Here is a 144,179-nt window from a genome sequence, read left to right on the forward strand (position 1 = left end):
TGAGTCTCCAGTGCTGGAGAGGCTTCAGAGAGAAGAGAAAGTGTGTGTGTGTGTGTGTGTGTGTGTGTGTGTGTGTGTGTGTGTGTGTGTGTGTGTTTGTCAGTGCATGGCCACAGTAGTCTGGCAAACCAAACGTGCATATGTGCACATAGGGACTTAGTGGTGGGAAAACTCCTCTAACTTGTGCACGCACGCACACATAGACACATGGGCATGCACACACAGTCAGGAGTCAGCTGTCTGCCCCTGCTTCTCAGCTCATTAAACCAAATCCCAGGGACTGGACTGAAGAATTTAAATGAGAACCCCCCCCCCTCCTCCTTTTGAAGTTTTGCCCCTTTCAGCTCACCGTAGCCGTAGTTGCACTTCTAGCCTCTAACAGGTACAACACGCCCACGTTGTCAATGCTCCGTGCCCCCTCATTCAGTGCTGCGTGTGGCCTCTACTGCACCTTTGGGCGTCACACCGGCAGCTCGAGCCGACACCGACGGCCCCCTTTTGCCTGAGCTCTGACCTTGGGGAGGGGGAACTTAGTTTTAAACCCTGAAATCGTATATATGTGTAAATCTGACAAAAATCCCCCGCCCAACACTCCCTCCCAGCCCACGTTTGTCTGTGCCTTGTAGATCCAGGTCCCCACGGAAACTGGATAACAGCAGCGTTTAAAGGAGCTCCAGATTCATTTGGGATAACAGGGCTTTCCTGACAGGCCGAGGGAACGTCCATGGTCTCTTGCAACAGTAACCAGAGAGACAGGGGTGAAAGAGAGAGCAGATTAGAGACTTTCAATGGGAGGACTTGAGGCAACTGTTTTGCAAAAGAGGCTGATCCTCTTGTTTACCTCACTGCCACTAACCCTAACACTAGAAAAACACACACAACTGCAGTGCTTGATTTTGTGTACAGAGTGAATCTCATGACCCTTGGCTAACAGAAACCAACAGAAAATTCTGTATCCTAAATTTTACTCCCAGAAAACAATTAGCTTTAAGCTTATTTTGCTTATGTTATACTGCTATGTGTCTTGTGTTAAAGAGAAGATGAGGAAATGAAAGGTCAGAGGTGTTTACCTGTGGGTTTCTGTCAGTGAAAAGGATTTTCAATGTGCTTACTGATAGTTTTGACAGCTGTCAAAGTCATAGAAGAAGACACAAGTGAGCGGTCGTCTCCAGCAGAAATGTAAAAATCTTCTCTGTCAATGTGATTTTTGGATTTAGCCGCCATACCTTGACGTTTGTCATGATGGCGGCCTCCTTTAGTTTACTCAGACGTCTTTTCATTGTTTACCCAGAAATACTGTAAAACACTATCTGGATAAAGTTCGAGAACAGTCTCACAAGAACCCGCAGAAGCAGGGTCTGCATCTCCATTTAATTTTCTTTTTTCACTCTCTCATCTTCCTTTGCGGTGAACTTCACAAGACATCCCATCCCCCTCCCTCACACGTGACCTCCGACCCAACCTTGATTCTTCCTTTTTCACCGTTTGCCAAAAAATCTTTGGAAGAGGCCATCCCTGGCGGTTTCTCTATGGAATATCCTACCCCCCCCCCCCCTCAGCCAGCCATCATCCAGCGGCCCTCGCGCTCTGTATCAGCTTTTTGTCAGGGATTTGCCTCCTCAATCCCACAAATCAACAGAGGATAGATGCCTATTGTGCCTAATCAAAGCACTTCCTCCTGGGGTAATCCCTCAATTTGAGCAGGAAGAAAAGCCCAGTGAAGGGGGGAATGTTCTGGATCAATCCTATGAAGGGCCCATATTATACACTCTCATTTAGATTTCACCAAAGAGACACAGCCAGCCAGCGTTCTTAACCCCCCTAACCACCTCCAACTGCTCTCCTTTTCTGTTTGTGTTTATCTTTATTTTACCCCCCTTTCTCTCTTTATTAATCTGTTTTTCCTTTGGTGTTATTGTCAGTGAGTGTCCTGGCGTGCCGGCTGGTTAGCACGTGGCAGCTCTTTCAGCGCTGCTTGTTTACCGGGGGAAGGAGGTTGAGGATGATTGACTTGTCGCTGGCGAAAGCTTGTTCGTACAGTGGATGTGGGATGACAGGAGCATCAACCTAGATGTTTCAGTCGGCCCGTAAACAAAGGCCCAGCCAGCTTTCGTCTAGGAGGTGGAGATGTAAAGACATTTGTCAGGTTAGCTTCATTGGGAACTTAGCGTATGTCATTTTGGTCATTCATGCTCAGATAAGTAGGAAATATTGTTGGATTGCTTTCATTTTTGGTGCATGTTTACTCCCTTTCTCAACCTATGAAAGATGGAGGATCACATGAAGGATTTTTTTCCCATTCCATCATTATAAACCCCGCTATAGGAGAAAATGTTGGGACCTGAAATCCTTCAATCAATAATTCAAAACCTTAGATGGTTCTTTTCCCAGTAGCACAATCAGCAAGATGACTCAAACATTAAATAGAGGATTTGCAGTTAACCAGATCTGTCAATCAAGTGCGGCGCCATCATCGGCACCCGGAAGAAAGCTTGCTGTAATAATTGCTACATACACAAGACTCGAAAAATGGAGCGTGTCTGAAAAAAGACGTGTAGTGTGGATTTAAAGATCAAGTCTGTGATGGTATTTGTAGGAGTCTTTAAAGGTTGGGGTTATCAGGAAGGACTGCCCCCATTCAGGTGAATGAGAGGGCTGCATTTCTTCAGGTGGAGCTAAAGTCCGTCTGAATGTCTTTTTAGCGCGAGTCAGCTCGTTTAACCTCAGTTAACCGCCATTAACTGCTGTTATGTAGGAACAAACAGGCAACTTTGGCAGTAAACAACAAACATCAGTGTTGATTTTTGAATTTGTCGTTTTGGAATGAACTGGCACTTTCACAAATGAGAATTAACGCTTTCTTAAGTGGGACATTTATTCACAAACGGACTGTTTTTTTATACTGGAGTGAAGCCTTTCATACTGTACTGTGTCACTAGTTGGAAATGCTGCCAAAACGTCTGTAATAAAGCACCTAAAAATACAGCTATTTTCATTCTGAGTGTAGGCGCTGCAACCTTGTCCGGCTCTCAGGCCTTCTTAATAAGTTGCTATGTCTAGACACCAACAGATGTTTCTGTTGTGTCTGTTAGATCTTTAAGTAGTTGTTGTGTTAAGTCTTTAAGACAGCTGCTGTTGGTTTCTGTGCCGTGTCTGTCTTGAGAAAAGATCCCTGCTCTCAGTTGGACTAAACCAAGATACAAAAAAGACACAAAAACTTACAAATATATAACTCTACCTCTTCCTTTTACTCCTCGGCTTATTACTACCTCTAATGCGTATATAATGACAAATTTCTTTCCATTTTGACGTCTTTGATGTTGAAGTCTTGTCCCTGCGGAATGCCTCTTTTCTCCGCTGATTCATTGATGCCGTGTAACCCAAACTCAGGGTTTTGTACATGGGAGCTGCATCAATAGATGTCATTGAACAAAGCTGACAGAACATGACCTTTACCGGAGTTCTGAGGTTACTGTTCTCAAGCGGAGGAAGTCAAAATAGATGAGTGGATTAAGTGAGAGCCAGCGTCCCCGGAGACTCATTAGAATGAGAGAGGAATAAGGAGAGGGAGAGAGAAAAGGACCGATCCCAGCTGGACCGACTTCCCTTCACATCTGACCTCATCACCAGAGCGGACTTCACGGACGTCCATCTGGTCAGGTACCCACACCAGACAGCAGACAGAAGCTGTGCTCCGGACAGCAAAATCATCAGTGCTGATTTAAGTGTGAAAGCAACACCGTGGCAGGTTTATACAAGTTTAGAGTTCAATACAAGAGAGAGCACGTGAGCTACTGTAAACTGTACAACTACAGCCCTCTACTATTGGCCTTTGAGCAGCCGTGACTTTGCTTTCTATACATGCAAAGCATGAGGACAACACAACTCAAGAGTACAGACGTATCTGAAGTCCTACTTCGTCCATCTTCAGCGTGCAGCAGTGGCCCAGTGTAAGATGGCAGCCATGTGTGGCCCAGATTGTGATGATGTGATGGATGATGTGAGTAATTCTCATTAACTGGGAAATGGCACATTAACATTTATTACTTTTGAAAGAGGCATGATTACCTGGGTTTGCGTTGGTTGAACACAGCCCTGTGTGCAGGCACTTTAATTCCCAGATTACGCTATCCTCATATACAGTAAATGCCTTGTGAAAAAGAACACATGACTGCTTTATTTTTCCTGCTTGCTGGCACTTCCAGTAACTGCTGTAAATTTTTAGTCCAACTCCTCTTCTTACTGCAACTTCCTTCATTTAGATTTTTCCTGCACCGGCAACAGAAAAAGTTCTGAGCCACTTTCCCTCCGTCTGCCTCGACACACCGTCCTCTCCTCCAGTGAGTAGGGCTCTCGCTGCTCTCTGGGGCCCACAAGTGTCCCAATCCCTTCCTCTGGCCTCGGTTTCTAACCTAGATCAAATGTTAGGCTTTAAAAAGCTAAAGTTTGATGTGGATGAGCAACTGCCTATGAAACACTTTAATCCGCAATGCTGTAATGTATTTAATTTCACACCCTCTGATGGTGTTGCCCCTTCTTAGGATTACCCAAGGGAAGAAGGAGGTGGGAGCGGGGGCACGAGGGCATGGCGGGAGAGGGGGGTGGGGGGGGGCAGTCGCTGAAGCCCTTCGTAGGAGAGAACAAGACTTAAGAAAGACAGATGGAAAGAGAGAGGCAATCAAGAGCTGTACAAGGCGTGAGAGTAAACAACAGGAAAAACGTGTACGAAAGAATATACAGAGACCAAAAAAAAATTGACATGTCGGCAGAGAAAAAGAGTGAGAGTCGGGAAGAAAAGAGGAGAAAAAGCATTTCTAACCGGAGAGAAATCTCGCCACGGAGCTGGCTTCACAGAGAAAAAGAAGAATGCCACTTTACAATTTTGAATGCTTGTATTCAAATAGGAGGTCGGAGCTTTGGAGCCCGAAGAATGCAGCTATATCTGCATTGTCACACCCCCCCACCCCCCACCCCCACCCCTCGCTTGGATAAGGGGAAAAGACACCCTGGCAAATCCCATTGTAGAGCTTGGGAGCTTCATAAAAGTTAAGGAGCGATGGATATAGTCTTGGCCCCCTTATGAGATGAGGATCTATCTGGCCTGGCTTCGGAAGCCCTAGACGCATACGCAGGGATATTGGAGGCAATAATTCCCCGGGACGGGAGCACACACAGGCTCCTTTATATCGCCCCCTAATATCCAATTTACGGGCTCAGGCCCTCCGCCAGAGCAGCCCCCGAGAACTTAGAATGCACAAACGCCAGCGTGAGATGGAATTAGGGCCAAGTTCTCTTTTCTTCTGTTTGCCAAAAGTTTGAGGCTTACAGAAATATGAAACTGTTTTTCTCCCCCCCCCCTCCTCCTCTCCTTCCCTTCCTCACTTCCCTCCCCTCCTCCTCCTCCTCCTCCTCCTCCTCTTCTGTCCGTTAACCCAATTCATCCATTAAATAGACAAGGAACTGAAAGCAATAAATAATTTGGGCCCGGGATGGAAAATGACTGGATGTTGTGTGGTTTTGGTTAATATACGCTGAGCTTTTCCAACACAGTGAGTCTACGAAATGTTGTAAACAAGCATCTCTGATTGGAAATAAGACACAGTTGTTACATATATTTGGTTTTCTTTGAAATTTGTCCGGCTGAGGGTATTAAGTCTGTAAATAAGGGAGGTTTGATTATTTAAACGGGGCGAGGGGAGTCTATCATGCTTAGATGAGTGGGGATTTATTTAGGTTTTGGGTAAAAAAGTAAAAGTTAGAAAGTGTATACATGCTTAAGAGGCGTGATATTCCCCCTCTGCTGATCTCCTTATCCTCTCCTTAGCCTTCCTAAGCGGTATGTGGTGCACACACACACACACACACACACACACACACACACACACACACACAGTGACTTTCCCTCCGCTATTGCTGGATGAATCTCCCATGAACCTTGCCAGCCTTCCTTGCCTGTGGATGTATTTACTCATAACAAGGGCTTAGGCCAATAAGAATATATGGTGATTTATACTGTGACCAGCAGGGGATTGTGTTGCCCCGATGCTTTAAGTATTTTACACTTTGCTAAACTCTCTGACACCTCGTGGATAAAACCCCCCATTTGTACCAGCTCCTTCTCCGCCTGCTCACAACTCCGCACAAAGCAACAACAAAACAAAACTGTGATTAAACAGGGAGGCAACAGACGGCTCACAAACTGCTTACATCGCTTTAAGTCAGATATACAGGAAGTAATGATGCATCTGCCCCATTAGACCCCCAGATAGTCGATATCAAAACTATTGTATGACAGAAGAGCGTAACTTACCGAGAGACTGTCCTCCCAGGAAAAACGACAGCAACAGCCGCTTGAGAAAGTGTCTCAAAACAATATATGTTTACATTGAAGTGACAAAGCCCTCCAGCGGCTGCAGTAGTTGTGACTCTTGTCTGTTGGGAGCAAAGGAGGAAGTCAGGTGACGTTGTTATAGGGCGACAAAGTCCGCAGAGGGAGAAGGCCGAGGTGGATCAACAAAATGTCGCACTTTAACACGGGAGGCCGTGGACCTCCAGACGACACATTCAGTTAGTTAGCAGTTTATTATTTGAATGACTCATATAAACCTCTGCGGGTGCAGTGATCAAACAGCCGATTAATTGAATATTTGATCAAGAGAAAATGTATCATGTAAATCATTTATCATGTACCAACCAATAATTCCAGCTTCTCAAATGTTCGCATTCACTGCTTCATCACTGTAAAATGAATATCTTTGGGCTTTGGACTAATTCAATTTAACAAGCAATTTGAAAACGTAATTAGGGGCTCTGCAAAATTGTGATGACCATTCTTCACTATTTTAAGAAATTGAGTTAAAAAAATAATCAACAGATTAATCAATAGTCATCAAATAATCATTAGTTGCCCCCAAATATGAACCTATTGCCCTTACATCGTTGTTGCTAAGCTACTATATAGGTTACGTTTAAAATATCACCTATAATTCATCATCTAATACCTTTTCATAAGATTAGTTAACGCTTGCTTTGTCAATCAATGACAGTCTTGTTAAAAATTTCTGCTGTCATTTATTTTGCAAGACAAAGCCAAAGCCGTTTCCACAATGCTAATCATTCATTTAGTAACAAACTCATTCATATTTGATCTCTGACTTGAAACTGAGAGGTAACTTCCGACAACCTCTCATGCTCAGGCTCTTCATCTCCATCGAAATCTGTCTCTGTCCTAATTTACCAGGTCATTCTGGCCAAACTCTCCAAATGGCATCGCATTTGAGAACCCGATGCTGATATCATCCATCTACCTTCCCCCCCGAAAGGTCAAGCAGAGTGTGCCCGAGTCATAAAAATCCCCCATCTCATTATTTGAGCATTTCTCCGGCCGGTGGCAGGGGTGCAGTGCAGTGGAAATGGAATGATATATCGGAGCTGGTCAATAGTCGATCTATAATGACTGTGTTGTTGGGCTTTCACTTTAGAATAATTTATATCCTCACTGATCAATAACTAATCTTGGGCATAGTCAGTGCTGAAATAAAGAGGAGAATGATGATGGCAGGGGGAGAGGCTCTGCTGGAATGTGTGGGAAGCTGATGATGCCCCCCACCTCCCATCACACACACACACACACACACACACACACACACACACACACACACGGCATGTAGTCAGCCATAAAGTAGATCATCACAAAGCCTAAAAAGTTTGGGCTTGGAGTGAAATTATTGATTTAGTGTAATACTATAATAGTTCAGATTCAATTAGTTTAATAAAAAATGTGCTTCTCGTTATCTTTGTGTGCCTTTTGTCGGCAAGTGTGTGTGTGTGTGTGTGTGTGTGTGTGTGTGTGTGTGTGTGTGTGTGTGTGTGTGTGTGTGTGTGTGTGTGTGTGTGTGTGTGTGTGTGTGTGTGAACGGTCAAACATCTGTACATTTCCTTGTGTGCACACGTGCAAGTGCATGAATGTGTAAATCTCAGAGAGTTTACGAGTCTTTTACATTTTACACCTGTTTGTGTGTGTGTGTGTGTGTGTGTGTGTGTGTGTGTGTGTGTGTGTTGGCCTGTGTAGCTGAGGGGGCTGAACCCTCTGCCCTCAGATTAGCCCCTGGTTGATAGGATTAGGCTCTAATGACTGGGACTTGGAAGACAAAGGGAGTTTCTGCAAAGAGGCTTAGATATGGAAGAATTAGCAGCAACCTTCCATTGCTCTTTCTTTCTCTCTTTCTTGCTTTTCTCCTGCCTTGTTCACCCCTTCTCTCCCTCTCCTGCTTTCTTTATGACCTTTCCTCTCATTGTCTCTTGCACACACACATTGTCTCTGGATCTCTTGTAACGCACTAATGCGTAAAAACACTAAACACTTTCCTCTAACTGTTTCCCTCTGGTCATCTGACAAGTTTGTGTACCTACGCACCTGTCAAAGTGTTGGAAATTCAGTGATGTATTTTTAAAAAAAAAAATTTTATTACCCTTTTTGTCTATAAGTAAACATTCCCAAAAAGTGAGAAGATTCTGGTTGTAAAGGCACTGACTTTGTTTTCATATTTAAAGTTTAAAAATCAGAAAATAGCTATGTGGCAGCAGTCTGGGTTTTATTGGCATTTTTTCAATATGCACACCCATCTTGGTGTTACAAATTTGAGTCTGTACCAAAATTAATTTTCCTCTCTGTAAATTTAATATTAATGTCCAAGTTTATTACATGGCAGTGCAGAGCGTTTATTTCTACAGCTGGTTCTGTTGCTGTCTCTTCTAAAAATTCCTCTGTACACGACAAAGAGACAATTTTGGCTCAAAACATTGTCACAACACTGTTTTCAATATATTAAAGAGTAAAGTTGAACGGGTGCAGATGAGTGTTGCATGTTTTAGGAGATGGAATTCCTCACATTGACCCCAGAAAAACTATCCAAATGTGAGCTCTCACTGGGAGAATCAAACATCTTGAAGCTCTTCGATACGATTCAGTGCCGTCAAATCACCTTCAATACCGAACAGTGCAGCAGTGCCAATAGGTCTGTGTTTTTCCGATAGCCAGCCTTATTAGCCTCTATGCTAAATGGTCTGATGCCCAAAGGCCCTGCTCAGGTTCTAATTGCCCTGGTCTCAGATGCTCTTCGAGAGCGCGCACCAGCCGAGACGCAACACAACAACGGCAAAAGAGAGGGATTTAGGAGATTTTCTGCCAGCTTACGTAAGAAGAGAGGAGAGCAGCTCCTTTTGGTCGGAGCTGAGAGGCTGCATGTGTGTTTATGTGTGCAAAGATAAAACCATTGGTGGATGAAACCATTAGAAGAGTATTGCTCAATAAGCCTTGGTATTTTAATTTGGAGCAGAGCGTGTGTGTGTGGGTGTCGTGTTTGGAGAGTCTTGTGTGAGTTGCAGTGCGACGCCGTGTTAGCGACGCCTGCGAAGAGGAAAAACAGCGAGGGGAGAACGACGGAGGAGCCCAAAATAAAGGAGGGCGGGGTGGACGTCGAGATTTGTTTGGGAAGTCATGTATGGTGGTGTGAGTCCGAGGGCCGAGTGTTGGTTTACTGAGCCCCAGCTGGGCTCTAATCCGGCTGACTTTCATAAACCTGACTGGGCAGAGCAGGCGAAAGCACTGGCATTAGCACGAAGATAGCACTGTGAGGTTGTCCGCCAGCCAATCTCCTGTCAGTCTTAATCCAGTTATTGAGCTGTTTATTTAGTTTCTGGCCAAAGATATCACCTTAAGTTCATCATTTAGAAAATAAAAATAAAGGGTTTGTAAGCCAAAACCACAAGTGACCTCACTGTCCTTTACAAACCACTGGAGGATGTTTAATTTAGTTACTCTGTTGTGTTTTCTTAACTCGTAAAACTGCCCCAAATGTTCCTGGGAAATAATAAAACACACACAATACGTGACTAAGTTAGGGGACTTATTTGGCCTGATGTGTTAATACTCCGCTTTGATTCTCACTAAAAAGTTCAAAGCCTGGATGTGGAGGTGGGATCTGTGAAGCAGCCCCGGCGCACATGTCTGGGGCTGCCGCATGCAGAAATCCTCAAAGCCAAATCAACTGCATTTACAGTGTAATAACGGTGACATCATGCAGTTTTCCTAACTATCCCCTGAGTTATGTTGAGTCCAATTTGCCCTAAAATGCTTACATACATACACACAAGCACACACACAAGAGTCAAGTATATGAACACACACACACACACTTCTCCCCTGCGTTGTACACTCGCAGCCTGTTGGCTTTTATCTTGCGCTGGGCACTAGATGAGGACCATATGCAGCCTCAGTGCAATTATAGTGTGGTGAATTGGTAGAACAACAAGAGGGCGTTTTAACGGAGCAGTAAATGCAGGTAAGGGCCTTTATTAAGCCAGATCAGGTTGCACTGATGTTGTCAGCCGGAGACTGGCTCTCAGACAGACCGCGAGTGTGTTTGTAGGTGTAGGTGTGTGTGTGTGTTTGCATGCAGGCATATTTCATGTGCATTTCACTTTAGATACGTAGCTGTGGGTAAATCAGAAGAGACCTGTGTTACTTTGAGGAGATTTTGGGTTCAAGGGGATCGACAATGTGACTTTCTGCAAGAGAATGTGTTACGCACACACACAATTTACCTGTCCGAACGTCTAGAAGAAATTGCATGTGATCTGTAATGGTTTTGGACACGTCACCCCACCAGACTCTTTTCTTTTTTTTTTTTTAGTGCCTGATAGGTGAAAGGCCAATCTCTAAAATGTTTATGTGCAGCTCTGTGATGTTGACTCCCTCGGGAGATTCAGATTAACCCACACTGCCGCTAAATCACTGGTAGGTTTTGTATTTCCACGGGTAACAAGCACAGGTCAAGAAATACTTGTAAATAATTCTCGCACTTACTTTAACTAGATTTGTCACAGATGGGCAGCAGCAGAGAAGTACGCTGATCCTTTACTTATTTCAAAACAGTAATACCACAGTGCAAAAAGTCCTGCATGCAAAAATGTATTTCAGTAAAAGTACACAATTATTGTCATCAAAATATACAACAAGAACCGGTAAAAGTATGGACCTATTCAGAGTGTTTTATTTTTATATATATTATATTGTTGCATGAGCGGCATTTTAATGCAGCTGTTCGAGGTGGAGCTAATTTTAGCTACTTTATATGCTGTTGGGTAATTTAACAAATGCATCATGTTGCATTTGTTGATTGTATGATACATGTTTGTATCTAGAATCTGAAAACTAGTAAAGTAGTAAAAAGTACAATCATTCCTACTGGAGTTGAAATATAAAGTAGAATAAAATGGATATACTTAGGTAAAGTGCAGCACTTAGCAAGTATCTTTCTACCTCTGCAGATGGTTGGAGTTAACTACGTGAAGTGAGTCTGATTTATTTCTAATGTCTTGTAGTACTTGTATGTGACTGAGAAACAACGTGAGTTGTCGTGATGCAGTAAACCCACTCATCTGATACTTCAGATAAAACAAACAGCAATAATTATTTGTCAATACTTCACTGTAGCTGCAGGTTTATGCACTATTACCTGCTAAATTCTGTATCAGTCTCTGGGTTCTGTGATGTGAGATTATGTCTCTTTATATGTAGAGTAAATGAGATTTTAGGTTATATTCCAGGATCTGGTGGAAATAACAGGAACTGGGAACTTAAACCCCCGCTGCAGTGGAAGCTCTGGTGGTTTGGTGGTGAGGAGCAAATCCAGGCACAATGTAATCACTGCTAACACGTCAATCCGGACTGATTAACTCTGTCACTGTTTCTGGATGGAAATCCTGTTTTTTCCCATTCGGAAAGCTCAAGTGGTCAGCCGCAGCTGCTCCCTTTCTCTCTTTGTTGAATTACACCAATATTTAGAATCTGTTTTACAGTTCAGTTGTGTTTATTCAAAAAGTACTAATCTAAACTAAATTAATGTTATATAACGTGGGCCGAGTGATTACCTCATATCACCAAAAGTCAGAGACGGAGAAAAAACACACCTGTTTTTTTTTTCTTATTTGATGATGTATTTTTGAGTTTATCCAATATTTTTTGAGAAATATTTAAAATTGTAGGAGTTGCACAGTTTTCTTAACCCTGAAGTCAAATCATGAAAGAGTTACGAGGTTTTTAGTGATACAAAAGCTGTTTCAAAAGCTTTTCAATCGCAACCAAATTCTTGTGATGGAGACGTTTTGCACCTCCAGAAGATTTGGTTTTGTTGTTGAAAAACAGTATTTATGTAGATATAACCTGATAAAACTCTATATTTATAAAAAATATATATAAGTCACTCTACACTTATACAAGTGTTTTTTGTGTTGCAGTCATACACTTACACTCAAGACTAAACTTTCCCATTCTTTTTGAAAACACATAACACATGCATTGACTGTCTCAGATGAAGCGTTTCATTTCTGAATTAAATAAACAACATATAAAGAAATGTACACCCACTCTTGCAAAAAAAGGATTTATAGAAAACAAAACAATTTATGGTAAAGATTGCAGGTACAGATCCTCTGCAGCTTAATGACAATGGAATGACTTTTTATTCCCCCCCAGAGTCGATGCAGCGTGCGGCTCTTTAGAATAGAAATCTTCAAATTTACAGGTTCTGTCTGCATTTAGAAATTCAAGGACGAAGCTAAAAAGTGAGAGGGAAGAATAATTATCTGAGGCAGGTGTGGTATAATGTGTGATAAACAAAGGAGGAAAGAAAGAGCGACAGAACAAAGGGTATAAAGATAAACGTGTCAAACATTAGCGCGTGCCAAGTCGTCTGTTGTTGTCTTTTGATGGTTATGACACTTGTGATAATTAACAAAAGCTAAGTGGAATAAATTTACAACAAATCACGCTACCTTGATTCTTTGACAGTTTGCATGTGGGTCGAGAAGAACTTTTCACAAGAAAACAAGTTTGCGTCTCATTGTTTGAAAAGCCTTGGTGGAGAATAATTGCTTCCATTTATTGCGGCGAAGCCACAGTTGGTGCACGGCAGCACCAGTCGCCTGTACTTCAGCGTACCTCCGACGTTTGTTGTTATGACAGAAATTTATGCTTTGAAAGCTTCTTTATTGGGATCCCGCAGGGTCGTACAGTATACGAGGGATCTTAGATGAGAAGATGTGACCGCTGACCTCTTCATGAACTTCAGTAGAGATAACTTTGTTTAGGAGAGATGGCTGTAGGTTCACTAGCAACCGCTGCAGTCAATCAGTATGTTTGGTAATCTGATTCACTGCTGCCAGGATGGACGGGTGCCCCTTCGCTGAACTGGTGTTCAAGTATCAGACCTGATAGGTATATATATTTAATTTATTTTGAAGTCCATAGTGTAACTCTCACCAAACCTGCCTTTTATTTTCGGTGAATTGTAAAGGAGTCTTATATTCTCGCAGAGGCAGATACTGAAAGACGAACCCTAAGTCCTCTCATGGGTTTGTGGTTGTTTTAGGATAGATTTTAAGATTCTGATGTTGGTTTTCAAGTCAGTAGCAGTCCTCGCCGAGGTCACCTGAGTCTGATGATATTTTCAAAATGAAACCACATATTTTTAGACCTTTTTGTCAACTGATATTTGAGCTACTTCAGTTCTAATCTCTTACAGTGCTGCATACGAGAAGGAGGACCTCAAATCACACACAGCCACAAATATGTCAAGGATGACGAGATAAAGTCTGAGACTTATTTCCATACTGTTCCACACCACGCACTACCTTTTATTAACCGTTATCTAATATATTTCACTTGATTTTTATCAGTAATATTTGGCATATTGTTTCTGTTATTGAGGTGTGTATTATTGCTGTATTCTTATTTTTGTGTTTCCATTTAATGTTTTTATCATTCATATGTGAAAAACTTCATATTCCAGTCTTTTATAAGTGTGATTTGATAACTTGAATAGACTAATTAACAGAGGCTGTAAAAGTTTAATCTGAAACAGTTTAATTAATTAGCTATTAATTTTTGAGCGTGACTCAATGAAAGAGGCAACTGAAATGCTTTTTATCACCTTCATTGACATACTATATGAGCACTGCACAGTGGTTTTGTGGTGTGTGTGTGTGTGTGTGTGTGTGTGTGTGTGTGTGTGTGTGTGTGTGTTACAGCTGTACTTTCATGGCGACCATGTGTTTACTGCAGGCTGGGAGATACAGATCAGCCACAAGCCAAACGCTGGTCGTGGTTGAGGCTTTTATACTCGCCGCTTGGGCAAGAAACTGGCCATCGTCTGGAGGAATGCTTTTACTCTGAAAATCAAAAAAGAGGTCAGTGTGGCACAGCTTGGCTGCAAAACCTGAGGAAAACATGAGCATGTTTGCTTTTATTTGTATTTTCTTCATTTTATTAAGAAGCATTCAACAAAATACACAAAAACAACATGTAGGAGGTTCTTTAAATCCTTTTTGTAATCCAAGTTTTTGTATGTTTTTGTATTTTCACCTTAAAATTAGACATCTGTCATTTTAAATATAACTAAGGGGACAAAATAATAAAAATCACCACATTAAAAGAAACAAAACTCTTGAGACGCTGACTTCAACAAGTTTGTAACGGCTGTATTGCTGAATTATTGATCTCTGAACTTCAGTAAACATGCCCTACGCAGGCTGAATAGTATATTTTGAATCATATGGTTCCCTTACAGCTGCTGTTGGCTCTTTCTCTACCGGGGTTTGCTGGTTTATTACCACTAGGCTATGCTGTGCTCCCAGGCCACTCTCCACTCCAGCCTAAACTCACACCCATCCAGGAAAAGATGAGTCTTCACACCTCCTCTGCAGCCTTCCCTCACTCCTCCCTTCCTCTATCGCTCTGTTTTTTCCCCCTCTTGGTTTTATAGCTCGGCTCCGACACCCAGCTTTTTCCACTTGTTCTCTCCTCATCGTCATCCTTCATCTCTCTGCCTTGCCGCTCTCCTTTTTTCTCACTTTCCCTCCCTCCCTCTCTCCCTCCCTCTCTAAGGTGCTGATCAATTCACAGTCTCCCTGGGAGGTGTGAGAAACCCCCTCCATCCTCACCCACTGCCACCCTCACCCCTCCGCCCTCCACCCTGAGTGGTGCGACTGGCCGATGCGTGACGCCCCCTTACCCTTCCCTCACCCAAATCCTTCACCCCTGGATTTTTTGGGGGGAGAGAGGGAGTTCATGTGATGATGAGGATGGTGATGACAACACTTTCTTTCTGTTCTCCCTTTTTTCTCCCTCCGTCCTCTCGCTCTTCGTCTCTCAGCAAAAGTGTCTGCGACACCATTAGCACACCTGAAATGATAGCGGCGGTGACAAATGCTGCTGGAAGGGAAGGGCGAGAGACAATGAGAGAGAAGGGGAGAGCCAGAGAGAGAGAGGTGTGTGTGTGAGAGAGTGATGAGCTCTCTATCTATCTGAGGGGTTAATTCAGACTCAGCAGCCTTTCAGAGTAAAAGTGGAGCTGCTGACCCGGTGGCCAGTGGCACAATGTGAAAATTGACTGGCAGCATTCAGCACAGCTATAATTACAGACCTCTGCTGTGTGTGTGTGTGTGTGTGTGTGTGTGTGTGTGTGTGTGTGTGTGCACGTGTGCTTCAGTGTACACGTTTATAGTTCTTTATATGTGTGCATCTAATTTCACACAGTTCTCACCATATAGGGAAGCAGCTGTTCATCACATATGTATCTATAGGTGTGATGCAGTGATGTCAGTGTGACTGTCACATCCAAGCAGCTCCTGGATCTGTTCAGGTTCAGTCGTTATTGTGGATCCACATGTTCACATTAATGCACCTACGTATGAACTGCTTCCGTAGTTTTAGGCTGTGGCAGAGCTGAATGACACTTTAAATGACTCTTAAAACCGATACCAGTTGTAGTTTTACACTTAGTGACGTCGAGAAAGCAGATGTTCCTTAAGAAGCTGCTGTGTGTAGTTTCATTACTTAATCTAAGTTTTGAGTCTTTAATGCTTCCATCATTTGACTTTATGACTCGATGCTCAAAGGTCATTACGAGCTAAAGATGTTATTTAAATGCAGCAACAGAAATGAGCAGATCTCCTTATGCTTCATGTAGTAATCAACAGTTTCAAATACAACAAACACATAAATAGACACTCTGGACATTTGCAATGAAAGGCAACACACCAAAAGACAACTAGCACTATTGTATATTTTATTAGCATGTTAAATGATTTACATGAACAGAGATCATGAGAAATATAACTCTGAATGTCTTTATACATTCAAACAGTATATATTGTGCATTTGGTGCAGCATGCAGAAGAAGATACAAATGCTGACAATGCAGCAGAGGCAAACAAAAGAAAGTTTAAAGTGGATTTATATCGCAGGGGTTTTTACTTTAGCTTTGTTTTTGTCTTAATTTGTCTGAGCAACACTCTTCCTCTGCCTCTCTGCATGTCATGTAATTTCCAACACCTCCGGTAGAAGGCGCAAATGATTAAGCATTAATGTGTGTGAGAGGCGAGAGCAGCTCACATGGGCGTTTGGGCCAAACTGCAGGATCCAGCAGAAGTGGAAAAACTCCCAGAGGAAAGAGTTTCCCTTCATACAAAACAGTGACTGATTTCATGGTTTAAAATAAATCCTGCGATACGTTAGATTGCTGTCATTATACCAAAGATTTCACACCATTAACCACAAGCCATATTTACCAGGATGTTTTCGGTGCCATGTAATTACACTCCCGAGATATTAGTTTATATTAGTTTATTATTTTTATATTACTTTAAAAAAAATCATTCGCAAAAATCACACCCCGTAATCCTCTTCCAATACTCTGAGACAGACTGTGTGTTATATAATAATAATAATAATAATAATAATTCCACCCTTTCCAACAATTTATGAACGGTGATGGAGGTTCGGGGGAACACACGCGCCTTCCTCACATGACGCTGGATGCTCCTCCGCGTTATAGCTCATTACACTAACTTTTAAAAAATAAATCTCCGAGGAAAGAGAAATCATTTTCTTGTACAAAGCGCCTTTTTTTTTTCTTCCTCTGACTGAATAATTTCAGAGCGGAGCTCACAGCGCCTAAACGCGCCCTAATGGATCCTGCAGGATCGTCTGACAGGCGATAATATACTAGTAGTTTCACATAATTAGATGAGCTGTGAAAACTTTGCAGCAGGTCTGCCTGTCTGCCTGTCTGCCTGCCTGCCTGCCTGCCTGTCTGCCTGTCTGCCTGTCTGCCTGCCTGCTGCAGCAGTGACACAAAGCAGAGAGACTCGGTGGCCTTTGCAGATCCCAACACGTTTGGGCGCAGAGCTGCGGGGCTGCAAAAAGTTTGACCTCAGTTTGACTCCTCAGGCTGCCAGTTGCTCCTCGTTTCTTCAAACAGCCAACAGACGAGCTGAGATACAGACGATTACAAAGGACAGCGAGCCTCTAACCTGGAGTTGTACTTTTTGTTTTTATTTTTAACTCAAAGCTGCGCGTATTAAAAGGAATATTCACATTTGCATTATTTATTACAACTCTCTCTGAGCTAAAAAAATAACCGGTGGTGACTTAAAACAGTAATATGTTACACGGTGAGGAATACACATCTTAGACAGTGAATGTCTGCAGGATGCGTGTGTTTTATAAACTAACATAAAGGCTGCAACTTCTCTTTGTCTCCAAACAAGCCCAAGTCGCGGCGCGCAGGCCGTCTAATAACACTTCCATTGGTTTCGGCAGTCAAACATGCTGTCAATTTACATCCAGCCGTTTGAAAGTAATACCTGCTGATTTTATTGAAACGACTCAAAGCATTACCGTCATCGCAAAGCGGATTAAACAGAAATGACAGTATTTGCCCCCCCCCCCCTCCCCTCCTGCTCTCTTTCAGGATGCCAAAATGCGCTGACCCTCACGAAAGAGCAACTCCAGGAGAGAAAGTGGAGCTCCAGTTTGCTTTTATAGACGCTAATTAAAGTAGCTTAATTGCTTTATAATGCCATTGTAGTTATTTGACAGTGGTCCGGCGCTGATGTGCTCTCCTTTCATGTTAATTTAGCTTTGCTTTTTCTCAATGACCCTCTAAATTTTAGTGTGCCTTGTGGTGTAGTGAGCAATGCAGCCTAATCCTGTTTGCGTTCCACTAAACCCACAAATTTGGATGAAAGCTTCTCCTTTAATTAAAAATAACTTACCTTCAGGAAAATGTCTCAGTGATAATAATAATAATAAGCGTTTTAATTATTTAATCTGCCGTTAAAAAAAACTTTAAAAAAAAAACAATGAGAGAAGGAGAGCTTCTACTCACCAATAAATAATTGAATTAACAAACTCGACGAGCACAAGTCAACCCAGTTTATTATTATTTGATCCGGTGTCTCTGTGCGTAAAAGTCCGTGCGTCCTGCGCGGCTTCGTGGCGTCTCTGCCGTCCGCGCCCCGGAGCCTCGCCGGCCGGACTGCACGAGGCTTTGATAGTCATCTCATGCCTGTAAATTTGTCCCATCGGATCCCACCGCCCGGGTTTTACCACAGGAATCACCGCCGAATGTGTGAAGCCGCATTATCATGTTATGACACCATTTCTGGCACCGGGGGCAGATGATCGATGACTGGACGCGCTGCACGGGGGAAAGAAAAGAAAAAAAAACTTCAAGCAGGCTGTCACCGAGCAGCAACACCTTAGGAGCATAATCAGGAGATAATGTGGCTCTTTTACACACTCTCCCTTCACGTGTGATGAACTGAGAAATAAATAAACCTCAAGTCGGTGATCTTCACGTGGAAAACAACCACAAAAACAAACAAAGATCTCTTGTAATTGCGTAGAAATCCCTTAAAACTAACCCATGTAACTTATCCCGGTTTTATATTACTTCATATGCCTTGAAATATATCATACATATTTAATGCAGATTTTTGCAGAGGGAGTTAAACTCTTTTCTTAATTAAAAAACCCTACATAACCTAAATGAAATAAGATTTGTACGCCTTTAAATCCCGGCGAGGAATCAAATATAACGAGATAACAGAACAGTCAAACTATTTTGTTAATTTACATCCACACATTACTCAGTGGTGTCATTGCTTTCTTGGAATTACTCGAGAATCTGAGTTTTCCCTCCATAAATTAAAGCTCATCAATATTTGACCAAACTTTTACAATCTGCAGTGCAAAGTGTGACACTGCAGTGAACGCTTCATTAGAAAGAGACAAAAGTTTAATTTCATAACTTCTCCGGGAGAAGAAAGTTGACAAAGTCTTAATCTGAGTGCAGGTCTGTTTGGTTTTGGAGAAGTTTAGTCAAAGTGTGATTTAGAGGTAAGTAATTAAGTCAGAGATGTGAAGGTTGGTGTGTGTGTGTGTGTGAGTGTGTGTGTGTGTGTGTGAGAGAGAGAGAGAGAGACAGAGAGAGAGACAGAGAGAGAGAGACAGAGAGAGAGACAGAGGGATGTCTTGGTCAAATATTCTGTGTTTTGGTGGATTTACAGCCTGTAGGAGATGACAGAAAACGCAAAGTGTGTCTTTTCTATCCGCAGACGATGTTTTGCTTTGCGCCTCCTCGCAAAATGTGGCCTAAAACCGATCAATCAGCCCCGGATCGATCATGTGGGGAGCCAATAGGGGGCTCCCATCCCTGAGCCTCTCTGCCATTGGACAGCCAGGGCAGACTGGAGCGACCCATTCAGCGCTGCTGTGGGGGAGAGGGACGGACGACATGTGAACTGTTGTTTAGGCAGAAAAGACGCTTTGAAAAGCGACTGTAACGTTTGAATGACTTGTTTCAGAACTCAGACTCAGAAAGTGGACTAATTACACTGTTTTGCATAGAAAACAATCAACTCTTAAACCGACAGTACACAGTGGAGTCTTGAAGAAAGTTGTATTTATTGTTTATTTGTTTATTGTTCATTCCCAAGCTTTGTGCAGGCTGCGCAGCCCCATTATTCAATCGTACGTGCTTTAGTGCAAACGTTGGAAGCAAATAGACTGTACAGAAGCTACAAGCTGCAAAACCTGCACGACGGGATGTTTGGCTGTGAGCTACACTGTGGACATCATGCAGACATTTTGACAGCCTACCAGAAGCTTAACCTGACTCCAAAACTATTCTAATGAGCTAGTTTTAGAGCTATTACTTGTTTTTTTTTATTTGGTGATAGAAGTGAATGATAGTGAAGTTATATCCAGTCCAAACTTAATCTACAATTCCGACCACATATGCTCTTGATAACATACCTGACAATATCTCAGATCAGAGTTGAAAGATGGTTCAGTAAGCCGTTAATAAACTGTTTACAAGCAGAGAAGTGGCTGCTGCGTGCGTCAGCCCCGAAATACAGACGCTTCAGTATTTACAAAGTGCTCCAGGCGGAGGAATAAAGTCAGTTTATGAGAATGAGACATGAAGCTGGAGTCATAGGTGGATATTCTGTGTTTACCCCTGTGTTGTTCCTGCTCGCGGTGCGGCTTGCTGGGCTCGCAGGGTCCTCCCACCCCCCCTCCTCTCCGCACGACTTGCTGCAGCCCGGTGCGTTGTGTAAGACGCGACCTGTTATGGCCACCACTACTTCCGGGTTTCAGCAGTCTGGTCCAGATCCTCCGCTCCTCCTCAGCTCAACACACACATCCATTGTACACAAACGGGCAGGCGGCTCATGCATACACACGCACTCACACACATACAGGCACACACACACACACACATATACGCACACACGCTCAGCATCGATCGTGGCTCCTTTAAGAAAGCCTAAGCCAGAATTATCACCCCACCTCCTCTTGATCTCCTCTAGACGCTTTTGCATAAGAAAATCAAGCCGGGAGCCGAGAGTGATCAAAGAAAACGAGAGGAGAGCTGCTTCATTTTTTAACTGTGATTGTGACCATTAACATTTAGGTGGTGCCGATCCCGTGGAGACGCGCGTCGGACCATCATTCATCCGGTACTTTTGACAAGCCCTCGCGGTTTGACTGACAGGCGGAGTGGCAAAAAGCCATGAGAGTCGCCAGTTTTGTTTGAGGGGCTATTTTATTTTCACCCTGGTTTTGGGAAAGGAGCCTGGCGCCGCTGACCCGAGGATAGCAGAGGACCTATTCGCCGCGCCTGGGCTAAACTTGCGCAGAAAGCGGGGGCTGGCTTCACCGTTCCGTGGAAAAAAAAAAGGCATACGGGATTTTGGCTGAAACATCTTCCCATTTATTTGGATTTTCTTTCTTCATTTCGTCTCCACCCTGGCCTCAGAGGGGATTTATCTAAACTGAAAGGACGACCAGGGAGTCAGGAGGGTTATGGCGCAACGGGTACGTAGGGCAATCCCCCCTAAAAAGTTTCTCTAAGTCTGCTGTGCTTGAATGCAATCCTGCACTGTAACGTGGCTTAATGACACACATACCCGCGCGGACACACACTCGCGGCGAAAGTTTCTGTCGTCTTCCTGACACATGGAGACACAATTTGATTTTCGGCGTCTTTTGGCACGCTATTACGCACGGCCGCACTCGTTTGCTCCACAAACCGGCCCCACTGAGGGACATTGGAAGCGTGATCATATCTCACATCGGCTGTGTTTTTTAGATTAGTTATGACAGGCCAGTTACTGGAAGCGAAATGGGGGAGGGCATAGAGGCAAAACAAATCTCCACATTTCTCCCCAGACTGCTCCGTCAAGATTCCACGTTGAGCGGAGCATTTAAGAAGAAAACACAAAGCCTTGTTCCACCGTCAGCTCCGCTTCATCACTCGGCTTCACGCCGCTAAATGTGCTAAAACGTGCAATATTAGCATAATGCCAGTGAGGCAGTTTTTAGTAATGAGCTGATGACAAACGCTCTGATTCCCGGACTACAGCGCTGGGAGCTTCGCGCGGATGGTAAGCAGTGTAGAAGCAGAGATGTTCGGGACACCCTGGACACGTTCAGCTGCTTAGTTTGGCGCTGGAGCTGCACCACGCTGGGGTTTGCACCTCTTTGCCTTTAGGGTCGAAACGCTCAGCTTTAAGTGATAATGCTTTTGACTCTTTCCCCGGCACTTGTTTGTCACTTCTGGAGAGCACTATCAATAATTCAAACCTCCCTTTAAAAAAAGAAAAAAAAAAAAAGAAATATGCTAAAGAGGCAAACCTGGAAAAACGGTTTTATTTTAGGCTTTTGCACACGTGAATCCACATTTCTGCGTTTGAACACACCAGTCGGTGTTTAATAACTCCCCGAACAACAGTGTAAAGACGAGGCTACATTATTTCACTCCAAACTGACACGTGGAAAAGTTTGAATATGCAGCTCCAGTTTAACGTCGTCTGAAAAACACAGCACGCGTTTGTTCAGCAGCGATCACAGCGTGCTTGATGGGCAACAACGTGCTGCACAATTATGAGCCTTTAAAATGAGAAAACACCGCGAGGAACAAGTTTAAGACATTTGTTGTTGAACACAGTAAAAACACAGGCTGGTGGTGTTAAAGCCGAGTTACTGCCTGGTTAATGAGAATAATAGGAAGTGAGCCACGTTGCTGTTGTATTTGTGAACATATTAAATCATTTATATTTATTTTATTTATACCTGAGCTACAAGGGCCACTGTGAAGAAGTTGAGAACAGAACTAGTTTGTAGTTGTCGTCCTGTGAACAATATAAAGAAGTCACTCAGAGTTCAGTCTTTAAAACTTGCTTTTTGAAAACAAGTTAGACATTAAACCCCCGGAGAGATTTTATTTCCCTTGTTTAGCGTGTGTTACTGGAGTCAGTATTATGACAGAAAGCAGTGCTCTCGTATCAGGAAACCACTTTGAATCAAGAGAAATGTTGAAACGTCGACTTGTTTTGGAAATTACTGAAACTATTGTCAGATTTTTGCTGTTTTATAAGAGGAAAAACTTCAAGTCTCACTTCTTCCACTTTAAATCACTTTTATGAAATATTCCTGACTTGTGCTTTTATAGTAAAGTTATAAGCAGAGTTTGACATATTCTTGTGCCTGTATATTCACTGTGGCCCCGCGTGTTTGTTGTGTGCAGTACGAAGACTTGCCCCACTACGGGATGGACGGGGTGGGCATCCCGACCACCATGTACGGAGACCCGCACGGCGCCCGGTCCATGCAGGCGGTGCACCTCAACCACGGGCCCCAGCTGCACTCTCACCAGTACCCGCACACCGCCCACACCAACACCATGCCTCCCAGTATGGGCTCCTCCGTTAACGACGCTCTCAAGAGAGATAAAGACGCTATATACGGGTAGGTGCAAGCCTCCGGTCCGCGGGGAAACTCACTCTCTGGCGGGCAGGCGTGCATCCAGGCCTGGAGGGGGCGGTCGGGGTGGGCAAGTGGGTGCTAAGTCAGTCCCGTAGCAGGAAAAACGCCGGCTCAGTGCCCGGGACGGCCGGGCGGCTCGGTGAAGTGTTTGAGCAAAACACTGGAGCCCAAACTGCTGCAGAGGCGCAGGGGGAGAGAGAGGCTGCAGCCTTTTATTTCTGCTCACTTCTCAATTTTCTGCTGTTAAAGTCAAACATGTTTCTCACGTGATTCTGCTGGTAAACATCTGAACAAATACTGGAGGAGTCAAAAGAAATATGCAGCTTACTTATGGAGGTTATGTCACGAGTGTGCTGCTGTTCAGTATTTCACTGAAAAATGTATTTTGGCTCTTGAGAATAATTAAATCACTTTAGTTAGAACTCCTAATATTTTCTTTTTAATTTAACTTGCTTAGTTTCTTTTTAAGTTTCATCGTTTATTACGAGCGAAATAATTACCTTCTCTCTTTTACCCATTTTAATTAATTGTGTGTAATGTGCCAGACTCCAGCAAATTAAAAATATATCATGTTTAAAGGAAGTCCCACATAAGCACGTCATTTATTAATTTACAGGACTTAATTAAAAAATCCAACAATGATGTTTTCACGGTGGCTAAACATGCCAGCAACAGTTTCACCATCTCACACAACTTTCAACTGTCTGCACATATTTACTCTGGTGACTTTAACTATAAATAATCAACAAATGTGCGCACGTTCAGTCGCCTGCAGCTTCAGAGGTTTGCGTCAAACACGCACACACACACACACACACACACACACACACACACGCGCGCGCGCGCCTGGGATCCAAACGGAGACCTGTGCAAGAAATAGTTTGACTGACTGTAAAGCTTTTATGTTATTAGGCGCACCTAGATTTAATCACAGAAGTCTGCCCGCGGTTTGCAGCCTTTCTCCGAGCCTCTGCATAATATAATAGCACGGGCTGCAGCAGCAGTCCCCACGGGCGAGTTGTTGAGAGTAGCATGGCTGGCTAAATCTAGCCTGGAGTAGTCTTGACCCCGGCGCTGTTCTCTCTGGTGACATTTGCTATTGTGTGTGTTCCCAGGCACCCCCTGTTCCCCTTGCTTGCACTGATTTTTGAGAAATGTGAATTAGCGACTTGCACCCCCAGAGAGCCCGGGGTGGCGGGAGGAGACGTCTGTTCATCGGAATCTTTCAATGAAGACATAGCAGTGTTTGCAAAACAGGTCAGGAAAGTTTGACTTTTTTTGTTGTTGTTGTTGTTGTTGCATGTTCGGGCTGGTTGAGCTCTTACCTGCATGCATAAAGTGTGGAGCTCCGACTTCTGTGCGTCAAGTTAATTCTGCAGTGAAAGAAAAATAAAATGGCGTTCACTAATAAAAACGTTAGGCTATTTAAATGTTTTTTAATTTCATAGTGTGTGTGTGTGTGTGTGCTGTGCGTAAAGTAGGAATTAACACAGCATTATTTCAGTACCTGCATGCTACATTTAATCTTACATTATATATAATTTATAGTATTTTATGTTCACATATTTTATGAAAATGTTTTTGCTTTTAGATTCGGGCAGAAAAGCCTTTATTTTCATCGAATCCAGAGTTGGATAATCTGGTAAGACACATTATATTTTTTTATATGACAAAATGACTTTTCTGAGTGTTTGTGAATACACCAGCTGCTGTTTGCATGTTTATTGGCGGGCTGCACATACATGTCTGAGTCAGAGAGCCAGGCGGAGGTGAAAAGTTAAAGCAGGATTGGAGGTGATATTGCTCTTTTTGGGCTGTTTGATATCATGATGGCCCCCGGTTGTATCTGCAGATGAAGGGCCGCTGTTAGACAGCTGTCACAAACCTTTGAACTCTGCCTGGAAAGTTATTCTATTCATGCTTCTCACTTTGTACAGTTTGGTACTTTGAATGTGATGTGAGAGTAACGTTTTCCTCACGACTAGTTGGTGGCTAATAGATCTCTGACTCTGAGGCTTATTGCAGCGCCGGTCTGTACTGTATGCCTGCTCTCCATATTGCAATAACATCCAAGTTTAATATCAGTTCCACATAAAATCCATTCATATGAATATTTTCCTCGTCTGCAGATACTTGTATTGAGAAAAACGTGCCTGTTTAATATCAAGAGATGTGAGCAGCTCATTTTTTATTGTTATTTTAATTTTTCAGATGATTCAAGCCATTCAAGTTTTACGATTTCATCTTCTGGAGCTGGAGAAGGTAATATTCTCTCGCCGTTTCTGTCCAGTGTGCCGCTTCAGACCTATGGGCTGTATTTGCAAAAATGTATTTTTGCTAGTCGGTTATAATTAGCGTCAAAATCAATCATGGGGCCATTTCTCTTCCGCGTTTAATCACGACGCAAGCTGTTACAACTGGAACGGATATCTCTGTGCCCAAATCTCCCCGCATGTTTTAATGAAGTTTAATGCTGGCAGAAATTGCATGCAAGGTGAAACATATAGGCGAACTTTGCGGGTTTTTTAGGAATGATTCTTTGTGGAGGGCAAAAGGCCCCAGGCAGCCATCTGTGGATAGAGGGAGTAGTGGGTGTAAAACTCTGATTTGTCTCCGTATCAGATGGACTACAGTAGCCTGAGCAGTCAACTTTAACCTAAACGTTAACGTTATGAAACATCGTCAAAGCTGTTCAAAGTTTTAGTTTTTAAAACTTGCTTCTCGCGCATCACTTCCCTCACATCATGCAGCCTGTTGTGAATAACACACACTGTGTACACACACTGTACACACACTGTGTACACTGTACACACTGAGCAACCAGTAAGACCATTGAGTATAAATGAACTTTCAGGTGGTTTGCAGTTCTCTGTACGTCTCTGCCCATGTGACATCTGGCGATGTGATGCGCCGCGTTGGCTGTGATAATGTAATAAGTAGACCAAATTAAACAGTTTACCTTAAATGTCAGTCAAGCGGGTCACCCTGCTCTAATGGCCGCTACCCGGGGCACCGATGATGAATTTAACACGGGTGTTGAGTGCGTTGTAGCCCCTGAGCCCTCTTGTCACTGTCAATTTTAGACGATATCTCTATTTTGAGAGGAGAAAAAAATAAAAGTTATTATTACAGTCCGGATGGAGCGCGCTGCCACCACGGCACGGCACGGCACGGCACGGCACGGCGACTGGACTCACATTAGCCGGAAGGAGTCCAAAGTGATCTGATTTCATCTTATTTTATAATTTCAGAGCAAAGCTGAAGCGATATATAAAACTTTTTTTGGAGGGAACTGAAATAAATAAAACTTGAGTTTTTCACCACATGTAGCCTATTAATTTACCAACGTGCCAAAACCGATCAGTGATCAGTCGTGTTCATGTTAACTTCTTTAAAATACTTAAATTGTTTAGATGCAACAACTGTGCTGTGATCTTCCGCTTTTCCAAATCGCCCTAAAAACCCCCTCGAGGATGTTTTTCATGTCTCGTGCTGTCGTGTGTGTTTGTGTGAGTTGTGGCTCCACATGTCACTGCTGTGTGATGAAGTCCCCTTTTTTTTGGGTGGGGGGTGAGTGTGTGACGCCTCTGCCTCCTCTCCCTGAAGGTGCACGAGCTGTGTGATAATTTCTGTCACCGGTACATCAGCTGCTTGAAAGGCAAGATGCCCATCGACCTGGTCATAGACGACAGAGAGGGAGGCTCCAAATCAGACAGCGAGGAAATCACGAGATCATCGGTGGCCCTTGATCAGGTACATCTCTCTCTCTCTCTCTCTCTCTCTCTCTCTCTCTCTCTCTCTCTCTCTCTCTCTCTCCCCCCCCCCCTCTCTCTCTGTGTGTGTGTGTGTGTGTGTTCTCCCTGCTGGCTATTCAGCTATTCTGGGTCACTACTCCGCTGCGCTGTTATTTGCATATGATTAAGGCCGTTTTACATTCCATCCATCGGAATGAAAAATTTTCTGAATAATGTTGCTATTATTGGCCCATTAAGACTTGAACCCGGAACCGACCTGAGAAGATTAGCTCGAAAAAGCATCGCCATAAACTTGACCTGTTTCATGTCGATTTTAATTTAGTGCCTCTCTCCATCTTTCTCTCCTCTCTGTCTCTTTTCTGAACCAAATCGAAACGTTATCAGCTCCTCTCTGTTGTGTCGCCCGGGAGAGAGCAGCAGCAGGATGGGCTGCAGACTGTGGTTTAGGTGCCTTGGTTCCTCCACTGTGGAGTTCACGGTTCATTACGCGTCTTGTCAGTATTTTTCCTTAGACATGAGTGCACATTGCTTATCGAGACCCCTCCTCTCCTTTATTTCGCTCGCAGCGCACAGATTCAGCACCAAATACGAAGGTTTATTTTCGAAAGCTATAGAAGCAAGCGGGTATTAAAGGTAGATTAGGGAGTGTTTCCTTTTGTGCCGATATCAGAGATAACCACAGCCTTCATTATGTGCTCCACTGACTGTTGGCACTCCGGGGACATTGTAGTGTGCGCGCAGGCATGACCCTAATGGTCCATACACTGCCGTTAAATAATGATAACAGCAACCGATGATTAGAATTATGCAAATCTGGATTTTCGGCCATTAATAGCTCCAGTCATTTGTGCAGGAGACAGGGTTGCGGGCTATGAGACCATATTTCAATAAGTTAAACTGTCCCAGAGTTTTAAGAAATGGCTGAGGAGAGGAGCGGCTAGAACCTATGGATGCCGATGAGGGGGGAAAAAAAAGCAAGCGCCCAAATTAAAGGGATTAGTTGGATAGTCCGACATAAAAAGTAATGAAGCGATTAGGCTAAATAATTTAAATCCGCGGACTTCCATATGGTTGAGTGGCTGGTCTGAGTAGAGAGAGAGACAGCCACCGGCTTTTATGTTCCGGGCTGAATGGCAGGACTGGGAGCGGACTGGGGCCCGACTGGGAAGACCCCCACCTCGCCGCGCATGCACTCCTCCATCCCCGGCCCTTATGTCTGATTATGGAAATGAGAAAGATCACCCGGAAGATAATACTTCATTTAATCCAGCAACAGAATTAAATAACACAGACGCCACTTGTGCATTTAAGTGTCTCTTTGAACGGCTTGTTGTATCCTCTCGGGGATTCAGTTGTCAAAAGTTTTTTTTTTTTTTTTTTTTTAAATAGATAGGTCAGGACATGGAATGGAGCCTTATGGTATAGAAATGGAAATAGAGTCTGGCAAAACCCTTGGGTTTCTAGGTATATGAAGAAAATTATGTTGTGCTCGAGGCACTGATGCAGATCTTTAATTGACTGTACGATGAAGACATGGCCTATTTTAATATAATGATGGTCCCTACATATAGCCAATTCAGGGCGAAACCACATAAGCTTATGTTTACACCGATATGACTGAATACTATAAATGACCTACAGGCATAGTTTGCATCAAAACGCAGGGAAAACTTTTTGACAGATGTGTAATGTTGAGGGATGGGCTGATGCTCCAGAGGGATAACATGGAGACTGTCCTCAGCAGCAGGCTGTGTGTAAATGGGCATATCCAAACAGGCAGAGGGTGCATGCCTCTCACTGCTGAATACTTATATTGCCAATCTAATGGCAGCACACTTTATAACTTACTTGCAGCTGAATATATATATTTTGAGTTTTGTGAGCTATTTTTGTGTGACGTCTTATCTGCAGTTGTTAGGAAGTGACATCCTTAACGAATTTGCGTTGTGTGTGCATTATCTCTTTCCATATGTATTTTTAATATATGCCCTCGGGCATAAAGTTGAAGTGGACTGGAAAAAAATGCTGAAAATTTGCACAAAAGAACAATGTTAACAAGACGGAGAAAGCAGGCTCATTTATTCATAAACCAATTTATTCCAGTGAGGCGACTGTAGCAGAGGAGAAAAAAATGTCAGAGGAAAAAAAAAAAATACTTTGAATTTATTAAACTCAACAATCCAACAACACTGACTTTCTTGCTGCATTATGCACCCTTGCGTCATAACCGTAATTTTCTGAATATTCTTTACATGTCTTTACATTGTTTTGTTAGCCAGGCGAGTGTGGAGGGACTCTGAGCGCCTCTTTCAAAAGAAAGCAGAGCATAGCTGAGAGGTGAAAAAGTCAGAGAGGTTCTGCGCTGGCTTGTGAATGCAGCCCAGCCAGTTTGGACTCACCCTCCTGTGTTTGTGTGTGTCTTTTTGTGCAGGTGTGTGTGTGTGTGTGTGCAAATGTGCACGAGTTGTGTGCATGCATCTGCCTACAAGTGTATGCATATATATGTGTGTGTGTGTGTGTGTGTGTGTGTGCTTGTGTGTACGCTGCTGTGTGCATGTGTGTGTTCAGACTGGCCTGATAAATGCAGCACCCCCCTCAGGTGCTATGTGAGTGGAGTGACTGGTTAGCACCAGTTGGACTTTCTTAACCCTTTCCCTGCTGCTCCCTGGAGAGCTTCCCACCACGTTTTCCTCATTTCTTCACTTGAGCAGCACATTTCCAGTTGCCCCATTAGACGTATGCGTCCTGCTCTGAGCTCAGCTGTATATAAACATAAAAGACACAATAAAAGTCCATTATTCTGAGTGAATTTTGCAGAGGCCTTTAATGTGGAGAGGCTTGTGTCCACACTGAGTATGGCTGCGTCTGTCTCAGTCTACTTGTTGTGGAAATGTGGCAACAGTCGCTCTGCTGATTGCGTCCCTATTTGCCACATGTTCACCTCAGCCAAAAGAAGCGGGGAGGTATTTCCACGCCGCTGTACGTCATTTGCAAGTCAGTTGCCTTTAATTGCGCAGAGAGCGCGGGGAGGGGTGCAGCAATTTGCTAATGAACTCCGAGGGCCCGGGCTCTCCGCTGTAGAGCAGAACACTACTAATAGTGCTGAGGACTCACTCCAAGTCTCAAGAGCTCCTCTACTTGATTGAGCCATGCAGGCTGAAGTGGGGCTGGAAATAATTGAAATTTCCCTTAAAAATATTCTCCGCCTGCCTTTTTGTGGATGTGAGAGAGTCTTAAATGATTATGAATGCTCAGCAGTTGATCTGTCAAGTTAATTCAGTGGGGTGGTATTTTTACATTAGAGAGGCTTTGTGGTGATTGTGTGATGGTGATAGTGTAATTTTCTGTCTTTTTTTTCCGCTGTTGAAATCATATAAAAAGAATGTGAAATCTACAATCTGAAATAACATTTTGGACCCATTGCTGTTTTTCTTATGTCCCGCACAATCTTTCCTAAACAAACCCTGCTTGTGTGAGCTTAGTGTTGTGGTCACTGAGTAAGAATTTACTCTTGATAGCGCTATCGCGGTATCTTTTCCCAACAATTGGCACTGTGATGCCATACAAGTGCTGGTTTCCAGGTCAGTGAGACCCAGCAGTGTTGGTTTAGGTAACTCTGGCGGTCAAAGAGTGACCCTTGCCCCCCCCACCAATGGAAACCCTGACCGCCGGGGTCAGCCACTATTTTCCTAATCAGTACACCGCTATAGCTAATCTATTCGCTTCTCGTTGAAGTATGGATCGAGTTACACCCGACTTAACAGGCGCACTCTCTCTCCTACAGTGGCACACTGCTGATCTTAATACAAACTTTTGAATCATCGCAGTGATTGTTGGTAATAGCAGCTTTTGTAGTTGAATAGAGGAGAGGTTTGACCCCCTCTCGCCCCCTCCCTCCTCTCCACCCCTCCTCCCTCCCCTCCCCTGAACTCCCCTTTTTTTTCTCCATTGGGGAGTGAATGCGGGGCGGCTGTTAAGGATTCAACAAGTGATACAAAGAGACGACCACGTGACTTGTGTGTTTCTTAGCCTCTTCATTATTGTGGTGGAATAGCAAGTAGGGGTGATTCTGATTAAGCAAATCAAGGCCAGAGTGACTTCAAAGAACAGGGACATCAGGAGCTTCTTATATACTTTCATATATTTTCAGACATGTATAGTGCATTTTTTTTTTTTTTGTGTTAAGTTCTGGATTTTTTCGGTTGATTTATTAATTGTTTTTAAATCGTGCAGTATTGCTGCAAACTAGTGCTTAGTGGAGCCGCACTGTGTCACAGATACTCTGTTGTGATAGCCACAAAATCCCAATCGCAAATAAAGTTCTTGGCTTGTGTCTCGTGTTACTTATGATGGGCGGCCATGTCTGTCCCAGAGGCCTGCTGTGGTTTCTTTGGCTAAGTAAACAATAACCTGGCTTAACACATGTGTACTTAGCTAATGGAAAGTTCCTCTCCCCCTTAACCCCCTGCGAGCCTCTGACAATGGCCACCGTCACAAACAGCCCGTCTCCAAGGGATCCACCAAGAACATCCCAGCGCAGCGGCTGCGAGTCAAGCTAGGCTAGGCTAACGAAGAAACCACAGCAAAACATGTCATTAAGAAATTACGCCTGCCTTTTCATTCACAACTGGAAAAAAAGGAAAAGAAATATGCTTTGTTTGGGGTTAGATAGCGTGGAGGGGAGAGCACTCGAGTTAATGTTTTTGTTTGGATTTCAGCTCACAGAGAGTAAACAAGGAGTCTGTAGCGAGAGCTGGAGTGGAAGCGGCCACAGAGAGAGAAAATCAGTTTGTCAGTTTCCGCGAGTGTCATCTAAATGGACTTTGAAAGCTCTGGTAATTATCTCAAACATGTAATTATCTTTGGTTGTCTCTATGAGGTTAACCCACCAGTTTTAAAAAGCCGATTGAAGAGTACCTGACGGCTATTCAATGTAGCATACTTTACTTACTCAAGAGACCAAATCCAGTTTTCTCCCTCACCCCCTTCAGCAATTATAAGGTTATTTCTTCTTTCTTTGTCTATTGTGAAGAGTTAGGGAGGAAGGGGAGTGCAGAACAGAATGGGAGGGAGTGGGGGTCTTTTGCTCTCTCACTCCTTTTTTTTTTTTCCCTTTGCACCACGCATACCATTATCAGCCCCTCTTTTCATTTTGGAAGCACTAATATTGCAGCGAGGGGAGGAGAGGGGAGGAGAGGGGTGGAGAGAGCAGAGAAAGCGGAGGTAGTTGGGCAAGCACTTGCCTGGCCGGTTATCAGAGAGGCAGATCCTGCTTTATCTCGTCACAGTGGAAAGCAAAGTAAACAAGAGTTTACAATGGCTGGCCTTTCAGCCCCTTTCACTAACAGCTTCCCCACCACCGTTCGGCTGAGTGGGAGAATGTGTCCGGAGTTATTGCAGACCATCTCGCTGCTGCAACACATGGCATTCTCGCAGATTTCAACTTGAGGAAGCAGTGCTGTTGCAAAGGTCAAAAATGGTGTTAAAGAAAACAACCGCAGAGAACAGATGCACACCAAAGCATTCTGGGGGATGGAGTAGCCCAACTGTCATCTTTGATTCAGATGTACCACCACTGAAGAGTGTATGTGTGGGGGGTTATTTGGATATTTATGTCTGTGCCGTTAAGTATGCACATATGATTATTCCCGCACGCTCGCTGGCACAGAGTGAAAAGTAAATATCCATATCATCACAAAAGATATTTGAGGAAAGAGGGGAGGGTGGGGGGCAAAGCACAACAACCTTAACCATTTTCTTTATTATTGCAAATGAATTGGCAAGGCAACATTTCTTGCATGAGCGCTTGTATGATATGGGGCCTGGCACAGCGAGAAAGGGAAGCCCCCCTCGCATCTTAGACGCGGCACAATGAGAATGCATTGGATTGGAATGCCTCACCGATCATAGCGGAATCAGAATTTCCAGCAAGGAAAATCTTTTCATGGCGAATTAGGGTGGTGGAGGGAAGAGAAATGGTAATGAAAAAAAAAAAAGGAAAAGAAAAAGAAAAAAAAGGTATGCATGGCTCACAAACAGGGTTCCCTCGGCTTGGCGCGGCAGATTTAAGAACTTTAGCTAAAGCTAGGCAGAATAGAATGTGGAAAATTGAATTTACTAAACAATTAAGCATTGAATTAATCTACATCCTGCACAGGGGAGAGCCAGGGAGAGAGGGAGAAAGAGTTAAAGGGGGGGTGGGGGGGGACCATAGCGGCTCATTAAGGGGACATAGAATAAATCAAGTGTGTAGCTATGTGTGCAGAGGGACAGCTCTCTCTCTCTGTTTCCTCCAGCCTTCTGTTTATGCATCCATTCATCTTGTGGCTTTACATATCCTATATCGTGAGCGTGGACCTCTACATTGTGTGCTGTAGCCTTGTTGGCAGAGGGTGTGTGTGTGTGTGTGTGTGTGTGTGTGTGTGTGTGTGTGTGTGTGTGTGTGTGTGTTTGTCTTGTCAAGGTGTGTGCTTTTTTATAAATAGGGATTGTGAGTATTGCGGTTCTGTGATGTGTTTGCATAAGGTAGATGAGAAGAATGTGTGTGTGTGTGTGTGTGTGTGTACAAGCCAAGTGACCAAAAAAAAAGTGTTTTAGTGTATTTGTGTATGGGTGTGTGTGCACACATGCTGTGCGACCTGTGTGTACTGGTATGTGTGTGTGTGTGTGTTGTGTGATCTCAGCCGTGTGTGTATTAATTGCGTGTTAGATCAGTGCCGGGCCTGTTCCGTCCAAGGGCGGCCTGTGATTATAAATAAACTCCCAGTCCCCGCGGAGATGCCACCAGGTCCTGTCTCAGCCCCGCCCCCTTTCCCATGGGGCCTCAGCGGCCACCTCCCAGCAGGCAGAGCGCTCTTTTGTTCAATTACAGCTAATGCAGTAGTTTGCCATTTCACCCCCTCCACTTTCTAATTATATTTTCAAGTGGAATTTGTGACAGAATTAAAACAAAAAGAAAATGAAAAAACATATCCTTTTTTTGTCAACTGAGGCTCTTGGGTTTTTTGTTTTAATACTTGCTGTTCGACGTCCCCGGGGTACTGTGCTATTCTTTTCACAGAGCTCTGAATAAACAAGTTCTGCTCATTTTTAAAAGCTGCACTTTCGGAGGAGCTGGCAAAAGCCAGTGTTAACTATTTGCGTGCTGAGCATGTGGTCTGGATTACCTCACTTCTGATGTTCTCTGGAGTTACTCGGTTATGCACGGGTGTTTCATTTTTCAGCGTTCTACGGTCAGCAAAAAAAAGAATTTGTATGAAGCGGAAAAAAAGAGACCCTCTTAGTATCTTATCCCTGTTAAAATCAACGTTTATCTACCCAATCACCATCCTAGTTATGCCTTTGTGCAGTGAATTTCCTCTTTATTGCAAAGGCTCAAAGCCTAATTTGGAAAACAACGATTATATCGTCCATGTAAGCACTGGATTATAATTTCATAGCCCAGGGCTCTAATAGACCCCAAATGTGTTGAATTTGCTGACTTGTATATTCTTTTATGTTATTTTATTCCATCTACATTTTGTTTAAAACAAACCCTGTGTCATGAATTAATGTCTACCTTTTTTTTTTCTCCTTCATAATTCTAAACTCCAAATCCTCCTCGCAGAGGCAGCGCTGCTTGTAGTATCCCGATTGAAACCAGTTGTTCCCCCGTGTGTTTCTCTCCCTCCTCTCTTCCTCCGTGTGGGTTTCTATCACTCATTTCGTCACGTAGCCCTAAAAGCGTGAGGCAAACGCCACATTGCCCCTTGATATTTGCTTCATTTGATTTGACAGAGCAAAGATAGGCTCGCGCGGGCGGCAGAGTAGGCTCGAGTAAGTGTTTGTGTGTGTGTGTGCGTGTGTGTGTGTGTGTGTTTTGTTTGTTGCTCGGTTGTTTGTGATAGCTAGCTGCTGCGTGTGATAAGACATTAGATTCCATTTCCTTCTATTTTGAAGTCTCTATTCTCTCCTGTCCTCAGTGCTAATGTTGCTTTTCAGAGGCACTGAGAGATACGAGGTTACATCTGGTTTAGTTTCAACAACATGTTGCAGCTTCGTACTGAGTGTGTTTGTTATATGCACTATACATGTGTGTGTGTATAATCTGTGAATGCGTATGTGTGTGAGGGAACTTAATATGTCTGTATCTGACTGTGTGTGTTTGGTGTCTGCTTACCTGTGTGTGTGTGTGTCTTCCCTTCATCCTTCTGTCTGGACCATTTACTCCCTATTGTCCAGTTTGCAGCACACACACACACACACACACACACACACACACATATATATAAACCCAGGTCTCCTGAGTCTCTCTTGTCTCGTCAGCTACTTGTGTTCATGTGTTATTTTTCTTGAAGTTGTGGAGAAAAAAAAACGAACCTCCACGTTGTGGTAACACTTCAACTTTTAAATTTGTCAATATAAAATTTTAAGTCAGCTTCAGTTTGGTTGCTCACGCTGTATTTCTGTTTCATTTTGTGTTTGAAAAAAGGATTGTGGGAAAACTTCAGCTCATTTGGTTGTGTCTGTGTTCTGGCGCTGCTTCCCAGAATTCAATTTAAATCGACATTAGTGGGATTGGTCATCCTTTTTTGTGTTTTTACTTTTGAACAAAACAGAGGATTTATTCTTATGTAGCAATACTTTGAGTTATTTACCTCTCGCTCCGTCTCTTTCTGGTCTGCTCTGCTTGGATGACATCACTCCCTGGCGCTGGCTGCGGCCTATCTTAAGTTGTAGCTGTTTTGTATTTTCATCTGCTAGTGGTTTGAGCCAAATGGAGGCAGCCGTGGATTGCATGCCTCAGAAAGCTGGGAACTAATACAACATGTTCGCTCGCTATTCGTCTGGGCCTTTCTCTTCATCGAGCCCCAATAATCCTGATTCCATAAGATTGCTGCAGCGGCTCACACACACTGCGTGACTCGGCTGAGAGTTAGCAAATAATGAATTTCTCTTTTTTGGAGTGTGATTTGTGTTTGTTTTTTTGTGTGTTTGGGCTTCCTTCCATATAGTGTGCAGCATACGTAGACAGAAGTTTTCAAAAGCAGATAATAGATCATGCACGCTTAAAACAAAACAAAACAATTACTCATAAAATCAACTCCACTGATGGAAGAAAAATACAAGAAATTAACTTTAACTGATTAACTGACTGTCTCTGTCCTCTCCCTCTCTGTGCGACAGACGTCCTGGAACAGAGATCACGATGACACGGCGTCCACACGCTCCGGAGGAACGCCGGGGCCGTCCAGCGGCGGACACACATCACACAGCGGCGACAACAGCAGCGAACAGGGTAAGAGACTGAGCATCTTTTCCTTATTAATCAGGTGGAGGAGAAGGCGAGGACAGGGACACGTGTACGACAAGGTGCTGAGTATTTTACATCTGCTAGATTATATCATATACATCAAGTCCATGATGGGAAACTTGATCATGTGCTCAGATGAGGTTTGACAGGCTTATTCAGGCTGTTTGAAGAGGGATTACGTTTTTGCAGCAGCTCACAGTTGCTGCTACTAAGGAGAGGAGAGGTCAGAGGTCACGGTCGGCCCTATAAGAGCACTTCTGGACCTGCTCGGCACATTGGCAGAGCAGACATGGTTCCACCCTGGCAATTGTTTGTTTCACACTCTAGCATGTAGTTTTGCTTTACATCTGAGCATATTTGGTTGTGTTTGTGTCCTCGTGCTTTCATTACACCCCAGATTACACAGTTCATATTGTCTGTGCTGTGTGACTACTTAGCTTTGCAGAGCTCCCTGCCAAGTAGGCGTCCCTTTCTGCTCTCTTTCTGCTCTCAGTTTTCTGAGGATCCAGGATTTATTTTCTGCTGTCATATGAACCCCTTGTCATAAGATGGGGATGTTTTAGTGTTGTTTGAAGGATTGCATGCACCTGCACCAGGAATTCTCTTTTACGAGGCCCATAAAACCATTTCAGATTTCTCAGTGGATATCATTGAATACAATTTTTTTTTTTTTTTTACAGAATATGAAAATCTGACATATTTGAGAGGTTTTTCTGACATTGATGATTAGTCATATCTCTTCTCAAGAAGAAATGGATGTGAAGGTTGCAACAGTTACTGCAGGTTGTCTTTGACAGCTTATGCGCTTGAACTGAGACTAAAATGTGCTGGGTAGGAATTGTTAACTAAATGTGTAAAATGTTCATAGAACGTTTATTTTTTTACACGTTAGTCTACACTCCCTCCTGGACCAGACAACTCTGCTGAGGCTGGATGTGTGTGTGTGTGTGTGTGAGAGAGAGAGAGAGAGGCAGCAGTAGGCGTGTGGGTGGTGGTGGTGGTGGTGGGGCAGCGTTGCAAACAAACTGTAGGCAAAAAAGCAACTTCATATATTATTGAAGGCGATGTCAAGGCGAGCAGTTTGCAGGGTTGCCAGTGCCAGGAGGCAGAGCCTGGGTGGGAGCAGCGAGCGCCGCCATGCCTTCCACTCCAATGAGCAGCCATTTATATAGTCAACACATACACACACTCTGTCTCTCTTTGTCTCTCTGTCTGTCTCACACTCTGTCTCATCCTCTCTCTTTCTGTGTCTTTCACACACTCTCTCTCTCTCTCACGCATGGTGTTTGTCTTCCTCTCTCGCTCGTCATTAAGGAGGAGCTGAGGGACCGAGAGGTGAGACACGGGTAGCGATAAAAATAAAAATAGACAGATAATGTTGAAGGGAATGAAAAAAAAAGAGTGAAATTACAGTGAAACAGGGGAAGACAAAGCAATAGTGTGTGTGTGTGTGTGTGTGTGTGTGTGTGTGTGTGTGTGTGTGTGTGCGCGCGCGCCTCTACCTCTGATGACTAATGGTCTGGAGCAGCCAGGCAAGATCTGATTGGTCGCTCTAATGAGCGTGCTCTGTGCTGAGTTTGGGCTCCTGCTTCTGTGACCTTTGCCCTCTATTGACCAAACTGACACATCATTTTTCACATCTTTCCAATTATAGGTCCACTCCTTATGTTGGCCCGCCTCCTCTCACTCTCTGTCTCTCTCTCCTCATATCTCCCTCTTCACTCCCCCCCCACCCCCCCACCCCCGACTCTCCCCGGCTATATTGTAGGTTTTTGTTTGTTGTTGAAGTTCATTAGAGGGTAAAATGTGGGGTAGTGTGTACATGCGCACGTTATGCGTGTGTGTGTGTGTGTTCATTGAGGTGCTTTGAAGTGTTACAGGAGAGTTGGGAGCTAAACAGTATGAATGTATGTAGGTATCAATTTATCTGCGGGTTCTGAAACATGTTTGCTGAGACGGTACAAAGTAGTAAAGTTACCTGAAATCATTATTGTTTTCAGTTTCATTACCATAAGCGTCAAATGAAGACAGAGCTTGGTAACATTATAATACTTAAAATACTTTTTCATCTGCAAACACAGATGGGTTTATTGTCACTTTCCTATTGTTATCATTTATTTTTACACTTTCATTAACTATTTTCAACAATGAATAACATCATAATTCCACTTACTTATGTGGCCAAAATATATATGGACTCTTGCTCCCTGCAGCCAGGTTCCTTCTTCTTCCTTCATGTGGGTATAATGTTCAGGTGTCCACATACTTTTGGCCATGTCGTGTATTTCTCTTAAATTTAGCATTAAACAGCTCTTTCAACATCTTTCTGAAGCCTGCAGACTGATTTCTCATGTATGTGTGTGATTTCTTTGTTCATGTGGTGTTTATGTGGACACACACACACATGCACGCACATGCACGCACAGACACACACACACACACACACACACACACACACACACACACACACAAACAGTGTGTGTAGAGCATCAGGGCGCAGTGACAACAGTAAATACCGGAGGACATCTTGGACTGCTTTCAGGTTTATATGGGTTAAGAGCTATCACTGCCACGTCATACTGGCTCTGGCAAATTGTGTGTCAGTCACTTGGTAATCCCAGTAAGCTGGTTATTTATCTGTTTGGCACTTTGCTCACTCTCTCCCCGACAGTTTCACCCTGCTGTCTCTCCTCCCTCTTTCTCGCTCTTTCATCTTTACATCCTCCCTCTCTTCTCCAGTTTTCCCTTGTCTCCCACCTACTCTCGCGTCTCCCTCTTTCATTTCATTTCTCAGTCGGTTTCTCTCTCCTTGTGAACCCTCCGTGCTTTTCTCTCTCTCCTCCCCGTTTTTTCTTCCATGCCTCCCACTCGCTCTAAAACACTACCTTTGTTTATCCTTCTTCTTTCCCTTTATCTCACCTCTCTTTGTTCCTTTCGCTCTCGTCTTCTCCCTCATCTTTCTCTCTTCCATTTTTCACATCTCTGTTTTTCCTCTTTGTTTTCCTCTCTCATTTTTATTCTTTTTGCTGCATCTTTCTCACTTGTTTATCTTTCACTGTCCCCTTTTCTCGTCTTCTCTTCTCTTTTTTATCATCTGTCTCACCTTCCCTGCTTCTCTTCCTTATCTTCACTCCTCTCTCTGCACTCTTTCTTTCTCTTACCTCTTTCCTTATTTCCTCCTCCCATTTCTTCATGTTTCATTCTCGTACTCCCCCCACCTCTCTCTCTCTTCTACCTTTAACAGATTGCTTTCTCACTGACCTTTCCCTCTCTGTCTCTCTCTTCCACTTTCTTCATTTTCTTCCTCTCTGCCTGTAGAGCGACACAGCTAATGGCCATCTTTCTCTCTGTTACTCATTCTCTCCTTCTCTCTCTCATCTATCCTTCAATCTGCCCCCTTTACTCCTTCTCCTCATTCTATCAAGCCTCCCTCTTACTCTCCTTCTACACCTCATCTTGCACTCAGTCTTTCTTCAATTCCTCCCTGTTTGTCTCTCTATCTTTTGCCCCCTTCTTTCTCCCATCCTCCCCCTCCAGCAGTGCGAAACAGCTCAGAGGAACGATGCTGGATGGTCGAGGGCCTTTAACCAGTGAACACCAGTCTCATCTCTCAGCCTTTTTTCCGAGGCTATTCCGGAGACAAACACATGATCCGCTCTGCCCTCTTCTTTGAACGGTTCACTACCCACTGGCATAAAAATCCCCATCTCCACCCGGAAATGTAGCATTCACCCAAGAGCTGCAGGAATTGTGACGAGGTCTCCGCATTATGTAAGATCAGAGGTCTCCACGCGCATGATGTTGGACTCGATTGCAGGAGAAGATAAAAATGAGATATTTAATGATAAGTCTTTTTCATCAGCAGGTGTTTTGCAGTGATTTCTCAGTCTCACAGTGAGAATGTGAGCAATTATAAAAAAAACTTTTATATTTTAGCATGTGGTGACAATGCTCACATGCTGAGTTCTTATGGGTGTTTACGCTTTGACCACAGTGCTGGTGGTATTTTTTTTAGCACTGAATTCCATTGGCAGTCAGAAAAAAAATGGAGGGAGGATCACATTTGCTTCACACATGTCATTAAAATCAGTCCTGGGTGTCTCCTCTCTCACTAAAAGAGCAGACAAAGAAGAAAGCCGCTTATTTTTCTCCTCCCTTTCTCTGGGAGGTCTTTGTAAACATCCACAAGCTTCGACAGGGAGAGTCAGAGAGCGGCCCTGTAGTTAATTAGTCCCACTCTATTAGCCCAGCTGTTTGCTAGCTAGTTCCTACCAACAGGCCCCTTTGTTTAATACCCAGAAGCCCTCTTGAGAAGCCTCATTGTAGCTGTTGTTGCCTTGGATCATGCTTTTCTGTGAAGAGTAATGCTCGAAGGGCAGAGGAAAAGCCAACAGATCATATATGCTTGCGATTGAGGGGGGGTCCCTCACGGACATGAGCGGGCCTTCTCTTTTTCTCCCAGTATAAAGTACTCCTCTTTGCCTGTGTGAATTTGTAAGGACACCCCTTGGCTTCTCCGATGGCCTGGTGTGCGAGGGAAACAGAATAACATTCAGGCACTGAATCGGGCAGCTGCAGCGATGTGGATGCGAGTTGAGCGGAGCAGAGTGTTTGCTCTGTTTTTGAAAGCTACAGGGTTTCCCTCTCTGCTTGTCAGAAACATCCAGGGAGTGAGGCGATGACTGGCGATATTAGATATGTATCACCAATTACCCAGACCGTTTGTAAAAAGTACAGTGTGCCGCGCCAAGGCAAATATCTCCCTGTAAGGCTATGTGTTAGCGTCTGCATACATTTCTAGTGTCTGAGTAGTGGCCTGAGATTTCTGGTTGTTGGTCTGATATCTAGCTCTGAGGTTTTTCTTCTTTGGCTGGTGTAGTTGGAGGAGTGCTCCAACACGAAATGTATGCTGATATTTGCTTTTTGACTGACCTGAACTGTGTGCACGTATTAGTCTAATATGTGTAGTTAATAGTCTAATATAGACGGGGAATATACTGTATATAAATGTCGTAATGGCTTCCCCTGTTCGATTCCCAGCTGGTACCATCCTGGTGGAGGATATGGTACCAGGCCTGCCCCTTCTTCAGGATGTGGCTCTAAAAACATTTGGATAGCCGGCTTTCCTGTTTTGATATACATTTGAATATCATGTGCTAACACAGCTTCATCCCAGTCATTCTGAATCACTGTGTATAACCTCCGCTGGCTGTGAATCCCCATCGATCAGGCTGGAATATTCCTGATGCTGTCATCCGTCCATCCACCCATCCAACCTCTGTGCCCTCCAACAAGGTCAGGCCACAGAGGAGCTGTTGCTCTCTGTCTCCTCATTGGCCGGTCTCCAGGGCCGGGGCGAGCAAACGGGGACATGGACAGGGGTGCCAGGCAATCAGCAGCCAGATCCGGCTCATCCAATCACTCGGCTTCATGTGGCCAACTCAAAGTCACCGATTAATTGGTCCGATTGTCCAGTAGACTGGAAGAGAGAACTGTGTGTGTGTGTGTGTCTATGTGGAGTGTGTGTATTCCCCTCCCTGAATGGCTTTTCTCTCCCAGTAGCCTTTAGCTGCTCTTGAACATTTTCAAGATAATTAGTTGCGCTTTAATAAGTGAGTAAATACTGTAAAAACATAGGAATGTGAATTGGTTACATTGGCTCACATACAATGACAACTCTGAAAGTATGAATTTGACAGCTTGCAGTTTCTTCCACACTTAAACACAGCAGTGTTGTAATGTTGAATTTATGAAAAGCAATCATTTGAGCGCATATCAAAACAAGAAGTGATAATTATGTTGAATTATTAAAAATGCATGAATCTGCAAGTAGGACTATAGAAAGCTTAAAGAGACAGTTTTGTGTGCAGGTTGTCTAGACATTGTCTAGACGTTAGAGAGAAAGATCCTCAGTCCGGTAATTGTCTTACTGGTGTCCAGCTTCCCTGGTAATCTGTTTAAATGTGAGGCTCCGTGGGTAGATAAAAGGTATGTGGTTCCCTTGATTAGTCTGCAGTCTGTATTACTGGAGGTGTGTGTGTGTGTGTGTGTAAGTACAGTAGCTGGCAGACACAAACACAAATCTCTCTTTGATATTCTCCGAGTGTGAACACGGAGAAAAAAAGAGAGAGGAAGACGAGGGAAATGAAAGAAAAGGACAGAAAGAAACAACAGAATGAGAGCGTCAGATAAAGAGGAAGGAAAAGAATCTCAGAGTGAATACTGTGAAAATATTTTGATGCTGACTGGAGCAGTGTGTCCATGAGCAGTTATCCCTGATGAGTGTGTTAAGTGCTGCTGAGTGTTGTTTGGGAGTCTATCGAGGCGTATGCATCGCTGCTAGCAAACAGCAATATCTCCTCTGCCAGTTCAGAGGTGAAAGAGTTGTGGCCGGGCCATCTTAAGCTCGCTATGTGTGTGTAAGCGCGTGTTAAAAGAAACTGTTTAATATCTGCAGGGTCACAAGAGCACTTTCAGTTTGCATGCTGTTTATGAAAATCAATATTTGAAAGGCATAAAGGGTAATTGCGTCTCAAAACACCTTCAGAAAACATCCCACGACGACTCAGCGTTGCCGGTAGGAATGTTTATTCTGCCTCAACTGGATTTACTGCAACTCAAACATTATTATCTGTGGTTACCTGGGACAAGAGATGTTTGTCCTTTCAGTGTCCAATCACGACCTCCCTCTCTCAGATTCGCTGAGATCTTTACGACCTCGTTCTATCGCGGCGGCCGACGCGTCAGCCAACATGTAGTGACTCGCCTCGCAAGAAAATGATAGCCCTCAATGACTTTTTATTGCCTCGTCGGCAATAAGCAAACTCAGAGTGGCCTGAGTTTGCCCCTCTTCAAAAAGAGGAAATTGTATCAGGTTCCCACAGCGAGGGGTCAGTTTGCTTTTAGGATTATGGCTGGTGTCAGCAGGCCACCGGGGTCGTGTGGAAGAAAGAGTCAGAAATACAAGTAAACAAAGTGACTTCCTCAACAAACTCCTCTCCTCTCCTCCGCCTCCCTTCACACATGAAACGAGCTTCTGCTTTGTCAATCAGGTTCACTAACTTGTGTTTTATTGGCTTCGAGAGCGAATATCTCGGCTGTGAGAAGGTAATAGTCATAAAACTGTTTGATATGGTGTAATAAACGGTTATTTGACTGTTTGACTTTGGGGTTTATCTGCTGTTTGTTGCTGAGCATGTGTACACATCATCATGTGAGCCTCATATCTGCACATATTATCTCTATTTTCTCTCATAGCCTCCGTCTCTTGTCTTCTCTCTATATGCCTTTTGCTCTCACTACGTCATTGTTTTTTCAATTTCTATAATAAAATTCAGGGGAATGTGTGCTGTGCACATTTTGAAGGTGAATAAAATGTTTCCCCCTGTCTCTCTGTTACTTTAAATCCCTCCTGCATTCATTCAGTCTGTCTCTCTCCGTCTGTTGGTTACATGTGGGCATGTTTGCATGACCGAAGAAATGCAAAGTCTAGCCCAGAACATTACAATATGCCTTGTGTGCACAATTTACATGAAATACATATTCATTCATGACATGCATGCTCACGAAATAGCTTCTCTCTGTCAGCTTGTCTCAGTCTTTGTGCCCACGTAGGTTGAGTTCTGTTCAGAAGGTCTTTCAAATGAAAACATTGGTATCATCAATGCCTGTTATTTCTTACAAAGTTTCATGTGTTGCCTTTTTTTTTATCTTCCTTATTTTACCCATAAATGCACTTGGATCACACCGTGTAGTTTGCTGCTGCTCCAAGAAAGAGTCCAACAGCCATTCATTTGAAAGAAAAAAAAAGAAAAGAGGTTCTACTTCATTTGCTTCAGTGAGGGAGAGCAAGCGGGAGGGAAATGTATCTTTCGCTCCCATGTTATAATTGTGGCACGCTAATGATGTAGACACATTCTCACTGTCTGTTTACAGGAAGCGCTCTTCTTTAATTTGCGACTGGCGTGAATGCCAAATGCCTATATCTAATTACTGGTGTTTGCTAAAAGATACTATTTACACACAGTCTTTGCCTTGTAGAGGTCTCACTGTGTGTTGGGGTGGAGAGATTACGACAAGAAAAGTTAAACGTGTAAACGTGGTAAAGACTAGTTTTGTTTTTCAATTTTATCACCAACGTTTGTCTGCGTGCAGGAAGTGAAAATTAGGATAAGAGGAGATCTTTTCCACACATGATTTGTACATTTGAACATGAAGATGTTTTCATTCAGCGCCTCTAAAGTCAAGATATTGTTTGAAAAGTGTCATCTGAGGACTCCATTCAGGTTTATTTCTGTATGAAGCACCATAATTTGCAACATTCTCATGTAATCATGTCCTGAAAGAAGATGCCACTTTTGTCAAATTACTGGATATCTCCTTTTGGGAGGAAGTTCTTTAGCTTTGATTTGCAAATGTAAACAAGTTGAAATGTGGTAATGCACTTGTCATGCAAATGACAAAAGGGTAGGAAGTTGAAGCAGGCTCATTCACTTGTGAAATTATTTGTGTGGAGGGTCTTGTGTTCTTGCCATGGGAAACTTGTCATGGTGCAGAATGGTGACAAATTTGGACCAGTTTGCGCTCCTTATTTTGTTTGTTTTCAATTCAGCTGCAAATTGCCTGGAATCACACGGGGACACACATGCATGATACCCACAGACACACACACACACACACACACACACACACACACACACACACACACACAAGCTCTCTCACAGACAGAAAATGCCCTGGTTCTTAATCGTGGCCAGAACAGGTTCATAGGGAATCACAGCGACTCATCACTGACGTGTCACAACGCATTACATCTGGCCGATAAAACAACCTTAAACTCTCTCTCCTCTTTCTGTCTTTCCATTTCTCTCGCCGCTGACTGTGCCTCCCTCCTCCTCCTCCTCCTCCTCCTCCCTTGAAGAGGAGCTGAGCTCTGGGCCCAGGAGGCCTCTGATCAGATAGATGTTAACTTTTCAGGGAAAACCCTGATAGCAGGCTGGAGAATTCAGACGATCACCTCTGACAGTGGATGACAGGAGTGACCAGCTTTCCTGCTGTACAGGAAAAAGCTTCAATTAATTCTCTTTTTTCAGACTATTGATTTTAACTGGATATAAAATAGACATACTGTAGTTGGGCATTCACTTGTATGGAGGGAGAATGAGAGGAGAAGGAATGGAGGAGGGAGGGGGAGAGCAAAGAGACAGGGTATTAGCACTTTGTTCAGTGGAGAAGCATTGTTTGGCCCCTTGGCACACACACAAATAAGCAACTCACACACATACACAAACACATGCACAGAGCACCAACGTTTATTTAAGCTTTTGATAAAGAGATTAGCCCCATCATCCTACGCTCTTAAGCTAGCCGAGGGGGTCCGTGTTCAGGAAATCCTGGCTTTCCTGACACATGGGCTTATAGGGGAACCTGGCTCAAGCAACACTTATGTGATATTAATACAATGCCTAATGGTCAGATTAACATGGTCTGGGAGGGCAGTTCGGTCAGATTGGTGTGTTTTACGTGGAGAGTTTGAAAGAGGAAAAGAGGCAGAGAGAAGTGGACAGAAAGTTAGACAGAGAGAGAAAACGACAGAAAACAGAACAAGGAGGCGGAGTAGTTGTGCCAGCTGGGCGGTTTTTCCTTATTATTAGCCCTATCACAGTGGTTGGAGTCCAGCTTAAAGCTACAAACAGCGAAGTGCTAATTTTAGCCTCCAAAGAGGATAAGGATAAATAGCTTGCTGCCAGTTTGCCATATGGTCCCCTGCCGATTATATTGTGTCAGGAATATTTTCACCCTACCCCCAACACACAAACATACACACATATACACACAAACGCACTCACATATCTGTTGTTTCAGCATTCATGGCGCAGGAGATGGCTTTATCTCAACATGTGGATATGATTGAGGGGTTCAGGAAGAGTTTTAGAAAGAACATTATCACGCAAATGTCATTTTTAAACACATCTAAGACAAACTGTCAAGCCTGTGAAGGTGTTTTACTGTCCCTAAAAAGTCACAGAATTAGTTTTTATTTTGTACAGTTGATCCCTTCTTAAGAATAGAAACATACGTCATACTGACACTGTAATTGTCAGACAGGAAGTTGTTGCTGTGGTCTTAACCAGCGGCCTTTTTTATCCACTATAGCTTCCAGCTGCAAGGTAACATGTGGCCTCTTCTGTAATCTCCTGCAACTTGGTTTATATTCTCACTTGTAAATGTGAGCCCTGTAGAAGAATAAAAATGAGTCTCTCTCTGTCAACACACATGCATATGTTCACATGTAAATCACACACACACACACACACACACACACTCACACAGCCACTCTCCATTATTCTCTCACTCTCTCACTCTCTCTCCTTCAAATTGAAATAATTCAATTTATGGACACAGTTCCAGACCTCCCTGGCTAAGACCATTATGCATGGAGCCCCCCCTTTTCTAACAAAAGAACGGGAGAATTTACCAGCCGGCTCTCCAAACGACACCCACACAAAGCCAATTTCATGCCAGGAAAACACCAGCAGAAGTGCCATTTTTGGTCAAAACCTGCATCACTGTGGATTTTTTTTATATCACTGAATATGGGTACTTTCATTTTTGTTGGGGCTTATTTTTTATAACCCTGATATGACACATGCAACTCTCTTTGCTTCTAACATTCAAACCTGACTTTTACACAGGTGCTCACTCATTTAAAAGTGAAAGTGCAAATAACATCAGATCTCCTGCATTGGTAATCTTTTTATTGTGTGATTTAGCCACAGATTTGATCCCTGCAGTAAACAATCAGACCATTTACTACCTTTTATGGTCTTTAAGTGATGCTGAAGACCTACTTGTTCAAATATTCTCTTTCAGTTTAGGTGATAATGAGTTAAAAGCGTAAAGATGTAAAATACCACATTTGAAGTTACTGGGTGTGTTTTGAGTCCAGGTAACCTGGGATACAGGATGTTGGAGGTAAAGGGTGGATTTAATGTGTGTCAACTGGGCCAAGGCTTGACCCGGGGCTGACCCAGACCAAACATGCTGCCCCCCCCCCCTGAGGCCTACCACCCCCTGGTCCTTTTGACATGGATACCTGCTATAGGGATTTTAGTGAGAGATAAAGACCTCAGCAAGCTTTTCTAAGGGTTTAGAGAGAAAGAGGAAAGAGAGGGCTAGATAACAAATACCTATAGGTAAACAGAAGAGCAGCAGGGTGGGCTAGAGGGCAGCATCGGCGTTTACTTTGTGTGTTTGCAGAGCAACACAAGGCATGCCACTTGCCGTACACACACTCATGAACATACACATTTGGATGTAACCCGATCGTCCCTTCTCGCTCCGAGCCAGTGAAACTCAAAGAGATGAGCAGGGACTGGGGGCCGAGATGCTCACTAGTGATAACCTTTGGAGTAAAGGCCTGAATGTTAAAAACACACACACACACACACACACACACACACACTCTGCATATGTATATATATATATGTATTGTACACAATAGCTCCCATAGGTAGTCCCAGGTCTTTGTTCCACTGAGATTCTCTTTAGTGGCAGAGAGGTCATACTTTTACAGGAAGTCACCCCCAGAGAGGGCTGCCTCTTTCAGGAAGTGACTCGGTGGGACTGTGTGGCGAGAGCACTGGCGTCCACGGGGGGCATATCACTCCCGTCCACATGGGCCCATGCTCCACAGGAAGTAGGCCTGCTATAAACCCACTCACTTCCTCTTCCTCTGTCCCGAAAGCCTTATCAGGGCCACGTATGGGGAGGCTGATAGGACTACAAATCCCCCACATCCCCACAACACCACATCCTGTGCCTATCAAGGACACATTGACAAGGAGGAGGAAGTGGAGGCGCAGCATTACGTTGGAGGCAGAATCTATAGGGTGAATTCAATACTTCAGCCTGTGCAACAGTGGAGTTTTGTTGATATCAGAAGTGTGGAAATCCTCGATCCAGGCTTGAAGAAGGAGTCTGAAAGAGGGCATCCTATAATGAAAATGCCACACAGCTAAAACCCTAAAATGTAAATGCAACAACTCAACAACCAAAAGTATTTAAATAGAGTAGGTTGTTGCTCTGATAATGACTTATCCTGTTTTCCTAACCACCCCTTCAGTAACCTGAGCTTGTGGGTGCAGACCATATTATACTCCTTCATAGTACTAAAACCTTCTGTTATTCCAAAAAAACTCACTGGAAGCTAATGCGCTATTATTAGCCTGTGCCACCGCAGGGTTAGCGTGCCTGTATTATCTAACTACATACTGCAGTTTGGCTGGCGCTGATAGGTTAGCATGAGTGGGAAAATCCTTGTGCATTAAAAGTGTTTATCAGAGGCTGTGTCATTCAGATAGTTACCATGTGGAAAAATGCACACACAGGCGAGAGATGTACACACTAGCTCTGAAAGATAAACTGGGAAACTTTAGTTTGGTTAATGGAACTACACCCCAAACATGAAGGCATGATTACAGACGAAACAGACTGATTGTTGGTACTGAAATGATACATTTCCACTTAATTTTAGTTCATTAAACTGGTGGTTTTGATAGGTTGGTTGAAGTTAAACAAGGTCATGCTGCAAGATATAATTTCACAAAATTTAGCTCATCGGAAGAGATGAGATCATTTGAAAGGATTTATTTTCAGTAAATTCATGTTGGCTAAAAATGATACCTTGATACTTGATACCTTTATGCTAAGAAAAGATGTATTTACAGTTTGAGTTTATTGAAAAGGATATCTTGGTTTATTAAAGGACTTCTATGAGTAAATCTTGTGCTGAAAATATACATTCTTACTGAATGTTAGTCGTTGAATGTGTTGTTAGTCCATCACAAAGTTTAAAAAGGATGTTTCCCTTTGGTTTAGCTGAAGGTTCCCTCTTTTTGTCCCATGTCTACACTGAAGGACTTTTGAACGCCCTTCAGCACATCAGCTGACTTTTGGAAAGGACTGCCGTGCCATTGTGCTGTTAAGTGCTCTTAGCTTTTGTTATAGTCCTTGTCCTCGCTACCATCCCTTCCCCCAGTCTTCCATAGTCCATTTGACTCTCCCTCTCCCTCTCCCTCTCCCTCTCTCTCTCTCTGTGCGTTTGTTGTGAGCTGAGTTTGACTGAAGCTTGGTGAGTCGAAGGTGTCAAAAGCCATCTGAGAGGCAGCGAAACAATTGAGAGAGTGCGAGTTAAGAGTGAGAAAGCAGCAAAAGAGGCACGATTTCAGGAATCTTACCTTTTGTGTGTGTGTGTGTGTGTGTGTCTGAGGACTTCCCTTCACTGAGGCGAAGAATCTGTGAGCCCAGAGTCTGGCCTTCTGTCTTCAGGTTAGAAAAAAAGAAAACGGCAACACAAAGGCAAGAGGGGAAAAATCAATAGTTACACAGCAAAAGTGCTCAACATGAAAGGGTGAATTCATCGCCCTACACTTTCATTTTAGCTTGTACCGTCTGTCTCTTTCTCCCTCATTCTTTCTCTCTCGACTGATCTGGAAGTGGGAATAAAAGGCAGTCACTGTGTGTGTGTGTGTGTGTGTGTGTGTGTGTGTGTGTGTGTGTGTGTGTGTGTGTGTGTTTCTGTGCGTGGAGGCATACTGCAGTTTAATGTCGTGTCGGTGCCCCGTGCTTGAGGCAGTTTCCAGCGTGTCAGGCAGCCTGTGGTGATGACCCTTTACGGGAAAATGGCACAGAGAGAGCAGTCACATTTACACTGACATTTTTGCCATCACCTATGGCTATGTCAACAGGCCTGATCCCCCCCCCCCCACTCTCTCTCACAGCCAACAGTGGATGGGCCTCAGCCAGAACACACAGAAATACAGGAACACTTTCACAGAGACAATGACCATTAACACAGGTCTATATATCATACAAATATTACAAAACGTTGTCATAAAACAAATTTCCCAGAGCCCAATGTGATTCACTTTACAAACATTAAAAACTAAGCAGCACATCTGAGTAGCTTGAGACAGTGAATGTTGTCAGTTTGTAGACTGACTAATTGATTTATCAAATCAATATATCTTGTATCTGTATCTGTACGCGTGTACAGTGTCACCTGCACGCATGTGAATATGAAACACATGGAAAAACAAGCACAAGGCACTAACCACTCCAGCAAAAGCCACATAACTCACATGGACCTGAGGCTTTGACAAATGCCTTTAATTAACTCTTAAGTATGATAACTGCCCCTTTGTTTTTGTTTTTTTCCCTTCTTTTGTTGTTAGTTAAACACATTCCCTGTCTCTGGCTTCCTGATCCCCTCCTCATCAGATGACCACAAATGAAATAATTGCTCCAAACTTTGCTCGGTTTCTCACAACAAGAAGTCTCCAGTGGGCTTTAATCACAAATAACCCTTGTAAATGACTCACCAGTTACTGCCATTATTGGATCTGTCAGCGCTGATCCACAAAACTGTCATCATTCAAAGTAACTGGCTTTGTTATTGCAAAGCACTCGTTATTTACTGTAATTACTTGGATGTAATTGTCTTTGATTACAGGAAGCAATTACTTAGCTCTCCCCTGATTGTTTACCTGGCAAGCCCCATTTTTTTCTTTTGTAATAATGACAACTTTCTCTCTCTACCTAATCTATTTATTCATTATGTTGTGTCCAGTGTATGTTCAACAAAGATTAATCTATGCTTCAGAGTGATATGATCCAAATGCGTTGGCTGAAGTTTTGAGCAAAGATCTGTCTCTCTGGCAAAGGCAGGAAGCGAAGTCTAGACTAGCCATATTGTTTTGTCGACAGCGCATGTCATTATCCGCGGAATAGTCAAGGGGATTTCTCTCTGTCTCTCCTCCTCCTCGGGAATAAAAGGGAGGCAAAACAGCATTGGTCACAGAGAGTGTTTTGTATTGAAGTAAGTGTGTGTGTGTGTGTGTGTGTTTTGGTTTAGAATACTTTGGTCGTCATTATTGGAAAGTTGCCTCGTGGAAGATCCTAAGAAATGCGTGCATGTGAGTGTGTTCAAGTGTGTGTCTGTTTTTGATGCAGTAAAAGGAGAAACGCTTTTGAAAATGTGCCCCTAGTCGGGAATTGTGTTGCAAGGAATTCCTGCATGTTCAGAATATTTGGAGGTGGGAGGGGCCTGCAGAGACATGCAAAGGGAACCCCCCACTGCCTGCAACCCCCCCTGTACTCCCCCTCCCCAACTCTAGAGCTTATGAATGGCCTGAATACAATAAACGCCACTTTTTTTCTTTTCTCCCTCCCTCTTGCGAGCCCTTCTTTACCTCTCTGAGGATTTCTGGGAATGTAATGTATGTGTGTGTGTGTGTGTGTGAGAGTCAGAGAGAAAAGGAGTGAGAGGGAGAGCACTTTAGTGAATGTACATCGGCATGTGTGCGGGCTTTATGTATCATGTTTTGGGTGTGTGTGTGTATGTATGAATTTCTCGCCTGCCAATATGAGATGTGTGTATCCCATGTGGAACGGGATAGCAGGTCCCTGAGGCCTGGGCCTTGCCTGGGCAGCCAACCCAGGGTCATGTGAGCTTTCTGGGGTGTGAAACTCTAGGAGTGGCCCATGAGAGATCAGCTCCAGGTCACTCGCACTCACAGTGAAAGACACACACTCTCTCCCTCACTCTCTCTCTCTTGCAACAAATAGCCCATAGAATAAATGCGCTGTCATAAACTCAAAAGACCTGTCTCCATTTCTTCTCCCTCAGTCCATCCATGGCCTATAAAACCTTGCAAAAACATCTCACAGTGTCCTCCAAAAACGTTTAGCCATCTGTGAATGATTCCTCACACAGGTTCCCACTCATGACATCTGGCACAAAGCTAATATTCATAACCCTTATTCCTCAACTCAGCGGTGCTTCTATGAAGAAATTATTAGAAAGCTAAATGTCATTATTCTCTTGCGTTGCGCTAGAAGCGACGCGTCTGACAAGATCGCTGTTCGCAGATGACTGACTGGTGAATCCGCGGCTGTTAATTTGCCAGGCAGCAGAAAAATGGCTGACACCTCCGAATGGCACGTGTGCCCGCGCAGAGGGGGCAGGTAGTACCAATCTCGGTCTTACGCTGAGAGATGGTTCATAATCAGATCATAACAGATTAGCCTAGATACTGCTTGATAATGTCAGGGTATGCCTTGAGACAGAGAGATGTAGAGAAGTGATAAAGACACCGGAGAGAGAGAGAGACAGAATCGTTAGTACCCACTAGTTGAAGAGGTAGATGGAAAACATCAAGACTGAGGATATCAAACAATGTTATCCCACTTTACCTCAATTTTTAACCACATTTAATTAGTGAAATATAATTTACCGCTGTCTGTTTGATTTATAATACTAGAAAACTTTATTCCTACTGTGAAGAAAGATAACAATGCCTCATCTTATATCCCCAACACTGTGCAAATATCCTCCTTTCCAACCTCACACTCCAGCAGACAGCGAGAAAGAGGAGAGAGAAAAGTAATGAAGTAGGAAGGGGAGGAAGGCAGGAATGAAACATGAAGTGGCGGAAAGGCTTAAATAAAAGCCATCGAAGCTGAATGAGCATAGAAGTAAGTGTCTGTTTAGCTAATGCTAACGAAGCTAGTGAAAATGCATGAAGAAAGCTAACCTAGTTTTTACGTCATTATCTGTTTGCTCACAGTGTGTGTGTGTGTGTGTGTGTGTGTATATGTGTGCGCGAGTGTGTATTTGTGTATACAGCGTGTGAGGGGACTAATAAAATATTCCTTCCCTTGGTTGGCCCCGGGGCATTTCAACTGCCCCTGGCTCCTTCCAGTCACTGGCCTGCTCCCTAATTGCCACACACACACACACGACATTCAGAGCTTCTGTGGGTGGAAACACACATGCATAAAGAAAGACAGAGATAGACACACACGTACAGACGAATGCACATCCATGCATGCATGCATTCTTCACACATGAACATGCACCCCCACCGTCCTGCATTGATTCACCCCTCTCCCTCTCCCAGCCCCTCCTCTAACTAGTTGCAAAGATGTTGTCATGGCCGATCAGGGGGCCAGGCCCAGAGTTGTGCCTGTGGCTTTTCCTCGTGGGGAGACTGGAACCTGCTAGCCTAGCTGCCCCACGCTGTATGTATGCAGCCCAGGGTTACAGCCTGCTGATGCTCTTAATGAGCCTGGCAGCCTCTGTATGGAGGCTGACTGACTCGTTCATTGGCGGACTGGCTAACCGGCTGACTGACAAGGTCGCTTTATGACTGACTTACTGGCCAACTGACTTGGTGACTTTATAGACTGACTAGCTTACTGACTAGATAGTCTACTGGCTGACTGAGTGGACAACTTCCTGACTGACCGAGTGAAGGGCTTGTTGGCTGAACGACGAACTGACTGTGACGCCATGTGAGAAGCCATGTTTACACTTGCGCATGCAGATACGTTAGAAATTGCTGCTTGCATGTTGAAAGATTTCTGCCCATTCAAGCATACTAGTGATCCACACTGAAACTATAAAATAGTACAAACATTCAAGTATACATAAGTATGCCCAATACGTATAAGCCAACAGCTTTAAGTGCAATAGACATCAGTGGCTCGTACCCATCGATTATTCTCTTCAAACCAAAACACGTTCTGTCAGAAGAATTTAAAAGATGCTCCAACTGCATAAGAAGGCTACATATTGCATGTTTTTAGGGGCCAAAATAGAGAAAATAATTATCTGCATTACAGTAGAGATGGCCTGACTGACTGTCCTATATCTGTTTTTTTTTTTCCAATTGATTAACTCCAGTCTGCCACACAGCATCTCTTCCCTCTCCTATCCATTATTTCCTCGTCCTTCATTGCCCCCTTCAGTGGGAGTGTTTTTTGTTCTCTCTTCTCTGCTCTCACTGAATATTCCACATCCGTTCCTCCTCTCCCTCTCTTCTTATCCTCTTTCACTATCTCTCATTCGCTTTCTTTCCCTGTTTTACCCTACTTCTCTCTCTCTCTCTCTCTTTCTCTCTTTCTCTCTCTCTCTCTCTCTCTCTCTCAAAAACTGAGGTAACACCATTGACATTTCCCCAACATGGCTGCCAGACACAGTTTCGACACCTTTCCTGCTTCACTCTTCCTCTCTCCCACAGTCTTTCTCTTTCTTGTCCTCCCACCTCGCGCTCTTTCCCTTGCTTGCTGGGGCTAAAGCAAAGCAGAAATTAGCCCCAGACCTGGCAGAGGTGATTGGTATCAAATTGCAGTGAAAATGGAAATGCCAATAAAATTGACGGCCCTTCTCCAGCCCTCCTCCTTCTCCCCCCTCTGGGTATAGGTCAGACCTGCTTAGAAGTATTGGGAAAGGAGAGGAAAGAAAGGAATATTGAGAGGGTTAGGGGTTCCCTCTCTGGCTTAGGGCTTCGGTTATAGGTGACAAAAACTGTCTGTAAAATAGGGATCAATTGTTTCCTTATCATTCATTTTCTATAAATGTTGTGAGAAGATCTTTTGTGTATCAGACATGAACACAAGTAGTGTTTCTGTGTTCTTTTGACATGGTTCAATGACATGAGAGAGATAGAATATGGGCAGAGATGTAATTCAGCATACTTCTCTCACATTATGCATCATTTTGGTATGTGATTAATTATTGATTAGCTAGAGGTCTTTGGGGTTGTTCTATATTCTGTAAAGTCATAATTAAGAGCTGTATAGATTGTAAATGCAGCTTGCCTACCATTTTATTCACCATATATCAATAGATATGATGCAGTACTTTAAAATATGGCTGATGTAGTGCAGTATGATATTGTACCATATGGTGCAGTGGCAGCCTAAAGGTTAGAGAGCAGGCTTGTGTCCGGAAGGTTACGGTTCGATTAGCGGAGAGCAATGCACTCAGTGATCCCTGTTATACAAAGGTTAAAGATAAAAACACATACAGTAGTATATAATAACGTACAACATGATACGATATCAAGACGAAGCCTTATGGTCCAAGAGGGTTCAGTTTAGATGAGATTATGTGTTAGAAAAGAGGGCAGACAACGCACACAGAATCATGTCATTTCTGGTGACAGTTTTCTCTGAACATCCACACGTTTATTACTTATTCTGGGCTTTCTCTGTCTGCTTTGTGTTTTCTCTCTCCCTCGTTTCCCCTTCTCTTTTCCCCCCTTCTCTCCATGCTTCTCACGATTTCTCACCTCTTCCTGAGCCTGCCTGCTCGCCCTCTCTTACTTGCATGCATACTCACTCACTCACCCACTCACCCACTCATGCTCTGAGCTGGTACTCCGGCCGTTTGCTTCTGTTTTCCCAACTCGCATGGGACAAGCCCCTAGGTTTGTTATTGTAGGCTTTGCTGAACATGAGCCGGTCTTTACAACGGATTGAAAGCATTTGCTTCCAATGAAAATCTGGTCTTAGATTACAGGGCCTCGGCTCGGCTCACCCCTCTTTTCCACCAGGCAGAGAGACGTAGAGAGGAAAAGAAACAGAGAGACAGACGGGTGGGTGTATTTTAGCCCTGAAACAGTAGGCAGAAAAATAACTCACTTGTTAAGCTCAGGCTGCGTTTGTCCCGGGCTAATGATGTAACTGAAGCTTACAATGTGAGTGTGTTTTTAGACAGAGAGCTCTAGGAGCTCGGTGTGAGGGGAACAGTGTCTGTTTGTGGGGTGGGGTGGGGGTTGTATTAATGTTGTGCTGAAACAGTTGATTTCATTAATTGTTTATGTTTATCAAGAAAAAGTTCCCGCTCTCAGATGTGAGGATTTGAATCGCACTATCGCCTGAATCTGACTCTTGACCTTTTGGTGGTGTTACAGTAGCCCAACCCCACCACCAGCTTCACATGCATATGTGCATTATTAATGTGCAGTGGGTGGCGTTTGCATCAGAATCGCACCGTCTATGAAAAGCAAGCTCTTGTTTTATCCCTCCCCCACCCTCCATAGCGTCACCTCTGCTTTCACACGAGGTTCATTAGAAAGCCTTCAAAATGTGTGCATATGTATCTCCTTCTGCCAGAACAGTTGGAGAGGGAGAGGGAGTGAGGGCTGGCCAAGAGTGTTGTTTCGTATGGATCGCTGAGAGCCTCTCTCTCCTAATGGTGTATATAATTCAGGTGCCCTCCAGGCATGCTTTCAGGAATTCTTTTGCCTGAGGTAATGGGGAGCAAAGGCCTGGGTTTTAGGCCCTTGATTATTCCATTGATGTGGCAGGCTGGAAAAAAGTCATCTCCAACCGGATTAGCGCCAACATCCCCATTAATTATCGATGAATCGGGGGCTTAGGGTTTAGCTAGGTGCTGGGTGTCGCCCTCTGCAAGTTAGCGGAGTGCGAGCCTGCTCGAATGCAGTTATCTACTCCCGCCACAGTGAATAGACCTAGAAGCTTTAGAAGTGCTTTGTGTGTAATCAATAAATAACTGGATCCAATTCTTTGCACTGCTTCGGCGTTCTTTTTCTTTTCTTTTTTTTTTTTTCTTTCCTTCCCATCACTTCCAGGCAAGAGAGGCGGTAAAAGTCAGTTATCAGCCGCTGAAATTTCTAGCAGTGAGGGTGCCACTTGTTTACCTCGCCTCATGTTTTTTTTATGATTATCGTCTTCATTGAGGGTGGCTCGCATTTTTGAATAATGATAATAACAATTAGGCTTTTCACAGCCAAAGATGGGAAGAGCCTCTTTCTCTCCACCGGAGCTATACAGAATGCGTACAGTAATTGGGTAGTATTGAATATGTGCTGTGTGTGTGTGCATGTGTGTGTGTGCATGTGTGTGTGGGGGTTCATGTTGTTGAGTCTGAATGCAGAGATGCTTTCACTTTTCCTCTCAGTGCTCAAATACTCTAAGCTGTCTCAGTGTTCCCCTTAGGTGAGGTTAACTGGCCTTAATAGAGCCTTATCGAAGCCCTACAGGTTGCTGTAAGCAGCCATGACGCCATTGTTATGAAAAGCAGCTAGCTTTGTTAGCACTGTTTGTGCCTCTGACTTCCTTTTTTCCACCTATTTTCCTTTTATTTTCCGCCTTCCCCCTCCTCGCAACCTCCCCTTTTGTAGTGCCGTGTTACTCTTTCCACCTCAGGTAAAATGGCAGAATGCGCCGGGGCGACGCTTCAATAACTATTTTCCCCTCAGGATAATAAAGACTAAATCTCTCTGTCATTTTCAATTCTGCGCAGGCTTGGATGGGAGAGTGGGGAAATGCGACCTTACAAGTCCTTTGTGCTCCCCTTCTCTCTCTCTTTCTCGCAGAAAGATGCGAGCGCTTGCTGTGTTTTCAAGTGGCGGGGGGAGAAAAATGAAAGGCAGGGTTATTTATAAATGTATTAAAAATGAATGCATTTATGAGGTGCTGTTTTCCAGCCATTCTCTGCTTGCCATTGTTGTGTCTCTATACCCCTCCGTCTGTGCATACAAAGCCCTCCAGAATTCCTTCGAAATCGTATTTATTCCCTTTGAACGCAGAGGCGCAGCGAATGCAGGAAGTAAACAAACTGTGTGTCTGATCTCCGCTGTCTCTTCCTGTTTCTTGTCATGTGACAGGTGATGGCCTGGACAACAGCGTGGCTTCGCCGAGCACAGGGGATGATGATGACCCGGATAAAGAAAAGAAACGCAACAAGAAGAGAGGAATCTTCCCTAAGGTGGCCACCAACATTATGAGAGCATGGCTCTTCCAGCATCTAACAGTGAGTTGAATGACAGCATTTCATTTCATTTCATTTATTTATTTTCATTTAGGACAACGCACACATCAGTCAACATTTCTGTAAATGTGCCACTGTTAGACAGCTTGCCAATTTTCAACCGCAGCCCTTTGGCGAGATGTTTTGAAACCAATAAGGTGATGGTTGAAATTTACATACAGAAGATGCCATAAAGACAGTAACAGCAACACAATAAGCACTCTCAAGACAGTGACAGAGCAACAGGAAACAGCACACATACAGGCATGCAGAGCAGCAATAAGACATAAATACAATATGGCAATCGTAATGTTGAGCTTGATAAAATGTTCAGAGATGCAGTTACAAGTTAATAAAGTGGTGACATCATACAGCAGACACATCAGCCACGCAGCACAGAGGTGTTAGACACAACTATAGAAGATCATACCACGTTGTTAATTTGTTAATTTGTTCTCAATCACTCTCAGTTTCATATCATGTGTGCACACTGAACTTCATCTCACAGCCACAAGCTTTCTTATTCTTACACACACACACACACATACACACACACACACTTCCTTTCTAGCTCTGCTCACTTGCACACAAAGGAACACATGCACACACCCTCAGACACTGACACACTCATTGACGCTCACATACACACCACCAGAGCCCCCCCCCCCCCCCCCCCCCCTTCTCCACAATGTATCCCGGTTCGTACGGTGAACACTTCAAAGACAGGCCCGTGTAATCTGCCGGCGATCTCGGCAGCCTGCGCTCTCGCTCCTCATTCATCTGCTGAAACTGAATAAGGTTGAAGCCAAGGAGAGACGCCCCTGGCCATAACTGCAGATATATAGATGAACCTTATTAAGAACAAATCTGTCATTATTTAACAGATGCCTGGGATGCTGCGAAAGCCTGTGGTTTGGCTTTATTTCTACTCAATTATAGCAGGGAATACCAGTGCTATTAGCACCAGCTGACAGTGACACAAAGTGTTCGGGGGGAAATAGTGTGGGAAAAATGTATTTTGACACTGGAATAGATCAATGTGGCAGTTAAAATGGAGCCAACAGTAAATACAATGCTGTCTTATTTAATTCAAGTTTCTTTCTTCTCAAACACGATCAATTCACCAGCTGCAGATAGCACTGCTAGACATTATGTCAACATCTCTTCATACTTACCAAAGGAAAGAAGGAAAAGAATCCATAGGAACTTGTGTACTATAGTTTATACCGAGTCACTTCAGCTTGATGAGGATGTTCTGTGGTAACATACTTTGAGGACATTAGACAAAGAAATTAAACTGGAAAGTTTCAAACAGGTTTCAGACCTCTGAATCACCGCTCTCATCGGGCTAGTTTGATGTCAACAATGTTACATTTTGAACATACATCCAAAGAGGACACTGACGGGACTAAAACTGCATCGTAGAGAGAGTTCATGTGTAAAGCTTTTGAAATCTTTACTGTTTTTATTGTTGCACGAAGTCAAAATCCTTATAACAATTTGAATCTCGGGTTATATTAAAAAAATATGTTTCTAACTAACTAACTTCAGCCAGCCTTGCGTCCCACACATTCTGCCTATGTCAGGAGTTTGTGGAGAACACGATACAGTTTGGCTGAGTGGGTGTTGGTTTGAATTGCACAAGCCAACAGGGAGGATGCTGGGGAAAGTAATTCTGTTGTTGGATTATGGATATTGCATGGGCTCCACTTTCTATTTATTTATTTGTAGCCTGTCGTTGATGTCGATGGTGTGCATTGTACATTGTCTTCTTCTGTTTCCGACCGTGTTAATGGCAAATCGGAGGAACTTTATTGATTGCGTACACTGTAGTGTGGCATGTAGGCAGAGAGATATTGTGTATCTGTGCGCACACACACACACACACACACACACACACACACACACACACAGAGTTCACAAGGCTTCTTATACTTTTTGTTTCACTTTGTGCTCTCCCCTTTCCATCTGACCCTCACCACCTCCTTCACAAACCACCAGCTCTCCATCACCCTGCACACACACACACACACACACACACACACACACACACACACACACACACACACACATCATCACACATACACACTAACCTCTCCTCCAACTCCCTGACCTCAACCCATACACCCCCTGAAACCTTTGGGGCTACAGAGGAAAGGTGTTTGAAACGTACACACATCCTGTCTGTGGAAATACAGTTCAGCACACACTCGCCCAGTGAAACACACACACACACACAGCTACACACCTACTGTGTCATATTACACCATGAGTTGGGCTTATGGGAGGCTTCTGCACTGTTAGATCTCAAACAGTGGGAAGGATATAAGTGAGTGTCAAGGGAGGGAGGGAGAAGAGGAGGAGAAGGCGAGGAGGTGAAGAGGGGGGATGAGGAGGATCCATCAACCTTTTCCTTCTCCCAAGCAAAAAGAGAAAGTAGAACTAAAACATGCACACATACAGGCACACAATGGCACGGGGTATGTTGCTTTATGGCACAAAACAGGAAGACGCTGCTAAAGCTCTCAGAACTGCGAAGTAAACTTAAAGGTTGATGGAAAAATCACTTCCAATATGTTCATCATCTTTAGTAAAAGCAAACGGAAGAGAGGAGCAACGTCTTCTTTGTTTATGGGAAATGTGGTCTTAATTTTGAGAAACACTGGCATTAACGATACCACTGGTGTCAGATAAATGCTCGCAGTGGTTTCATTTGTTTACGTTAATCATTCCTCAGTGTCACCATTAATTTAATCACCATATGTCCGTGTTTATAAACGCTACACATGGAAAATCTAATGGAAAAACATTTACAGTATCTCCTACATTAGCAGTGTGTCTCTCATAGACCTGGACAGCTGATCCAGGCTCATCCTCGGCATCATCAGCTGGCCTGCCTTTGTTTCACAGAGGGAGGGAGGATGTGAGTCTGGCCTCTTAGAGATAGACACAATGCCAATTAGGCACACGCAGATACATATACACACACACATATACACACACATTTTCATGACAAAGTGCTGTGGTCCTACACAAACGTGAATAAGGGAGGATCTGTAATAAATATGCAGGAATTTGACAGTGGAGAGACAATGGGACTGAATAGAGCAGAATACAGTGGAATAATACAGGGTAGAAGTTTGGATACCCACCTTGGTGTATTTTCTGTTATTCGCCCTCACACTTGGACCCTCAGGGGAGTTCCCATTATACCGAAGCGGAAGGGGAAGGTGGGTGGCGAACTGAGGCTGCGAGTGCACCAGCAGGGTAGGTGGTAGGTGGCATTCATATGGCTGTTTTCTTAGGGTTGTTTTGAAGACATTTCTGCATCTCTGCTTACTTATCCATCAAGGATGCTAATTTCCATAGTCTTCTTCTAGCAGGAAAAGGGAAAGATTTTAGAGTGCCATGTTTGTTATTAGCATGGACACCAACAGTAGAAAAAGTTAAGTAAATCCTTGAATTGCCGGTATTGTCAGTGCCAGGGTCAAAGGCACAATGCTTTGGGATGAAATGCATATTCCCATGTGCAGGGTGACAAAGTTAAATTAGGAAATAACAGGTAAAGAACTGGGAATTGGGAGGAAAAGATGCTTCTATCTGTTGCGTGATGCAGTGACAGATAGGGCAGTGGTATTGAATTTGTGATGATGACGACAGTCGCAGCTCGCTGAGTTCTCTCCAACACACCCAATGAGCTCATATGTTGTCGACAGCGCTTGTGGGACAAGTTCATCGGAAGAATTTGGCTGCCCTGACTTGGAGCGACTACAAAACATTAGCGTTTACCGCCTGTCACCAGTGGCCGAACCACGCAGCTTTCTGCCAGCTTGACATACAGCTGTAAACTTGGTGGGGAACCAAGGTAAAGGAGAGGGGAGGGCTTTTCCACTAGTGTCCTCATCTCAGTTAGTTTTCTGTTGACATCCTTAATGAAACATATGTTTTGACTACTAGCAGTCATTTGGCTTTACTGACTAAGTGAATGGGAGATTTTGATAAGAGTTATCTTATAAATACCAAAAAAAACCTTTATATCTGCTTAACATCAACGTGCTTAAACTTAGATATTAACAATTATATGTTTAACAAAATGATTTAAGTTTTATTTTAAACTGATGGCATAACTGGCTGAGCTGTCTTGTTGCTTTGTGTTACAGAGAACAAACCTTGAGATGAGGAAATAGCTAGTAACCAATCTCTGTTTCCTCCATCCCTCCTATTGTGCAGTTGGAATCCAGCTAACTCCCACCAACCACCCCCACCCCTACGCCCCCCCCTCCTCACAAATGGTATTTTCTTGTTTAATTTAACAAGAAATGAGTAGTAAATGAAAGCTCAGGCCTCAAATCCCCAACGCGCCCTGTGCTCTGCTCTCCACTCCCCTATGAAAAGGCAATTTGTGAAATTATGTGACAGAGTAATTAGATGGAATTCATCCCCGCCTCCCCACGACACACACCACCCGTATCCCCGTTTAGATTGTTGCCTTGCTAAACTGAAGTAGGTGTGTGTGTGTGTGTAGAAAGGAAGGGCAGGGGAGTTTGGCATTCACAGTGTTAGCATCGGTATATTAGCCTGGCAGACTGGGACACACACTCTCATACACATTATCACTAACACTCTCTCATTCTGGCTCTCCTCCCCTCCTATTTGTACACAGACTCAGTGTAACGAGGGGCAGCCGTGATCGCAGCTCATAAAAGAAGCCAACCCGCAAACCCTCAATGAGCTGCTTTCCCCCCCCCCTCCTCCTCCTTTCTCCCCTTAAAATGTGTAAAATGCACAGAGAGAGAGAGAGTATAAAAAATCCAACTGGAAGGCATAATCCCCCGTTAATACAATTAGAGTCTAATTTAACCGCTCGTGTACGGAGATGTAGCCGAGCTGGGGGAGCACTGTTACCCCCCTTGGAAATGTTTTTTTTCCTTTTTTTTTTTTGCAACACAGCAGCGTGCAGCAGGGTTTTGAGCAGAAACAGGTGTGAAAAGCAATATAATTCATTTCTGCGCTGGCAGAGGAGGCCAGGAGCCTCGCTGTCCCTGAGTGGAGGAGGAATCCAGACTGGGTGTGCAGGGTGGGAGGGGGCGTGAGAGGAGGTGATAGATGGATGGATGCATGGATGCATGGATAGCTGCATTAATCATTAAAGGCAAGACATTTTCCCTTGGATCCTGATGTCTTAGGTTTGGATTGAACAGGAAAGAAAAAAAACATTGCAAAGGACACTCAACTTTATTGTCACGCCAGTTCGGAAAATTGCTTCCTCTGTGTGGCAGGAGGGCGTCTGCGTTTGACAGTATTCAGTTTTTCTGGTTAAATCAAATGTTCTTTTGATGGTCACAGAATGACTCAATATTGTGTTTTATCTGTTCCTGACACAGAGTATATAATCAACATGAGTGTAAACTGAAGACTTATCAGTTCCCGAGCTTGAGAGAACACAAACCAGATATGTAAAGCCTCTTCTAAACAACAGAAGGGAGAGAAAAAAAAAACTTTTGAGGTCAGAGTTCACCATTGCCTCTGATGCCATTAGTCTTCGGCTGTTTATTGCTGGAGCCTGGACATGTCAGCACGCTGATCACCCGCGGCAACCCTGACCTGCCATGGCAACCCCAGGCCTGGGAGGGTGTTATCCTACTTTTGTACACATAAAATTCAGAGAGGCAGAGGCACATAAAAATACATATATATATATATATAAAAAGGTTATTTTTATCTGAAACTGACTTTTGGCCATTTTTTATTAGATATTAGGTCATGGTGATAAGAAGGAAATGGGTCAGAGAAATGGGGATGACATACAGTACAGCAAAGACACAATGCTTGAATTGAATCCAGAACACACAGACGTAGCATGTATTCTTTTCATGTTTACCACTATGGTTGTCCTGTGATTGTTGTTAGACTTGTTTGTCTTAGTTATCCACTAAACAAATTAAATTTCTCTTGAAAAATAATTTCAATTAACCATCCAAGCCGCCAGGACGCCTCGTTAATAACTTTGCAGAGACATCAGGAAGCGAGCTTAATAGGAAAACATCTGCAGACTTATGTGTTTTCATGCATTTATTCATAAACGACGACAAAGGGACGATGTCCACCCTGATACTGTAAAGTTAATACAGTGGCCTATGTGGCCTGGTGTCTCCGATTAGGTCTTAATTCAATCTAAGTGGCAGTCAGAATCTTAGGCGCCACTGCATTAGGATTTCAAAGAGGTCCAGACGACAGACAGACGGACAGATCTGCCAAAGGCCTGGCATGACACTGTGATGAGACACAGCAGCAGAAGAAAACAAGAGAACAACTTAGTCTTATTCTCAGCATTTTTATTCGGTTTCCGATAGTTTATCTCTGGGAATGGATTTGGCTTTGGGCTGTGTGTTTCTGAGTGTGTGTTTGTGTTTGTGTGTGTGAATCTGTCTTTGAGGGCTAGTCTTTGTGTAAATGTGTGTGTGATTGCTTTTGTGCATGTGCGTGGCTAGGAGTGTGTGTGTGTGTTGTATGAGGGCATTTGGAAGCAAAGACTTGTCCGTACCAATCGCAGGAGTGGTTGGTGTCAAAGAGGAGGCAGCTGAGTCAACCTGCCAACCCCCACAACACACGCACACACATGCACACACACTCATACTGTGCCCCAACCCCCACATTACCCCACACCTTGTAATGAAAACATCATCAATTATCCCTCTTGACAGGCCCCAGGGACCAAAGGCAGACAGCTCTCTTTGGGGGCTTCTCTTTGTGGACTGACCCTCACAGATACACAGACTTGCTGCTCACACTCTTTGCCACCATTTCATGAGGGCGTGCATGTTTTTTTGTTTTTTTTTAAAGCTGATAGGCAGATGACCCGTCTTTTCTAGGGGGGGTAGATAGTGATCCATGGGAGTGGATAGTAGATAGTAAGACCGGTCCATGTGGCGGAGGTGTAGGGGGCAGGAGGTGTGTGTCTGTTAGTGTGAATGTGTATATGTGTGTGTTATGTGGGGTTCTGGGGGTGTTGTTGGTGGAGGGGGGGGGGTAATGGTACGGCTGGGGCAGAGGGAAGCCATCAGCCCTGACACAGACTCCTGAAAGGCCATCTGTTTCATGATTGATGGGTGGAGTGATGGATGGATGAGTAGATGAATAGAGGGATGGAGGGATACAGTAGATGGGTAGAAAGACTGACACATGGCAGATGTTGGGAGTTTGAACAGCAGAGTTGCAGTTGTGACTTTTTATTGTCATATATGTTATACAATTCTTCCTTGAGTATTGCTGTTTAGAAGAACAAACCTCTTATTTGCTTTTGTGATTTATTTTCTTCATTTGAAATCAGCATCCCAGACGTTCCCCTGCGTTGGTACAGATGTTTATGTAGCGCTCTTTAGATCTGCTGGCCCACCTTAATGCATTTCATAAGTTTGGGTTTCTAAGGAGAGTTCAGTGAACGTTTCAGAGGCTTTTACATCCTGCCAAGAATCTTATTCTGGGAAAAACAGTGCATACTTTACATGCTTTAAAGTAACTTTTGTATAAATATCAAATTCTATTGAGTTTATTCTATTGAGATTATTCTATAGAGTATTGGAAGGTTTCCGTGTAAAGCGCAGTCTGTATGGAAGTCATATTGGTTGAATCTTGGTCATGAGGGAATAAGACACTTTAAGGGTTTTCATTACTTTTCAAGTATTGTCATATGAGGATATTACCACTAATCTCATACTCAAAGCAGGCTGAACAATTAGTTTATATACATATATTAGTGCAGATCAGGTCTTTTACAAAGTCCCTTTACATTTCTGTCAACTCTGTATTTCAGCTTTTTCTCCCACTTTCTCCTCTCTGCTTCTTGTATCGTTTCCCCCCTCTTTTTAAAAGCCCTCAAGGGCAGTTAACTTTTAATTCATGTCACCTTTGAACTTTTCCAAAATGTCTGCCATAGATCGAGACCAAAAGCAAGCGTCTGTGTGTGTGTGTGTGTGTGTGTGTGTGTGTGTGTGTGTGTTGATCTGGCCTTGGTCAAGGGGGCGGGTCGGTGTGTTTCCTTGAGAACGTGAGAACTTTACAGACCCTCAAGGTCGGTCAGTAGCACTGGAGGGGATCACCAGTCGCAAGAGATCTAACATGGCTCCCCAGAATACACACACACACATGTTTGAACATGAACTGTAGGGGTTTCTTTTTAGTTTCTTGTTTCTTAAATGTTGTATACATTATCTAACTTTGTTGGTTTAATGCAGTTTAATGTTTTAAAATGATTAAACGTCAAGCTGAGAGAATATTTAATCCCACTCTTAATTTCTGAATTAATTTGCCACCATCATTACCATCTTCCTCTTCTTTTTCGCTTTGCCATTCTTCTTCTGTCCCTCTCCCCTCCCCCCAACCCTCATATAATTTCATAGTCGGGAAACTATGAAACAGTTCAGTGTGTGGTTTCATTGTTGTACGTCTGAGTGATTGATGGCGTCATGCTGAAGCTGTGTTTCACACTTGTTCTATTTTTCATTATCAGCTGTATGTGATAAGTGTGTGTGTGTGTGTGTGTGTATCTTCAGACTGGACAAAGGCCCAATAACTCGGATGTGTGAAATTATTCTTGGTTTGGTACACACTAATCAGTTTGCAAATCCGAAGAAGGGGCCCACTCAGACACACACAAACACACTCAGATGCAAGCATACATACATACACACACTTTTGCATAGGCCCACAGCAGTGACGTCGGCAGTGCCTGGGTGGGGTGTGGAGTTCCCCACCATCACTGTGGTATTTATTGGAGAGTGAGTGGCAAGTTGACGTGTGGAAGAGTCAGGGAAAAATATTGTCATAAGTCTGTGGTTAGCTTGATGGAATGATTCTGTTCAAACAGATGAGCAATGTTGGCGGTTCAGCCTCTCATTCTGACTGTAAGCAAATACATCACTTCCTTTTTTTTTTGTTTAAAACTCCTTAAATGAAACTTTGGCAGTAACCTTTCAAGGAACAGAGTTTAGCATAGATGTCTGTGTGTAGCATGATTTTGTTCAGCCAGTGATATATTAAATCTGCTAAGTGTGAAATCACATTAGCGCTAGCTGTTAGCCATTATCCATTAGACTGTGTTTGGTGATCCAGAGGATTGTGGGATCTTTTCTGGCTGGAGTCAGCAGCTCAATACCTTTTACTTACAGCAACTGCAGCAGCCTGCCCTAGATACATTTAGTATGTGTGTGTGTGTGTGTGTGTGTGTGTGTGTGTGTGTGTGTGTGTGTGTGCGTGCGTGCGTCTGTGTGTGATTGCATATGCAGTTGTGCTATTATTTGTATGTGTCAGCTTTATGTCTCTTTTGTAAGTGCTGTGTACGAATGTGTGCGTCTCTTTGTGTCTCGTTCCTTGCGTGTGCTCGATGGATCCTGTGGCTTTGCCGTCGTGGTAATCAGTTTGCGCGTTGGCTGAACTAATTTATCAATTCAGTTCCTCCCGCTTGTATTCTCTCCCATGCGTGAACCCTCTCTGTTTCCCCTACGCTCCGTCTCCGTCTCCCTCTCAGACAAAACACTTCTTTCTGACAAACCATAAGGGTTTCCTATCTTTTATGCATGCCTTCTGCCTCTCTGACTTCTCTCTCTCTCCTCTTTTCTTCCATGACTCCCTCTCTCTCTCTCTTTTTTTTCTGTAATGCACTGCTGTGTTGCCTTACATGTTAATGGCCTTGAACCATGATATCATAGCAATATTGGGGCACTCGCGCTGTTTCAAAGGCATTGGAGAGTGATCTATGATTTATAGATGAGATATCTTGTGATATCTATCCATAACTCATCATTTTACACCTTCTTGTCTCATAATGTTATAATTGAAGTTTTCTGCATAAAAGGCTCATGGTGCTCTAGAGGCAGGTGGCTGTAGCCTGGTAGTGTGTTTACACTTGGCCAGCTGACCCGAGGTGCCCCTGTGGAGCCGGGTGGTCAGGTGTGTGTTTGTGTGCATGACAATGTAAGTGCATCTGTAACACACACACACACAAAGTATGCATGTGGACATGTGTGTGTGTTTGTCTGTGGTGTGCATATTAGTGTGTCAGGATGTTTGTGTGTGTCCAGTGGAGGGAGAGAAATGGTAGCTAGTGAACCAGGTGGTGAATGCAGACAGGCAATAACTCATGGTAGAGGAGTCGGATAGAGTTGAGGGCTTGGAGAGGAGATGTGGTGGGAAAACCCACGCTGACGCACACACTTTCATTTTTCTCACTTTTTTCACGACTGTGTCTTCTTTTTACTTCTTCTCTCCCACTTTCAAACATGTTTCTGTTCCACCTATACTCCAATATGTCTGTGATTTTCTTAATTCCTCCTACATACTCTCTCTATTATGTATATTTCACCTTGCATATTTGTCAGCTTTCTTCCCTTTTCTCTCCCTCCACTCTCTCTGAAGTGGTTAGCAATTGTGGGGGGAAGGGGGGGGGGGTTGATCAGGGCTGAGGGTGCTGCTCACTTGTTTGTTACGACAGATTAAGTCATTGATTTGTAAAAGCGGTGCACTGATGGAGAAGGCTCTCCGCTTCTGAAGATGAGGAGGGAGAGAGAAAGCAGAAGAGGGAGACGGAGCGATGCATTTGGCGGAGGGAGAAAGAGGCGGTTGATATTAAAGTCGAAGGAAAAGATGAGAGGTAACGGTAAAGAGAGGAGTTAAGTGGAGGTGGAAGAAAAGAGGGAAGAAAAGGAGGCAGCATGAGATAGTTAAGCAAAATGCTAAATATAGAACAGAGGGATGGAGGGGGCGGAGACGGGTGAGAAAGATATGGAGATGGAGGGAAAAGAGGAAGGAGGGAGGGGTGTAGTTGTACTTTGAATGACAGAGATGTCAGAGGAAGACAGAGGAGGTAGAGTGAGAACGCTTCATCTTTCAATAGCACTGGCTGCGTCCTCCTTCCCTCTTATACTTGCCGCTCCAAAGAGCATAAGGGAGCAATTGTGAAATACCCTTACCTAGTTTCAGCATTCCCCCAACCCAGGTTCTTTTCACCCCCCTAGGGGCCAACGGTGAGTTTCTAATTAAAACGTTGGGGGCAAAAGGGTAATTATGATAATAACATAATAATATCGCCAGGGTTATTAGAATGTTCTGTGGTCCCCAAATTGCTTCCTCGGAGAGATCAGATTTCAGTGGCATTACGTAAAGTCAAATTTCCTTGAAAGTCAGGTGAAATGAAATGGATTCCCCCATGGTCGAGTTGCAATCTGAGAGTCTGATTCCCTCTTGTATGTCACAGACACTGAGTCTAAAAAAAGCCCTTTAGTTTCTCACCATGGTGACATATCCAACCCCCACTCCACGCTTACTTTCAAGCTCAATTTAATCAGAGGAGTTTATGTGGTTAGGAAGTCTCCTCGTTTGTTTAATAGTTTTTGTTTTGTTGCCTTGAACTCACCCGTAATAGCGCTTTGTTTCTCTGCAGCCCTGTGTAACGAGCTCTGTGTATTGTAGCTGTGTGTGTAACAAGAGAACATTTGTTTTTAAGCTTAGAGATCACTGCTAGAACGCTAGCTCCAAGCACTGTAGCTTGGAGCTAGCGTGCTGGTGCTCTGAGGGGCATCCCGCTGTTCTCTCTCAGCTTTCTGTGGTACCTGACTGGGATGAGGCTTTGTGGATCCCTCCTACTCCCCATTTACACACCCCTCCATCCAAGGCAGCCCTGAGGCAGCCCACCTCCAGCTGTGGCTGACGTTCACTGCGCCGCTTGGTGCAAGTACCGATTGCTTTGGAGTGCCTCCCCTCGCTCAAATAGGCAGTAATTACGGGCTTAAAGAGGTTTAGTGGTCCAGCAAACTACATAATCACCCCCTGAATTAGCCCCAGCTCATCAGCCTCAGTCCAACGAGCAGCGCTTACCACTAGCACTAGCTAGCATGCTGCACCCCCTTCCCTTTATTGCACAGAGGGAAGCACAGCAGCAGGTGTTGTGCAACATCCGGCCCCCTTAATAAATTTAGCCTCCCCTGAGCTGGAATAGGGAGGACTAATGAAGCACGCCCTCGCTCTTAGTGAAAGCAACCAGAGAGCACAGACACCACACATCCAGCACGCAAGATGCTTTCCTTCAGTATCAACAGACCTCACCCTTTACATTCTATGTTAAACACAACAATACAGCACTTTGTTAAGACTTGAGACCTGGTCATGTGCATACATGCTATAAGCTTCAGTATACACAGAGGCTAGAGACCCACCCAACTGTAAAGCACACGGATCATTGTTCACACCCTGCAGAACAGCAGGAACAGCTACAGCAGTGGCTGCTGCCCTGCTTTAGATCATAGAGTTTTAGAAAAGCAATGAATGATGCTTATCATCAATTATCATAGTGGAGAAGATGGTAATGCTGTACATTGTCTAATCCACTTTGTACTAGAGCTTTAATGACGTACTTTTCACCCTTTGCCTCACCAGCTAACTAGATTTATCTCATTCCCGTAGGCAAGAGCGCTGTGCGATTTCCCTAAATCAACAAAAGCTGTTTTTTGAGAGGAAAAATGCTCATTAATGAATGAAAAGCCCAAGAACATCTGTTTTTTTCCTCCGTTTTCTTTATCTCCAGAAGAGATGGAGAGATTTGATGACAAAAAGAGTTTGAAAGGGGATTTCTTTGCCATTTCTGGTGCATATATCGAGGTTTCCAAAAAAGAAAAAAAAGGCGGTGGTGAATTATTCATGCTACAAGCTTTGAGTTGGTTTACCGTAGTCCAACGCCATAACAGAGGCTATTTCTGTTTTTTTTTTTGTTGCAATGTACAGCACTAAGATGAGACGGGCGTTTATTTTGCGCAGACTTTACAGAGGGCGCTCTGAAACTCTGAAAAGATCTGTTTTTGCTCTGTTTTGTTATTTTGCATTGGAGCAGCCCAAATCAGAGGAAATTAGGTTAGGGGTGCTTTGTTTTTTTCTGTTGTTGTTTTGTTCTCTCTCACTCTCTTTTCTTTTTTTCTTTAATCCCCCCTTTCTCCCAGAGCCAGCTTTGTTGCTGGGTCCCTGCTCCCTAATGAAGTCAAAGGGATGTCAGTCGATGCCACCTACACAGAAAGGAATTTGAAATGGCGTAGCTTTCACAGCGCAGCGTGAGCACACACACAGAGGATGAAACTTCCACTGAATGAGCAAGACATTTCTGAAATTGGAAGCTTGTTGTATGAGATACAACAGGCTTACAGTTTGGAACGCTTGTTTTAAAGTCTGCTTGTGCTCAGGGTTCTGGCCATTTGTTGTTAGCATAACAATGTGCTTGCCTCCCCAAATATTTAAGGTAATCTCATACACGTCTGGCAGCAGCACCGCTACACTTCCAGTAAACTGTGTGTGTGTGTGTGTGTGTGTGTGTGTGTGTGTGTGTGTGTGTGTGTGTAAGACAGTTTGGTATGATACTCTGATGCCCTTCTAGCCAAAAAGGCCCCCGGATTAGCCGTCAGGCATTCCTGATGGGCAGCTCGGTTTCCAGGGAGATTTGACCTGGGAACAGTGAGGGGAACAGACCTGGCCTAGTCAAGGCTGTTCACTTCTACCTCAGCTGGCACATGCAAGTCAATAACCATGCATAATGTTGCTGTAACCTGCCTGGTGTTTCAGGTCGTTGGGGTTTACTATGTCAGGACTGTTAAGCGTCTTTGCTTACTGATAACAGAAAAGTACGCTAAAATAAACTGTTGCTTGTTAACACGTTGTTTACCGTGATTCAGTGCATTTCCTGGCTTCCTTGTGCCTTGTGGCAAACCCCAACCAACTGGCAGTAAAGTAAGCTAACTCAAAACACCATTGACCATGTCTGTCATCCACAGATTGTGCAGTGTCATGGCCTCTTTTTGAGGGACATCACATGATCGTGACAACATATGATTTTCCTCTCTCTTATTCCTCCCTCCATCCTGTTTCATGGTTGCAGTTTTATAAAGCTAATGTGGCGTGTCAAGACTGTTTTAATGGGATGCACAGAGACTTGGGAAGCACAGCTTTAAATAGAAATATATGCAACGATAACACCATAACGCTAATGGCTAGAGAAGGACTGTGGCTTTGGTTAACAAGGATGGAATTGCACACGTTAAGATGGAGATGTAATAGCAAAATGTAGGCTTTCATTGAAAAGCAGTAAGATATATATATTTAGATATTTACGCAAAGTTATTTGACATTTATTGCCTAAATCTGACGCGTATTCAGAAGCCAGAACAGAAAAAGGTGAAAAGATTGAAATTAACTATCACATCCATAGTGTTGTCAATGTTTACAGGGTGGATAGCTTATTTTTGAGCCAAAGCCAAATTAAAAGTATAAAGTCAAAGTATTTAGAGCAGTGAGGGGAAGAGACAGACAGACGGAGAGACTAGGAAAGAGAGCCGGTTTTGCTGAGGAGGCAAGATGAAGAGAAGGGAAAACAGCAGCAAGATAAAAGACATTTCTGAACTAGCCCTCCCCTCGTGGTGAAGTGCAGCATCCCCGACTAAAGAGTGACTCAGACTCTTGTTCTTTTTTTCGTTTCCTTCCTTGTCTTATTGCTACTGAGAGAATAAGGTGAAGCTTCATACAGTTTACAAGTTGCAAAAATAAGAATTAGGGAGCTGTGACCTTAGCACTTTTTTTCTCCTGCAGACGAGATTAAGATTTTGCTCGGACATTTGTCCTGCAGAGGTCAAAGGTTCAGTCCACACAATAGCCATGTGTCTTGTCAAAGTGACCTTGAGCATGGCACCAAGCAAATAGCCGCTCCCATGTTGGAAAGCCATTCCAGCTTCAGGTTTCTCAAACATGAATGGAAAAGCAGAACAGGAAGTCAGAACGGTGCAGCTAGTGTGGGGTGAGGGTCAGGTAAAATGTAAGACTCGATATTTTTTATATACAATTGTAATCTAGTACTTTTGTAGCACTGGTAACTGTAATGGTTGATATTTTTTCTACTGGCCTGTCTCAAACAGTTCTCTCCCAGGTTAGGCATGGGACAAGGGTATAAAGAGGGGTCTTGCAGAGTATTTATGCTCTTATCTCTTCGTTAAACCCCTGGGGCTCCAGATATCCATTTCCATGTCTCCTCCCCTGCCTCCCTCTTCCCTCTTGCTCCCTCTCCTCCTTCTCCGTCTATCTATCCCTCTCTTGTTCTTGTCTGAGGGGGTCAGAGAGGAAGACGGTCAGACAGGGAGGGGATGTTACTGATGCTCTGTTACTCACCCCCACACACATCTGCATGCAAACACACACACACACACATATGACCGCGCACAGCTGAACTTACTCGTAGGCCCAGCAAGCTCAGTGGCTCAAAGGAGAACAAACACACACACACACTCTAACGTCTGCGCAGATATGACCTCGCTAATACGAACACACTCGAGCAAAATCTTTGACTCAACTGGACACACACGACACAACAGATGTGCGCGCACACACACTCGGATTGATAAGACACACAGAAGAGAGAAGCGAAAACACACACCCCTCCTGGCACCCACATGCTCAGAGCCCAGCAGAGAGAGGCGAGCAGGGTGGAAATTCTCATGAAAGGAGTTGTATATTTGGAGAAGACATATCATTAAGATAGGCGGAGGGAAGAGGGAAGGGAGGGAAGGATGCGCAGAAACTTTCCATCTGCTCTTTTAAAGAACATGTTATTGCTTTTCTCACTAAATGCCTTTCTCTCTCTCTCTCTCTCTCCCAACCCGCTGAAGCACAGCCAAAGGCCGTTAAGACACCAGAATCACTCACAGACAATATTAAAACTGGGCGACTTGTTGCTGAGCGAGAAACTAAATCACAGTGTTTTGACAGATAGGAGCTAATTTGGCGGTTTAGAAAAAAAGAAAGGAGGACAAAAACAGTTTTGATGTACTGGATCATGGCCATCTCTGACTGGCAACTCTTCCATAAAGTGCGTGTTATTTTGTATGTGAAAACTTTGGCACATGCAGCCGTTTGGAGGTTGTGTGTTAGGGGCAGGATGCAGTTTTCAGATCCTTTATGTAGGTAAAAGCAAAATTTACCAAAGTAAAAGTTGTGTTATCAGCAAAATATTAAAGTATTAAATATACTATACACCAAGAAGGTTTTTCTCCCCTGCTGTCTAAGATTGAGATTGCGTGCATGTCTGTTTGCATGTGACTAGTTGTGTATATCTTTCTGTCTGCGTGTGTGTGCTGGGAAGCTAGAGTAGGGGAAGTACTGAAACAGGGTGTATTTGTACTTTATTGTGGCCCCTGGCATGGCCGCAGCCCCCCGATATCACGAGGAAGACACTCCTGCTTCCACAGATCTGCGACACGTAGAATGGACACAGTGATCTTTTCATGTTCAATCAGCTTTGTTTGTTGAGAAGAAAGACTTAAAAGGCACATTGTTCACAGGATTAGCTTTAATATGGCAGCAGTGAGTGTGTGGCGTCTATATGTAAAGAACTCAATGCTTCAAGACATCAGATGACACAAGCCCTAAAGAGTAATGCTTTCTCACTTTCTACACATGTGGGCAGGCGGCTGGCGCCACAGATTTGCAGCTATTTTAATTCTGATATTATCTGATCGGTCTACTGTTACTTGTGCACACACACGCATTATGTGAACGGACGGACAGTTTGCATGCATGTATGCACACACACGCACATAAAGGCACACAAAAATGGTTATAGAAAAGGAGTGGACACAAATTTGGCCAGAGGCGACAATGCAATTATAACTTAGCCCATGAAATTAGCCTCCTTGTGTTCCCATTCCCCACAACCAATCACATGGACAAGAGAAGGCTGGGAAAAAATCAGTCTCTCTCTCTCTCTGCTGGGTCGTCCCAGCATTAAACACAATCCTGTTCATTATGCGCTGCAAAAACTGTAATGAAAAAATGAAAATGCTGGCGCCTCACTGATTTTGCACGTCTGATTGACTATTAAGAGTGTGTGTTCTTGTTAGACATACTCTATATATTATAGGCTATTGTTGGTCACCATAACATGGAGCAATAACTGAATAAATGTCAGGGTTCTGTCAGGGCGGCCTGTGCCTGTCATTCAAACTGATAAATTCACCGAAAAACGCAGCCAATCCCCCGTTTTGTTGCGGATTTGAAAGTTCTATTTAATAAAATAAGGAGGGGGATTTTTGGTTTTGCTGGTTTAAAGAGATGCTCTTTGCCTATTTTCAAGAAAGTAAAAGTAACCTAAAATAATGCCATTTATTGTTTGAATTGATACAAGGAACATGGGGAAATTATTCATTTTATTTCACTGTAATGTGACAGAAATCTCTGTCCCAGTATGCAGCAATTGACCCCCCTGGTTGGCAAAATGAAAACACTTGGAAAGAATGGGTCATTCAAGGATCTTTAGTTATATATGTATCTCTTCTCCCTTTCTTAAATGTATATAAAGCATTTTGGAGTATACATATAGTTTCCAGTTTGTGGTATCCCTTCAACAATCTATTCTCTCCCTCGCTCCCCTGCTCCTCCCCCCCTCTCCTTTTTTATGGGCCGCCTATGGCGTTCAGCACAGTCCATGTCTTGTCTCATTCATGAACAGCACATTGTCCTCAACGAGCAAGGCTCCGTGCAACTGTGATACCCCCCCCACTCTAATATAAATCAACACACTCCCCGAGTTCACATTTATCCAATTTATTCATTCTATATATTTAAACAGGTGGCTCGAATTTAACTGTCCTCAGCTGGCTTCTCCAGGACGGGGGTGCAGTCAGTGGTTTATATTTAAACACTGGGCTTTAAGTCAGTTTGGATTGTCTTTCCCACATGTGAACCGTTGTTGATCATGCATCCATGAGCCTTCTGACAAATCTAAAATAATCTCAGAGTAAGGTAAAGTAATTCAAAACGAAATTCACTAAAAAAGTGACTGAAGAGAATTGAGAGTTGAGTTAAAACAAGATCAAAATGAAAGTTTGATTGTCTCTCTATGAAAATGGATTTACATTAGATAAATATAGCATTATAGCATAGTTCCATCCTCTCACTGGCCGATATTTTGATATTCAAGATTGATCAAATAAAAGACTCAAAATTAGATTAAATGCTTAAATGCTGAGGTGGCAATGTGGGATTTGGAGGAAATTCTTGTTCTTGTGTGCAGCTGGTGGTCTAAAGGGTGACACGTAGAAGGCTTTCTGTACTTTTCTTTTCTTGCAGTCAGTGCAGTTAAAAAGCAAAAATGATTACAGCAAAGTGGCAAACTGAACAGACTCATGTTATTGTACCAACTGCAATAAGGATGAAAGCACGCAGCAGCAATAAAGACAAGAGATTTTACATTCTCTTGTCTGGGTTAACGTTACATATTCCCCGCTCACTGATTACATATGCAGCAGGGTGAAAGGGGGGCCGTCGACGCGAATATATTTGTGTAAGAGGCTGCCTAATTACCAGAGCTGGTTCTCCACTTCACTTAACTTTCTAATTGGCTTGCCTTTTTGGCTGCCATTAATTACAAGATTTCATATTCCATTAATGATCGGGGGGAGAGAGGCACGTTAACGCGCACACACTCACACATACTTACAGTATACATCCGGATAGACATACACACAGGCACATACTGACACCTACGCACCGATGAGCATGAGCACACATCTCATTTTTCTACCTCTCATTATGCAGTATGGTTTTGTCTGTGTGTGTGTGTGTGTGTGTGTGTGTGTGTGACCTGTAACCTACAACAACTCTTTCTTTACTAAAAGGCACATCAAACTCTTTTTTCAACAGCAAGAAGCTTCATTAAACAATTTGCGGTCAGCCTTTTTCTCATAGGTGTTGTCTCTGTCTCCTGCAGCATCCCTACCCGTCAGAAGAACAGAAGAAGCAGCTGGCGCAAGACACAGGTCTCACCATCCTACAAGTGAACAACTGGTAAGTCATTTCAGAGTTTACATGCAGTCGATTTCAGGGGTTTGTACCCCCAGGCTATCCAAGTTCTTAATGATTGGAATTAATGCCTCCACTCCCCTATTTTCATCCTACACACACACAGAAACACACACACCACTTACCGAATCATCCTCACCTAGATCAATCCATCTAAAGAGATATGGCCTGGAGTGATTTTCCAAACCAACAGCCTAACTCAGCCCAAACATGAGCATCCATGTTAATTAAGAGTCAAACTACCATCTGAAAACATCCAATAAAATCATCCAACTTACATGTTGGATGATTTTATTGGATGTTTTCCCAGTTATACAAGAATGATTACTGAAAAAGTGGTAGCTCTGAGACTAATTATAGGGTTTTACTTTGACTGACTTATTTGGGGGTTTGTGGCTTTTTGTAGCACCTTTTCACTGTGATTAACATTTGTTTTAATCAGTCGGTGAACATCTCATTTAACATTTATTCTCTCTTGGTAAAACTTTTATTTATTCCCAGTTCATGCACCGTATTATCCTTGAAGCTAGCTTAATGCTTGTTAGACCTTTTTCAAATATAGTTAGCCACGCACTGTAGTTACTTCCACAGATGATAATGACATACAAACTGAAAAACTGCAATATTGTAAACTTAAATGAACCCAAAAAGTGCAGTAACTTTTCACCATTACATTATATCCACTGACCATATATCTTTGTGTACATTATTATTTAGTAATCTTTCTTAATGCATTTAGCATTTTAAGTAGCTTAGAAGTGCACAGCCCGATTGCTCTCCTGCCTTTGCAAATTAATGCTCTGTAAGTGCCAACTAGCCTGTTAATTGGGCACAAGCGTGACTGGCCCGCGCCATAAAATAAGGTTGCTAACTAGCCTTTTTAACCTTAGGTAGCCCTGTAAAAGGTGGAAAGGGGCCCTATGTCCTTGTGCGGCTAGTCTTATCAGAGAGATGGCTATCAGCACATGCTTAGTGTTATTAGCCATGTCTAATTAAAGGGGCTGGAGTCTGGGTAACTGAGGCAGGGTCCAGGCTGAGGGTGTTTGATCTGAGCGGCCCTTAAAATAATCCTTGAAAGTATCAGTGATTTGCTGGGTACGGGCATGAAAGTGGAGACTGCAGAAAGCAGCAGACGGAGAGAGAGAGAGTTAAAGAGCCAGACGGGAGTGAAAAATAGATGAAGGGAAGGAGAGAAAGGTAAGGAGAGAGGGAGAGAAAGAGATGAGACATGATAAATCCCCATTACCAGCAGTCTAATGATGTTAACATTATTCCCAGCCATTGTTCAATCTCAGACCTCAGAGACAGACAGAAGTTAGATTAGGATATGGTGTATCAGTCTATGGAGAATTCATTTTATACTGGGCCAAAAATAATGCACACTCACACACACACACACACACACACACACACACACGCACACACACTGGCAGAAAAAGGCCTCCTGACCAGAGGGAATCCTGTAGAGGTTATCAAATCACGTGACCCCTCTGAAATCCATGGGGGATCAATTCTTACAGCTGAGATAAAGCCAAGCTGTGTGTGTGTGTGTGTGTGTGTGTGTGTGTGTGTGTGTGTGTGTGTGTGTGTGTGTGTGTGTGTGTGTGAGTCAGACAAACAGTCACATGAACAGTAGCTTGGTCACTTAAGGCTGACTGTGTGCTCTCATTCTGTTTGTTGTTTTTATTGGTAGGGGGATAGCAACACACCCTGAAGGTGTGTGTGTGTATTTGTGCATGACCAACACACACTGTGTAAATCGTGGGAGGTTAATCTTGGTTTGTGGAAGATGTTGTGTGTGTGTGTGTGTGTGTGTGTGTGTGTGTAAGAGAGGGGAACCGGGGGTGGTTAATCTAAGGGGTATTAGCTGTTAAACCCTGCATGCTGGGATCCCGCTGCCCCCTCACATTTTGTTGTATACAAGTGTGTGTGTGTGTGTGTACGTGTGTGTGTGTGTGTGTGTGTGCGCGCACTTGTCCAGAGGCATATTTCCATGCATGGTTGTTTGAGCGAGCGAGCAGTACATTGTAGCATGGAAGGGTGATTGAGAAGGAAAACAATTAAGTGAAAAGATGGGGTGACGGAGAGATAAAGACAGAGATTGAGAGAAAGAGAGAATGAGGAGAAGCAGAAGAGGAGAGGTGGAGGACAGAAAAAAGAGATGACAGAGAAGAAAGAGCGATAGATGGAGAGACAATCACGGAGAGACAGAGAGAGAGAGAGAGAGAGAGAGAGAGGTTACGTTAGGGGAACTGCCATTTCGCAGGCGTGTTGTTGTGCTGGTTGGGAAGCCCCGTCATTGGGTGTCTCCATAGCAACCCCCGGTGATGTTACCTCCTGACCCACTGATTTGGTGAAGTCAATTTCCCTAGCTGTGATTCTGTTTGTCAGTGCTGTTCATGAACACACACACACGCTCACACACGCATACACAAATGCATGCATGTCTAAATTCACACACACTCACACACACACACATTTTCTCATGCGTTTACTTGCTTCAAATCAGGTCTACAACTGTGACATCAAGCCAAAGAGGACTTCAGGAAGCATAAAACACTTAGTGGGAGTGTGTTTCACGGTCATACCCCGGCCATCGGCACTGCATTCATGTCAAATGGCCGCAGTTGAACTGCAGGTCATCCATGTTTGTTGTCCCAACCGGGGAAGACCTAATGATGACAAACATGTACTGACAAAGGCACAGTGCAATCCTGTCACATGTTCCAGCATGAAACACAAACTCTCCCTTGCTCTCTCTAATACACACAGAGACACACACAATCTCTTTATTCACATGTGTGCTTTCCGTCACATACGTACTCACACACTATTTCTCATACACCCACAGTCTCTCTCTCTCTCTCTCTCTCTCTCTCTCTCTCTCTCTCTCTCTCTCTCTCTCACACACACCATAGATGTGTTAACACACATGTCGGTGTGTATTATTGATGAGCAAGCACGCGGTAGGGCTCAGCAGATTAAATAAAAATGCTAAAGGCCGGCAAGGGGCGCAGATCACTCATGAATTATTGGCAGAAATACGCTGCACCAGGGAATCTCAATTTGAATGGAGAATGTGTGTGTGTGTGTGTGTGTGTGTGTGTGTGTGTGTGTGTGTGTGTGTGTGTGTGTGTGTGTGTGGTAATGCATGTGCACATTCACACAGCAGAATCATATATTGGGAATATACACACATACTGTACACACCCAAATGCAAACACTCCTATATACAGATGTGTACACACAGTGTATGAGTGTATTGTTTCCACACACAGCTCCACATGTCACCACATGACACAAACGAACACTTACTCAAACACTAACGCTCACACAGTTAAATGCTCAATAATGAATACACACAGACACGCCAAAGCTATCTGGATGGATTCATGTTCATTAAACACGTTGTGATGTAGGCTGAAGTAGTCTGTAAAATCCTAAGTAATACTTTAGTATTTTACTTCTTGTTTCCAGAGTGCACTTTGAAGACATGAAAGATTATATCATGCAATAGATGTAACTGTTAATATCTCGTCACGGTTTTCAGTTAAAAAGACAATTCTGTCTAAGAAAATACAGTTTATTCTAACAGAACCAGTGGCATTTTAGTAATTTAGTGTAATTTCATTGAGCTGTGAAACTTTCACACATGAGCTGCTGTCCCTCATAGGCCGCTGTAAGAGCGGCGTCTGATGACGAAAGTACACAGCCTGAAGCAAAAGATGTCATCTCTGCTTAAAATCAAACAAATCTTAGAAGAATTTACTTAAGTTACTTAAAAATTCTAAATAATCTTCCTCGAAAGAAAAAGTATGTTTGTTACCCTAAATAAATGGACCAGAGGTGCGTCTGTGTGAAGAAGAAGAGAAGAGAAAGCTGGATTACGAGAACTGTCCGACCTGTTGATGGACAGTCTCGCGCTAAATTGATAATAACTACGTGTTCATTGTTTCTGATCAGACAGAGACTTTGTCACCTGACATGTTGACATGTCCTGAAAAGAAATAATCCTTTTGTGTTAAAGCATCTCTGACAGCTAATGAGATCTGAGGTTAGCTGGGTCTTTGCCTCCGTTGTTGTTTTACCAGGCGCCACCGTGGATTACATGATCACCTGTTGAAGAAGTGAACCAGACGTCTGATCTCATCAGGAATTCATCTTTATTTGTATGAGAAGGATGTCTGTTCTCAACTGGGGTCACTTTTGACACTACACAAAGTGAAACCATGACAAAAACCTCACGCTAAAATAATTTAACCCTACTTTAATCATAATAACTTACCCACACCTTAGCGAAAGACTAATGTTGCTTAAGATGCACCCAAAACAGGTTGGCCAAAGCTTAAGAAAATGTTTCACAGCAATTTTGGAATTATGTGACAAATATTCAGATTTGTAGATGAGAGACAAAACCATAATTGATCTTTCCAAAATGTGAGAAATGAATATATGATGTATGTGGATCAGAAAACAGACAAATTATCTAAATGTCCTTGAACAGTACAACCCTTTACCTGCTCACACATTGTAAACCACTCTGAATCAGCTAAAAGCTCAGAGCGTAACATATAAAATGTCTTTCTCTCTCTGCTTTCTCTTTCTCGGGCTGCAGTCAGTATCTCTCTGCTAAGTTCTCCTAACGCTCTGGTGATGTAAAAATCGATGGCGAGGTCATCAGGTTTCCCTTGTTGGCTGCCCCTCCCCTTCCTGCCTGCAATTTAATAATGCCCCTTTAAAGGCAGTGTTTAAGCCTCGCCGAGCGATTGTTTTGTCAATAAGACCTCCTTTTACGAACGTCTTAAAAGCATAGACAGCGAGAGAGAAAGAGAGAGAGAGAGAGAGAGAGGTAGTATTTAAGAGGGCAGAGTGGACGGACGTTGAAGCTACTCAGGAAGGAGCGGCGTGGCACCTACATGTATGCCGCTTATCAGGTTTCTGAAAGGACGAGCAGAGGGAGAGGAAGAGGTGGGGGGGAGGAAGGAGATATGGGGTGGGGTGAGAGAAAAATAACATGACAACATGGAGAAGAAGCCCATACTGCTTTATTATTTCTTTTAGTTTGTTTGTTTTTTTTAGTAACAAATTCCCAGTGTTTACACAATTCGTTTATTCGAAATAAAAGCAAAAAAGAAGTCAGGCAGGACAAGAAACACAGTCAGGTGATCAAACAGGTTTTAAACGAACTCCCAGGTTAGCCAAACGTAACAAAGTGAAATCTTTATAGTTTACAGACCAAAATCCTGGTTTGGTCTACCACACTTGCTATAGTTGTACAGTTGTGCGATGACGAATTATCACTAACATTTTATGTGCACTCACATGTTCAGTTTTACCACCAATTAAAGTCGTTGGCCAAAACTACACAAATAAGACCCCAGTTGTCATAAACCAGAGATATGAGAGCGAGACAAACAGGTAGAGTGAGATGAGTTGCATGGTTGAGTATGTTGACAGGCAAGAGCGAGAGATGCTGGAACTTGTTCTCAGAAAGCCTTCTGAGGTGTGTGTGTGTGTGTGTGTGTGTGTGTGTGTGTGTGGGTGTGTGTGTGTGTGTGTGTGTGTTTTGGAATTAGGCAGGCCCAGTTTCAGTCCATGCCCTTGAGCCTGTTTCATATACTGCAGCTCTGTCAAGTTGCTTCAGCCTGAAACTCCCTGACATTACAACAAATACCACACACACACACACATACACACACACACACACACATGAACACACACGTTTCACTAGATATGACCTCATCCTCAGATTTCAACACTTTTGGAGTTAAAATGTGAAAATCATTTCAAAAACAATATTTTCTTCCCTCAGTTTGATGTCTGTTGCTACCTTTTACAGGAATCTTTAGCCTGTGCAGACACGACCCTGTCTTTACTGTATTATGTCAACAGAAGTGTGTGTAGACTTGTGTGTGTGTGTGTGTGCTTATACACATATAGGTGTCCATGTGCAAAGACACACTGTGAACCGAACACCATCCCTCCTGCCCCCCTTCCTCCCTCTTTTTTCCTCTCACTCTCTGTTTCTCTTACATCACAGCACGCCGCCCGAGGCCAAACCTGCATTTCTCTTCATTCGCCTCTCTCTCGCCTCTTTTTCATTCCCTCCTCTTTTCTCCCCACTCCTCCCCCTTGCTTTTCAACCTTCTTTTGTAGTAGTGGAGGGGGGTCCAAAACATGAAAGGCGGCAGAACGTGAATGCCAGGGTCTGTGTTGAAGCACACATGGTCGCTGTCGTGCTCGCCCGCCATCAGTCAGTTGTTGTTCTCACGCTGATGTTTTCTTGTGTTGATCAAATGCTGTTGTGAAGTGAATCAGCGGGGACACGGAGCAAGTGTTTTGTGCCAAAATTAACTGTCTAGGAAAAATAGGACACCTTCTCCTACAATTAACAGGCAGAAGACTGTCGTTGATTTCATGCAATTAAGATAAGTGATGGTACTATGTACAAGGATTTGTAGACAAGGCATAACATAATGAGGCTAACAGGCTGTTTCTGTTGGCACTGATGCACCTGTGGCGACTGTCAGCCGCCATCGATGAGATTAACGAAATCATGGATTGTTCTGAAATCCTGCAGACAAATTCACTATCATAAAAAGTCTCATAAAATTGATAAAATTATTGGCTGGTTACTTTGTATTTTAAATACTTTCATTCAAATATATACTGTATGTATATGGATGTAGTAATTTTGGGCAGACTAATTATAACAAGCTAATATTTAAATATAAGCATATTACAAGCAAAAGAAATGTTCCACTTTCCGAAAACAGATATTATCCCATCACTTCCTCAAAATGTTATCCTCTTTTCCTCACTTCCACTTCCTTTGGTGTTTGCTGACTGTCGATGTCGACTGCCTAAAACTGTAAAACTGCCTTCACTAGTTTCTGGGCAGTCAGAGGGATCCCCGTAGCGATGGCTGCTGTGAGCCAGCGGGGGGAAGTGACACGCGCAGAGACAGGATATGACACGGGCAGTATGGGGGGATTTAGGTCAACCACTGTGTGTTTGCAGCAGTCCCCACTGCAAGCCCTGTCAGCAATACTGGCTCTGTGTGACACTGGTCATCTGTGTGTGTGTGTGTGTGTGTGTGTGTGTGTGTGTGTGTGTGTGTGTGTGTGTGTGTGTGTGTGTCTTTTTTTTTTGGTGGCTAAGTTTGTATGTTTATTTGTGTATGTGGTGAACAGAAACACACATGTACATGCAAATACATATGCAAAAAAACAGAGTTTCCACACAAGCACATATACATAGAGCAACACACGTGTACGCGAATGCATTTTGATCCAAGCCCAAAGGCCAAAGGACAATGACTCTGTCCAATGTTGTGTTTGTGGAGTGGGCAGCACAGGACAGCCATGTTGTTTCCGGGTAAAGTCAGGCTTCAAGCCATACCCTCTCTTTGGCATTGATGGATGACTGACTAACTGAGTCCAAAACTGTCTGAATGTGTGTGAAGGGAAGCAGGAACTGAGATAAAGAGAGTGACAGGGGTCACGTGGGACAGCTACATGCTCCCTTCTGATGTCTTATTCTTCTTCTCTGCTTTTATTTCTTTGTTTTTCTTCTCCTTTGTCCCTTGTCGTCTGAACTTTCTTTTCTCTCTCTCTCTCTCTTTCTCACCCCTCTCTCTCCCCCACCCTCTGTTTATATTTTGCCTTTTGGCAAGTCCTGTTTAGAAGTCAGCGAGTGTTGCAAAGCCAGCCCAGTCAGAGCCAATGAGTTCATGTATGTTTTTCAAGTGGCCAACATTTCCTTTCTATAACTCTGAGAGGCACCTGGTTGTCATGGACACACACACACACACAGTAAACATGCATACACACTGAGCTCTTCTCCAGTTTATGTGTGTGTGTGTGTGTGTGTGTGTGTGTGTGTGTGTGTGTGTGTGTGTGTGTGTGTGAGAGAGAGAGAAAGTGTGTGTTGTTATCCAGCCTGTCGCTCCACTCTGTAAAACCAGCTTTAGTGGTAGATTCATGGCTCTCTTAATGGACACTGGGCTCTTGGGTAGTGGAGCAACAGAGTGTGTGTGTGTGTGTGTGTGTGTGTGTGTGTGTGTGTGTGTGTGTGTGTGTGCTTACATACTTGTATTTTATGTGTGTGCAGTAATGGGGATTAAGTGACCCCATGGCTGCTCTCAGTCTAAAGCTCCTTTTAAATTTCACACTGTTTTCTTATGTTTCCCTCCATATGTGGCACTGGATCCAGTTAATCCACCTCATGTTATTAAGAGCTGGATCAGCAGACCAGCATGTACTGAATGTGTGTGTGTGTGTCAGTGGGTGTGTCTGTGCATAGCTGTGCATAGCTGTGCATGCATTTGGAGATGGTTCAGGAACTATTTGCCAATAAAGACTTATATGTATTGCTGACTCAAAACACAGGCCTCCTGCCTAATAACAGCCTAGCTGCAGCACTCAGACCTGGTCATGTGACTCCTACGTGACCTCACTTCAACCTTACTTGTTAAATGTGTGTGTGTGTGTGTGTGTGTGTGTGTGTGTGTTGCATATTGTGTCTGTGCATGTGTGAACATGCATGTGTTTTTTATGTATGTAAGGTACCACACCTTCTCCACAGACCTAATGCACACAGCCGGTTTCAATAGGACATTGAGAAGCAGAAAGGATCATGGGAATGAGCAGGGTTTGTGTTTGTGTGCAGCAGTGTTAAAGAAGCTATTTGTAGCGGTTTGATTGGTTTGAGCAGCTTTGGGGAAAACAGTGAGAGGATGCTCCTCGTTGACAAGTAAGCGCATGTAGCAGAATGAGTGCCTTGAGTACGTTTGTAACTCTGTGAATGCATGAAGGTGTTTGTACGTGTTGAAAGCTGCAGTGACAAATTATGGACAATACAGTCTCTCTACACAATATCAGGTATGGCTTACTTATAGATAGTTGCAACCTTGCAGCCACAATTCGTCTCCCATCTCTTAAGTGTTTGTGGATTTGCGTGTGGGCCCGTTACAAACAGAGTCCTGCAAGCAGCTGCGTTAGTTTATTTAAACTAATCTGAATCATCTCATCCAAGCATCTGACCTGAGAACGACACTGAGGAGGAGAGGAGGAGAGAAAGGGAGGGAGGGAGGGAGACATGTGGGGAAAAGAGAAGGAGGTGATTTATGAGTTAACTCGTCAACTGAGGAGAACAAGGGGAGAAACTCATAACTGTAATTCCCTCACACACCCACGTGCAGTAACCTCACATACATATACACACATATAGTATGCAGGTACATGCGCACAAATGCCCTGCCACCCCCCCTGCTGCACATAAGAGAATATGTGCACTCTATAATAAAATAACTACTTACTTAAGAAGATGGAGAAGTGCTGGGACACGGGACGGGATAATAAAGTTCTGCAGGGATACAGGGAGTGACTTCAGAATTGGAATGAGGTGTATAAGTGTGTGTTTTAGCTCCAACATACTGTGTGAATGTTTATCTTGTGATTTATGACTGACAGCTGTATGTGTGTGGATGCGCAAGTCTAAAGCAATTGTTTCTGTGTAGTTTTTGTTGTTTTAATAACTATGTCATGTAGGACTAATTTGTGTAGAACTTTTTGTACTTTTATAGAGACAGGATTGTCTAAACAGTTCCATAAAAGCATTGATTAACAGAATTAATTCAGATAAAATAACAGAACAGTGTTTTAGTTTGCGTGTGTGTGTGTGTGTGTGTTCACCAGTGAGTGGGAAGGATATATGGGCTAGGTGTTAATTGTGGTTGAGCAGCACACAATCGATGCTAGCTGCGCAGTGACAACCTGATGATAAGCTACATGATTCCACTTGTAAGAGCTCACTTTCTTTTTAGTGCTTTTAAATCACATTGATTGGCAGCCAGGAGGAGTGTGTGGTTACACAGTTATTTTAAGCGGCTCTCAGATTTGAATATGCATGTAAACCTGTGTCGGCGTGCGCTGAAATCCACCGCCGGGTCCTGATGCGGGTGTGTGATGCTGGAATATCCAACTGTGTATGAATGTGAGGTGTGTGCAGGCCTGTGCATGTGTGTGCACATTCTCTCAGATTACTAATGTAATATTGGTTGTGAGTGCAGAGGACGTGTGTTTATATGTGTATGTGCAGATTTGTGTGTTTCAGTGTGTCTCATATTACTAATATAATATTGGTAGCAGGCTCAGGAGATGTGCTTGTGTGTGAGTATGTGTGCCACAGAAATTGAGAACTCCACATGAATTTAAATCAACGAGCTCGCAGAGTAACCTTTTGTATATCCAATCTGCATCTTTCCACTGCTCGTTATTAAATTATCCCCTAATTGGTCACGCAACAAAGGCAGCTGATGAAAAAGACAATTTCTTGCTTTTAATTGGGCATTTCACGTGTGCTTCGTGTACACCTGTGTGCGGCTGCCTCGGCTCAGTGTGTCTGTGTATGTGTGTGTGTCTCGGGTGTAATGAGAATAGCACATTAGCAAGGGCTTGGCAGACGCCGTCGCAATCAGTTCCACTCTTTCCAGAGAAGGAGGGAGAGGGGCGGGAGGATTAATCCAGACATTAGCAATCTCAGAAGGAGAAATAGATTGGAGGGAGAACAACAAAGAATAAAATTCACCCAGTTTCCTTGTGTGACTTTTCAGCCTTCAGTTGTGACATAACATATGGCCGACATGTTTTTTTGATCCACTGTACCACGCGTGCCCATGCTGGGAATCGAACTGCAGTGTCCGCACCGTGCTGGATTCCCTGAACTACACAAGGCCACGTTTTATTTCAAGTCATTTTCCGTCCTTCTGTTTGCCTTTTGGTGTTTTTTGCCCAACTTTAAGCGTACCAACAGTGGTGTGTCACGCCAAAATAGCCCAGCTATTGTTGCACTGAGCGGAGCTGAATAGTGCAGCTCATTGTGTTGTGATGGGAGGCAGGGGAATGAACAGGCCATAAACACTGGCCCTATAGCACCCAGGGGTCGTGCAAAGGTGAAGCCTCACTCCCCCCAAATAGAGGAGCTCTGCTTTTCTCTCCTCTCCCTTTCTCCCTTTCCTCTCTGTCTCTCCATCACTCTTTATCTCTTTCTGAGTCTTTCCCTTTCTTATATCCTCTCTCTTGATTCCCTCCCTCTTCTCTCCCTCACCCCTACCTCTCCCTCTCTCACAGTCTCTCTCTCTGTCAGCTTATTAACGGTCACAGCAAGAGTGTCTGGTTTGCAGACCAGAGCCCCTTGCCTTTTTTTTTTTCCCACTCTCTCACTCCTCCTTCCCTCCCATTCTCCCGCTCTCCATCGCTCCGTTCCCCTGGCTGCTATTATGAGAGGCATTTTATCCTTTGTTCCAGCCCCCATGGTGCATCTGGCCTCAGATATGGGGACGACGGGGACAGGAAACCGGCGAGAGTTTTTGCGAGGAGGAGGGGTTTGGTGGGTTAGAGTGTGGGTTTGTTGCTGGGAGGTGGACCGCCACTTTCTACCATACAGGGAAGGAATGATAAGGAGGGAGTGAGCAGAAGAAGGAAACAGATACAGAGAGGGACAGAGAGGGAGGTATGAGAGGCAGAGTCACTGTAGCTGTTCTTGTAGTAACAGTAGCAGCACTTGTACTGTAGAGTTAGTAGCAGCAGTAGCAGTGATAGTAGGATTATTATTTCACTGATACATAGTCTATTTAATCCTTAGAGTAAATAAGCACTGGTGCCATATTTCTGGGAGGTCACATCAAGTTACAAGACCATTAAATTCCTCCCTGAGCCCCAGTGTACCAAGAACACACTTTCTAAGAAGTGCACACCTATTGCCAAAACAGCCTCCTTTGTTACATCAGAGTGTTTTTGAGGGAGGTAGAAGAAGTAGGGATAAATAAAGAGGAGGAGGAGGAGGGAAGCAAAGCGAGAGAGACCTGCAATGAAAGACAAGAGGAAGGAGGTGAAGAGAAGGAGAGGTCAACAGTTAGCCAGCGCTGGCCTCAAATTGACCTCATCCTTCTATAAAGGGCCTGGAGAGGAGAGGAGAGGAGAGTTAAAGGAATGCTCAGGCCTCCTCAACCCTCCTTGCCCTCTCTCCTCCTCCCATATCTTCTCCAGCAAAACAGGGTACTGAGGGAGGAAGGGAAGGAGGGGAGGGAGGGAGGGGGTGTTGGTGATAAAACTCCAGACGTTCCCTCATTTGATGGTGCTCTGCCATGTCAGTGCATTCTTGCATTCCTCCCTAGCTCTTTCTGCTTCTGCCCCCCCCCCCAAAATTCCAATTCAGCATACTTTATTGTAACGAATAGAGAACAAAATTGCCAAAACAACGAACTCAAAGGCAGACAAGATCCGCGTTGCCCCCCCCCCCAACCCCCCACCCCCTTCTTTTTCTCAGATCATTTCACCTCACAGAAAGCTCCACTGGCACACCCTGTCAAAAATTAACAATTTTTCTAAAGCGGCTTACAAGATACAACAGAGCAATTATATAAAAACAATGCAGGGAAACAATCAGGCTGCTAATCATTCTCTCTCTTGCTATCTGTCTCTGCCACTCTGTCTCCTCATTTGCCTGCAGCTCTGTCTTCAGGAGGTGATACAGGATAGATAGCGGGCAGTTAGAGAGGGAATATTAAAGAGATATAAAGCAAGAGGGTTCCATTCACTAATCAGGGGTCAAACAGATGCACCAGCTAGCATCCCTTTGTTTCTGTTCCTCCTCCTCTGCCTTTCTAGACCTTTAAAATGCTCCTTTTTCCAGCTTCAGAAGTGCTGCACGACTATTGTTTCCTTAAAGTTCGGCTAATGCTCCGCCTTTTAGAGATGAAATAGAAGTGTCCGGTGGGGCAACAGCAGGAACACATAAATCAAGTCAGAAGCCCCAAGAGCCCTCTCTCCTTGGGGTCATTACAGGTCAAAGGGTCATTTCACAAGAGGTTAGGCTGAGCAAGGCCAGAGCGCTGCCTGTGTGAGTGTGTGCGAGGGCGTGAATATGTGTGAATGGACGTAGGAGTGGGAGAGAGATTAAGAGTGTGTGTGTGTGTGTGTGTGTGCGCGCAATTGAGAAAATGAGCGAGTTACAGATTTAAATATGAGTAACTGTGTGTGTGTTTGTGTGTGTGTGTGTGCACAATAAATGGTCTGACCGTGTGCTTTTATTGGAGGTCACAGGGTAAAGGGGTTTGTCCAAGGCTTTATGTACCAAACCTGCTCCTGTGAAAACACACACACACACACACACTCTAAAAAAAGCTCCTGCTGTCACAGAGTAACACATGGTCACCTGTCTTAACAGAGTATCACCCAAAACAATGCCTCTCACCAGTGGCAACATGACATGTTTCTGTCAACAACACTTCCCACTCTGCGGCGCTCAAAGCCAAGTGTGTTAAACAGTCAGCAATCTCAGCTCGTCGTGAGGTGGAACGTCTCCAATAAAGCGAGATGGTTCGACATGTTTCAAACAGGCAGAGAGAAAATCCCGGTTAAGCTTCGCCCCACAAAGACCCCAGTGTTCAGGCCGATGTTACTGTGTGTAAGCCGAGGCTGTGCAAGTTTGTACAAGTCGTGGACGTTTGGAGAGACAACTGCCTCGGTTGTTAAGACCGTTAAGATGTGACTTTTGCCGTGCCGTATTGGGGTTTTACCGCAGCTCAGGGTTGCCTAGGGGAGAATAATTTCTCCATATCACTCTTATGGTTCGCTAAGAGAAAGAGGCTGGTTTGGCAATGTGTTTGTTTTCGTGCTGTGTGCCAAGATTTCCAAGGTCTTAGTCAGCAACTTTTGCCTGATCTTGTTTTGAGAAATACACTGACTGTGTTTCCGTGTCTTTGTCCCTTTCTCTCTCCTCCTCCTCCTCCTCCTCCTCCTCCCCCCTCTTTCGACCCATCCTCTTCCTCCTTCTCTTCTTCAGGTTCATTAATGCCAGGAGGAGAATAGTCCAGCCCATGATCGACCAGTCAAACCGTGCAGGCAAGTCTCCTGTAGTTACTGTATTCAAGTCTCGCAGGCGAAAGCCGTCCACACTCCATGCACCCGGAGGCCCCTCGGCTGGTAAATACAGGACCGATACCCCCCCCCCCCCCATCCTGGAATGTCCAAAACCTCCAGGGGCTTTCCCCTTCACTGTCGTGACTGACCACTAAAATTAAAAACCAAAACATTAAACCATTAACAGCAACCATTAATCAACCTTGGCGTGCCATTTGGGGTGAGAAACTATTTATTAATTATAAGATATAATAAATTGGCTGAAAATGAGTTAACGATGAGTGAATATATTTCTCTAAGCCCGTAAACAAAACTAGCTGTGTTCTCAGTAAAGTTTGCTCTTAACCCCTTCCTTCCCCCTTTGCCAACCAGCCAAAGCAAAAAAAAAAAACCCTTCCTCCCTGGCTCAAACCAAAACATAAAGAGACCTACACCCGTTTCTTTTTTTGGGTGACCGTTGTTTGGCTTTTTGGCTCCAGACCTGTTTTTACCCCCCCCCCTCACTTCTTTAAAGTCCTCCCTCAACCCTATTTGCGGCTGTTTCAGGGAGCGAGGGAAGTGAGTGAGCGGTCCCCCTGGTGCATGGCTTGGTTTGGACTGCCGTAAACTTTATTACCTGTAATAGGGGTCAGAGGTCAGGGTGGCATTAGGGGCGCAGTAAAGTTCAAAGGCATTCAGTGGGGCTGAGTTCTTGCTTTTGCTTGACTGACCCCCAAACAGCCTGAATCGAAGGTAAGTGGATTTCTATGAGAGCAGAACAATGGAGGCGAGCGAAAAATAGGAACCCTATCAGGTTTCAGTTATCGTTGCTGCGCAGTTGTAGGCAGTATTTATTAGATAGAGCATTTAGGTAGGAGCAGATTCTGAGGCCACTCAGCAAGAATGACTTATTGTTGACAAAAGAAAACTGATCAGAGCTTCAGTCTGAAGGTCATTTTGTTTTGTTTTTTGATCATGTGCGTAATCATACATTGATAGGAGCAGCAATTATGTTAAAAGTCATAAACAAGTGTTATGTGCCATGTTGTGTACACGACAAGTGTTATTTAAGTAGCAGAAAGTAGTAGTCCAAAGTTTTGGATTGAAATTCATTCTTAAAGTTATTTATTATCAAAATAATGTGCGCCAGTCTTGCTGTGCAGCTAAATGTTGTCAAATTTAAATTCTAGTGGAGATCCCAGAGTTTGTAAAGATACCAAATATGGCAGGTTGATTTTTTGGAAAATGTGTGAAATGATGCACAAGACATTTGATTGAATGGTGTAACCCTGAAAAACAAACTTTTTTGGTTTAAATATTTTAGTCAGTGTAAACATCAAATAGCTTTGAAGCTGATTCACGATATATTTAATGCTGTCAGACAGTGTGGAATAACATGATTTTAACTCTTTAAAGCCACTTAAAAAGAGAAAATAACATATTCACACAAGGACTTCAGTCATGCTAACATGTTTTCTTGGTTTTCTATCAGTCATTCTGTAAAAACAGTTGTCACCTCAAACCCCATTTTAAAACAGAAGTCCTTGTGTGTCTTAAGTGTACCGCAGTGTGTGTTGAATTCTCTCAGTCCGATCCCTATTAGAGCATTTAGACGCATTAAAGTCTACCAGGGGCTTACAGTGGAGAGCTGGCTGGACAGACACGGAGCAGAATGACGTTAAAAGACAACGGCGGCTCCCTGTGCGTGCACCGGCCAACAGATGATCCCGCTTCGGCCACTGAGCCTTAATTAAAAGCACTAATTGACCACTCCGTCCCCTCCCTCCAATCCCTCTATCCCTCCCTCCCTCTGTCTCCTCCTCCATCCACAGTAAGTCAAGGAGCTCCCTACAATCCAGATGGCCAGCCGATGGGGGGCTTCGTCATGGACGGCCAGCAGCACATGGGAATCAGACCACCTGGTAAGGCTTTCTCTGCGTGTCTGTCCCTTTCTTTCCTCCCTCGCTCTTCCCATCTTTCTTCCCTCGCTGTCGTTAGCTCATTTTCATGCCTTTGCCCTCCTTTTTTTTTTTTTTTTTTAAACTCTTCTTGAGTCTTGCCTCATCAGTCCTCATATATTTTCACTCCTTTTTATCTCTTCTTTATTGCCCTTTTTGCTCTCCTTTCTCATCTCCTAACAGTATCTCTCGCTGTCATTGTGTTTCATACAGCATCTGCCATGTTGGTGGTTTATTCCACCAGCACGCTCCTCGTCTTTTCTTGCACACAAGCACTTAGTGGAAGTATTTGCACCCTCAAACACAGCGTTAAAGATACACACCGTGCAGACACACACACACTGTACACAGACACTGCTACCTCCCCCTCCCTCGACACACAAACCAGAACAGGTGTGGTCAATCACATTACACAACCATCTACTTCCTCACTCCCACTCCCTCGCTCTCAGTCCCTCTCTCTCACGCCATCAGGTCTAATCCCAGAGTTTGTCCTTAAGCTCCTCTCCTCCTCCTCTATCCCCTGTTTTCTGGGATTCTCTCAAGTCTCTAACCCTATCTCACCCTCCACTCAAAGTCAGCAGGTTTGGATAAACTGCCAGCCTACTTAACCCCCCTTCACCAGACCTCGCCCTGCCAGATTTAAGCCAGTATGCTCCTCTGCTATGTTGTCTGTCAAGTTAGCTTCACAAAACAAAACAAAAAAACATCTCTGGTATTTACCTCAGTGTTTTCCCTTTCAGTTTGCAAACAGTTTCCTGGTTACACTTTGTTGCAGTAACTTAATAAAAAACATCTCTCTTTAAATAAACTGTAACTTAAACAGCTTTCGTTAGATTTTTACCATAGTGTTGAATTTAAATTCACTCCCTCTGTGTTTCTCAGGACCGATGGGTGGAATGGGCATGAACATGGGCATGGAAGGTCAGTGGCACTACATGTAGCCCCGCCCCAGTTCGACCAATCGCAACACAAAGGGGGATGTAAGTACACATTGACCCACACTGACTTACACCTACATACCTATTTAACTTTCCAGCTCGGCCGAGGCGTGTCTCAGACTCAGACATACAGTACGTTCATTCATGTGTACATTTCCTGCAGATCAGGAGGTGTTGATCTGACTCTGTACTACAAAATCATTATGAAAATTAAAAAGTTCTGGGAGTTTTAGATATCCTAAGTGGCTACTCTCCAAATTGATATATTTGGGAATAATTTAATAACCTTTTTTTTTGTTACAAACGTGCTCTTGTTCTTCCCAGGCTGATCTTTTTTCCGTTGCTCTCTGTCTCTAACTGTCCCACCCTCGGTTTGGTGATAAGAGCCTTTGATCACAACCTTGTAGCTCTTTGTGTATGTAATGTGTGTGTGTGTGTGTGTGTGTGTAACTCTTTCACTCTCTCACATATCCAATAGCTACAGGACTAAACATCCTTCATATCAGGGGGAAGAGGAAAGAAGAGAAGGTTTTCAGGACAAGAGAGAGAGGAAGAAAGGAAAACAGAGTTTGAATACAGTGTAGTAACAATATACAAATAGATACGAATATCTTTAGCATGTTTGAGGACATATACAGTAAACTGAAAATCATCAAAGCTTGAAATGATTGGAAATCAGTCATAATTATCATCATGTACACATTAAAATATTATGGTTTGTGTGTGTGTGTGTGTGTGTGTGTCAAACAGGAGGAGAAAGAATGGGGCAAAGAGGGGAGAGAGGAGGAGAGGGGTGATGAGAAGGAGAGAAGGCGGGGATGAGTCGGGACAAGGGGTGGGTGGTGAGATGGGGTGGGGTGGGGTGTGTGTGTGTGTGTGTGTGTGTGGGGGGGGCAGGTAGGACGTTGCCATGGCAACAGACTGATTGGCAAAAATGTAAGCAGTCGTCGCTGGTGCAAGGAGAGGGAGAGAGAGAGGGAAGTGAGCGCCCCTTAAGTGTCATAAATCTGCCGGGTTGCTGTTGATGCATGAGCCACATTAATACACACACTAACCAGCTAGAGGACCCCCCCCCCCCCCCCCCCCCACCTCTCTCTTTCTGTCTTTCTAATGCTCGCTCTGTCTCACTCCCTCTTTGTGTTTTTTCTCACTGTCAGTTTTCCTCCTCTATCTCTTTCACACAAACACCTTTTTTCTGTTTCTCTTTAATTCTCTGCCTCTCTGTCTCTCTTTCTCTCACCTCCTCTCCCCCTCTCTCCCTCCCCCCTCTCTCTCGCCCCAGGGCCAAATAGACTCCCACATAATTCTGGATGTATACAGGCTTGGTGTTGTCACAGTGCACAGTGTGTATAAAGTGGCCAATCATCATTGTTTCCCATGTGTGTCTGCGTTTGTACACCATATGTGTGCGTTTACCTGTGTGGGTGCGTGTATACCATATACAAACATTCATATGTGAAATACATGCATTTGCCCATGTGTGGGTGTGTGCACACGTATAAACGTGTGTGTCTGTATAACTGTATATGTGTGTGTATGTATGTGCATGTGTGTGTATGGTAATAGGATTACTCCTGGCACAGGGAGGGGACACAAACTAGTGCAAAATGGAGGAGGTAGCCAGCAGGGTATGGAGCTTAGCTGGGCCTAATTGACTAGATCCAAATTAAATATGCCATCACCAGAGGTGTGACCAATGGATTTGACTTATTCAGTTTACAAAAATAGAGACCATTAACCCTCCACAGAATGCGCGTGCGTGTGTGTGTGAGCCACGATGAAAATATGCCGCCCTTGTTTCTGTCACAAATGTCCACGACCAAAGCAAAGACCGAAAATCTCACATCGAATGGCATCTTTCAGGTTTGAAATGCAGGGAGACATGGTAATAGAAAGGCTGTGCTTTCAGAATGAGACGTGTGTGTGTGTGTGTGTGTCTGTGTTTATGTGTGCGAGTGTGTAAACATGAGGGCTGGTTCGCCGTGTCCAAGCTGCCTCTTTCCAGCAGCTGCTAGCCTTCCCAGCAGACCTTGCTTTAAACAGCCTCAATTTGCCTGCTGAATCTCGTAATTGGGCCACCAGAGGAATCCTCTGCGAGACGGGCAAAGCACAGAGAAGACGAGTAGACAGCGGAAGAAAAAAGACAGAGAGAGGGAGAGAGAGGGGTAGACAGAAAGAGGGAGGGGCGGATGAAGAGATGGCAAGCGAGAGAAGCGTAAACGACAAGAGGGAGGGGTAGAGGGAGTAAAAGGGGGGAGGAAGGAAGGAAGGAAGAGGAGGGAGGGAAGAAGATAGAAGCTGGGAGAGAGATGGTGACAGAAATATGTCTACTCTTCCTCACGACTAGTCCTTTCTTTACAGCTTCATTAGCCAGCCGTTGCTAGCTGCTAGCTTGTTTCCGTCAAATATACTATGCTACTTTCCTTTCTAGGTCAATTAAATGTAAGTGATGTGTTATATTCTTTCATGACCAATTAAATTAATAGGTTATTACGGGAAGGGAGGGGGGGGGCGGTTATCTTATTTGATTAAGAGAGCACAGGTTCATTATATTTTATAAGCAATTTTCATTAGCAGAGTTGAGGTTTTGTTACCGCGGGGCTAAATTGAGCGGTTATTGTGCTGAGGAGCGCTGAGCCTTGATACAGTAGGTGTGCCTAGCAGTCACACTGCAACATTAGTTAAAACTAAAGCCAATTAGTCCTGCTCAGTGAAAAGCGTTATGCTTTCCACCCAATGATGATTACAGAGCTTATATCCCCTTGCGAAACAATACACCTGTCAGCAGAGATGAAACCCGGCAAGTGAAGCAGAAGCGAGCGGAGCCTTTGATAGCGACAAGAATGACTCTCGGATGACCCTTACCCCCTTTCCCTTCTTGCTCTCCCCTGCTTTCCCTCTTCCACGAAATTAGCCAGGGGTGGCCCCTGAAAACTGTAATTTTCAGTTTCAGGACAATAGTTATCACAGGGTGGAAGAATTAATTATGGCGCAGAGCGTATGGAATTTTTTCTGGCCCTCCCCGCTCTCAGCTTTTCCCAAAATGTCGGGTAGAACGCTTGAGTGAACGCTGCCTGTAACCCCTTTGCTGCCAGTCTCGGCTGGAGACCCTTTGTCCCAGGATTCACTGCTCCAATCATTAAGCACAAATTTGTTAACCTTCTGCTGAGGGGTCAAGATCCCTCCCCTCACCCCCCACTACCACGCACCCTCCCACCGTCACCCCCCACCCTCAACTTCTCTTTCTGGTGGATGAACTTTTACTATTAACGAACATTGGAAAAAAACAGGTCCCGATGGGGATTTTGTGCCCCCTCGTATTGTCCATGTGAATGTGTCCCTGTTGATTTGGCCCCTCTGGAATCCCCCTTGGAGTCTGCGAAAGGAGGCCTACAGCTCAATGTATTGATTGGCTTATTAAGTGAAAAACCTTATTAGCAATGTGTGCTCTTTCAACCACGCATAGCGTTTATTATCAGCCACACTCGTTAACCGGGAATGCATATGCAAACAACTTAAAGTGGCAATCCAACAGATTCTTGATTGTTTTGTTTCTGTTTTGGGATATTTTTAGTTGTAAATGGTCACTGTTGTGGTGTTTAGTCACTTGTCAGTCACACAGTGACTTTTGTTCCTTGGGTCTTCCATTTTGCTTATGTATGTAACACTTTTCCTGAAAACACACTAAACAACATACGACAATTTGCAAAAAAGATATTTAATTGTATGGAAATTCAATGCATCATTGCTTTAAGCATGAACCTTGTACTACATTTAAGCTAGCATCGCTAATAACTCAGCTTGTTGTAGCGCCACAGGTTATGTCCCTCAATAGAAAGGTTGCATGTTTGATTCCTTTAGGTCCGTAAAGATATGTAACCCCTACCACCTCACACATTGAAAGGAAGCTAATTGAGAAGCTTGCACAGCTCACATAATAGCTCACCCTTCTCTTACTCACGTCGCACCTATTCTCTTCAGCAGCCCAGGTGAAAACTGACGGATGGTGGTGGGGGGGGGGTAACAAATGAGGGCCCTTGCGTTCACTCCTCTGTTGTTCTCCTCCCGTTGCACCTCATTGTCCTTTTCCCTGCCTGCCTTTGTGTCGCCTGTAGTGGCCCTCTTGTGTGTGTGGCGAACGCGTGGACGGGCCCCCGGCGCTCTCAGGTGACGAGCAGCCGGGAGCCTCACCTCTCCTCTTTGGTTTTGACAACAATGGCTGCGATTCCTCGGCGGTGACTTTCCACCTGCAGAGATGGATGGCGGTTATTGTTTGCTTTAAAGAGAGGAACGTAGGGAAGAGGGTGAAGAGGGATTTCTTCATTTTTCTTTGTATGAAGAGGTTTAGTGGCATGCAGCAGGTTGCATCACTTTAAGGGGTTTTGAATGATATGTAACATAAATCATGGCAATACATGACTTTTATATTTTATGATTCAGGCCTTGTTCATTCATTAGTATTACACTTTAAAAGAAGATTGAATTGTACGTCACGTTGATACTAACCTGAAATAGTTTTACTTACGCAGTCAAACGCTGACGGTAAACAGCCAAAAGATAAATCAAAGGCTAATTTTAAGTTTCCTTGTAGTCCAGTTAAACAGATTATCCAGGAAATGTTAAGTACTGGACCTCTGTATCACTTCAAGTCGATCATGTGTGTTTGGTCTCTAAGTCCTCTCCTACTGTTAAAGTAGCATTACTGAGGGTGTAGGATTAACTCACTAAACCCTCCGATGCTCTCTCTCTCTCTCATACATCCACACAGTCTTAGTGAAGGGCAGGCTTGGGTCTGTATTCTGACCCAGATTAGCACTATGTTGGGTTTGCAGCGGTTGCCACACACTATACTGCTCCTCCAGGGTCTTATCTGCAGGTCCTACCATGTTCAAGTGCTATCGGCCTGAAAATGTAACATGAGAGTATCCTTTCTGAAGTCTAGTGGGATCTATTGTCGTATTTAATGAATGATTAATGACGTCTAACTCATTCAACAGTTTTCTTTTGTAGTTAAATGCTATCTGCCCCAGTGCTGCAGACAATATGCCAGCCTGCTCAGAGCTTAATAATATTTTCATGACTTTGCACATTCGCAGGAGTTTTTTACTTTGTTCAACTTGATACGTGGACCACATTCGCATATCACAGCCACCAGTTGGTGTGTACGACGTCAGCACTGATGAGCTGAATGGGCTTCAACCCATAGAGGATAACTATAAAATGAACCCGCTCTCTGATCAGCCATTCACAACAGACTCCTGATTAACCATTTTGATCTCCTCTTTCCTCAGAACTGCCGGGCAAACCAGGGGATCACCTGTCTCACAGAGGCCTACGCAGCACGGGAACGGGACTCCTCGACTTCCTGACGACAACAACCGACGGCAACGCCTCTGTCCACCTCCGAGACAACAACATTTTATTCGGCTGATATCTGCAACATGGAAACCATCCATGACTGCCTACAATCCTTGTCTGTATCCGGCGACGGCGATGCACAGAAGACCAAACCTCGTCCAACCCAGATGACCCCCTGTCCCGACAGAACCCTGCGTCTTCTCTGGTGGGCACTAGACTTCGCCCCCCCTTGCCACTGCCCACTAGGTTCACCTGGATTCCTCCATTAAAAGTGATTGCGATTGCGAGCATAGATGACACACGAGAGACGCACTGTGTCCTTTGCCTGTAACTTCGGCGAATGCAGCACCTGGTGATATATTCTAGACTCTTTGGCAAACAAAAGAGACTTCCTGTGAAGAGCACTCCACTCTTTGGGACGATGGAATTGGACCACGGAGAAGCCAATGTCTGTATCTGACAGGACACTAACAAAGCAAAAGAGGTGCCCTTTAAAAAAAATATAGTGGATTGAAACATGGAAGGAGGGAAAGCGAGAGAAAAGAAATTAAAAGTATAACTATATCAACCCCTAGTTTGGGAAGCGAGTGGAGAAAGAAAATATACTGTATACTGTTGTAAAATTACGCTGGACTCTCACAAGAACTGGGAATTTAAGTATTGTAAATGCTATTGTATTGTTCTGCATATTATGTTGTTTCTAATAGATTTTTTTAAAAAAAGGATGTGAACTTTTTTCTCTTTTTTTTCTGATTTCTTTCCACACTATGTGTGTGCCGTCTCTCCATCAAATTTGACCTCCTGCCCCCCCCCCTCCATTGAATCATAATGCATTTTTTTAAAGAAAAAAAGAAGTGAATAAATGGATAATTCGATCAGTCTGTCATTTCTCGCAGGCCTTTATTCGGATGGTAAGAGAGCTGTTGTTTTGTTTTTACACACAGCCCATTCACATACATGCAGGGTGCAACTAACCTGCATTACTGTTGCTGTGTCTACAACTTGTAACGCCGACTTTTTTTAAAACATTTTCATCATATCAGTTGATTATATGTTCCTCTACTGGTGGAAAGTTTTTTTTTTTTATTGGGGTCATGAAACTCTCTTTTAACTCATTGGATTAACTCCAAACACAACGACATCAAGCTAAACACAGTTTCTGAGAAGCTAACGTTTTGGATGTACAAGGTTTTTAAATCCAACTGCCGTTGTCTGATTTTTCATTTTATACTGTGTTCACATGAGGACAGACACATAATGTAGGTGTCAACATGGCTAACATCATGACAGGCTAACAAACATGATACAGAGCTTCAGTTTCTGCTCACAAACAATCTAAAAGAAAATCACTGTGGATGAGAAACTACAAGTGTGTGTCCCGCAAACATGTTGTTTCCTTTTTCCTCCATGTGTGTCTGTGATTGAGGGCCTCTGAAAGTCTATTCCAGTGTCCTATTGATGTGTTTTATGTCACAAGGCCGAGCGCTCGCATGGCCAATGGATTCTCTTCCCCTCAGTGTTTGATGTGGCCTGATAACAGAGGCTATGGGAAAACACCATTTATACCACAGTCCATTCATTTTGATTTAACCAGATGATGTAATGCTGATCAACAGACAGGAGAGAATGTAAAAGCCACTGTGTGTGTGGCAGTATGCATGTGTGTGTGTGTGTGGGGGGGGGGGGACGTGTGTGTGTGTGTGTGTGTGTGTGTGTGTGTGTGTGTGTGTGCATACGTGCTTGTGTGGGTTATCAATGCATCCATTATCCATTGCTTCAAACATGTATTACGCACATCTTTAAGATTCCTTTGAAGACAAGTCATGTTTCTTATGCTTTTACTTTGAAGGGTATATATGTACATCTGTGTTGTAAATAAATACTTTTTGTTCAAATAACAGAACTCATAACTAGTCTCACATTATCTTCCTACATGCAGGTATGAAATATAAAAACACGTATTAAATCACTCGAACAAAAAGCAAATAACCCTGCAAGTGATGTTGTGAAGGTGAATTAGGAACAAAGATGTTTTCATGTCGACAAATGCCCATTGAAGAAAGCAGAGGACCGTTTATTCTTAAAGAAACATGCACTTAAGTCAACCTTCCTGCCATTGCTGTGGATAATGTGCAGCTAATGCATGCGTTATGCTGTAATTTTCTCACACATGGAGAAGGGGAGGCGAGCAAAGAGGGGCTCGGCAAGAAAGCGAATTATCCTTCATTTAGCATTAAAATTCATTTAGGTAAAATTGCTACGAACATGTAAATGGGAAGATTAGTTCTCCCTCACGCCTTGTTGCCCGCAGTCAAAGGGCTCCGCTTGAAGCCCAGCGCTGTGCAGCCGATGTTGTCTCCGGGATACAGTGCACTTCAGGAGGCGGAGGCTGAGCCGACTGCAGGAGACGAGAGGAGAAGAGCCGCGCGAGTTTTGTCTAATTGATACATTTCGGAGAGAAGCCCTGAATCCCAAAGTCAATGTCTTGTTTTTCTTTTTCAACCCAGCGAACAAGAGAGAGTCTGTTTTATCCATAACAATATGTGCGTGTAAATCAATACTCTCCCCTTCTCCCTCTCTATCTCTCCTCCGCGCAACTATTGTCTTTTTACTGCCTTTGCCGAAGTGAATGCTATTTACACTAAAGAAGAAGAAGGAAAAAAGACACGCTCTTAAAAAACCCAGGCGACGTTTTAATTGCTTCGCCTCTCCACCATGGCTGGAAAATCCGAGGCTGTGAAATGTGAATTCCTGAGCCTGTGGCCGCTGGGAGCTGTGGAGACAGAGGAGAAAGCCCATGCTTGACTGCCCTCTTTAGGGAGGCCTGGTAACTGTCCGGGGCAGGGACGTTTGGAGATGGCGCACAGCACCACCTCTCCTTTTACGCACGGACGCAAACCGCACAAAAACGCGTGTGGAAATTTGATAAAAGTGGAAAAGCTAAGAGGAGATACAAAGAGAGTGTAGCTGCAACACAAGAGTGCACCGCAAAAAATATATATTTAAAGAAAAGTATTGTTATATCTTTTTTGATCTTATATTTAATATGAAAACCAGATTTTTCTTTAAATAATATTCAACAAAACATGTCAGCCAGGCGAAATAATTGTTGTTTTCACTGCATTTTCATTTCAGGAATTTATTTTTTTGTCTTTAAACGAGACACTTCTGTCCACTACGATCAAGAGAGACATTTGGTTCTGTGAAATTATTTAAATATCTTGATTTGATTTCTCTCACTCCAGTGACATTTTAAACATTATTTGTAAGATAAATATTTTTAAGACTCAATTCCTGGTTTAATAATAATAATAATAAGTGATTATATACATGTATTAATATATAAAGACGTGTTTTCATCAAGAGCACTGATGCAACTCGTCTTCTGTTTTATCGGATGTAAAAAGTTTTACATGATTGTGATTTTGCGTGTTTAGGGACATTTTTGACTCAGCTGACCTACATTTCTGCTCAGATCTGATTGACTGTTTTTTTAACGCAGGAAACTACATGAAGTTTGACTCTTGCTAATTTCAAAAGCTGAAAGTCAAAACGTAATTTGAAGTTAATGATGATGGTAGGCCTACCCACCCCTCTCTCCGTCTCACACACACACACACACACACACACACACGCACTGACCGCGGAGTGAACTGTCAGAGTAATGAATGGAGCAGAAATGTGTTCCAGAGCAGTGGAGGTGCCCGGACAGGCCTGTCTTCCTCCCACAACAACGCACATATTTATGCGCCTTTTTGGTTGAAACGGGGAAGTTGCGCCTCGTGTTCTCTGCTACACTACAAGCCATGACAAATCTCGGCGGCAGTAATGTGTGTGGGCTTATTAATTAAAATCACCGCTGCCTGCTAGTCAAACTGTTCCTCTCAATGTGTGTTGAGTGGAAAATGCAGTTGAATCTGGGTTGATTTATTTCACAGCACAGCATTTCGCGTCTTTTTCAAGCTGCATTTTATTTCTAAAAAATAATGTTTTGATGTGTTTTCACAACAGCTGCAACACTGGAGGTTTTAGCTGAGAGTTTGTTTGCTGTTACAGAATGAAATGAAATGAAGATCACATGTTGGCCTTAATTTCGAGACTAAAACTGATCGAAGTGCTTTATATTTTTCACATTTTTATTCTCCTCCGGAGAGCCAGGAGCTAAATGTTTGCCCTAAAATGTGTAGATAATGTAGATTACGTAAACCGGCCTCTGTTACCTCCAGGATTCATAACTAAAAGGTCCAACTCGATGGAAAAAAAGCTTTAAGAAATAGGAAAGATTTGATTTGAGCGCGCAACAAAACAATAATCAATTTCCAAAGCGCAAATCATTCAGAGGAAATACACATGAGGCCGAGATGACACGTCAATATCTGAGCTACGTTATGAAATCAATATAGACACGAACACAAATTAAACAGTAGCCCAACCAAAAGCCTCGCAGGACAAACTTTCCAAACCCCCCCCCCCCCCGAAAAAAAACTCTACCTTCAAAGGTCGCGCGGCAGCTGGTTTCGAAACAAAAGAAGGAGGGAGAGAAAAACAAAAATCTGTTGGTGGGGAGAAAGAGAGAGAGAGAGAAAGAAAGAGAAGAGAGGAGGACTGTTGAGCGGGGGCCATTTTGGATGTCATCTGTCTCCTTGGCGACGGGGCCCCGGCCCTCAAAAGCCCCTTGGGCGCACGGATTGTTTGAGAGGAGCCCGCTATTTTCTGCAGCATCATTTATCACTGTCACCACATAATGATTCCCCTCGCAGCTCCTTATTGATGTTTGTAATTGCATTATCTCATAAGGGGGGATGATCAATGGAGCCGAGAGGAGCATCGAGGGGTCAAGAGATGTCGGATTGCTGTTTGTCCATTTAATGCAACCAGGCTCTCATTATCTGCAGCCTCTCTGCGTTCAGGCTAAGTAACGTTTGGTCTGCTCTCCTCTGAGGTTTCACAGAGAGGAGAGGAGGAAGAGGAAGAGGAGGAGGGGAGCAGCTCGTTTCATTTGTTTAACCCCAAGCCACTGCAGATGATAAAAAATCAGAAATGCAAAGGAGAGAGTGAAAGTAACGTGATTAAGTGTTATGTTATTAGTTCCATTAAGTCTGAAAAACGAGATTGTGAATTAAAGCGCACAGCTTTAGGCTCTCGGGCATCAGTCTTGTAGTGGTCATATAACCTGAGATGATTAAACATTTCTATAACAATACACCTTCGTGGTTAAAGCGCTCAACTTGACCTAAAGCACGAAGAGAGAGAAACGCCAGGAGAACACATTTCAAACTAGGTGATTGTTGTTTGCTTCATGGACAGAAGCAGTGAGTTCCAGATTATAACGGGCCAGAAGATACCATTTGCAGAGGCTCGTGTTGGGGGGGGGGGTGAAATCATGAGATCCAGTTTCAGAGCCTGACTGAGGCCCCCGCGTCAAACAAAATGCGATACTCTCCCTTTCCAAACCACCATAAGGAAAACCGACGTAATTACTGTGACGTGAGTGACTTCAAGCGCCCCCCCCCCCCCCCCCCCCCCCCCACCTTCACACACACACACACACACAGACAGCCAATCTTGTATCACAAGTATTTCTCTGTCACACAAAAGGACACGATGGCGTCGCCTGGGATGGACGGACAAATTCAATTTTCATATTAAAAAGGGATTTTCACGTTTGAAATAAACTCTGAGCAAAACCAACAATTTTCTGAGAAAGAAATGGTACATGAAGGATGTGGCAAAAAAAAAAAAAAAAAAAAAGTTTCTTTCAAAAGCATGAAAGCAGCGGGTGTTTTTCTTTCCAGTGACTCTTCTGTTGTTCTTAAAAGTTTCCATATTTTCCTTTGCAAACGTTAAATTAAATAAAGATATCTGGAGAAAATTGAAAGGGACTCAGGCACAGACTTAAAGGTTCCTTTTCTACAAAAACTTCTTTACAGCACTAAAACGGTTCTGTCACGCAGAAAAACCTCTCTGGCTCGGTGTTAACCTTCTTATTTAGTTTCTGCGGGAGAGGCGACGGCTGCGGCTGCTGGGCGACGTTCCGCAATCTTGCAGTGAACGCGCTGCGCGTCATGGCGCACAAGGGGGGCCTGTCAGCAGGTACGAGTGTGGACGTGAGGGCCAGGGATTGGAGACATGCGTACTAGTGTGTGCCAGACACAGGCAGCGACAGAGAGCCTGGCACAGGGAGATAAAAGCCGGTAACAGGCGAACACCTCGGCCACTGGTTGGTGGAGAAATTACGAGCAGGGATCTTCATGTTTTGTGGGCGCGTGGTGTTTCTCCACTCTCCAGCTTAAGACCAGAGACATCCGGTGCTTGGGATAACATGCTTTTGGCCTCGGTGTTTTCCCTGCGAGCTGCTCCTGCTGCGGGGAGGGAGACGCCGCTGGCAGCGCACCTTTCCAGAGGAGAGAAGCAAACCGCGGCTGGTTCATAACCAGAGATGTTTCTGTCAGCACCTTCCTCCCCCTCTCCCTCTCTCTCTCGCTCTCTCTCTGCCTCTCTCTGCCTCTCTGAAAGGTCACCTTGGCAGCGCCAGGCAGGGCAGGAGAGCCAGAGGACCGGGGGAGGGGGGGGGGGGGTCTAGGCTCCTCAGCTCACCTGGTGAGGCCGGAACCAATAACATAGACCTCCTCACACACACTCTCACACGCTCACGCACCGCAGCCTATAGCCCCCTTCCCTTCTCGCCATCCACCTGCTAGTGGATATAATAATAATAATAATAATAATAATAATAATAATAATGACAGCTTTTGGCACAGAGTACAATCACCTTGCAGCTCCTCCACACTCTGCTCATGAAGTGCTGCGTTTCTGCCGTAAACACTTCTTTACAATCACCCTTCCCTCCGTCGTCGCTTCCTTCTCCAATAGTTGAATCGCGTAATTCGAAATTTCTCCCAGAGCTTCAGCTTGAAACAGTGACTCAGCTGTTCAGAGTCGGCGGTTCGAGTCCCAGAAGAAGAGCTCCGGACACAGTAACAACCTTCAGCCTGGCAGCCTGGATACGAGACAGTGGAAGCAGCAGAATGGAGATATTGTTTCCGTCACCAAAACCACACATTTCATTTGAAAAATATTGAGATGAATATATCTATATTTCCTCTAAGATATATTTTTAGGGTGTTTAAGATATTATTCTGACTGTAAAAACATTTGAGCATTATATTATTATTGTAATAATGATGATGATGATGATGATTATTAGTAAGCTATCCTGCGTGTTTTACGTGCTTTAACTGAAGAACCACGCGTGGAGACGTCAGACGTCAGCTTCAGCTTTGCGTCTCGATGCAGAGCCGCCCTCATTAATTAGCTCGTGCGCAACTGCACGGGTGAGTTTTAATTCTGCTGTCTCGCGGCGTGACTCAAAGTGTCTGCCTGCCTCTGAAAGTCAACAGCGAGGGAAGCGAGTCGAGACAGGACAGAGGGGCTGAATTCCAGCCACAGCACAGTGCTGATAAAGTGTTGGCCCCGAGCCACCTCGTTCATTAGTTTATTTATATGTTGAGGCTGCTTCATCATTCATCATACAATCCAATCTGTGCTCTGATCTCTAAATGTGTTGGTGGTGGTGATTGGGAGTTTTGTAAAACAAGTGAGTAAAATAGAAGCTTTAATATTTACTAAAAGGCTTGAATGTGTAATACAGTACACTGGAGTAGATAAGCCACTAAATGTATTTTTTTTTACTATAAAATCACTAGATAAACTAAAGGGACGAATAAGAGTTATATATAATATATACATTTTTGACATTTTTGAAATGTTTCTAGCTCAGTCAGAGCTGGCAAAGACCTCTCAGAACATGCATATTTGTCACAACTCCAAAAGAGGTACAAGAGGTGCTTTTCATCAAAAAACAATCTCTTATATTTGGAGTGTCATGTTTTTAGAGACAGAACCAAGCTGGAAAGTAACTGATGGAACCGAGGCTGTGAACCTGCATCTTCATCAGCCTGATGGGTAAAAGACAAACGTGAGCTCCAGGTGCTCTCACCGTTTCTCTACACCTGCTCGTGTGTGTGTGTGTGTGTGTGTGTGTGTGTGTAACAATGAAAGCAGCTTTGGCCTTGTAATTTAAGTGTAACCTTCATTACAGATTTGATTTGTGGAGGCAGACAAAGTTATAGTACTGACTGATATATTCAGTAGAAACATGCAGAGATCTCCAACAGGCTATTTTCTGTCTATCCCTCGTGATTCAACTTTCTTTACACTTTTCTCTAATTAAGTAAAAGTTTGATTACTGAGAGAGTTTCAGCAAGTTCAGACTCTTGTGCTCCAGTTTACACACACACACACACACACACACACACAAGTTGCGCTCTGAGTACAGCTTCTTCTTTCTAAAGTCGTTTTCTACTCAGCTGGTGTCTCACAAACAACAACACATTTAAACCTAGTTTTGCCAGTTTTGTCTGCATGTTGATCTTTGTGGATCTTTGCTGCAACTCTGCCGTTTATTAAACTGTTCAGTTTAACACAGATGTTCTGTTTGGTATCAGATGTGTCGTTTATTCTGTCTTGTGTGCCTCCTGTTTTTCTCTTTTAAAGGGACTCCTGGTCAGAAATCTTCACAGTGGTCATTAGTGGTACTACAGTATTAAAGCGCTGTATTATTTCTTGCCAACCGCACCCAAAGTCATGTTTCCAAAAATAATTATGGATCACAGTTTTTACAGATACAAAATGCACATTACATGCCATGCTAGCAATCCATGCCCCTTAAAGCCCCTCTGTAGAATCTTTATTTATTGGGATCCTAGGGAGAAGTGTCTTTTTATGCTACCGTGAGAGGTCACCAAGTTAAAATATTTAAATCCTACATGTAGGGGCTTAGTCATTTGACGCATTTCATTCCATAGTATGACAGGATGTGAATGAGCAAATTCCCAGATTGGCGAGACGGCGGCCATGTTACATTTCAACCTAAGTCACAAGCCGCTTGTCACATTAATGCAATGGCATATATCTAATCTAATATTTACATAATGAACAGAGGACGCAAAGTGAATGTAACCTGCATATATTTATGAGTGTTGTTTATTCAAAACATCTGGAAGTGAAAATAGTCGCACACCACATATATAGTACTTTAGTTCAAATGCATTACTAACAAGCCTTAAATCTAACTATCAGTACAAAGACTACTGCACAATAATGTCATGTACTGAGGCTTACACTGTCTACATGGGCTTATCTTCTCCCGTCTTTACCAACATCATAGATTTATGTTTTCCATATAGAAAGTGAGTTGTGTGCACACTCACTCACAGAGAAATGGCATGTTTAAAACTTTTCTGCACGCCAATTTCTCCCCGTCTTTTCTCTAAACCCGGGGATCTCGTCGCACAATTTGCTAAGCAAATCTCAGCCAGGGCAGAGAGAGAAGAGGCGGGGGGCCCTGAGCATGCGTGTCCCTGCAGGCCGCCACTGTGTAGTGTTATGCTCGGCGCTGCACAATTTATGGACCATGGACAGTTTATAAGAAGCAATGTAGTCTATCAGAGAGGCAGGCGAATCGAGGACCGGAGGGGGGGGAGCGGCGGGATCGTTTCCATGCAGGAAGCTGTGTTTTGGAATAATATACGCCGTGATAAAGATGTTTCCTCTGTGACGTAAAGCAGCAGGGAGCACCAACGGCCACTTACTATTCCAACCAAATATGAAGGAGAGTCTTTGGGCTGCCATACTTTTTTTTTCTCTTGTGAGCCTTGTGTGAAATGTTGGGATGTTGAGACTGTGGCTGCTTTATCCCTCAGGATATCACAGTGTAGTTATCATGCAGTAGTCGCTGTACGTATGGACGTATGTATAATGCCAATTTAGCCTCATCTTACTGCCATACTGCAGCCTGCCACTATTAAATCGGCTAGAAGTTTTACTTGTATAGTAACAACTGCTATATTTACCATAATATATACGTAAAGTGAGTGTATTTCAAATTACAACACTGCAAAAGAATCTCCTTACTTAAGTTTAAATGCTATATCTTTCCAATGGAAATCAACTTATATTTTCTAAAATTAAGTTTAATTCTTCTTCTTTTCTAGTGCAGCAATGTGTCTCATTAATTCTTGTTTCAAGATAAAAACACCAAATTCTTGATGCAAGTTGATTTCTACTGGAAACAGGTTAGAAAATTTGTACTGAACCAGGAGACTTTTGTCAGAAATGACTTGCTAAGATGGAGACTGTCAGCAGTGCACTACATAACAATAGTCTAAGAACAACCTAGATAACACTTTAGTGAGTTACAGTGAGCTTTACAGATGGTAAAAGGAAAATAGTTATTACTGTCCATAATATGTCATATATAATTTATAATACCCCCAATGACTTGTTAGCCGAAACCAAAATAAAAGATTTCTTTCATTCCAATAAAATCTAGTGAGAAACTTTATACGCTCCCCCTGAAAAATGATCCACTTTTATTATGTCCTCACATGATGTTTATGACTGTCAAGTGACTCCTCAAACACTGTGACGACTCCAGCAAGGCCTTGATGAGACGTGACTCACCTCAAAATAACAATGTTCGCTGCAAAAGCGGATAAAGGGCCCGAACAAAAAAGGGAAAAAGAAGCTTAGAAATGATGGAAGGACATGACCAACCTCCCTCACAAGGCTGACATCTGTCGAGGCGTCGGTGTCATGAGGACGGCTTGTTATGCAAATGGATGATTCGGCCCCGTGAGACGGGCCAAAGTGCCAGCTAGCTTGACATCAATGAAGACGTCACTCTTCCAGTCGGGCGGCGCGTCACTGCTCGCACACTCCTTCGTTTAACCGTCATGTGGCATTTTAAATAAGCCAGCGCTGGTGTCATCGAATATGAGGCCATGTTTCATCAACTGGGTTTGTGTTGTTTAACGTAGCTTAGGGGAAAGATTGAACTGGAAAGTGGGTGACATAAGAGCACTGAAACAAAACTCCTAAACATGTAAGAGTTCCAACGATGTGACTCCGTCAGTGCAACCTGCCAGCGGTTCAGGCGTTGTTTATGTATATGTGGGAAATCCTCGGCAGCAGAGATATCAAACACATCCATCTGATAAGAGGCTTGAGAGAGAGCTGCAGGCCCCAGGACACACACACACACACACATACTCTTAAGCCTCAAAACGCATATACACAAACACACAAATGCACACACACTAACACACACACACACACCCGGCAGGTCTGCAGGTTTCACATGAAAAGCTTTTAGCAGCGCAGAAGCAGCTGAAGACATGGCTATTGTTAAGCTCCGTGATGGATGAAGCAGAGGTATGTTAGTGTTAGCCGACTAAAACACAGCTGAATTTATTAGGCTCCAGATAAGCAGGGTCGTCACCTCCAAATGGAATGGCAATGAACCAAATACAATTTCAAGGTAAATAAGAAGCTCTTGTGTGAGGAGGAGGTAACCTGAGAGGCAACCTGCGAGTGTGTCGCAGTGTGAGGCAGTTTACAAAAACAAAATCCACTATTTTAAACAACCCACATCTCATATATTGATTGCTGGCATGAACGTGAAGTACATCATGGTTTAGTATTACTGAGCAGTGAGGAGTCATCTTATTATACATTGTTTTGAGGACCATTAAAGACTTGATGAATTATAGCAGGATTTTTAATAAAACCTTAAATTACAACCTCTCCTGTTTATGGCATTAGATATCAATGAAATGAGTGTATAGCGTGCCATTTGTATTGTTTTGTGAATCTACATGGTAACGAAATCGTTCAATGATGATGTAATATACTGTACATAACTAAATAAAACATATATCAAATAAAACAGCATGAGGCTGAAATGCTGCACTTTCCTTTACTAGACACATGCACTATTCTGTGGTTACGCATAACATAATCCAAGTCCTATTACAAATAAAGAAAGTGCATTTTTCCTTATTTTTGTGGACAAAACTCAACTTCCATATAGTCAAACCCAAAGAAACTAGCACACATGGAAGTAATGTATATTTAATATTATTTTGCTATTGCAGTATTCTTATTAGAATCTGACATCCAATCTTTGCAGCTAGACAAACACAAAACAGATTTCCATGTTGGGAGCGTGTGACAGTTCCTGTACTGGGCAAAACATCATCTTTGCTCACCAAGGAGACCACATGGACTGATGGTGGTACCAGTATATGTAAACTGGCATTACATCGGCACAGTAATGGCTTTGTTAAAACTGCATTGCCTAACCGGTACTCTACAGGACACAGTAGACTATCTTATAAATACATAGGTGAGATGAGAAAAAAAGAACTTAAGTGTTAGTATTAACATGCATTTACCAGCCACCACTAACTCTAGCTTCATATTATCTTGTGTTCACTAGTTTGTATTCACAAGACATGAATAGCTCACCAGTTAAACACCAAATGGATCCAATGTATCAGTGTCAAAACGATCAGCTCACATTTGTATGTTCAAAAACACAATCCATTATTAACAGGTGCAATTGTCCATTAATAGAAGGCCGCCAATATGGCAGCGCTAGGTTGTGTTGATATGGACAGCATATGGACAGAGTCCTGATGTCAACTTGATAAAAAAAGCAGCGACATTATCACAGACGACGAGCCAGAATCTATTCGTCTGTCTGTCTGTCCATCTTTAAAAAGCAGGTGTCATTTTTTTTTCCCTCATCTTTTTCCCAGCATTCTTCTTCTCCTCTCTCATCTTCCTCAGTGACCCTGAGTGCGCGGGGCAGCGGTCGACCTTGGCTTCCCCCCATGATGGCAGCGAGCCCGTTAACAGCGGCCGTGAGTTGTGGCCTGGCGTTAAACTGTGCTCCAGCCACAGTCAATGTTTATGTCTACCAATCAAACGCAATGTGTTTATGTTATATGGCATTATGGACAAGGAGGCTCTCTAAAACACACAGGCTGAAGGAGTGCGGTCCAAGACGAGGGGTTTATGGTCCGTTGAGCGCCTGAGAAAAATGAAGCGTCAGTTGGAGACGAAAGGCTGAACAGGAAAAGCTGGTTTGATTTTGTGTTCGACAATCTGGACACAACTTAAAGCTGGAAATGAGACGCGAAAAGGGCAAAATAAAGGAGATTTAAAGGCATTTGTGAAATATTTCCAAATGAGTCCTGCAGGAGATTGCTCTGTAAAGCACATCTTTCTTTCTTTATCTTTATAGATATATGTGTATAGCTCAGGAGCCTTATGTTGATATCATGTAAACTCATAGCTGCACGGTGCAGGGCAAAGTCTGTGCCCTACACCCTGGCTGTCATAAAGAAGGGAAATCATAGGCTCAGAGTGAGGGAGAGTCCCTTTAGTGTCCACATTAAAATACCCGTTTGTGATCCCAGAGTGTACACTTCTAATTAGTTTGTACTTTCATTTCATCTCTATGATAAAATCTACAAAACTTCAAACAAGTAAAACTTGTTGAAGAGAAAGATACAGCTGTTATATTATCTGAGAAATCATAAAAAGGATCTCTCTCAGTGGTCAAAATAACACTAATAGAGCAGTTATTTAATTAGTGTCCAATATTTAAAGAGTAAATCCACATGTGGAGATGAGTTTTGGGTGTGGACGGGTTGAGATATGGAGATGATTGTCTCACAGTATGTGAAACTATATTGTTGGACCAGAAGTCACATTCTCTGCACCATCTATGCCGTTATGCTGATTTATAACGCTGTTTTTCGTGTTAAATGTACTGACATTTAACAGCAAATCAAATATTGTGCTGAGCAGAGGCTGGATTAAATTCTACTATCAGTATGCAGGTTCAGTCACTTCTACAATGCTTCAAACTGTTCCTGTTTTACTGTTGTGATGATCTGGTAGACTGGCCTCGTATGTAACTGCAGTTTGAGGACAGCAGCTCTGCCTTCAGTTCATTTAAATGTCCAAGACCACTGTGTGCGTTTGCGTGTACACACAGATTAGGTGAAAAGATTAGCCATCTCCTCCCTGTCCGGGCTTAGACACTAGCGTCTTTGTGAGTTGTGAGGACGTGTGGGGACTCAAGCTGTTTTGTCCTCAGCACCATGTTTAAACGCAAAGCAAACACACACTTAATCCTCCTGGATACAGAGACTTGACACCAATTTGTCCCTGTAGGGGAGGGGCCCCCCCTGGGCAAGTTCCCTAAAACCCTCACTCCTCTCTCCGTTTCCTGTGCAAGATGTCCTTCTTTCTCTGTCTTTTTCTCCTCAAAACATCTGGATGGAGGACCTGGCAAGACACTCTCTCCTCTTCCTTCAGATCTACCTTTGTGGTGTTCTTGAGCAAGACACTTAACACCCCAAATTGCTGCTGAGTGGTAAGCAGAAGACTGTGGTTGCACTGGGCAGCTGTCCATGAATCAGCATCCGCCTGCTCTGGAAACATCTCTGTCACACTGTTACTGCACTATGGGACTGTTTCCTCTTGAATTGCCGGATGAATTGCCTTGTGATAATCTGAGAGAGTGTTGTCTTTTTATTTTGGTGAGATCCATGGTGATAAGGGGTCATGGATAGTTTTTGCACTCCTCCAAGTATATGGAAGTTCATTAATGACAAAACGTTTGACTGAGAATAAAACAAATTCAAGCTGTAAGTAATCTGCATGTCAAGATGTGAGAGCTTGTGCTTACTTTGAGCACAATAAACGTTTTTGCCCTCAAACCTTGTTTTGTTCCAAATCAGCTCTCATCATTTCCTCCAGCTGCTTTGTCAGATTCTCACCACTTGAGATAATGAGAGACCACTTAGCAACAAGTTTGGGAAAACATCTGGATGCTAGGGTCACATCTTTTTTTCACAGCTAAAGTTTGTGGAGAAGTGAAAAAGATGACTTCCAGTTTAAAGGCAGTGGATTCTGTTCAACTCTATGTCAGACATAAGTTAGTAAGACACAAGCTGCCAAAAACAATACTGAACAACTTTGAACATTTTGACTGGTACTCTCACTTCAGGCCCTTTTCTACCAAAGTCTTAACACCTAAAGGGCCTCAGGAACTAAACTCACAAACCAAATCAGGAATTAAAAGTCGCGTTTTCAGATTCCTCCTTGTGTTTCTGGAAAATTAGACTGATAATATAAAACAACAGCTTTTTAAAAATTGCAGTTTTTTGCAAAACAACATGGAGTCATCGTGTTGTTGCACAGTTGCTCTCTTCATCTCAAACGTTTGGGAAGTCGACTAACTTTATTTAAACATCAAGACATTTTTACAAGAAATTCCCCTCCCAAGCTCTAATATTGATAATACTGGCGAACAGTGCTTGCTTGCTGTGTGAATGAATGCTGTACAGAACATGTCGCAGCTTCAGGGCCTCAGCAGCCCTCATCACTGCACACCCCACCCCCAATAGTTCCTGGAAAATCAGAAAGTTATCCGCCTGAAGCAGGGACTTTTGGGGCCCTGGAACGACAGTTCTTGTTGCTTTTGTCAAAATGCAGGAAAAGTTCCTGAGTTCCTAAAAAGGTTCCAGGTTTCCGTGAAACTTCATGCCCCGAAGGCTTTTTGTCGTCTTTGGATTTTCTGTTGACAAAGTCTCTGCAGGTAGTGCTCTTTGCTTTCTATCTTGCTATCGCGGCTCACGCTACAAACACAGTCCTTCTTTTGTTTATCCCAAATAATTTGTTATTGCAGATATCTTAAAATGCCTCACTTCCTGTTTGCCAGAGAATTCTTCCCAGAAAAGAACTACCAAGCATCTGGTGGTTGGAACAGCAGATGTAGAAACTCACATGAATCATTTGGCTGAATCACGTTTGTTTTGCATCAGCTGGTCGTGGAAAGTAGCAAAAGCGACAAATAATATAAAGTATGAGGGGACTTTCTCTGCCTGAGTCTTCTTTCTCTCATCATTCTCTGCCTCCACCATCTGTAAAATGGAAGCGATAAAACAAAACCAATGACTTTTCCATTGCTCCCTCCTAAACATCGCCCATTTATCAAAAAGATTTGAAAACATCTGTTCGGGAAAAAAAGAAAATCCCTAAAGTTCTTTAGTAAATATATCTAAAAGATAGAGGCTTGATGCCGTTAAAGTTTTATCATTTTGTCAATCACAGAGATCCAGTTATTTATTATCCTTTTGGAATGAGACCATATTTGTTCAGTTTGTTTTCTTTGCCACAATCTTGCCCCTGTCCTTCATCCAAATGCGTCTGTCTCAAAGCAAAATGGATCAATTTTCCTGCTTTCCCCCCTTTTTTCTCCTCAATTCTCTCCCCCCACCCAAATATTCCTCCATTCAGAGTTGTATGCCACAGTGATAAATCCTCACAAGGTGGTTTCAGACAGAGTGCCGTAACTCATGTCACCACTGGAGCTAAATCTGAGCACAGGGGACGGCGTGATGCAAGCATGCTGGAGATATACGCAGGGGGATTTATTGTGGCGTATTTCATCTGAGGCAATGCTGGGCCTGTTCTGATGTCTGTTTTGCACTTGTGAACCGGGTTGTCTAGCAAAGAGGCACATGGACAATGCTGTTTAATGTCAGTGTAATGATAAACAATGTATAGAGTAAGAAAATCCCCTCAATTTCTAGCTCTGTCTTATCTTATTTGCTGTAATACTACGACTATTGTCTCTTAATATACTCTATTTCAAAAGAATAATCGGCACTATCTGAAACTTGTGATGTTTTGTTCTACTGTTGCATAGTTGTCTGTGCGCCAGAGGAAAATGAAAACTAAAGTCCCAGGTACACTGCGTTATATGGTGAATGAAAGGTCTTTTAAGCCATATGATCAAAATTAAAACACACCCGCACGGTGAATCTTGCTTTGCAGCTTCCTTAAACTGGAGGACTCACATTGGCTTGAATGTAACATTTTTCCTTTGTTTATAATTGACTATTTTTATATCTTTCACTTGAAAGGCCGTTATCTTTGGGATGATATCCATTATTCATGTTAGGCGATGTCATTCTGTGTTTAGTGCTAAATCTGTAAGGCATTATTGGAAGGCAGAAAGCTGTTTTCTTTATATTAGGATCTTTGTACTCAGAGGTTTGAATTATATTACATAAAAGACAATAAATAAGCTTTTCATTAAATATAAAATGTATTTTGATCCTATTATTTTCTCAGATGGCACTCTTTTCAAGTTAAATGAGCTTGAGTTCATGCCGCTTGGTCACATATGCTGATGAAATTTAAAAATCTGTTGCATGAAAGATGAATCAGAGCGTTATGCTGTAACTGGTCACTGAAACACATGTGTGTGATGTTGAGAAGATGAAGGGAGAGAAAGAGAGAAAAAGAGGTCATGGGGAGGCTAAGAACACAGATACACATGGAAAAGCAAAATAGTCATAGAGACAACTCGAAGTTAAAACATGTGCGATACTCAGTTCTCCACTAGCATGTTGGTTACCGTTCAGACATGCATGCTTTTGGTAGATAAATGTATGTATATATGTTTTTATATTTTCATGCCCTTGTCTGCTGTCTGCATGGTGAAAAATCAAAATTTTATGCTAACAGGTGACAACAGACACTTGTAGGATTGCTACTAATTAACGATACCCTGCAAGGATTCAGGTAAACCATGTGGATCCTTGGAAAGACATGCAGAAAAATCCTTCTCTGCTTTACCTTTCCCCACCTTTTATGCTTTTTTACTTTTCTTCCCTTCTTCCTTTAGAAGACTAAAGAAAAAAAAACCTCCAATAGTGAACCCGAGGGGTGAGGCAGAGGACACGGTGTCTTGTAAAACATATGCACTTAATATTAGGGCCATAAAACTTGCAAAATTAAAAGCTATTTTGGAAAATAGAAAGAGAAATATTTATGCGTCTGGCTTTGGATAGAGGTCGTTTTATCTTGGGGCAGCGAGGGTCTGCCGGGGCACAGGTAACGACTGTCAACAGGCGAAGGAGGAGGGGGTGAAATGCTGAGGGGCTGCATGCTCTCCGTGTCCAACCAGATGTCCACATGTGTGACTGGGTTTCCCCTTTTCAGTTGGCCAGAGTGGCCAATGTCGGGGTTTTGAAAGAGCGAGAGAAACGTCTGCTCCTAATTACGAAAAGAGAAGAGAGAGAGAGAGAAAAAAAAAGGAAAGAATCTTGAAGTTTTAGACTTTTGCTTACGTTTAGACTGGAGTCACAGCTACGCAAGGGTAGCTACCGACACACAGAGCAGCCCCACCGATGACAAGGGGGAAAAATGAGAGGTGAAAAAAATACAAAAACAATGTCCACCAAGTCAGGTTGATTGAAAAGCTGCAAAAAGCAATTATGATTGTGAGAATGTGCAGACCCCTCGTCTTAGCAGCCAGCAAACATTGTAAATCGTGTGGCGGTCTCTGTTTACATTGTGTTGACCTCTCTATGCCCTCTGGTCCTGGCTGGGCTCTCCATGCCCTCAGCACTGTTGACATGCATACACATGGAGGCTAGGTCATTTGGCTGATTTTTATAACATTTAAGTTTCCATTCGGGTTTTGTTGCCTTTGGGTTTTGTCTAATTGTCCCTTGACTTTGTTTTTATTTATTTTTTTAATCAGTTAAGATGTGTCTTATCTGTGACATATAGTTTATACAGACACACTCCACGTTCCCCCCAGGCTTTACCACGGGGCTTTTGATTAACTTGGTGCATCTGTGTGCTGAACTTTTGCATGTGCTCAACTAATCAGGGTTAGCCCACGCTGGTCCCATGAAAGGGCCGTGTTCTTTATATTTCATTCGTTCTCATCTTCATGTTTTCAGTGATGATAACATAACTATGACAGATGGGTTTGTCTTTGGTCTCTGCTCCTCTCACCCTCGCGTGAGCGCCTCATTCCCCAGGCGATCTTGTTTTGGTCTGGGTTTGACCGGGTTGCCGCGTGGATCTGAGGCAGCAAGAAGAACCTGTAACCGGCAGACTTTGGTCCACATTGCATTTTTTTTGGTGTCCACCACCTGAAGCTCAGCAGCTGGGACAGGTTTTTGCCTGATGCCTGCAAGAGAGCTGAGAGAGCTGAAACGCTTACAGCATGGGTATGATTCAAACTGAGCGCTGGTGGGTTTGTAGAACAGCATCCAGCAATTTGTGTAACTTCCTGAAACCGGTAATACGACGAGCAGCCTGTTTCACACAGTAACCACCAGGTATGAGGAGGTAAGAAAGAGTGCAGGGTTTGAACCTTTTCACACATCTACTTCTATCGCTTTTCATGCCAAAGGAGTGCAACCCCATGAATGTATTTGAGGACTACCCAAAAGAGTGAGCCCTTGTCCCTACTTGAAGGATTGTCCCTTTTCGCCCCATGACAACAGGCGTTTTGCTCCGCCTTTGAACATGGCCGTTCGGAACAGGCAAAAATAGTTTTGCCTTTAGACGAGGTCGACATTTTGTTTGAACTAGTTCGTTTCAAGCATCCCCCGGCCTTAACACTGAAGTCTTCAATGCAACACCAGTGTCCTGGCAGTCCAGCCTTGTACGTGCTGGTGTGCGGCATCACATAGAGCTGGCTGTCCTTGAATACCATTGATGTTCAAGACCTGAACCCGAAATACAGTTGACTGCGAAGTCATCATTTTGAGAGTTTTAGGGTTAGTTACAGCTCGACTCAGATTTTGAGAAATCATTTCAAACAGCTTTATGAACACAGGATTATTGAGTGTATAAAAACTTCTGCCAGCCACAGAACGTTTTGAAAGAGTTGGAGCTGCATGTGAGCAGCAGTCATAAAGACAGAAAGATTCGTGTGAAAGACACTCATTACCACCATTCGCTCCAGACACAGAGAGGAAAATGTTTTGAACTGTAAAAAGAAAGCAGCTCTTTTAAGAAAAAAGTAGCATTCAGATGATTATACATGTAGAGGATTGTGGCAGTAACAGCACTATTTTACTACTTGCTCCTGGAGAGGGCTTTAAACATTTTAAATGCATCATCAGACCAGATGGGAGCTCATAGTTTTACTATATAAGAACAGAATATTTCTAACAAATCATGGTACATTCTTAAAAACAGTGCATTGTTTGCATGTTGTAGATACTGGACGGATAATTAAGAGGCACTGAAATAAGAAAATATAATATTGTTTGTATGAAAATGTAAATTATTTGGAAATAAACGAGATCTGAAGGCATCTCTTTTGGCTTCACATTTGAATGAGAGTTTAGGTTTTACCTTAGCTGGAGTATTTTAGTTATGTCAGGTATGTGTGCACTCCCCGTACTCCTTTGAGGTAAACCACTGAAGATGTGGAGGAGAAGCACCATTTTTAGTCTATCTGGTCATCGGGCGGGAATGTGCAGTATAATTTGCAGGCATGTGTGCTTGAATGCTGATGTGCGTGTACTCATGTGTCTACATGCGTGTGGCTGTGGCCGCATGCATCTTGTGCATGTATTAGCTTTTGTGTCTTGCCACCTCGACAACTCTGGACGACCATTATGTTTTGAAATAATAAATACACACACACACACGCAGCCTTTTCTCTGCGACTCTCAGACGCACACACACACCAATGGGCATGCTCTTAACGTACACCTCTGCACACCTCAGCACGGCCAAAATGCACTAAAAATTTACGACCTTAACATTCCTGCAGGGTCAAGCAATTTATCAAATCCTGCACATTCTGGTTTCAATTACACAGCCGATTGTGGAGAGCGGTTATTTTAGCAGGTTCATTTGGCCCAGTAGGGGAGGTCGAGTCTTTTTGCTTAACACTCCATCCCCTGAACGCAACTGGGCATTACTTTCTGCAGAGACGCTCGCCTTTCTGCATGCTACAGACGGCAAGAGAGAAATCGTCAGGCCACTGGTTCTGTCTCTCTCAATTTCTGTTCTCCTCTTGTCTTTCGGCTTTGTCTTCCTTCCAGGTCTTTTTCAGCGTTAAACTCGGTCCATCATCCTGCGTGTTCCTTCCTTCAACCTCCCTCATCTGTCTGAAGCTTTACGATGATGAAAAGTCTTCTATCAGTTTTTTTTTTTTTTTTTGCCTCTCTCTTCATCCCTCTGCGGGTTTCTCTTTCTGCCCCTCTCCATTCTTTTCTCTCCCACGTCACCCGTCTATATCTGACTTTCTTGATCTCTTCCTCCTTTTCTCTGCCTCACACCCTCTCCCTCCATCTCTCTCCTCTCTCTCTGTGGTAGAGTGGTGATAAATCCCTATTTTATTGCTGGAGAATTCCTCTCTCCCTGCAGGGCTGACAGCTCCCCACGTTCTAAGACACTGCTAGGACCAAACCCAATCCTCCCTCCCTCCATCACTCCATCTCTGCCTCCATCTGGCCCTGATTACTGAGAGAGTGGAAGGGTGGCGGGGTGGGGGAGACGTTGGAGGGAGGCATCACACCATTACACCCTAGGAGAGGAAAGGGAGAAAGGAAGGAGCGATGGTGGGAATGGATGATGCACAACATGTTGGTATGGAGGAGAAGGAGGAGGATGAAGAGGAGGAACACCAGAGGGGAAAAAAGGAGAGAATAAGGATGTACAAAGAAAAAAAGGACACACAAGGAAGACAAGTGGGGTCTTGTTGGTCTAGATGAAGAGCAGCAGAGGAATTCAAAGGAAACTATTTTTTTTAACTACATCCAGTAGTGCTTTAATGGGGAGCCATCTTTGCTCTGATCCAAGTAAATAGTTCAAAAGACTAGATGTTTACTAGACAAGATTTAGTAGCTACCAGGTAAAAAAACACAGAAAAAGACTGAGGAATACCGTTTACTGTGATAGAATTATTACGTCAAAATAGACATGAAAAATGTCAGTTTCCAGTGATGTGAACAAGAGAGACAACAGTGAGCGATAGAGAGGCGGAGGTAGACAGAGGAAAGGAAAAAGAAATAAAAGAGGAAGAGAAACATATAGAGAAGAAGTAACAACAGCGGACAGCAACAAGCAACAAGACAAGGGTTGAATAAATGTCCAAGCAGAGCCAACACCGTCACTGTTTACAGTGTGCGTAACCTCCAGTATGCTACACAGCCCACATGAGATGAACATAGGATGATGTGCACGCTGTGGGGCATTTTTGGTGCTTTTCTTGCATGAATCATTTGCATTGGAAGCTGTAAAATTGTTTGGTAGAAACACAAATAAAAGTGTATCATCGTAGTATAAAAAATACATTTTGATTAAACTTTTCCAGGTGTATATTGTGTATATTTTGATAATAAATAATGTTGGGTTCATTGTGTTTAGTTGCATATTTTTTAAGTTTCACAATACTGTAAAGTGCACCACTGAAACAGCATTCCTGCAAATGTAATTGAAAAGTGATAATGGCCGTCATTCGGGTGGAAAGTGGCTAAATGAAGAAGAGATTTTGGAAGACTGTGTGTGTGTTTGTGTGTGTGTGTCCTGGCAGGCCAGCTCACTGCAGCAGGTGCCAGAGGAGTGCGTAATAAACACAACTGCTTTGGACAAGCTGGCCTCTCACATCAAATAATGTGTTTTGGCGATGTCCACCTCAGCTGTTCACATGATCGACACTCAGCAGCAGAGAAGGCTCTCAAGAAAACACAACAAATTAATATTGCAGGTTCTCACAGTGAAGCAGGGCCACACGAGAAAATAAAAGTCTAGTTTTGGTTTAGTTATGGACGAGGATATCCACTGTGATACTTTAATTTCAAAATGGGATTTTTCTGCCATTTGATAATCAGATATAACTTTACAAAATGCAGAAAAATAATTTCAGTCCTTAAGTCAATAAAGTCCATGAAGTCTGGGGGCAAGAATCACTGTAAATACAGTATCTTGTCAGATTAATTACATTATGAAAGTTTATACCTGCTCTTGTGTGAAAACATTATACAGTAAATCAAAATGTTGGCTGGTGATGGTCTCTGGTTGGCTGATTAAACCCTTTTCAAATCACAATGAATAAACACAAACAGTCTTCAAGCCAGAATGATTAAAAATCTCATTATTAAATATCTTTGAGGCGAGTATCCATCTTCATTTACCTACACAACGAACATGAGGAGGATGCAAATCATGCCTTTTGCTTTTTAATATTGAGCAATCAATATAAATGTTGATAACAACAAGCAGCATTTTAAAACTGCACCCTAAACATTTTCCCCCTACAAAGGAAGTTACCAGACATTAAAGGAAATCCACAGGACACTGTTGACTAAGCTTTAAGCTTCATGTTAGATTATGAATCAACCCCCTCCTCACTCGCTCTCCCGCCACCTCCACCAAAATAATCAGGATAATTTCTATTCATTATTACACCTCCATTTATCTGTGAGACGAGACGTAGGGAGGACGGGGTATAACTCTGAGGAATAACAATACCATTAAAAAGCCTGTGCGGCAAATATCAATCATTGTTGCCGTTAATGTCCCTCCAGCCTATTCAGATGGCCTCTCTCTTTTCCTAATGTCCACCCATCTGTGTGTGTGTGTGTGTGTAAGTGTGTGTGTGAGCGTGCGAGTGTGTGTGGCTGTTATATTCAAAGCCCTTTAATCAACAATCGCTGCATCTGGGCCAGATAATGAATGGCATTGTTTATAACCTCACTCGTGTATCGGGTGATAAATGCATACGCGCCTAATGCTATCATTTGAATAAGAAATGAGACTGTGCTTTATTTTAATATCGAGGAGAGATCGTCTTAATATAAATTTCTTGGTAGTTGTGATGATGATGGTGATGATGATGATGATGTTCCATTTTGTCAAGGATTAAGCCATGGCAATAAAAACCGTGAAGATACAAAATTAAGTTATGAAGCAATTGTTTTTGATTCATGGCCTGTGACAAAAAGATAAAAGCAGGAGTGGTTAAAAACAAAAAGGGAACTGCATTCAAGTGGAAAAGTAGATTTATTGAGTCACAAATTTACAAAACAAACAAACGAAATGCTTTGTGAGCATTACTCAAACTGCGAAACAGGTTTCTCTAAATCCACCGAAAAGAATTCCTCCATCACACGAGCGCTGATGTACGTGCAAAAGCTCGTATTTATTTTCCATTCTGACACATTTAGCAAAACTGCCTTGCCATGTAACACAGGATCCTCTGTAGCTGTAAAGTGGTGGAGGGAAAGCAAGTGTAGCTGAAACATCATCAAAATTACGCAGGAGGTGTTATGAAAATAATATCACGTCGGGGTTTAGATGAAATATTGCCTGTGTTGATTGCTAAATGGACTACAAAAGTTCAGTGTCACTCACTTTGAACGCATTTAAATGACCACAAATGTTTGTTTTTTATAAGAATTACCCATCGGACTACATTATAAATTGATATCCCAGTCAAGTTGAACCAGCAGCCTAAAACCTGAAATATTATTTTTATAATTCTTAACAAAATGAGAGTGAAAACACCCCAAACGTGTTAATATTCACACTGTGTGAGGTGTTTGACAAAATACTATAATGTAAAATTTATTACATTTTGTAAAACGGTGTACAGTTATTTAAACGATGCAATACGCTTGTCAAACTGCAGCAGTGTTCAGTACCCACAAACTTTTCAGTCATTTCATTAAATTTTGAAATGTGACAAAAACTATTTGTTCATTTTCATATATATATATATATATATTTTTTTTTTTAATGGTAAATTGAAATATAGGCAACAACCCCCCAACACTGCACAGCAGATCCCGCCTCATGAAGAAAAAGAAATCCAGTGCAGACAATTTCCTGGCACTATTTCCTCAGTGACATTATCCCACTGGAATAGCAGTGGCGCGGTGTTACAACCCTGCGTGTTGCCACAGTGGAATACAGATAGAGAACAGCTCGGCGCTCGCCACCCGGGGACTTTAGCTGTCCAAATCTTTGACAGTTTCTTAGCAGCTCCCAACCCTTAAACTGTGAAAGATTCCAGCGACAGATAGGGAACCCCCACCCCCCAAACCCTCCACCGCCTTCCACACCCTCCATATCAGGCAGAATCATTGATAAAGACAGCCATTCAGGGATGACACTGATAGCTGCTCCAAAACCATTCGAAAAGTGATTTGCCTGCCATTTTAGCTGCTGCTGCCCTCTTTATGATGCACACGTGTCCAGGAAGACAACGAGGTTGCTTTCACAGAAGGAATAAGGTGGGACTCTTAAATAGCCACAAATAGGTATTCAGATTTTCCTCAATTTATGCACATGAAAAATTAAATGCAATTAATCAGTACATCATTAAACTCTGAATTTGTTTGAGTGGATCACTTTAAAGCAATTGTATTTAAAAAAAAAAATCCCCTCTATTACAAAGTCATGCCATGTTTAGATGCAAGTCAATTTCTCAAGAGCTGCTGCAATCCTCCACGTTGGTCCTGTTTGAAGAAATCCTTCAACATTTACATCATCTGACATAGTGGAGCTGCTGCATATTGTTCGCCAATCAGGACACAGTATTTCGAGGGCTCTGCCTGCAAATTAATTCAATAAATAACCCTTTCAATGATACTGAATTCTTGATCTTGAAATTAGAATTAGCACATGACACATGATGTGATATCACAATTTACACACGTAATTTAAGTGGCGGTTGAAGATACAGGTACACATGATATTGCTCTGAAATACCTGCTGGAGCGTCTGATATCAGCGTCTTCAAATATTTACCACAGAGCAGGTAAAGCAGGAAAAGTCAGTGCATTTGAAGCATATAAAAGACCTAAAATTCCTCGTATAGTGTTGAAATTTTCAAAGCTGAGACATTTCTCTTCTAAACTGCAAAATGTTTCATGATGGCTTTAATTTACTGCATTTGAAGGCCAACTTAGACATGAGACGGAGACACTGCCTCTACTCCTCTGTCTCCTTCTGCTCTCCTTCACCCCCTCCTCTCGCCTCCATCCCCATCTTGGGTCCAGATGAATGACGCCAGCTGGGGTCGGCCGGCTGATGCTGGGCCCTGCTAGGTGGCATTGACAGCTGAATTATCCCACAGGCCGCGGCGGCTGATTATCAGCGGAGAAGTCATCAGGGCGTCCCGGCCTCCGCCCCCAACCCTCCAATCCCCAATCTCTCTACCCCCCCCACTTGTCCTCTTCCCCATCCCCCCTGTCACCCCTTGTCAAGAGAGGGACGCCTTCTCCGAGCTCTCCGCCCGGGTCCTCTTGACAGGTAATCTCAACAGTAACAATTACCGCCATTACTGGTGTCATAAACAAGTGGCCGACCCCAAGCCAGGGCAATAACAAAGGCTTTATAATTCACCATGCAAGGCCGTATAAATACATGCCAACAGGTAACAAGTAATCTAGCAGAGAGGATGAGGGCCGGTTGCACCCAGACACTGGACTGAATCAGTGTGTGTTTGCTGCATGGAGCTGTGTGGGCAGAGGGTGAGGATGCAGGAGCAGATTGACGCCGAGGCTGCACACACACATTAGAATATAATCACACAAGGAAAAGGAATTTTTTAGTGTGTGAACATATTTGACTGGGTGCAAAGTCACATTTGCTTGACGTTTAAATGCAGCCGTGTGCGGTGAAGCAGCTTTGTCGGGCTATTGATGAGACCGTTTTATCTGAGAATGTTATTGATTTTGAGCATGTTATTGATTTAGCCACAGAGGCAATACTTCACTGTAAATCTTTGATTATCAGAGAGAGAAAGAGATGACACTCAAATGCATCAAATAAATTTCTTCCTGTCTTGAATATTGACAGAGGAGCAAAAATCCTAATTGGAAACGACACAGAGGCGTTATAATTTATAATTTATTATTAATAAAAACTAATTTGATTTAAGAAAGGACTGATGTGAAATTGAGTAAAACATTGATGTGTTTCAATATTTCACTGCATCTCAGATACACAGCTATAGCAACAAACTAATATAACAAATAAGCATATTTCTCATTTCCAACATTTATTTTTATTTTTTACATTAATTGCAATATATTTGAAATCATGCTTGGCTCGTTAATAATTTCACGCATTTATTTATTGGAACTATTTAATACAAATAACTCTGCCCTGACGCCTTGTGCCTCACCATTTGAAGTTTGGGCCAGATTGCTTCCTCTGCTCAGCAAAGCAAACAAGGCGTCGTGGCCCGGAGCGCTAAAATAATTTGAGACTCCCTAATGAGGAGAGCTGAGCAGCAATTAACACGTGTCAAAGTCGACATCATCAGGTGCCACTCTCATTTTCTTCCCAAGACTCAATGGATGTTTTTCTTTTTTCATTCTCCTCCCGTTTCCTCTTGTTTATTCCCACCCGAAGGCGACGGTGGAAAAAAAGAAGGAGCTTTCCATCTCTGACGCGGCTGGACCGTGGCGCGTTTAACGATCACTAGTTAACGCCATCGAAATTGTCACGCCGACGTCTCGCCTTTATTCGTTTTCTTTCTTTCCTTTTTTTTTTCCCTCGCAGCGGCAGTCAGATCAGACAGGCCAGTTAACGGTGCATAATTCCTGCAGGAGCGATGCTCCGAGCACCGAGACAGGCGAGGAGGGGAGAGCAGAGCTGGAGCTGCGGCGAGGACGCTGATGCTGATGTGGAGCCTGCATGGTTGTTTAAAATCATCCCGACAGATAAGATTATAATTACAGACCGGTAACAAGTAGACTAGATGACAAATTAAGATAAAAACGTATTTTTTTTTAAATGTGTGCAACAGGAGTAATATTTATTTTCATTGGCTCCTGTTTAAGAGGATACGTTTATATAAAAACTGTGATTAAAAACAACAATTATGTTAACTAAAGTAAAAAAAAATAAAAATGAAATAAAAGATAATAATTATTAAGTAAATACAAATTTGAAAAAAACAAACAAATTTGTAGGCTAGATTTTAAAAGAATAATTTTAGTTAAAATTTATTCTCATTTAGATTTCTTTTAAAAACAGGTTACTGACGAAAAAATGAATTGTTGTATTTTATTTATTAAATTAAGAAACAACATAAGGATACACTGAATGAGAAGCATTTCACATACTTAATAACTAATATAAGTACGTACAGGACAATATTACAAACACACGTGAATATACTAAAATGAAGAAAAGGCTACATTTAGCATTAAATGTGTAAATAACCTTCAATAACAGCTGTATTTTAGAATTGTAGCAGATGCATTTTATTACAGAATTAAAAACAGGTCATTTCACTTACATCTTGGCCTATTACATCAACTACACTCTGATGATTAAATAGCCATGTTGTGAGTTTAAATTTCCAAATGAAATGTCAAAAGAAGTTACTGTCAAACTACTCTGTTAACAAAAATGACTTCCATAAGCACAATTAGAGGGCACCATGTGAGTTCTCTGCTGAGCTCAATTTGTATTTTGATTTTTACAGTAATGATTTATGACAATTAAAAGTCTGGAAAGTCTGGATGTAAAACACAGATGTGTTTAATCTCCAGATAATTTCTTCCACAAATGTCAGTGTGCTTACAAAGATGAATAACAGAAAAAAAAAAAAAAACACACACACACACACACACACACAAAAAAACATCTACCTAGCAACAGCAGTCCAGAAACTAAAACACGTCAACAACGTTTTGTAGCAACACTACAAAGTCTCAGCTTATGTGTTTCTCTGCTCTCCTAGATGCAGGATGAAGAAAAAGAAAGAGAAGAAGAAAAGGAGGAGGAGGTGTTTTGATGTCATTCTGCTGACCTGAGCCGCTCATCTTCCTCAGAGCTCAGCGGGAGCTCGGCCCGGCGCTCGCCTCGCCTACCCAGGGTCCTTTTGGTGTGTGCATATCATTTGCATACATTTCTCGCCGGCTCACGAGGCCTCGCTCTCATTAAAGCCTCGTCTCACAAATTCCCTCCCAGAATCCCGCTGGTCCTCGCTGCCATGAATCCGTACCTGTGGTGGCGGCGGTGGCCACTGATGATGGCATGCTGTTGTCCAAAAGCGACCGGACGAGGGTGAGAAGATGGGGGGAGGAGAGACGGAGGGAAAGAGAGGAGATGTATAGGAAGAAAGGGCAACAGTTTCTGTGCAGTGAAAACAAAAGAGAAAGCAAAGGAGAGGAAGAAAAAAAACTGCAGTCGAGAGAGAGAGAGAGAGGATAAATGAGTCCTCTGTGTGCGGTGGAGCTCTCTCTCTCCCTCTCACTCTCTCCCCCACTCTGTGTATGTCTCTCTCTCCCTTTCTGACTCTTGAACCAGGCTCCATTTTGTGTTAAGCAGCTCCCTCTCATGACAGATCTCTGGTGGGGTCAGGGGTCAAAGTTGAGGATAGGGTCAGCTGTAACACAACATGCAAGGGAGCTCTGCAAACTCTCTCTCCTCCCAAATTTGTCTGCTATCACTTGGTCCCCCTCTGCCAAAAAAAGTGCTTCACAAGCTCCAACTATTGCATCTTTAAAGTATAAAGACGAGCTTATCGTCAACAAAGACGCTCAGGCTGAAAGAGGACTGCGTTAAAACAACAAAAGGGGGCTGCAGCGGTCGGGCGTGTTTCTTCAGGTACGATCCAGGAAGTCCACTTTGATTAATAGATCCACAAGTTAGAGGGCTTATCAGACACTTTGCAGCAGTTTATAACACCATAAGTGTGGAAAGTCACAGTCATTTCAATGATTGCAGGGTAAACAGTAGAAATACAGCATTCACGCTATCAGGAATGTGTGTTTGCACGTGTTTGACTTGCTTGATGATGTTGCATTGTGTTGTGTAAAAGTTGAGCCAAGATCTATTTTTTTTTTTTTTTGTTTTTGGCAGAGCCCTCTGCGTTGGCTCCCCCACGGCATCAACACAATGATTTCACTGAAATGAATGAGAGAGTTGTAGGTCTGAACACGGCCTCAGCACGTCTCTCAATACTTTCCAACTTTCCCACCCAATTAGTTCCAACTGAAGACATCTTTAGGTCACAAATATTTTTAAAAAAGGGCTCAATCATCTCTTAAAACAGCTGGGCACTGTGTTTTTAGCAAACATCACTCATACAAGACTAAGTAGTACATTTGTCAGGGACTATTTTTAACCACAGATTAATACGCATTTGCTGAGAATTTATAGCAGCAAGACAGGGACAAAGGAATGGACTCAAAATGACATGTCGCCCAGTGCAACAGTGTGGCTCATTGATTTCCTTTTAAAGTTTTTGGACAACAATGGAGGTCTATGGCACTGAGGAATAAGATATATCAAGCTTTGACTATACAGACAAATACAGTTCATAGATCATTGCTGGTTTTGCTCTTTTCATGGGGTTTGTTGGGGGAAAAAAAGAAAGAATATCACCAGCCTTACTGTGTCCTTTAAAAGTTTGGTATGCACCCATGAAACTGAAGAGCAGAGGGAAAAGTTGATGAAGCACCAAAGGAATTTATAGACATACTGCATGTATGTAGTTGTAGCACAGGCATGGACTCTCACACACACACGCAAAATGAATCAACACACAGTACAAACATGCGGACAAACCACATCACTCACACCTCCACACCACTGCACACGAGTGGAGGGCGAAAACAGAGAGAGGGAAAAAACGATGAAGTCGGACTTGAACATCAAACAATAAACAGTCCATTACGCCTGTGGGTGGAGGGGTTTGGGGGGTGGAGGGGTAGGAAGGCAGATATTGTGGGTCGGGGGTGGGGGGGTGTAGAGGAATGATGGGAGTTTATTTAAAGCATGGTGACCCCGTGGCCGAAGGCTGCCTCGGTGCAGGGATGAATAAAACTTTAATGGCTCATAAAACACAGCGACCCCTTCTCCAAGCCCAGCTTCACAGCGTTTATTCCTGCCGGGCCGGCCAATCAGATTGCTTGTATCCCGAGAGAGAGAGAGAGAGAGCGAGAGAGAGAGAGAGAGAATAGTTCAACATTTTGGAAAAGTTAGCTTATTTTCTTTTTTTCCAAGAGCGAGATCAGAAGATCGATATCAATCTCACGTCTGTGCGTTACGTGCGGAGCTGAAGTCGGGACTAACTAACACATATCTCCTTTCTTTAACCTGTACATTAACACAATCTGAGATTTGTAATTCTGTTCAGCATCTGCGGCTGCGGTGTTGGCTCGTCAGTGTGCACAACTTTTGGTATTGGCGATGGCAGCAAACCTGGCAACCTCCCTGGGAAGACTTCAGGATACTGTCCGCTGTTGTTCGCCAAGAAATAGCTCCAACACTAACTTCCATTAAAACTCAAATTACTGCATTTTCACTCCTGTTTGTGTCCCAGTTAAACAAATAAGATACAGCGTGTAAATTAGTGAGCTGTAGAGGTGTTGGTAGGTGTACTTTTAAACTTTGAATAGAAGCCACTGATGAAAGAGGAGGATTTGAGTCGAGGCAGCGGAGGTCCAAAAACAGAAACAGAGAAAAAGGGACAGCAGGGTGAGAAATGATAGAGAGACAGAGGAGACCACAGATGAGGCAGTGTTATTTATCCTGCCGTTTCACACAGACATGTAAATCACACACACACACACACACACACACACACACACACACACACACACACACACACACACACACACACACACACACACACACACACACACACACACACACACAGCCCCTCAAGCTTTTTAGCACAGCACTGCAAAGGTACAAACTATCACCAGCGGTTTAATCAAACCCATGTGAACTGTACTTTTTGCCAAGCACCATTTGCCTCTCTGGAAACGGGCCTGTGAAGCTGGGGTGTCAATCCACACCGCCGTCACCCCGGGGTGCTGGGATCTGTAAACAAGCAGCTGTCACCTTGTTTAACACTCAGCCATTTTCTTACCCACCACTTCACTCAATCTGTGATGTTCGCCGAATTCCAGGAGTCATTATGTTGATGTGTTGAAGTGTTGTAATTTGCATTTTTAGTAGGCTCTTTTCCCAGGATTGCTTCATCTAATTCTACTTCAGTTAGTGAAAGCCTTCATTCACCAGAATACTTTTTGCCAGATCACAAAAAAAAGAGGTCAAACTTAATCACAGGAAATAATAATCGTGATCACTTTGCGTGCATATATATATATATATATATATATATATATAACAACACTATATGCATAATCATTTCATTTAGTTTGAACATGCAAAACGCTACAGGTTGCAGATTTAACAAGATAATTTCCTAAAACATAAAGTGACATGGAAACATTTGTGCACATTCTTCTTTGTTTGTCACATTGTTCTTTGTGCATAATGCTTTTGTCTTGGAGAGGAAAACTGCAAAACTGGGCAGAAGATGGTGTTAAATGAGAAAAAAGTAGAAAAATACAACATGTGATTGCATGTTTTTATGCTTATTTTGAATTACTTTGTTGTGTCAACATCTTTACTGTCAAAGTGGACATGTACTGGCCAAAACATTTAATGTTTTTGTATATATGCGTATGTGTGTGTGCTATGGTCCGTGACCCTCCCTGCCCCTCTCTCTCCTCCTTGTTCAGCCCAGCGGGTGTCATTCTCAGGTCATGAGACTGTAAATATACACAGTTAGACCCCAGAGCCGTAAATCAGAGTGAACAGCCTGAACTCCTACATGGGCAGATAACATGAGAGAGACATGAAACGCCTGCTGGAATAAATAATAATATCACATATTCACAGCTTTCAGTACGATAGTAACAAAGATCATATTAACATAACTAACACTACTACTACTGTTGCACATTACAAGTACAGAACTGGGAGAAACAGTGTTACTGCTACAACTATACATACATTTAATAATAGTCACTTTTTCCCCAGAATTGGCCTGAGAGAAGTAGGAAAACATTCACTATTAATACTACAAATACTACTAAAACTGCAACAAACACTGCAAGTAAGCTGTTATTAATGCAATATCAGTGGAAATATGTTCAGTATAGTCAAATGTGCATTATTCAAATGAAAATCTGCCAAACGTGTGACAAACTAACTAACTTTCAGCTGCATCTTCATGAGCAAATGGAAGGATGAAGACCGTGAAATGCAGCTGAAAGCCCCAACAAAGCGCTGAGTTGAGATTATTTTGTCATACACCCAGATCCCAAACTGAAGAATGGGCTTTTTAACATTACCAAAAGTTTAAAGATAAGACTGATCTGACTGACCTCCACCACTATTACTCCTGCCACCACTGCCTCTATTACTGATACTTCGTCTTCTATTTAAATTACTATTACTGGTGTTCTTGTTGGTACCGCTGGTGATAAAATAACTCTATAGGCTGGGCTACATTATCTACAATACGTCTTTATTATAAGCAGCATAATCAAAACACTGTCCAACAGGACTGATAAGCATGCCAAAGCTCATGAACATATCAGTGTGATGGAGGAAAAGAGTTTCTTGATTTAATACATATTGATTTATGTCTTGGCAGTGTAGATACAGTCTTATTGTATGATTGTATTGAATGTATCCTGATTATCATTAGTCCTTATATTCTTTCAGAGAGGGTGCCATCAAAAAACACACACAGTGGCTGAATATGGGCGATCATGTTCATGGAAAGTCCTAAAGTAAAAGTTAGCTGCCAAAGAGTGTCATTAAAGCCAGGTGTCAAGCAACATAAAGATAACTGTTAGGTTTTAAACATAGCTTTAAAATTACGCGTCTCTCATTCTCACACTTTTCAAAGATGTTTTATGATCCAGAAGGTATTCCTGCTTCGCTTCAAGGCAACCTGCCTCTTTAAAAATACAGAGCCGTCACTTTCTTTTTTTCTGCATGTCTCTCAAGGGCAAAATGTAGAAACACGACGTGGTTAAGAACGCTTTGTCATAATCATCAACAAAGAACGGTTATTGAATAGACTCAGAAAATGGGAATAATCAAGGGCAAGTCACACACATTGTGCAAAACCATTGTTTCTTAAATCCCTAAAATACGCCTTATTGTTCAGTTATGAAGAAATGTCGGGAAGAAATAGTATTACAGAGTTTTTTATGATCCCATGTAAAAGTCAGAATGGTTGAATTCTAATCTGGACGTACTTAATATCTTAGATTTATGTTATGCTGAGACAGACACTTGTAATTTAACTTAAACTAATTGTTTTTGGAAGGTAAGCATTTTTCTAATGAATTTGATCATATTCTTTTATTTTCAACTGCACATCCAGAGCTAACAGCCAGGGTAAATAACAGAAAAGATCAACCGATGCATTGAGTTGTGGTCCAAAATCATTATTACTCTTGCAAAAGTATTCATGTGAATTTGTTGTGAGGTGTGAGGTTAGCTGTGTACTGTTTCAAACGTAGCCTTGTGTGGTTTCAAGAGTGCAGAACTTTGTGAGGCATGCTCCACTACACCGGCCAGCTGCCTGGTGTGAACATGTGCAACTGCTGAAAAATGGCATGTGTGCTCCAACAAATTTCACCAATAAATAAAAGTTAAATAAATCTCCATGGCTAAAGCATGGTCAATGTAATCTACTGTAACTGTTACATTAATGTCAACTCCTGTCTAGAAAACCGGCTAAAGACTGCAGTCATCCAGCCTGTAATGATGAGTTCTACTTGACCTCAGCAGAGTTAGTCACTACACTCTGCAGTTCCCATTACTAAATTACACAAAATAATATCATTCATTATGTCATTTATAATGGCGACTCTCTGGATAAAAGGTGTGAAAGTGGAATACAATATGAATGGATTTCACATTCAACACCCTGGCAACAGTTAAAGCAAAATATGTCGAAAACTAAATCTAAACTTTACATCATCTCTGATATCAGGGGGCAGTTAACTTGAACTGCATTACATTTACATCATTCCATCTGTGATCTCTGAGGCGGTAAATGTTTTTGCAGGCATTAACGCGTCATCAAAGTGTCCGAAATCCTAGAGGGTTTGATCCTCCGGATCTCTGGAGGGTCCGTGGACACACAGTCTACAATTATCTCTCTGTTATGTCAAGTGCGCTTGAGCCAAAAATTGCTCGCCTTGGATTGTTCAGAGCTATCAGGTTCCCATGTGAAAACACAAAGACTATGACATCACTGCGTCACTTAGCTAGCTAGCTACCTCACACACACACACACACACACACACACACACACACACACACGCTAATCCCTCGTCTTAAGCATGTGCGGCTGTTTCTCCACTGACTTCCATTATTGAACTAACCAGGGCGGGTTTGGGAAATGCAGTACCCTTGAAATGTGTCACCATAATGGCGCCAGAACAATCAAAATATCTCATGAGAAAATACTTGAGTTCTTCATGAGTGAAAGATTTTGATGAAACCGGTAATCGATCAATAACACTGTAGCTTTTGTTTGAGAGTGAGTTTCATAAAAGTGAAGGGATCTCTGTACAACTCTGGTCTCCTCTACTATACAGCGCAGTTCATGATACACCACAAAATACACCACCGAAAAAAGTTCCATAGAAGTTTTGCTTCGCCGCACATTAAAACTTAACTTTAACTCAGCAGCAAATAAACCCTTTGCAAGGTGCAAATGCCTGTGGACCAAAATGTGACATTAAACATCTCTAGTGAAAAAAAAAAGCAAAGAATTTAAACCATAATCCCATTCAATCAAACATTACTGTAAAGTAACCTCACACTATATGAAACAAAGCAGAGAGTTTAAACAGATTTTCATTGGAATTTCATGTTCTCATACACCCAAAAGTTATTTCTTGCTACAGGAGACAGACAGCATTTAAATCACCTATGAATTCGTCCATTATGTCTACCAGCTCATCCTCTGTAGGGTCGCTGGTAGCTGAGACCTATCCCAGCGCTTGTAACCAGTTTACAGTTAATGTGTACAGAATAGCTCAACCTGCTTCCAGTAATAGAGAGTAAACAAAAACATTTACAGAAAATGTGAATTAGCTGCTGACCATGTAAGGTGTTTGTGGTGAATAAAATGACAAAAGTAAAGTAGTATACACTGCTTTAAATAAGGCATTCATTAGCTTTATCATGGCATAATTTCCCAATGTCTGTTAAAGCATAATATCAGCCCAACACTGAATACACTCGCTCAAAACTACTATATTTCTCCACCACAGCAAAATAACTGAAACACCCCACAGTAACTGACTGAGGGCGTATTTTGGCAAAGCATCCAAAACCATGGAACTTTTAAGGCTTCCTGAACGAATAAACAAAAAAGTCATTCTTCAATAAATTATAATTGGGATGTTTTTAATCACAAATACAACTCTCCTGTTTCGGTGATGGTCTCACCTATCGCTCCGCTGTTACAAGTGTCAGCTACATTCATGTGTTTCCATACTACTGAGGCAATTAGCAAGGCTGCCACTGAACACAGGTGAAAACTAGAAAGAGATTGGAGAGGTGAGAATCAGACAAAGACAGCAAACAGCACACCTTGATGACTTCCTCTAAATCCTTGAAATCTGTGTAATCTATGGTGTTTCCTTTTCTATAAAAAGGTTTAATAGAAAAAAGAAAACATGGATCCTGCACACGTATTTAGATGATCCCAGTAAATTAACTTCTAGTTTTTCGCCACATCTCAACCACAGCGGTCCATTTCTAGGAGTGTCATATATTTAAATTAATTCTGACATGACCTTGTGTAAAAACTAAAGAGGAAGCTAAACCAATGTTGTATCAAACCATAATTCATCATTTTACAGAGGTCATTATTCATTCCCTCTCCATCTTAACACTGACAGTTTCCCTACTCTTTAACTGCCACCATCAACCGCAGTGTAATAACACACACTTTCATAAAAAGCGCACATACACGCAGTAATAAATTATTGAGCAAATGCAAATATCACATCAAACTATACAGCCACTATTTCCTCTATCATTGGAAATCTGTCCCGTCACTGCTGCAGAAACGCAGATACTGCAGAGAATAGACGAACATGACGCCAATCACCGAGCAGCTCACCCACCGTCATGGAGAGATACATCAGTGTCAAATGCCTGAAAAACGTAACGTGCAAACGTGATGATAGGACTTTCACATGTGCGAGTTCATAATCAGCCTGAGAAGGAGCCACTTACACACTGATCTAGGTGCTGGTTTAAATGGGAGAGATGAAGAAGGAACTGGAAAAGTCACTTTTTTTTTTTAGAGAGATCTACAAACTCAAGTGACTAAAGAGAGAAAATAACTCATTACCGCTCTCTAATTACAATCACATTATTAGAGTGTATGTACATAATTGTATGGCACATGAAGCCGACCAGACATTTTTTCTGAACTGTCTTTGTTTGGCAGAATTTTAAAAGTCTTGCGGTCCATTCATGGCTTATTTTAAAGTCCTAAAGAAAGAGCTGCTACTGTTTTACCCCTGCGTAATAGAAATGCTGTTGTTTTTCAGGTGAAACACGTGGCTTGTTATCAATAATTGCATCTTTTTTTTAAAACAAATTTGATGTTAAGATACAGCAGCTGTGTAAAGATTATGACAGGCACATGAATACGCACAAAATTAGATTTTCATTTGGAAGTAAACGCTTTACACCGGACTATTTTAGAGTGACAGGTATAATCTCCAGTGTGTGCTATGTAGTGGGCACTGGGCTGGTCGCTGCTCCGTCTCACCTCGTGGTTCAGCAACTTGAAACTCTGAATGTGATCTTTGACTGACTTACACTCACACACACACACACGCTCCTTGTCTTTGTATTGGCTTTGATAAAAAAAAGGGCTGGGAGGTGGGGAAGGGAGTAGCGGAGTGTGTCAGCTCCTGGAGTAGGCTTACTGTGCTGGGAGATGCACTGGGCCATTACACATGACCTCTGACCCCAGCAGGCACCCTGAGGTGAAATGACGCGGGCCTGGTTTTACTCAGCTGGAACAAGGGAGAGGTGGGAGGCACAGGGTGACCGTGTGTGTGTGTGTGTGTGTTGTTAGTAGTTGTGTATATGCATATGTGTTTACGTGTGTTCATACAGGCGCTGATGTGTGAGTAGTGTTCATGCATCTCACCCTTCATAAAACAAGACACACCACCAGCCCGGTCCCAGGCACACTGGGAGCTGCAGGCCTGTCCTGTGGCTATGCAAATGTGATGGGGGGTGTAAAATATGAATTTTAATCACAGCCACCTCCCTCCAATTACCAGCCAGTGACCCTGGTGAGGATCTGTCTGCAACTGGGATGGGGGAATGACAACGCACACATATGAAAAAAGGCTGTCGGCTCTCTTTTATGCATGACATAGATGCATACAAAAATCTATTTAGGTTTAGTGGATGTGTTTGTACACTGTGATTTGCAGTATCATGAGCAATGTGTACATTTTAGTACAATAGTCAGTCAGTCTCGGAAATGTTAGGACAGTCACAATTAAGCTGTTGGCAATGCAGTTGTCCATTGAGAATGTTCAGTGGAGGGGTTTTCCTTTGTTCCTGTGGATAACTTGCCAAAAGTGCACATTTAATGTCATGTTGGAATATTTCCAGCAGCTACAGTACAGTGGAGTTTAACTGCAGCCATGCAGAACATCAACTGGCTTTTGTTGTCTCTCAGAATGAGAGAGGCCTCTCAGATTCATCATTTTGAACCGTTCTGAAGTTCAATTACAAACGATGAGAGAAGAGGATCTACTTACAGCCTCAAAAGCCAAAATGCATTGCAGCCACAGCCAAATCCGTTTTGGACTCCCTGAAATAACTATTGATTAGCTATTAATATTGTTCTTTCTGCCGACATAAAATGTCCTTTCTACTGACATGAAATCTGAATGAAACAAGTTCTCGCCTGTCCTCTCGAGGTTATGAGAGTAAAAATAACTTTTTTTGCCCTGAATTTGGCCTCCAAGGTAGTGCCTCTTCTCAGATATTGTACTATCTCACAACAAGTTTTACCAATCAAAGGCTTTGAGTTATAAGCGGTTACGGCCATGGTAAGAGTTAGGCCACGAGCACACCAGACAACAGGCTGCACCAGAGAGGTTTACAGCATCTGCACATCAGGACCCGGCCTTGCCTTGGATGTCCTGTCTGTTAACAGGCATGCTTATTATTTTTGTTAGCAGTTGTGAAAACCGAAGAAAAATATGATTTAGTAATGTGATATGTCCTCTGATGAAACCACTGTACAGTCTGCCAAAAGGAAGTGGAATTTATATCTCAGAGACTCACAGCAAAAAAAAGTGTCTTGGGAATTGTTAAAGGTTACACAGTGTTGTAAGAAAAACATATGAATGTACTGTATTACATTGGACATTTCAGATTAACAATATTTCACAGATTAAGAGGATGTGAGGATGAACTCTCGCTGCATGTAAAACCACCAACAAACTGTCTCCGCAGTTGCTCACACAGTAGATGCACAGACACATTAACATAAACACACACACACACACACACAACACTTAATATTAGGGATTCTTAATTAGCGAGGTGTGTCTCCATCCTCTGGGTCCACATGACCGTCATCCACAATGGTGACAAGTCTGTCCACATTAGCATGACCCTCCTCCCTCCTCCTCACTGTCCACTCCACTGCTCAACACACAGCCACTCAAGCATGGACACCCTGCTAATTATGACTTAATGCATGTGTGTGTGTGTGTGTGTGTGTGTGTGTGTGTGTGCGTGCGTGCGTGCACACCAATCAAAGGTACATGACTTGATGGTTGACACTAACAGTCTGCTAAGAAAAGAGAAAAAAACTGCCATGTGTAAATGTTCTCAATTCATTACCATTTGCCGGTTTGTTCTCGGCAGGATTATAGGATTATAAAGTAGCGACTGTGCTGTCTATTGAACTATTTATTTCTCTTTATTTATAACCAACTTGTGTGTCAAATAATTATTTTTCAATGATTTTGTCACCCATTTGCCTCTATTTGAGCATGCGTCCATTATCTCTTTAACAACTTCATTATTTATCATGTGTTGACAGAATTGTATTGTATATTAAATATTGTTTGGACCGAATGTTTTTATTTGATCAAGTTATAATATATGTTTGTATTGTGATATTTAACTCAATAACTAGTCTGGTTACTTACTGAGACATTTTCAATCAATTCATTTAAATGAAGTAAAATAAAGAATATAAGTCGTTTATTTTTACTCTTCAACATTTAAATGATAGATTCAAAACTTATGGGAAATTGAAATTAATTTCTTTGATCTGAGCTTTAGGAGGTAAACCTTCCCGAATAAATCCAAACAATGTTTAATTAATTTGTAAACACTGCTGATTACTGTGGTCGCCAACATAATAAAGCAGAAATCTGGCGGGTTTTGGGCAGTTTGTGGTCGTTCTGTACCTCAGTAGCCACATCGATTCTCCTTCAAAAGCATCAACATTTAGAGAGGAAAAATAGGCCTCTTGATCATTAATAATCTGTATTTACTGATTTCAGCATTTTACAAAAACATATTTGTCAACAGAGTTAAAAAAAAATACATTTCAACCACTTCCAATGCGGTTTAATGAAGCCAAAAAGTTCACTCACCAACACTCATTACCCGCTCACACACACACATTTCTAAATGTACACACTCATCATATCACTGCTGAAAGCTGTATATGGGAGACAAGTTACAAAATAGGTGTTGACATTCATATGTAAATATGAACCAGGGCGAGTCTGCGTCTGCAGGCGCCAACACGCTCCTTTGTTCGTCTCCAGTCAGACACACTCAGCCAGGAACAATGAGGGGGAGAGGGGGGGGGGGGAAGAGAGGGGGTCAGGGGTATGTGACCAACGCCAACCCACCCTCCTGCCAATGGGGGGGGGTCATACCGGGAGGGTCAGAAGACAGAGAAGAGGGTAAAAGGTCAGCAGCACAAGAGTATGTTTGTGTGTATGTGGTTCTAACTATTGTTTCCCACCAGTGTGTGTGTGTGTGTGTGTGTGTGTGTGTGTGTGTGTGTGTGCATCTTATTTCCCAGTGCTTACATCACTCTGTAAGAGATCCCATTAGTGCTCCATTAACCAAAATGCCAATAAAATTACCAACAATCAAACTAAATTAAATAGTTATGCCCCAACTTAACTCTCAAATTTGTATACTGGGGGAATTATACACTCAGGAAAATCTGAGGGGAAACAGCGAGAACATTACGGATTTGAAACTAAATGCAAGATACAATAGCTTTTCTGTCTAATTCAATCGATGTAAAGGCGGGTTTAAGTGAGTAGGAATTTTCTCACATGGTGTAAATGGCCACGTTACCGCACGATTATGAAAGTCATTAGGAGAGGCTCTAAACATCTCCGAGCAATTTAGAAAATACTCAAGGACACATGAGGTAATCGCTTCAGGGTGCCAACTGGCTTCAACTTGACAGTTGCGATTAAAAAGATTTCCACATACCACACAGACACACACAGACACACAGAAAATATACACTTCCTGCACATGTACACATGTAGATTCATGCAAATAAACACACATGTGCATATGACACATATATACACACACAACTTCCAACTACTCTCACATCACAGATCTGATCTGACCTCCCCTCCTCTGCACACACACACACACACACACACACACACACACACTGTCGACTCCTCTCACACACCCACACAGCCATTTTAACCAGCATAAACAAGAATGACAAGTTGAGATTAATGAAGGCCCCAGCAGTGACAGACCAATTTAATTGTCAACCATGATGGCTGTTGAACTCCACCAGTGTATTTATACAAGGTTACCGTAGTGCCTTAAAATGTTGCTAATTGATCATGACCAATAAGTAATTAGAAAAACTGATAGTGTGTCCTTCCTCCACACGTGTCAAAGGCACACAGAGTCACAGGGGCGCTGAGGAGGGGCGAGGGAGCCTGAGAATAATGAGCGAGAAGAGAGAGATCTGAGATAATGAGTGACATTTTATTGCTAGAGTCACGTCAGTGGAGAGGCTTTATACTGTAGTTGTACAGGCCGCAGATAACACAGCGAGGGGTCAGTTTTTATTCCTGTCTCAGTGGAAGACGTGTGATGTGATTTTATACATATTTGAAAGGAAGTTTTGGGAAAGGACGTCTATACAGTACACCCAAATATGTGGAAATACTGTGATATTTTTCAAATTTTAAGTAGAAACTGATTCAGAATATTAGCTGAAGAAATACTGTTTGCAGCAAGCCATACACAGCATGTTTGGGTAAAGTGGAATATAATTCTGAGTGCGTGGTGATGAGCCATTATCCTCTCAGCCAGACACATTACTGGCTGATCACAGTGGTACAAAAGATGGCTCAACAAATGGAGAGGAAAGTCCAGACCGGCTTTTCCCAGGAAAAGGATATTGGTGTCCGGGAGGTTGAAAGTGGCAACATGTGGCATGTAGCATTAGCACACCATTATGCTGCGGCACAAAAGACATTTTAAAGTTTAATTACGTTTCTGGGAAACTGTAATTCTTTTTGCTTTTGTTCTCTTTTCAAAGACTGAAATCACTGTCTTCATTTCATCAAGACACAAAATCACATCCAGACACCATATAAAGAAGTTTAAATATGGCTGTCTGAGGTGTGTCTATAATCAAAACAAAAATGTTGACAAGATGAAGAATAATAAAAAACACCAAATATGTTATATATATATACACAACCTACAAATCTCTCATTCTTCACATATTCAACGTAGGTTCAGCTACTCCTTCAACTTCTTTGAAAAAAAATTAAATCTCCTCCATCTACCATCTTACCTCTCTCTGGTTCAACCTGCCAGCGCTGGTCCGATCCCAGCCCGGTTCCCAGGAGGTTTTACTGGGTTATTCTAACCACTGAGAGCTGACAGTGGCCTTGGCTCCCTGGCTTGACTTCACGTCCTCCGCTGGCAGCCCAAGGCCTGGCTCACTGGGAAGGAATGTGTGAGAGAAAGACAGTGTAAATAAATACTGTAGGGCCGAACAGTGACACCACAGCCGGAGGAGACCCCAGTCTTAGAAAGGGAACTTTAAAAAAATGATCTTTGCTGCCTGAGAGCAAGCTGAAAACCATTTTAGCCACCTGTCTTATTTCCAAAACTGATATTATGCACAATTTGTACCTGATATAAATATTTGAAATAAATTCACTCTCACACACACACACACACACACACACACAAACACTGTCTGGTCATATCAGATCAATAGACAATGCGAATTAAATGTGAAGTTAAATGTTAAATACACACCTGCACATGTGTGCATGACATTTACAGAAAGTAATATCAAACACATGCTGGTGATCAACGTCTCTCTTCTGTCAGACTGATTTGTCAAACTAAGACTACTCAGTTTTCTGATGAGAAATCTTTTCCTAACTGATTGGTTAGAGACAGACAGTCACATATGGGCCCTTTATAGGAGAACTAAGAAGTCCCAGGAGTTAAACTCAGGAGCTAAATAAATTCCTCGTGCGTTTGTTTTTTCATTTCCAACGCATCTCAAGAACTGTGAAGGTTACACAAATTAGACCGATAACAGGTTCAAAAGTGATGGCTTGGTTTGAGACAACAAGCTGTTGTGCGAGTGTGATGTTTGAACGTGCAGAGGTGGAAAGTGAGACAAGCAACATCAGAATCAGAAGACATCTGTTCCAAATTATAAGCTTTTTTCAGGTTTCTACTTTCGTACACATCCATACAGAACAAACTGAAACAAAGCTAAGTTTCAGTTTTGTTTCTCTTGTTTGCTCTCTCTTGCCGACTCTGGGCAATGACTCTCAGTCATTTTGAAACATTGGAAAGTTGGCTACATCACTGTAGACATAATGCCAATAGATAATAATATCGATAATAGCAACAAGTAGTGCCTTCCTGCAGTCTGAATGGATGTTGTTCACAAGTTGTAGCAGTCTTCAGGCTTTTGTTTGACCACTTAGTGACATTCAGCGCTACACCCAAAGCAAGGCACACAAGAAATATAAACAATATAAACAGAACAGAACGGTTCAAATCTACTAAAAACAATAAAGCCAACTCTCAGTGCCAAAAAGGCGTCCAGTGTAATCACCACACTACTTAGTAACCCAGTTTGAGCTGACACAAGTAAACATCAGAAGTGAAACAGAATAATCTATTTAAAGAGGCACTATGTAATTTATGGGGAAATTGTAACAAAACTTCCAGCATTTCCACAATCACATGACTATGCAAGTAAAAAGAGCCAATCACATCCAGTCAAACTGTAAATGAAGAAGTAACAAATGACAATCATAAGTTCTGCTGCTTTGTTGTTTGCTTCCCTTTTGAACCTGAGATTTGAGAAGAAACAGGATTTCAGGTCTTAATGACAAGAACTTCTGGTGTGCAAGGATGTTACGCTTCGAGTGAGTCAAAAAGATTTGTAGTTTGCTGAGATGCATCTGGGACTGAAATATCTTACTTAAGGCATCTGTACGGTCTGAGAATATAATAAACATATGCTCGCTCCAATATAGAACATGTTTCAGTGACACTGAAACGTTTTTGCACTGTTGGTCAAATAGTGCAGAGTTTATTGCTGCAGCAGAGCCCCATGTTCACAGGAGGGTGTTCCTGTTAAGTGGCTCACTCATGGCAGCAGGGCTACTCAGTCTCATTGGTGTGTGTATGAGAGCTTGACCTGAATGAGACCTATATCAGGATATGGATACTTGAACTGGACATGACAGTTTCTGCCCATATTAAGTCATGACTGATACAGCAGCCATGTGCATGAAGTTCAACTCAAAGAGAGCCTTCTCTCTCTGACTGTTTATAATATAAAAAGACAACTTTTAGTGTAAATCATACTTCATACTGTGCATGGAGCGTGATTTCTGTGACACTTTAAATGTCACTGCCAAATCCGGTGTTTTGTTTGGGTTTTATACATATCAGCTGCTCAGTGACGCTCCCACTGAGTTTATATTGAGAAAAGAGAGAAGGTGTTACAACTGGGATGAATGTACGAGTGGATCACAACAGATGAGTAAAGAATACCTCGGTATTATTGTAGCACCTTGGTGGGACATTAGAAAAGAAACGGGGGTCAAATATGAGAGAACCAGGCGTTAAGCCTGCGCTCACATCAAGCATCCTTAGATCTGTTGGAGCAGAAGCGAAGAGTGTGATTTGAGCCAAATAGCTGCACCGAGATACATAATGATGTACGGTCGTACTCTTCCAAGTGAGCTGTGGCGAGGTCCACATAAGGCTTTATGGCTGTATGGATGTGGGTTTAACCATCTGACAGCCATCAGCTCCTCACGCTTGGAAAGGCAAGCTACAGTCTGAACTGATGCTCACTTAACTAAAGGCCCAGATTAGTCTGTTTAATGAGAGCACCTTGGATATTTCTTTCTTGTTTGCATTTGTTGTGGCACTTGATACCAAAGAAATTACTGTTACTGTAAACCTCTAATGAAAACTTCTGAGTTCATATCACTTTTGTTTACAAGATTTGTTCACCTAGAAATACACAGTGTGAAGCAAAATGAAACTTTTCTACTAGCTCAGACACACAGAGACACTTATGAATACTGATTAATCAAAGTGACGACACGTTCAGTTCTAAGCAGCTGATATCACTCTGTAAATGTCTTTGCCAACAGGAGTCATCTCCGTTGGCATTGA

General features: G+C 43.0%; 1 protein-coding gene across 1 annotated transcript; it reads left to right on the forward strand.

Moving 5' to 3' along the window:
• The first annotated feature begins 20,526 nt into the window (after positions 1–20,526).
• Positions 20,527–100,570, forward strand: LOC139293847 (homeobox protein Meis1). Its single transcript, XM_070915454.1, has 13 exons — positions 20,527–21,229; positions 22,941–23,161; positions 24,295–24,436; positions 24,771–24,821; positions 25,391–25,441; positions 26,786–26,932; positions 36,100–36,211; positions 57,706–57,851; positions 76,636–76,712; positions 90,576–90,634; positions 92,464–92,553; positions 93,475–93,572; positions 98,822–100,570. The coding sequence occupies exons 1-12, from the start codon at positions 21,218–21,220 to the stop codon at positions 93,531–93,533; spliced, it is 1,167 nt and encodes a 388-aa protein (XP_070771555.1). The 5' UTR covers positions 20,527–21,217; the 3' UTR covers positions 93,534–93,572; positions 98,822–100,570.
• The last annotated feature ends 43,609 nt before the right edge of the window (positions 100,571–144,179 follow it).

Source organism: Enoplosus armatus, chromosome 12, assembly GCF_043641665.1.
Source record: "Enoplosus armatus isolate fEnoArm2 chromosome 12, fEnoArm2.hap1, whole genome shotgun sequence".
NCBI lineage: Eukaryota > Metazoa > Chordata > Actinopteri > Centrarchiformes > Enoplosidae > Enoplosus > Enoplosus armatus.

What these genes read in the sequence shown, in the direction of transcription:
- LOC139293847 (XM_070915454.1), top strand. An exon ending in GATAAAGACGCTATATACGG is followed by an intron (nt 23,162 to 24,294) that starts GTAGGTGCAAGC and finishes GTGTGTTCCCAG; the next exon opens with GCACCCCCTGTTCCCCTTGC. An exon ending in ATCCTACAAGTGAACAACTG is followed by an intron (nt 76,713 to 90,575) that starts GTAAGTCATTTC and finishes TCTCTTCTTCAG; the next exon opens with GTTCATTAATGCCAGGAGGA.